The 129,793-nt window shown below is 41.0% G+C and overlaps 6 protein-coding genes and 1 pseudogene across 9 annotated transcripts; 3 read left to right on the top strand and 4 right to left on the bottom strand.

The window, feature by feature from the left end:
* The first annotated feature begins 20,860 nt into the window (after nucleotides 1–20,860).
* Nucleotides 20,861–21,988, top strand: LOC146646181 (nanos homolog 1 pseudogene; annotated as a pseudogene).
* A 3,660-nt stretch (nucleotides 21,989–25,648) lies between these two features.
* neff2 (neuronal intermediate filament family member 2) lies at nucleotides 25,649–28,611 on the top strand. Its single transcript, XM_085391578.1, has 3 exons — nucleotides 25,649–26,778; nucleotides 27,247–27,371; nucleotides 27,527–28,611. The coding sequence occupies exons 1-3, from the start codon at nucleotides 25,771–25,773 to the stop codon at nucleotides 27,585–27,587; spliced, it is 1,194 nt and encodes a 397-aa protein (XP_085247704.1). The 5' UTR covers nucleotides 25,649–25,770; the 3' UTR covers nucleotides 27,588–28,611.
* A 4,238-nt stretch (nucleotides 28,612–32,849) lies between these two features.
* On the top strand, nucleotides 32,850–34,564 carry mrps26 (mitochondrial ribosomal protein S26). The gene is made up of 4 exons (XM_085392532.1): nucleotides 32,850–33,220; nucleotides 33,494–33,640; nucleotides 33,754–33,877; nucleotides 33,963–34,564. Exons 1-4 carry the CDS (start codon nucleotides 33,000–33,002, stop codon nucleotides 34,092–34,094), a joined length of 624 nt encoding a protein of 207 aa, XP_085248658.1. The 5' UTR covers nucleotides 32,850–32,999; the 3' UTR covers nucleotides 34,095–34,564.
* Nucleotides 34,565–37,813: 3,249 nt separating this feature from the next.
* loxl3b (lysyl oxidase-like 3b) lies at nucleotides 37,814–71,924 on the bottom strand. Of its 4 annotated transcripts, none has more exons than XM_085392527.1 (17): nucleotides 71,702–71,924; nucleotides 70,482–70,752; nucleotides 64,032–64,388; nucleotides 63,116–63,279; nucleotides 61,732–61,949; nucleotides 55,250–55,315; nucleotides 52,686–52,742; nucleotides 51,483–51,690; nucleotides 51,223–51,403; nucleotides 44,646–44,800; nucleotides 43,733–43,903; nucleotides 41,198–41,357; nucleotides 40,711–40,954; nucleotides 39,560–39,675; nucleotides 39,286–39,422; nucleotides 38,054–38,165; nucleotides 37,814–37,947 (listed from the first exon to the last, which is right to left on the bottom strand). In XM_085392527.1, exons 3-17 carry the CDS (start codon nucleotides 64,378–64,380, stop codon nucleotides 37,874–37,876), a joined length of 2,412 nt encoding a protein of 803 aa, XP_085248653.1. In that variant the 5' UTR covers nucleotides 64,381–64,388; nucleotides 70,482–70,752; nucleotides 71,702–71,924; the 3' UTR covers nucleotides 37,814–37,873. The 4 variants fall into 4 exon arrangements, with proteins under 4 accessions (XP_085248653.1, XP_085248654.1, XP_085248655.1 ...); XM_085392528.1 differs by lacking the exon at nucleotides 43,733–43,903 and adding an exon at nucleotides 42,318–42,473 and having other exon boundaries at nucleotides 71,702–71,922; XM_085392529.1 differs by lacking the exon at nucleotides 52,686–52,742 and having other exon boundaries at nucleotides 71,702–71,919.
* Nucleotides 71,925–72,350: 426 nt separating this feature from the next.
* On the bottom strand, nucleotides 72,351–78,370 carry pank2 (pantothenate kinase 2). Its single transcript, XM_085391812.1, has 7 exons — nucleotides 77,991–78,370; nucleotides 77,100–77,452; nucleotides 76,303–76,556; nucleotides 75,329–75,505; nucleotides 74,852–74,975; nucleotides 74,148–74,273; nucleotides 72,351–74,052 (listed from the first exon to the last, which is right to left on the bottom strand). Exons 1-7 carry the CDS (start codon nucleotides 78,205–78,207, stop codon nucleotides 74,002–74,004), a joined length of 1,302 nt encoding a protein of 433 aa, XP_085247938.1. The 5' UTR covers nucleotides 78,208–78,370; the 3' UTR covers nucleotides 72,351–74,001.
* A 691-nt stretch (nucleotides 78,371–79,061) lies between these two features.
* On the bottom strand, nucleotides 79,062–88,334 carry mavs (mitochondrial antiviral signaling protein). Its single transcript, XM_085391901.1, has 5 exons — nucleotides 88,233–88,334; nucleotides 85,510–85,632; nucleotides 84,802–84,982; nucleotides 82,995–83,728; nucleotides 79,062–82,001 (listed from the first exon to the last, which is right to left on the bottom strand). Exons 2-5 carry the CDS (start codon nucleotides 85,630–85,632, stop codon nucleotides 81,381–81,383), a joined length of 1,659 nt encoding a protein of 552 aa, XP_085248027.1. The 5' UTR covers nucleotides 88,233–88,334; the 3' UTR covers nucleotides 79,062–81,380.
* Nucleotides 88,335–105,520: 17,186 nt separating this feature from the next.
* Nucleotides 105,521–106,738, bottom strand: LOC146646175 (G protein-coupled receptor 151). The gene has a single exon (XM_085392478.1). It carries the CDS (start codon nucleotides 106,687–106,689, stop codon nucleotides 105,556–105,558), a length of 1,134 nt encoding a protein of 377 aa, XP_085248604.1. The 5' UTR covers nucleotides 106,690–106,738; the 3' UTR covers nucleotides 105,521–105,555.
* Between the last annotated feature and the right edge of the window lie 23,055 nt (nucleotides 106,739–129,793).

The raw sequence follows: 129,793 nt of genomic DNA, 5'->3' as shown, positions 1-129,793 counted from the left end.
AGTGAGCAGCAGTTCTCTATGTAAAGATGTCTACAGGAGGTATGTAGTACAACCAAGGTATGTAGATGAATGCACAACACATTAAACTTTGAAGTAGATGGGCTCCAGCAAAACACTACGCAAGAACAGGAAACACTTACATGGTTCCACCAAAACTGGTGAAATAAAATATTGGAAAGAAGTTTTTCCAGCAACATTTAGAAGGTGGTGTCAGAATTTCAGATAGAGAAGAAGAAGGTATGGATCCATCGTGCCTTGCATCAACGTTTCAGCCTGCAGGCGCCTTACTGCCACCAGAGCATCGTTCAAATGCTGCAGCATACCTGAGAGTTGCTTTCGACCATCCCTTTATAACCACAGTTTAACAGTCTTCTGATGGCTTCTGATAATGGACAATGTCACAAAACTGTCTGTCTTTTCTCAAATCATCTCAAATAATTAGTGCAATACTTATTTACTTGGTATCAATCTGATACCAAGTAAATACAGTGATGCTGATACCATTACTTTTACAGATAGTTTTAACTTATAAAAGCAGCATATGTAGGGAAGAGCACTGTGTTGTGATTTATGAGTTGAATCATCATCAATTGGCAACTTCCTTACACATTTTAATGACCTCTACATCACTGTGATTTTTACTTTCCACAATATTAGGTGAATCCAAGTGGAGAAAAGAGCAGAATAAAGACAGTATTCATCTTCTGAGGTAAGTCATTAGGATATCCTCAATCTTTCAGCTTTTCATGTACTTTGAAACTGAGTTTTATGGAGACCTGAAATGGAAATGTTCCTGCCTCTAAAGCACTTTAGAGGCAGCCTTAATGTGACAAAGACTAGAAATAAAATTGACTTCACAGTCAACATAAAGAGGTTCAGGCATTTTTGTCATTTCCAAAATAATTTATTATCTCAACTGAGTGGGCTACATACTGAACTTAGAGGACAGAAACAAAGTATCAATCGTATTGTTCTAGCATTGAACCAATACCAGCTTTAATACCGAACACCACAGATGTGGTGGAAAGGGAGAGTTGCATTACTGATGTGCCGCTAACAAATCTGCAGCAATAGAGTGATGCTATCATGTCAAAATCTGAGGCATGCTTCCAGCACCTTCTTGAATCTATGCTACAAAGAATTAAGGTTCTGAAGTCAAAAGGAGGCTAGCAAGGCTAAAAACGTGTCCAGTGAGTGCATACTGTTATAGAGACAGACGTTTTTGTCTTACCTCTATACCTTTATGTCATAGTAAGACATTTCAAAACACTGAAAAGCATTTTAAGAAAATACTAAAATGACTTGTTATTTTAAAAAAGAAGACGCTTAACATGCTTTAATCAAAACAATGACAACACGTGCATTTGGACCAATTATGTTGGACAAAGCCATTGTTTCACTCCTTAATAAACATGATTCCTGAGATCAACATAATGTTGTGATGGTAGCTGCACACCGTGGAGAGCCATCTGGTTGAGTGCAGTCTTTTTCCAACCCTTGGTGGATTCCTGTGAAATGAATACAGTAACTGCCACAATGAGAAATTGACCTTCCCTTTAATCTAGACAGAGGCCCCCTTAACAAGTTGAAATAGTGCAAACCCAATTAGGGAATTGATTGCTTGCTTTCATTTCCCTCATTTGCATCAGGGTCATATAGGGAAGATAAATTAATGCCTGGTCTTTTGTCCACACTGTCGTTGCTGCTTGAGAACTATTTATTGCTAAGAAATGAGCAGGGGGGAAAGTCTTTTGTCTCCCCTTGACAAACTCATCGGTGATAATCTTCAGTTAAACACCAAAAGAAGGAAAGACCTGCTGAAGCCTGAAGGTCCTCACAAGTTTTAATGTTGGGACAATTTGATGGATCATTTAAAGGACAATATGAGCCTTTGTGATTGTTTTAAAAGCTTATCCACAACCATTAATCACAAGACTATTCAAAAGAGGTTTATAAGTAGCAGAGGCTTAAAGAGAACCCTTTCTTTCTGCCACAAAAAAAACACATTCGTCCATTTTTTCCACTCTCTTCTACTTCTTTTGTCTGTCTTTTGCGCTCGGCTTCTAGCCCATTAGCTCCCATAAATTATGTAAACCTTTGGACAAGGCTTTAATTTAAAAAAGGCAGCTATTTCCTAAAGCAGCAGGGCCACTGTAGATTTTACACTTGCACACACAAAAGTAAAGAATGCATTTGTTTGTTTTGCTGTGGCTCAATGCACATTGAGTACCCTGTTAGTATTAATAGCTACAGCAGGTAAGTCTATGTTGGACTGAATCAAAATAAACTATAGAGCTTTGCCCTGTGGTAGGTTACTGTTGTAGTAAAGGTGGCTGACTCTTTAGGTTTTGGACACCAGTGGAGCTGAATGTTATAGAGACAACTGTTGCTTTTTGGCTTTTTCATGGGAACTCTTCACCATAAGAGAAATTTAAACCTTATCTGACATCATGTGCATATTATCTGTAGGCTTGTTTGTGGTTCCCAGAGGTTCAAAAAGTTGAATAGGAGACAGACCCTTTAGCACCTTTTTTACTTTTAAAGTGAGACTTCAAACCTTTTTGATACAGTTAGAGATGAATCGGGGAATTGTAACAATCCCTCAGTTATGCTATGACACGCTCAGGATCCTGGGAGTCTCCCCATGATACACTGACGACTTCCCCTCTTCCTCTTTTCACTCTCAATGTGTTTATATCTTACTAACCTTTGTCTTCTCTCCCTCCCATACTTTGTTTTGTCCATCTTTGGTTTCCTTTTTTCTCTTCTTTTTCCCCTCACCACCCCACCCAAGTCTGGTGCTACCGGAGGGCTCTTGATAGAGGGGTGCCAAGCGCTCACTTATGGGGGGGAACATGTGATTCTGGAGGTTTTCTCTCTAATACTGTAGTCTTTACCTTCCAATGTAAAACACCTTGATGTGACTGTCGTTGTGAGCCCTTCTTGCTATGAGGCAACAGTGCTAAGCACATTGTAATGAGTTTGTTCTATCTGAATAAAAACTAATTGGAATTCCTTTTTTTCAGGAATTGCCTGGATTGTTAGAAAAAGCCTCTAACAGTGTCTTTAATGTCTCTAAATGATATCCAGTAATATAGAGCTTCTAACGCATGCTGATAATGGGTAATATAAAAAAAAAAACTGTGACATGGCTTTTATAGCACCCAAGTTTTTATGTTTCTGCATTCACATCTGTAATGCCCACTCCTGTTTTATTCATCTAAATAAATTATTCAAGTGTGCAGGCTTCTTTGTGTATATGTGCATAATCTGTATGTTTACACACACACACACACACATGCAGACTACAGGCTGCCGGGGAGGATAATGCCACTGACTTCCTTTGTTGTCCCCTGCTGATAAATGACAGTTTAAAGGTTGAATCTCACATCTCTCTCATCCCTTCCAGACGTGCGCAGGCACAAATTCTGAGCTCGTCACTGTGTTTTGGTCTTTGTCGATGTGATCGATTGAGAGATGGCAGGTATGGGGAGCGGGGCGGCATTAATACGATTAGAGGCTTGTAAACAAAGAAGGCCGCCGGGTTTTTCAAGGCCCCGCCGCTCACAGCGTGATGTAAAGCCGGGCATGCCTTCACCTGCGTTCCCTTCAAGTATTTACGTGACTTAACAGGGGCAGAAATATGTGGCTTCTGTGGAATCATTCAAACATGCAGTCGGGTTGTATTTCATCCAGCAATCGACCTGCATATCTGGAGGTAGCATGTTCAAGGCCATGAAAAATGTCACGGCCTGTAAATCCTCCCATTGTGGCCTGAAGGAGTTTGACTGCCAATAATTGATGCCCACTTCCATACATCACCAGTTCTCAGACCTGTAAAACACGAACGCTTCAAGTCTCACACGGACCTCGTCCAGTGGCTGTCTCCTGTTTTTTGTCAAAAACCAGAGATTAACGTGTACAACGGCGAGCAAAATAACGTCACCATTCATTTGTGGGTTATTCCTTGGATAGTGATTTATAACAGGAGACACTTGTAATAAAATGTAGCCCTCCAGGTTCCTATTTTTTCTTTTTTTTAACCAAACTGCATGCATCCTGTGCAAATGAAACCTGTTTCCTTTAATATAGATAATCCTGAGTGGCATGTCAGATCAGTTAAAGGCTTTCATTAACGAGAGCTGGTGTTTATAAAACCTGCACAGAACAGTAATTTCCTTCTGATATTTTTCTCACTCATTCCTCTAAGACATCAATCTAGCCAAACCTATCCCGCCACCACACTAAGCTTTATTGTTTAAACACCTTGTGCGAGCAAGAAAAGTCAAACAAGGCAATTTGCTGTGTAATGTTTACCGCCCAGTTAAGAAGCACTGAGGAGGCTTGTTTATCTCTCTTTTGGTTGTAGAGCCTGTGTAGCAACCAGGATGTCTGGGACGATTTAAGACTTCCTCCTGCCCGCCTGCTCGCTTTGCCTGGTTGAAAATGCTGCAGAGGTTCCATCTATTTCTCCCGTTGTAATGAACCTCCCTGGGGGCCCCGGGCACACCATGTGAAGACGCCTTAGTACCAGAGCGATTCATTACCTTGGAAATGTGAGCTTTTGTTCCGTTTTCAGCAGAGCCCCATTAATCTTGGGCTGCCTCCTGGCATGCAGGCCAGGTACTGCTTAGGTAATTACAGTTAATCATCATTCAGACGTGCACATGGACCATGGGATCCTCAGCGGACTCAGCGAAGGAGCACGTGTCACCCTCCCCCTCGCTCCGTTGTTTACCTCTAACTGTAACCCTGCATCTCAGCTCCTTCTGTAACCAAATCGCCAGAATTTTGATAATTGTGTCCAGTAAGATTTGGCTTTGCGCAACACTAAACATCCCAATCTCCGCTTTCCCACCCCCCACCTCAAACATATACGCTACCCAGCTGTCACTGCTGCACGAAGCCTACTGTTCACCTGCCGTTTGTGATTGTGATTAATGGACAGATTACAAGAAGGATGATTTTTCAGGAGCAACAAGCAGAAAGAGGCCATCTGTATTTTGGCTTCCTGCAGCCGAAGGACGTGCAGACGACTTCATCACTCAACATTATCGCTGTCTCTGAAAACTGCAAGAACCGTGGTAGATAAAATGTGCTTTTATGTAGGGTGGGAGGCTGATATGTATATTACTCAAAAAGCTGATTTGCACATAATCCAGCTGGCCATTGGATTCAAACCCAGGATATGTTATCAGTTTCTCTGATGACTATGATGATCATCACATCAAAATTTGTCCAACACTTTGGTATTTGATCATACACTTGGCCATTATTAGAAACATCTTTGGGTCATGGTCTAATTGTTTGGTTGCTTAAATGTTTTCACTTCCAACCTGAAATATCGTGGTTGAAATTTAAATCATTAATCCTGTTTATGCGACTTGATCTTGATGATGAAAGATTCATTCATCACATCACAAAACAACATAATAGGTTTCCTGTGCTGCTGTGAGTCATTTTCTACAAGTAAGTGTTGCACTTTTACAAAAGGTTACTATTTTATTATTTTACAACAACAAAAAAACACTTCATATGGTGCTCATTCCCAAAAGAATATCCATTCAAAGGCTTAAAAAAACCCTCTGAAGAATCTTTATCAGCTCACTGTCACATATTCCTCTAAAGAGCAGCCACAAACTCTCAGGGTATTGATTAACATTTTAGATGTGAGCTAAGAAGAGAAGCAGTGTGTGCTGTTCTGCCAGTAAAACATGCCCCAAATGGTTTGTTGTTTGAAATTTGAATGAAGATAAACTTGGCGATTAAAAGGCTTCAGCAGCAGAATGAGATTGTTCTATAGACTGGCTGACCTCCTTCAAGGGAACAAAAACAAGCCTAGACTAATTCAAAGAAGACGGTGATGTTGTTTGCTTTGCTTGATTGAAAATGTTTTTAAAAAGTAAACAAACATATGAGCAAAAAAAAAAAAACCCCCAAAGAAACAACAAGCAAAAATACCAACCCCACCTGTTCAAGATTACAATGATCACAAAGTAGGCTGAGGACATTCAGGTCCCGTCTGCTGGAAATGAGAAATGAAAGAGGGCAGGGTCCCGTTATAAGATGTCAAAGGAGACGGGGGAAAAAAGCTTTTGTCAGGGCTGTTTCACACCTGTTGGGTTCTGTGTAGCGTATGCAAAGGAGGAAGACGCTGAAGATTTCCTAACAGTGTGTGTCTCTCCCATAGAGCCAAAAACCTTGTTGGATCCGTGTCAGATCAGATAACGCAGAAGGACAACAATTTGGCAGACAATGCCATTGAAAGGTAAGTATTCTAAACATCTTTTTTGCCTAGGTGCTGAGTCCAAACTCTGTTTGATATCAGCCACTGTCCCTTTAAACCTTCTTGTTCAGAACAGTAAAAAGCCAAAGAAATGGCTCTTAGCCAGGTACAAAGATACTGATACTCGAGATGCACCGATTATATCAGAATAACAATTTGGCTTAAACATTTCCCCCCTTGTGCTTGCAAACAAAAGTCTTTATGAAGTCTTTCAGCTATTCAGCATTTAGTCATAGCCAGATTAATGTGTCAGACTATGAATGCTAGCGGTATCCAACTACCCACTGCACTAAATGACATGCTCTTTCATTTCCTCTCCACCAGGGATGTCAAACACATTTTTGATCTAAAGTGTGCCGGACCAGTGAAACTACATGATATCCATCCATGATAACCATTCACACTCTTCTTCACAAATGAGAATTACTGTGTGTCTGTGTAGTGAACTCACTGCAAAATCTAATTTCTATAGGTCGATAGTGTCATTTAATTGTTTAACTATTACTTAATTACTGTGGTAATTAGTGGTATGTCTTTATCAATAGGAAAACATGCAACACTTTTGAAAATAAAATGAGAAGTTTAAAATCTATGCACTCCAAATCTGTCTATGTGAGCAGGATTGGAGTCTTTGCTGGGCTAATTCCAGCCCCCGGGCCTTTTGTTTGACACCCTGCTCTCCACCCTTATGAGCTTACTAAATTCATTATAAGTCACTATTCCAGAGTTTCAAAATGTTCCCAATAAAGTGTTTAATTCTGTATGAGCAACACAGTAAATAACTGGACACCATATTTGTGCCCCATTCCTAAACTTGGTTTAAAAAACTCTTATGGGGCTTCCTGCTTTTGGATGTTTTGTGGGATTTATTCAGCAGGAATGATAAGGAATAACACGAGCCCATATCAGTAAAAATGTGAAGTATATAGAATAAGAATAACATAGAATAAAGACATTATCTTTGCGAGTAGTTAGAGCGATGATTATGTAACGCTGTTTCAGCTTCTTTGACAGATTTCAGGGTTGAACGTTACAGGAAGGACAAGTTAAGATAACACCTTTCTCAGTGAGGCCTCGCCGGCTGTTTACTTTTGTGTCCTCGCCCCTGCCGCCTACAACCGCGAGACACCTGTCCCTTTGTGTGGCACTTTACACACACACACACGGTGTGCACACATATCCACTGAAACCTATGGGGGTTTCTGCCCAGTCATTTGGCACATTTTTGATGTTGAATCAAAAAAAAAAAAAGACAAAATGAGCGAACGAGTAGGGAGAGGGAGCAATCTAGGCTTTCCACTCCAGTGAAAGGCACTCTTTGTTGAGCACCCCCACGCACACACACACTCACACAACCATCCCTCCATTTCCACCCTTCAACCCCTCCCCTCTCTCCCCTCCAAAGCCTGGGTGGATTTTTCATTAAATGCTATCAGAAATGTGACTGGTCCTATTCATGGGCAGATGGAGGGCTGGCTGTGCGGCTGGAGACCAATGCCTTCACTGGAGAATGACAGGAATCTGGCCTGTAGGTGAAGATCCGGGCAGACTTTAAAGGACCTGATAAAGGAAGAATAAACAGCAGGAAGCTGCTCTTGTTTGCTTTTTATTTCCTCCTCACATTGCTATTTCCACTGTTATTTTTCTCTGTGTACGCAAGAGGTCCTTTTCCCAGTGCTTAATATGTTTGAAATATTCCTTCAGACTGACGTGTTCTCTCTCCGATTTTCTCCACTAAGTCCTCTTTTGTTTGCAGAGACAAGACAAACAACCTCACCTCTTTTACATTAAGTGGCAGGTCAGTGTTTTACTTGGCTCCTCCAAGTAAGACCTCCTCGTCCTCGTCCTCGTCCTCGCTTTCTTTTTTTCTCCTTTTAACGCTACTTAAGATTTAAGAGCACTCTCCCTAAACAAAACAACATATTGTCCCACTGTCGGCTCAGACAAACAAGGTGACTCGATCCATCCGCTGTTCATTTCTCACCAGAGGAAGCAGATGAACCTCTCATTATTGTTAGAGAGCGCTCGATTATGTCACATGACAATGGGAGGCAGCGGGTTGGAAGAAAACACAAACAATGATTTCCGCAACAGCAATTTAATCCTCCGCCGTTAAAACCTGACACAAAGTGGACAAAGGCGAAGAGGCTGGCACGAATAAACCCCAAATCTGAAGATTAAGAGGGGAAAAAAGGGGGGAATCTTTTGTGTAAAAAGGCCCTTTATCTGCTTTTGAAGTCGGTGAGACCTGCCAGCCCGTCCTCAGCTCCTCTTTGTAACTGGCCCCCATGTCCCACAGCAAACCACCGCCTCGCTTTCATCTGCCCGTCATCTTAGGGGGCAATTAATGCCATTCAGGTCTACACGCAGAGGGAGAGAGAGAGCGAGGAAGAGGGTGGGAAAGCTCATCTACTTGTTGAAGCAGGAACTTGACAACAGTTTAGCCTAGCCTAATTCGCTGCATACGAAGGAAGGCAAGGGAAGTTTCATGATCTGATCGAATTCCGCTCCCCTCTCCTCTCTCCTGTTTTTATTTATATTTGATTGGGGCTTCTGTTTACAGTGAAGCAGCGTGGAAGTCAGCCAGGCTGTTGCTTAATGAATATTTCACTGCCTCCACACAATAAGCCTCCCATGATAGCCCCGTGAATAAGGTCCCGCTCGGCTCTGCAATTCTGCCATGCAGTGTGCAATAACTCCGACTCGCGCTTGATGAAGCTGCGCGTGAGGAGAAGCCTCGGGTTTTACTGTTGACCTTTCTCGCTCTCTGCTGTAGTTCCTTTACTCTGGGGACTCCCACTGTTTCTCCTTTTGCTGCTCTAATGCAGTGGCCTGGGCCCCGGCGTCTCCGAGAGGCAGGGGAAATAAAGCCTCCATTTGCATTACGTAATTTCATGCATTATTCAGAGCTTCAGAGAATCATTTCACCTAGACAACTCCTCAGAGGGCAGTGAGGAGATAACTGTTAGTGACAGGACTGGCTCATGAAATGCAGTGGCTTAACCATGCAATCTGCAGATATTACCCTGGCCTCGATTGGAAATAGACACCGACACGCTTGCACAGATGCGCTCTTAGAGAAATACACACTGGCTCAGTTTCTCTTTCTTTCTTTGTTTTTTTTTTAATCGCCGAGGAGGAACAAGTGATATCAGATGCACATTTTCCTGCTATAGCTGTTTTATGGTGTTGTTGATGTTTCAAGGGGATTTCAAAAACCATGGAAAACTACAAAAGAGATAAGCAGTGCTATCTTTTTCTTCTTCTTCATGAAAAGAAAGCACAAAAGAGGGAAGGATTTTGAATACTGTTAGATAATGATGTTCTATTTCTGCTCGGTGCAGCTCTTCTGCAGCCTATTATGCGGTAGCCTTGTCAAAACAGGGTGCATGTAAAGATTTTATTGTCGTAATCTGTCTTTTTTTAATAGGCCGCATTAGTTTGAAAGTGAAGCTCACAGCAGCAGTGAGTCCATCACGAGGCAAAAAAGAGTGGAGACAAGCCAATTAGTGCAATCAAACAGCCACTGGAGCTCGCAGAGCAGGCTGGATAGCGGAGCTGCTCAGAGAAACTGGACATAGTTTCTTTATTGTGCGTCGCTCACAACAGCACTGAACAGAGCCGCAGAAAGAGCTCGTAGCTCCAGTAGCTCTGCAGTTATCACAGGCAGAAAACACTGCAGCACAACGCTGCTGAGACATAAAGCCTTCCCCTTCTAATCATAGACAATAGAGTGTATTTCATTAAGCCAGATAATGGTGTGTGCATTTCATTACCATAGATAACTAGGAATATTTAGATGAGGGATGAGGTGCTCATAAAGCGCCAGTTGGTAGCCATGGTAACCTGGATCTTGGCAAACAAAAGAGTCGGGTAGAAATGTTTGCTAGGGGAAGGAAAGAAAAGGGGAGAAAAGAGGGAAGGAGGCAGACAGCGAGGAACCTCGGAGCTAAACACGGTCCCAGGCCAAAGCAACCAAGCCGAACGCTTCCATGTTGTTTTTCCTTCCTCCTCTCTGAAAGAGACTCAGGTGACCGCCGTGATCCTCCCTTTGTTCTCAAAAGTTAAATATTCTTCTCTCTGTAGGATACCCTGGATAATTACATGCTAATGTAGCCGCAGGCCAAATAATAAACTTAATCACCCAAATGTGGAAATCAATGTGCGGTAAGAAAACCTACCCATCCATCGAGCTCCGCTTCTGTGGTTATTACAACCCCCACGTGCCCCGTTCGCACTGCCAGTCAAACCTGACTTTATTTCGAGTGAATTTCAAATGGAGATGCTTTCAGACAATAAGAAGGGCCTTGGAGCCTAAATCAGTCCAAACCATGACCTTGACCTTGGGAGATGGTTTTTCATTCATCCTGTTTCAGGGCTGTCAGCTTGAGAACAAAAACCAGGATGGTTTATATTACTGTGGATGATGCTAAGGCAATAGAAATTCATTTCTTTTTGGCAGCGTGCAACATTAAGCTCTGCTCCACAGATGCGAGTCTATCATTGTTAATGTAGAAACATCATTTGGCAGCTCGAAAATTAAAGGTTGGAGTAAATGACAGCTCAATGCAGCTGATTTGGCACCGGCAAAATAAAACATTGATTACAGCCGCTCACATTTTTCATCATAAATTGCCCAGTCGAGCTTCTATACACTATAATTACAAGCTAAGTCACCACTGTTTCGAATAATTGAACAGATTAAAACATTCATTTTACGCCATCCTCTCACATATTCCTAAATGAACATTTTTTTTAAATGTGGCATCAGAAAACACGTACAGGAAAACTGCTTTAGTTCTAGTTGTTTTGCCATTTTTAGTTACTGCTTTCATTTACAGTACTGTGCAAAAGTCTTGAGCCAAATCTCATTTCAATATTTCTTCCAATTAAATGTAAAAACAAACAATCTTGAGCAGCAGTTCTCCAGGTTCTCTGCACAAACAAAAGAAGTCGTCTCAGCTCCAAAAAGCAATCTACAGCAGATGAACAGCATCTGAAAGTCATGCACTTAAGAAACAGGAAAACATCCAGTAAAAACCAAGAGATTCATCTGAACTGCCTGCTACATCAAAGCCTCATTGCAAATTGTCATACCACAGGACTTACACTGATACACTGTGATATTTTAGCACTTCTTCTCCACTCACCACTTTTCACTCCCCATGTATTTATACAGCATTTTGTATGGGACTAAAGTCACTAAAAGTCCAGGTCTAAGAAATACTGACTGTATATCAGTCTGAACCTGACACTCCTGTGACCAGAAACACTACAACAGATGATGCAGAAAAGAGAAAATAACTACACACCAGCTACACATGGAGTTCAGCCATTAGGTGAAAGCAGATAGGACTCCATATGGTGGGCGATCATTTTCTTGTTACCCCAGCACTCCACATTGGCAGGAATGTAGCACCGCTGTCAGACCTAAAAAAAAAAAAAATCAGCTTTTTAAACATTTATTTATCCTGGGAGATCTTTTGGAGAGCATACTGAGTATGATTTCTCTAACACCCTGCCTCACATTCAGCTGCACTCATCCATATTTGGGGAGCCTGACTGCAACCTTGATCTGAAAAGCTTGAAGAGCAAATTCAGTTTTTGAGCTGCTATCTCTATTAACGTTTTAAGATCTCATAAAAAAAGGATTTGCATTCTAAGTAGCCTCATCAGGATTATGCATGATTTTAAATTGTATTTAATATAAGACTGGAAATTAGTTTAGACTGAATATGAGTTTCCAGATATGACGCTATGTCATCAAAACTCACTTTATAAATAATATTCACTACTAGCCTTGAAAAACACATCTGAAAATATGGGCTGTATGATGCACCAACTTGCACAGGGAGTATTCGCCCATTGTGAAAAAGCAGGGAGGAACCATTGTCCTGAGATGAGAAAACGATTTTCTCAGATAAACATGGGAAACCAACATGAAGTCTGATATTTCCAGTTAAAACAGGAATGAAACCACAGGTGAAAACACACACACAAACCAAAATGAAGCCAGCCTGTGATAGTCAGTCATGATAATGTCGATTCCCCTGATGAAGTATGTGTGGGTGTGTTTGCAGCACCACACTCCAGTCTTGGCCCAGAGTAATAAGATCAGCCTGTTTGGGCCTGACAGGCTGAGCCTCTCTCAGGGTGGCCCATCTGGCCAGCGCCCAAGCCTCGGCGCCAGCCACCGGCTCTACTGTGCAGGGACCCATCTGTGGTCCTGTGTGGTATCGACCACAACACCACCAGGCCTGTTCTCATCTGCACATGGGTCCACCAGTCTGCATATACATGTGAGCTGCAGATGGGATCGTAGGTAAACTAACAACAGCAAATTGCTCTTAGTGATTGTTTTAACCTGAGGTTTGATAAGTACAGCAGAAGAAGAAGAGGAAAAGAACAGCGAAATGAAATGGGTAAATTTGAACCTCGAACTAGCATTAAGGTCACTAAAACATTTAAAGGTACATGCAGAAAGTCCAGCCTGCCATAGGTTTGAAGAACACGAGAAAGTATTCAAGATTACAAATTACAAGCTCCCACAACCCAAAGAACCCTAAAATGTCTGTGTACCTGACACCACAACAACACCACGCCCGGATGGATGATTCTGTAGATGTACCTACAGACAGGTGGATTTAATGTTGTGGTATATTTCCATACCATGAATAACTGTTTTCACATTTTAATTGAGTTGAGTTAAACAAGGGGTTTGTACCTCTTTAACTACTGAGATAAGCAAACTTTAGTAAAGTCCCAAACCTCCACCTCAATATAAAAGCTAGATCAAATGTGACTATGAAGTATCACATGATAGATGTACAAACCGAGAATGACTTTCCCATTCAGCTATTTAAGCCACAAACCCAAATGAACCCAAAGCTGTTCCCTTTAAGTTTACAGTTTCTTTGTAATTCAGTTTCAGGAAACCAAATGCAAGATGAGAGAGAGAGAGAGCACTGACATGACAGCAGCTGCATAGCTGAAAGATCACAAGAGACAGCCGAGCGTGTGCTGATAGGGCCAAGACACATCTGCCTCAGAGATCTAATGGTCTGGAGGTAGGAGGGATTGAGTTCACTGCATTTTAGAGCTAAACTAAAGGGTTTAAGCACGGAGCAAACAAAGGACAACACTTAACTTGCAATAAGCAGATAATCTCACAACTTCATACACAGTGCACTGAACTCACTTTTACTTTACACTGTAGATGCATGCATATGGCATTGTTAGCGGTGTAACCAAATTTATGTGCTTAATCAGTTAGCTTCCAGATGTAATGGGAATATCACCAAAATACTGGACTAGCTAAACAGAATGATAGCGCTAAATGCCTGAAATAGTTTTGTATATCACCCCCCAGCTGTCAGTTCACTACACTGAGTGGGCAGCTTGAAACAGTCTGTGTTCACCATATGTCAAGATTTTGAAACTGGTAAAGGAAAACTCTGACCTGCTAGTTGTCCTAGGTAGGGAAATTGCTATCATATTAACAGCAATACGCTGCAGACTATGATGAAAGTTTGTATGAAATTTCACGTTAAGCTATGCAAAAGCTCCTGAGGGTTTCTAGCCTGAACCAAAATGATAGACTTGGCTAACCAACTGCTTTTGCCACTGGCCAGTACACCAATTCAATTCAATTTTTCAGTTTAATTTATATAACACCACCCACAACATGAGTTACCTCAAGTGCTTTGTACTGTAAGGTAAAGACCCTTGAAAACCTCAACAATCAGACCACCCCTTGTGACCAAGCACTTGGCGACAGTGGGGAAAAAACAGGGGGCAGTTATCTGTTATCTCTGTGACCGGTTGGGGGTGAGGTGAGGGAAACAGGGCAAAACACATGCCATGGAAGAGAGACAGAGATTAATAATAATTAATGATTAAATGCAGATTGGTGTGTAAACACTTAGGTGTCAACCATCATCAGCAAGGAAAGTGCAACACAGACAAGACTTATTATTGACTCTAGTTCAACTCTTTCTGAGGCATCAGTTTTTCATTTTTTTATTATCATGACTGTTTTAAAAGCTTTTTCTGAAAATTAATCTATGAGAAAAGTGTGAAACCAATATCTGTGCAGCTACTTTTGAAGTTTTAGGTCAATTGTGCTGACAATTTCTCTGCAGATCACCTCTGCAACTGAGAAATTCATTACTAAGACTTCAATCTCCACAGCACTGGAACCACAGGATATTAAACCTTTTACCTTTACAGTCTCACCATCTTATAGTGCTTTGTTACAAACCATTAAACTCAAGACGGCTGCATTTATTTAAAGCATCGGTGGCCACAATGGCAATTAAAGCCCAGGCATTATGCTCCAACCATAAAATAGATGTAAATATCAGCATTGTTTTAGCGGAGGCTCTTTCTAGCCTGGCTAAAACGCTACAAACGGACTTCAATCACCACGCAGCCCACTCGCCTGGCTGCACAGTTTAAAAGCTTGACACGATGTGTGGGACAATGGTGGCTCTCGAATGCATTGTGAAAATCAGGGCCAATGGAATTTTCCCTGCATCATTAAAAAGGGATTGGCCTGCTCACTGCGTCCATGGAAGTGCCGTTAGTTAACCCAACAAAGGTGCTCTGGCTGGACCCTCAGAGATGAAGGGCATCGCAGGGGCTCAGTGAATCCACTTCTAATCCCCTCTGCCCCATTGTACCGATACACTCTAAGCCCTTTGACCACTTCCCGCTCTAATCTGCAGATTTGGGTGAGTTAAACAAGTTTCTGATCCATGCCCCACAACGTCCCTTCTTCTCTTCCTCTGCTCTCCTTGTGGTGTCATGTTTAGTTACAGCCAGTGACCTCAGCAATGGTCCCTTATTTATTTATTTATTTTTATATATATATATATTTAGGCAACTTTAAAATGGTAAATGGCCTGTATTTGTATAGCACTTTACTTAGTCCCTATGGACCCCAAAGCACTTTACACTACATTCACATACAGGTGATGGCAAACACAGCTGCCCTGGGGCACACCGACAGAGGCTGCCAGACACTGGCGCCACCTTGCCCTCTGACCACCACCAGTAAGCAACTGGTGAAGTGTCTTGCCCAAGGACACAACAACCGAGACTGTCCAAGCCAGGGCTCGAACTGGCAACCTTCTGATTACAAGACAAACTGCCAACTCTTGAGCCACCATCGCCCCATCATGGAAGGTACTTTGCAAAGCAGGCACAAAATGAAAAAGCTTCATCTGCCATTTTATATCATATTGTTGTTTTTACTTCATCTGCCTTTGTTTTTTATGTGGTGACATAGTAACACACTTTTGGCTTTTGGTCAGACAAAATTAGCCAACTGTAGGCTACACAATAGGGTTAAGCAAGCTATGATTTGTTGCCAAACAAACCCTTAATTTCAATTCAATTTCAATTCAGTTTCATTTATACACCGTCAAATCCCAACAACAAGGTGCTTTATATTGTAAGGTAGACCCAACAATGATACATACAGAGAAAAACCTAACAATCATATGACCCCCCCCCTATGAGCAAGCACTTTGGCGTCAGTGGGAAGGAAAAAGTCCCCTTTAATAGGAAGAAAACTCCAGCAGAACCAGGCTCAGAAAGAGGCGGCCATCTACAGAAATGACCTGGAATTAGCAATAATCCCAGCCTTTCTTTGAAGATGTGTAAAGTAAAAAAAGAAGAAAATTTGCTGATCTGCTGACTGTTTTATAATTTATCAATGAATCATTTTGCAATATCTGTATATAAAACAAAGAAACTGCCAAACTCCATTGGGATAAGGTGGAACCGTCGTAGGTTTGAGGTGTATGCCAGAGATATCGTTAATTTTAAAACACAATACATGGAACTGCTGATTAATTAGTCCAGCTCTCAATTTTAAGGAATGGATTTTAAAAAGTGTATCGTGGAATCACCTTTAAATAAAAAAAAAATGTCCACCAATCTCAAGGTGTACATGCAGATGAACAGTGCTTTCAGTCATACCACTTCAGCCATGTTGAGAGGGTATTAAGTACATGTGTGTGAATGCGTGAATGCGTGCTGTTGAGGGGAATGGGTGGAGTCTTGGGGTAAGTAATAGCAGGCGGCATTCAGCGAGTTGGTGGTCGTGACAAAGCACTTGACAGGGCGAAAGACACCCCCTAATTTCAGGCTGACCTTGGCTTGTTTAGTGCTCCCTATTGCTGCTGGTGACATTGACACGTGTCTGGGGTTGGGCTGAATCTAGGAGCTGGGGGTCTTGGGGGTGTGTGCAGATGGATGACCGTTAGGGGCGCAGGCTTATATTCCCACGAGAGGAGGCAGAGGTCAGGGATCAAAGCCCCAACTGATTCCCTACCCTAGTCTGTGTCTGGGGACAGACAGAGATTGGGAATGAAATGAAGCTCAGGCTGGCCACATTATGCAGTTTATGTAATTAATGCAGCGGCAGGAATGGCAGGGGTCGGCAGGAGCGGTGGGTGTTTGTGTGCATGTGTATGTTAGCATTGAAGGGAGTGTTGTGTGTGTCTCTTGTGCCAGGCTGCTGTAGCTTGCACAATGAAGCAGTGCAGCTGGCACAAGATTCACACACACACACACACACACACACACACAAACACACTAGAGTCTAGAGAGGTCTTTTAATTAACGGATTTGTTAATTTTCTATTCAACTTGACAGTGATGAATGGGGATGCAGCGGCTGCCCATCTCTGCCTCGGCTGTAGAGCAGACAGAGCTGCCTGGGAGGCCTCTGGGTACCATCATCTCACTCTGGAGCCGTATTTATGCATGAAGATTTTTTTTAACCCATTGCAAGCCAGAGTCCCTGCATTTATTGTAGCTTTATCTGTGTAAAACAAAGAAGAAAAAACACTAGCTGTGGCTCGCACTCCGCAATGAGCCTGTGTGGAGGCCAGACAGGGCTGTGAAGTAAACACAGTTAAACAATGGCCACATTTTATGTGAACAAAGCAACATTTGTTACTGCTGGTTGGCTACAATGGAAGTAGTGATTACTTATTGTTATCTTGGCCAGTTACCAGTTTAAGCTTATCATTCATTGTTTTCAAGTGACTCTTATTGCTTAAAATGTAAATGACACATTGAAACCTAGTAATTTACCACAGCATATTTCTTATCAATGACGTCCATTTAAACGCAAAATATAGCAGTAACAAAGGCAACGCCCCTTTGTGTTTTCCTTAGGAGCATATTGAATGTAAGAAAATCACATGTGCACAATGTTCGTTAATACGATAGGATATATCAGAGGTGACGATAGCGTTTGATCGTATTACTTCTGCTCTGACGTTACACTTTACACTCACGTTCCAAAAAACATAAATCAAGTACCGTAGGTTTATTCCATCTTTCAGAGAGCAGACCAGCACTGGGCTGCAACTATATTAAAGCTGCAGTAGATGACTACCAGTGATTTAAAATATGTTAGCTTCTCTTAAAGACGTAACATTTAAATCCACAATAAGAGCCACCTTGTTTTCTTTTGTCTTGCTGTGTGGGGTTTGCATGGCTTCACTGTGCCTGCTAGTGAAGCTGCTTCCTCCCACAGTAAAAGACATGCTCTGTGGTTAATTGGTGATTTCAAACTGGCCGTAGGTTTGGATGTGAGTGTGTGTGCTTGTCTCACTTTCTGTGTTGGCCCCATGACAGCTGGGATAGATTCTGGCAGCCCCGTAAGCTTAAGCTAAGAAAATGGATGCAGTTAACTGCACCATGACTTACTAACTAATCAAACATTTCTCTTCTTTACTGCTTTATTGTGTGAAGCACCTGTGAGCTGACCTGTCTTTTAAAAGGCTTTTTATAAATGAACTTGCCTATTCTCCTCTCATGCCAGAAACCTTTCTGCTGTTGCCCTGCTATAGTGTGAGTCTGAAATGAAATCTTCTAATGTAAAAATAAATATATTTCATATTCATTATCAATACTTCCTTTGTTGCTGCCAAACACGTTTTGCATTAAGAATAATAAAGGGTAGGCCCAAAGCAGCAGAGCCACATGTCATATTGGCCCCCGCGCAATTTATCCATTGTGATATGGCAGCCATTCATCTTTTAAATGCTCTCTCATGATTTCCTTTGTGCATGCAGAGCTGGAGGTGACCTTGAAAAGAGACCATGTGGTGTATTCTGATGATAATTTATTCTCACATACAAGAAACTGTCTCGCTAACATGATTTTCTTCATGCTTTTGCGCCGTCTTACACTCACTGGAAACTTTTGCAGCAGCAGCGAATGTAATCGCTTTTAAAAGAAGCCTTCCCAGGATTTATAGGCCCGTGCAAATTTTGGATGCACGCATATTTTCTTGAAGATTTTGGCATGATTTAGAATGAAACTCACCCCCCCCCCCCCTTTTGTGACCCAAATACAGGTCTTATTCCACAATATATATACCCAGCGGCTGAACATGAACCTATAAACAAGCACATTTATAAGGCGCACCAAAGTGGCTTACAAAACGACGCCGTTTCTGTTTTCCTGTAAACGAATCGCAGAATCATATCCACAGACTAAGTCTTAATCTGCAGCAGACCGTTACGGGTTTTATTTCATCAATGAAAACCACAGTCAGAAAATTAATCTGAGCTCCAATTTGAAAATATAAGACATGCAAATGACTTCTGTCTCAATTTTCACTGTCCTTAATATTTCACTTGAGGGTGTGACAAAAATAGTAACACTGTCATTGTCCCAGCAGTCGGGCCAGTTATCAAGCTCTTTTTTTGGGCGCCCTCCTTACAGGGCTTTGACTGACACACACACACACGCGTGCACACACACACACACACACACACACACACACACACACACACACACACACACACACAGATGTGGCACACTCCTTTTTAATGCATATTAATGAAGTTAAACGGCCTGCTACAGGGACGAGACAATGGAGCAGAGGAGGACTGGTTGTGAGCACCAAGCCGTGGGCTCAGGGGAAGCAGAACATGTGCAGCTTCATGCAGAAGTGACAGGTTCATCATCGGTGAAGGATGAAATCTGCTACAGTGGTCAAGCACAAGATGTTTTTTGTGTGTGCGCGCTTAAAGGTCACTGCTTCTTGAGGCGTTACATGACTATGTCCTACACTTTTTGAATTTTCCTAGTTCCACTATGTGGCACTCTTTGATTTTTTGTCTCTTCAGCTACTGATGTATCCCCAACTCATTCAAACTAGAAAGTTATTGTCATTAAAGTTGTATAAGGCATTGCAAAAAACAAACTTTTGGGACTTTTAGTCTAAGGAACAAGCATTAGATCAATTCCCATATGCCCATATGCACAAAAGAGGTTTTGGTTGCTGTAGCGATTCCTCTATCCATATTGGTTATAAGACTCATTCATAATGTGATTCCAGTATGAGATATGGTAGGACAAAGTCTAATATGACCTATTCTTTAAGACACATCATAATCTATTGTTCAGGGCTTGTGACCTCCCTCCCTCCCTAAATCAAAGAGTTCCTACTTGTGACACCTTGTGACAGTTTTGGCATCTTTGTGACTTTTGCTTTTCAGGCTATGTTATATTGATATTAACAAGCCTCGATTCACAAGATGAAGATTAAAAAAGAAGCTAAACAAATATCTTATTTAATGTCATCAAAAGTGCAATAGAGCGCAGATGGAAAATTCAACCCTCCTGCCACGATTCTGTGGCTGTGGAGACAAATCTGAGAAAATAAGTCAAGTCTGCTGTGCTGAATTGAGTCTTTAAGAATGAAAATATAAGCATGTATCATTCAAATGTAAGGCGGTTTGTCGATTGGTGTGACACAAACAAGGCGAGATTATTCTTATGACTCTTGTGTTGTCCTCGGGATTCCCATATATTTGTTGCCATTCACCTAGGGGTCATTTCTGACCCGAGGACAACACAAGGGTTAAATATGATGCTGGTCTGAGCAGCACTGTTATTAAAAACCAACCAACTACACAAATCCAGTTTGACAAATATCACAATATCTGCATGGATAACAACTTCACCAGGCTGCACTGTAAATCTTTGGTCAGAAAGATCATTCACACTGTTTAGAACCACAATCTGTACTCTCGGTGTGAACTGTTACCATCGGGAGGATGATACAGAATTCTGCAGAGCAGAATGACTTTTTAAGAACTCCTTTGACCCTCTATCACGTAAAATTTTAAAAAGCAGCTTAGAAAAAGTTGTGGAAACAAAAAATACACTGGAAGACAGGTCAAATCCACTCTGATCTATCTATCTATCTATCTATCTATCTATCTATCTATCTATCTATCTATCTATCTATACTAAAAAGCAAAAGGGGGAAAGTAAATTGACAATATGTCATAAAACCAGTCACATCTTGAGTTCAACAGAGTAACAGCTGATTTCTTTCAAACCCAACCAACAGGGTAGCTTACTTTCTTTTAACACAAAGAGATTTCGGTGCTAATCGTCATATTATGGGAGGGGAAATGATTTCCTAGCTCAGTCACTCCCTGCTCTGTAGACCCTCCTATGGGGCCACAGAGAAAATCAACTTGAACCAAACCACGCCCCCGTGTTTTATTCTGGGCAACTTAACAGCGCCTGCATGCTCAATGTTCTGCAAAGTAGACCCAGCAGGAGCAGAGAGAGGAACCCTCCACTGGATCCTCATGCTGACAGCCATCCAATCCAAAACGCCTATTCACTAGTGTGGACGTTAAACTGTGCGGCTCTGACAGGATGGATTTCTTAGACCGCGGTTACCTGGACGCGCGGTCTCCTTATGATTACACCTTTAATTTTTGGAACGACTACCTCGGGCTGTCGACACTTGTCGCCAAAAATAAGATCAACAGTCCGCCCTTCAGCCCTAACTCTATAACCGAGTCTCTTAAAGCGACTTTGGGACTGGAGGACGATTCCCCGGTTTGCTCCTGCGTAATTGGGCACGGCAGGGACACCAACGACGGACCCTTGGACTGCTACTGCGCGGCCCCGAGCTCCCCGCCAATCTCTATCTATGATCTCAAAGAGCGCATCTCGCTTCTCGGGCCATACGAACACCTCGCTAGTGATTCGCAGCTGGGGGACAGAGATACCCCCTCGTACAAGGGAAGCTTCTCTGGCTTCGACCTGCTCGCCATGGACCGAAGACGCAAACAGGCTCAGAGGGGCAAACCGGAGCCCAAAGTGTGCGTCTTCTGTCGGAATAACGGCGCACCAGAGGAAGTTTACGGCACCCATATCCTGAAGACAGTGGACGGCAGAGTGCTTTGCCCCATCCTCCGGGCGTACACCTGCCCCCTCTGCAGTGCCAACGGTGACAATGCGCACACCATCAAGTACTGCCCGCTTTCTAAAGACCAGCCGAGCCAGAGAGTGGCAAAGGGGGGCAGAGCGATTGGCAAACGGCTGAAAATCTTCTGAGCGAGCAGATGAAGTTAATGACGTTTGAGTGGCACTGTCTGAAATTACTAATGTCTGTGGCAGTAAAATCGCTCCATTTGACGCACAAGACAAGTCTGGAAAAAGAAAGAAACGATCTGAAGAAATACGATTTCTATTCTTTTTTTTTTTTCTTTTTGTACATGTAACAGCTTCATTTCCAATGTTTCTGTCTATACTGTAACTGTGGGCACATAGTTTACACTTGGACGCACTGCGCGTAATATAACCCCCAGCACTCTTTAAAGACTTGGTGATTAAAAAAATGAACCAAAGTACTGTACAGATCGACCTGTGAATGATCGCCTTCATGCTATAATCAGAAGTTGCTGTGTTTCAAGTAACGCAGTGCCAGTGCAAACAGCCCAGCAGTCAGCGGGCTGCTCTTGCCAACATAAATGAATATGCAGCACTCCTGATATGAGGTGAATGTTTAGTCCCACAACCCATTGGCCCCATGGATGTAAGAAGTGTGACAGGCCGTGCAAGAGATGCAAGATCTACTTCTTTATGTCCTGCACATGTTTTTTCTCCCTTCCTTGAGATCTATGTTTTCTACCAAAGGAATACACTTTTTGTATTGCAACTTAGCCTAAAGGTAAATTTCTGTCGTTTATACGTCGCTCATGTCTGATATTCTTTATGTGATTTCGTGTAAATAGGTATCTTACACATTTCAAGTGAATGTAAAACACTGGAGGTGAGATCTGACTTTCATTTCTGTCATATAGTTCAAGTACACACACTGACTTGTTTTTGTTTTGTTTCTTTAAACGTGGAAATGTGCACCTGCAATTCTTGTAAACGTACAAACGATTTTAGCAATGAAAAGCCTGACATTCCAAAGTCTATCTGTCAACTAAAATGTTTTATGTACTTATTTTTACCTTATGTACCACTGGGAAATATATTCGCTGTAAATGACCTCTGAATAAACATGGGATTTGCAGATTTCTTTGACTGTACGAGACTCGCTGACACGATCATGATTATGGTAGCTGTAGGCAGAGCCTGCAGCAGGTGATGACAGCATCTTAAGTTGAGCGTATGCTGTCAAAGGTAAGTGGGGAAATACATTTATTCACAAAACTATTTCATCTGGAACCATCTACAGCTGCCACACTGACATGCAGTGCAACTGCGCCACCTAGTGCTCAAAGCCTTGAACGCTTGAATGCAGATATCACTAAAAACGTCTTTAGACAAAACTTTAAGTCATTCTTTCTCTTTTTATTTTTTAAATTTAGGGTCTATGTGTCTCTTTTAAAGTCCGCTCTGGTTGATAACATTTTTTAAGCGCTGATCTTATTACAAAACCCCCCTAAAATCTTCATTCAGATGAGTATGTTATTGTTTTCACATCCGCCAAGTAGGTCATGTGACCGGCTCAGTTTTCTGCCTAAGCATCTTTTTATTCATAGAATTTGTAAAAGAAACAAAAAACAAAAGAATAAAATAAAAAATAAAATCGGAGTTTCAAGTTTTGATCCAGGAATTTTTTAAGGGATTTATTATCGTCATGAGATGAGGTAAAATCATATATTATCTTATATGTACATGTAATATCGTCACAAATACATTAAATTAAAAAAACCCAAAAAACTGAAAGACGTTGTCTTGATGTTCTCAAGAAAATATTCCCAGCTCATCTGGATCCAGATATCCTACTGAATAAGGACTGGATCTAAGTTCATGTGTGGTGTGGAGGAATGCACTCTAGGACTGGTCTTTATTGCTTAAGTGAATATGGTACTTTAAATATGGAATTCACCCTTCCACACCTGAACCATGAAAGATTTCCCAAAAAATCTTTCAGGGGGGGGGGGGGCGCATGTGATATCATGTCATGGTTGAGGAAGCAGATAATATCACTTCACCCTCCACTGGTCACGGCAGATGGTTGGACGTCCCTGAGCCTGGTTCTGCTTGAGGTGTCTTCCTGTTAAATAAGAGATTTTCCTTCCCACTGTTGCCAGGTGCTTGCTCGTTTGATTATTATGTTTTCTTCTTTCTAGCTCTTTAACTTACAAAAACACTTAGAGGCGACTGTTGTTGTGACAACTGAATTATATAATATCATTAATGGCTGTGTTCAAACATCTCAGTGAGACATGACAGGACACGGAAACAAAAGCAGCATAAGGAGTCTGTTATTAAATGGTTTACATTTTAAAGCCTTATGTTTTCTTCTAAATCAAGACTATATTTTGTTCAGGATTATTCACAGACCCTTTTAGCCGAGAGCATTTTCATTGCAAAGAATTACAGCTGGTATTTGGCAGAAACTCCTAAATAAAACTTGTGCAGTAAAAGTCTATAGATTTCTGTAATAACTGTCACATATTTTATGAAAGATATTGGCAGTAACATTTTTGATATATAATGTTGTTTTTACAAATCAATTTGAATTGAGCTAACGCACTGACCACAGCAGAGACTTAGAAATTTAACACATTTTGCTTCTCTCTAATATAATAACACTTATGCATTTCACACAGAAATATGTAAAACAACAATCCAATAGCCTCTATTGGGGACTACAGTAAACTACAACGTTACCAATAATGTTACTTCCATGCGGTATAAAGGCCGAATGCTGCCACCTAGTGGCACCGTGTAGCTTATCAGTGTTTTTTAAGGTTTAAGTTAAAATGTGACGTTTAAAATACTCATAAAAGCACCAAAAAAAAATAGTTTTCCCGCCTAATAAAAAAAAAACCTTTAATATAAGCAATAAAGCATGGCACTTCATTCTCAAAATGTTTTGTGAGTATCTTGCCTTTCACAGGATGCTGGATGGATTCTCAAAGTTGTAACAGAGTTGTCTTTTTTTAAATGTTTTGCAGACCTTGCTGACATCTGTAGAAACATTTGCTGTGAAAAACAGAGTAAAGTGTTTTCTTTAATGGCCAATAAACATGAGCAGGAATTGTAACCATTCGCTAGATCAGCCTGATGCCTCTTTTTAAGTAAATACTAAGGCTGATTAGGCATAAACTCTGACTCATCTCTGAGTGTTAAACAGCCGGAGGGTTTCTGTGTGTCAGCACATACAGATACTGTAGCACTTTCTTCTTCAGTGGTGTCTCCCACACACACTGTCAGAGTCAGGACAGCTGAAGAACATCCCTGACTCATCAGTTTGCATTAATTAGATCAAACAGATATGTCTACAGACACTCTGGAAATAAAAGTAGTATAAGGGTAATTGTAGGAGGGTGTATATCTACAAAGATCTTTCACAGCAACAGCACAGATGGCAGTTAAGAAAGACGACAATCTAGAGGAAACGTGAATAAGTAATTGTTTGTTAAATATCTCAAAAAGCAATAACCAACAATAAACCATGTGTTCAGTTCCTATTATTATTATTTTTTTAAATGTAGTACACGTCCACCACAAATCCATCTGATGTCATCTATGTATTCATCTCTGTAGTAATTATTAAATATTGTTCCCTGGAGCATTAAATGCTTTAAATAACTGTCTGTTCCTTATGGTATATGCCCTTATTCTCTCTATTACTAGTACTATTGATTTTCTCTGACTGGGTTGGGGAGAAGTCTTTGTTTCAAGTCATTTTCATATGTTCTATCCCAGGTTTCTTTTATATTTAATCTAAGCAAGTACCCTGCTTGATAATGCAATTGAGCCTGTGCTGAGCGTATAAAGTAAAATACCACCTTTGGGAATTTATAGAGGGATAACAATGATTGATTTCAATGCTATTTTGGAGCACATTAAATAAAAATCTGCCCTACTGCACATTCACTGCCTGCTGTGGCTGAAAGTGAATCTCCAAACCAAGCTGCTCTCGCTTCACTGCAGCAGCCTGCTATTGGCCTGGTGAATGCTGACAGCGCTGATGTTTCTCTGTGTTGGAGGGGGGGAGCAACGTGACTCTATAAAAGCTCAGGATCTGCAGCATCACTGAACTGGTGCAGTGCAAAAGCGCTCACTCATCCACACCGATGGTGTGCAGAACAAGGGGGACATAAAAAAAAAAAACCTTCTGAAACATACATTTCCTTTTCTTAAACAAACAAACAAAAAAATCCACAACAAAACTTCATCATGAGCTACGATTCCTTCTTCTCCACCCGCCGCCCTTGGGACAGCTACAAAGGCTCCCGAACCACCACCAAATCCTCCGTGTCTTCATCTCTCTACCCTTCTTCACGAGCTCCTCCATCTGGTAAGAGGATCCTAAGGACCTCCTCCTCTTCCTTTCCAGATGGATCTCAGAGGATGAACCTGGCTCAAGCCAGCTCTCTAAACACAGAGCTGCTGGGCCTGCGCTCCCAGGAGAGGGCACAGCTTGTGGACCTGAATGATCGATTCGCCACCTACATTGAGAAGGTGAGGCACCTCGAGCTGCAGAACCGAGCCCTACTGGCTGAACTAGATGCGCTGAAGAGGCGGCAGAACGATCCGTCCCGTCTGCAGGCGCTCTATGAAGGTGAGGCACGGAGTTTGAGGGCCATGATTGACTCAGAGAATGGGGAGAAGATGAGGATGGAGGCAGAGAAGGACTACCTGCGCGATGTGTATGAGCAGATGAAGGAGCGCTATGAGGAGGAGGCACAGCGGCGCATGGATGCCGAGGAGGCCCTGCAGAGGGCCAAAGAGGAGGCGAGCAGGGCCGTGGTCTACAACTGTGATGCAGAAGCCACTGTGGCCTCCCTGTGCGATGAGATGGTGTTCCTGAAGAAAGTCTTTGCAGAGGAGCAAGCAGAGCTGCAGGCCCAGCTGCAGGTGGCCAACATCAGCATAGACATGGAGGTGTCCCGGCCTGATCTGTCCACCGCGCTGCGAGACATCAGGGCTCAGTACGAGCGGCTGGCGCACAAGAACATGCAGGCCGCCGAGGAGTGGTACCAGAGCAAGTTTGCAAGCGTGGCAGAGATGGCCAGCAAAAACAACGAGGCCGTGCACGCCATCCGGGAGGAGACCATGGAGTACCGGAGACTGCTCCAGTCCCGCTCCTCGGAGATCGAGGCACTCCGGAATGTCATCGACTCCCTGAATAAGCAACTGGAAGATCTGGAAGAAACACAGGCGAAGGAGGTGGAAAAGTACCAGGTGAGGCAAAGAACCAGGGAAATTAGAGCCTGCATAGGGAGAATGGAGCTCAGCCTTATTCTCCAACATGCATTTTATTTTCAGACTTACAGCCTTCTTCCTTTGGCTATTTTTAGAGTCTTTCTTCTGAAATAGTGCTGCAGAGAACTGAAAAGGTGGTGTTTACATGGTTAACCAGCACAGCTAAAAAGGAAGCTCAGAAAGCAGCAAGAAGAAATGATGTTTCTTTCATCTACAGGATGACATGTAGATATATTCTCTGCAGCAGCTAACCCTCCCTGTGCTCTACTGCACAGCAGGAAATAATGACAGGCTCACAGTGCAGGTGAACGTCTGCAAAGTTAAAGTCGAAACAAACTGGGAGAGCACACCAAAGCAGCTACTCTCGCTTACCATTGCCCTGCTTGAAGCAGACTGTTGCTAACTGTGACACTTAAACTGAGCTGAAGTGGTTTTTTACTTTTACAGATGAGGATAAGTGAGCTGGAGCGCAATATTGCTGAAGCTAAGCAGGAGATGGCGCGCTACCTGAGAGAGTACCAAGACCTTCTCAATGTGAAGATGGCCCTTGACATTGAAATAGCAGCATACAGGTGACACACACCCTTCTTCCTGCTCATCTACACCGACAGTGTTTGTTTTCAGTAAAGTTTCATGATCTTTTTTCTTACTTTATCTTAATTTGTCTTACTTCAGCTATATATAAAGACATAAACAGCAAACAATCTGTTTTCCTTTACTTTCACAGGAAACTCCTGGAGGGGGAGGAGATTCGTCTGGCGTACCCTTCCCTTCCTGCTCTAAATTAAAACCCTAAATGCCACCGACCCTGGCATAAATCGAGTATATCTTCTTACCCGTTCATCTTTAAGCTGAACATCCTGAGAATTCCTCCCTAACATGACCTCTCTCCCTCTTTCATGCTCTTCCCTTCGCTTTCCCTGCAAAATTTATTTCATCTTTACCCAAAAAATCCCAAACTACAAATCAAAGCTCACCTTTCTCAAGACCGCTGTGCCCTTGTGCTAAACAAGAGGTCCACCAGAAGTCCCCCTTCTTCTACACACATTCTGACACTACACATCAAGTAGAAGGCAAACTGCGAAGGGCAGAGTGGCTGCACTGCATTAGTTACACGTCTGCGTTGGACAGCAGCGTTGTTTTGGTGGAGTTCCTCTCAGTCAGACACGTATGACATTCAAGACAACAGTAGAGTAAACCATCTGACCTTTCCGAACCCTCGTTGTGCAAACACCTGACCAATTGTTTGTTAACGAGGATGTAAAAAACCCAACCTATAACTCTCAGTGCTTGGATTTTATATGTGTTTGAGCTGATTTTCCTCAAGGAACTCTTCCAATCAATGAATGTCCTGCATCCCTGGTTTTGTAGTAGTAGTAGTTGTATTAGTAGTCAGTGAACCAGTAACCTTAAAATTTTCTTTTCATTATGTTATCGAGTCATTTGTGTCCTTTTTAGTTTGTCTTCCTCTGCATTGACGTCTACACAAAAGCTGTAAGCAACAAATCAGAGTGAATTTGGGCCTTCCTACTTTTCAGCAAAAACCAATCTGGACATTTAAATGCTGCAGAAGACTAATTGTTACTGGTTCCACCTTATGATCACGTACTGTGTCTTTGAGTCTAACTACACTAGATTTGTTTTGTCCTGTAAGTTCATTCCCAGCTAACCAGTGAAGCCGAAAGATAACTGCAGGAGCTCCTTGTTGTTTGTCTGCTGATCGTAGATCTATGTGGTGCTTTACATCTGTGAAAGTAATACAAAGTCTGCACCTGTAACTGGTGTACCTGTAACAGCCGGCAACAAGCTGAATAAACATATAACTCACCTGCAGCATGTGTCATATTTTTTAGTTTCATTTCACACCTTTAAAGATGTTTAGGAGACAAAAAGCTAAAGCACACACCCTGACATCAATGCAGCCTAATTTTAGCTCCAGATGCAAGTTAATAAACTTACCTGTTAGGCATTAGCAGTTGAATGACACCTTCTAATGTCCAAAATACATATTAAAGGTAAAAAAACTTTTAATCACCAATTTACAAAGCTCAACATCATTCCTTAGTAACACAAATGTGTCCAAAATAATGTCTCATTCAATCATATTTGGGGTTTTGTCAAATATTAAAGACATTCTGGGAAATTAGAAAATAAAATGTGCAGGAATGATAAAATAATTGCAACTACCATTTGATACCTGAGACCAGGTTTGTTTTTTTTATTTGTGTTTAAGGCTGCTGTAAATATCCTACTTGAAAATCCCATATAACAGTAACAATGGTGCCATTTTGCTGTTTAAGATTGCATTCCCACACAGTTTCTTTTTACTTACAGCGCTCAATGTCACCGACCGACACACAGCGGCACTGCACCATTTCCCATCATTCCATGCTGCTGGTAAGGCGTCTCTACCTGTAATGTGTTGATATATTGCCTCAGCAGGATCATCAGTCACCGGTCTGACATCAGGCGTCAAGCTGCTCAACCTTGAAAGAAAGAAGAAGAATCACGAAGACAACAAATGTATACATACAGCTATATTTCCTCTTAAGTGGGCTGAACTAATGAAGCTATTGCCTAAAAAGCTTTCAAAATACACATCAAAATTTGTTTCTTTCAATGTAAAGAAGCTTAACTACACATTTAATCTCTCAGATCTTTTTAAAGGTGTAATTTCAATAATACTTCCTGCAGTAAATTAAAGGAACATGTCAGCTGGGTTCACACTTTAAAGGAAATAAAGAAATGTAGGACAATTATTTGTGAATTCACAGAAACAATTCCATTACTTTTTAACAACTAGGAATTTCTATTGTAAATAGTGAACATAGGGTTGCCAACCGTCCCTTAAAATACGGAATCGTCCCGTATTTCGAAACAAAAGTACACGTCCCGTATTGAGCTAATAAGGGACGCACTTTGTCCCGTAATACAGTGAGAATCAAAAGTAGTCTATAAATGTTTATGGAATTAACGCTTTGTTTGAAAACATAATTCCCAGCCCCTCTCCTGCTTTGTGACCAATGAGCTGACAGCACACTTATGACAATTCGAGTATGACAATTCAGATTACCGCTCATCTCATTGGTCGAGGAAAGGTCGCTTACGGAGAAAATACCGGAAGACAACAGATGACCACAACAAGAAGCATGGCCAACAGGGAAACAAACGCCGACACTGCGGTGCAAGTCTCGGACGACAGTACACCTAAAGCTGGGCAAACACTGTGCGATTTTTTCAGTCACGTTATTCAGCTCCTGCTCAAACTGCACGATTGACTCGCAGGGGTTAGAAGTTGGTAGGTCACGATGCAGGTCTTACACTATCCGGTTGTTCAGTGATGACGCGACGAATCCTACTTCCGGGTCTAAAGTAGTCTGCGTTTAATATGGCTTTTGTGTTGTTAACATGTTTAATGTTATGTATTTTCTTCTATTTGATCTCAAAAAGCTCCTAAAACAGTCAGTGATCCCTGTTGACCTCCTCGGCTTTTATTACCGCTAATCATTTATTTAAGCTCAGTTTTTAAAACCTTAGGATGTAACTACAGCCCAGCCCATGCAGCAGTATATGAATGACTAACCTCGTATTGTGGATGGATTATCTCAGTTGTTCTCCTAGCTGAAGTTTGGTCCTTTTACAGCATTCTGCCATGCGATTACATTTGTTTCTGACCACCGAGAACACTCACGTTAACTTTTATCGAGTGGAAAAAAAGTTAGCTTGTTTATATTATGCTAACATAGCTGTGTTGCTAGCGGTCACGTAGCACATCATTATATACCAGCTAGCCCAACTTCAGTAACCCTACAAACGTCACTGCTGTTTAGTTTTCTGTCTTCATTTATGCTGGAAGTGATAACAGAGCTGTACGTTTTAATTTGTTTCCAAAACCCCGCAGTCAGGACATGCTATATTGTATTTAGATAGAAGCTAGCGAGCTAACTCCCTGCTAACTTCTAACTCCGTTTAATGTCATAAATTCCGTTTTCATGGATGCCTGGATGTTAAACTCAATTGTTACACCTGGTAGAGCAGAACGCTGATAATTTTATTAAAGATGAAAGACTTTAGACAGTTTTTCAACTCTCAGTAATGCCATAGTGATCGTTTGATATATGGACCTGCAGCGGAGTTTAGACCCAGACACAGCTAGTGACGTCAGACTGAACAACCGGATACGACCCGATGCTCTGATGCGACCTGAGTGCTCACACTGTGCCTCCATAACATGAAGGTTATAACAGAAAATCTGTCGCTCTCCCTCTCTGTCTTTCACTCACACAGACACACCACCACCACCAACTTTGCTAAATTGCTAATGAAAAACATTTATCAGGCAGCTGTGACTGAGCAGCAGTGTCGATCCAACTATTTTCACGGTTGTTGTGGTCGTGATAATTTTGTGATGCCACATCGAAAAGGCTCGGATGAGCTTTCCAAAGTTCTACAAGTTGTGCCTCCATCGCTTGTGTCCAGATCACACGCTGCACTGCCGTGCTGCTCCATCTTTTTCACCGACGTTTACGTGTTTGCGCGTGAGCAGTGTGAGCGGCTGTGGTGAGACCCTCACGAGCGATTGATGATCGGGAGCTGGTCGTGAGGTGTTAATCACTTCTCGTTACCCCACGTATACTACACGATGCACGATGAAGGCCAAAATCGGGCCGATCGCCAAAACCGTCGCACGACTCAAAAATCGTCTCAAAATGGGCCAAAAACCGCACAGTGTGAGCCCAGCATTAGAGCAGCAATATTTGTTCCCCTCAGAGAAAGGGAAGAATGGGAAAAGGAAAACACCTGGCTGGAAAAAGTTAATATGGGCATGTGCAGTGAATATCAGCGCTATGTGGCCAGAAGTGTGATAATATAATTTATTTTGTGTAATAAACAACTGCAAGGATAGATAGTCATCTATTTGTTGTAATCAATACATAAAAGTAATACATAGGTGAATAATGATGATGAGTTAAGGTGCGTAATCATGGGAACAAGCGGGTTTACAAACAGGAGCAGCTGATTAGCATTAGAAAAGCTGAAATAATACCTCAACTGAAGCCAATTGTACTAAATGCACTAAATGTGCACTGTTACAAGAATATTTTTCTTTCTATTGTTTTCTATTATTTTAAGTTAAGCAGGACAGAGTTCTTTAAAAGAAAGATTTACTTATATTCTCAAAAGTTAAGCATGACAGGCTTCTGTTTAAGAAGGAGACCTGTTTTACTGTGTTAATGTTGTCATTTTGAGCTAAAAATAAATGGCTAAATGATCATTTGTTTCACATGTGTTCATATCACAAAGAATAGAATATGCATCTACTTAAATCAACTTCAAGTCAAATGGTTAAAAAAAATAATTTCACACACAAAAAAAGAGCTAGAAAATTCACCACACTGGGAAGGGTGAAGACAACTGGGTCGCCCGGCCCTGGCCACGAGGTGTCCCTTATTTATTTTTCAGGGAGTTGGCAACCCGAAGTGAACAGGAAGGAACGTTTCTGTTATTAAAATGAATACCACGAACAGAAAAACTAATTTTCCTGTAATTAACCTTCATCCAGAAGTCTACTTACTCTGGTGTATGACAGGTCATAAGTTATCTCTTCTTCAGTAAAAACACTAAAACCAAAAATTTAAAATACAGTTTAAGGTTCACCATAAATGGCCTCCTCCTCTGAAAGTTCCACATTTTCCACAAAGCTATCCACGGGCCGGACTGGACCCTTTTTGTCCATTTGACACCCCCTCTGACTTATAATTATTCACAATTCTTAATTGAAATACTCCACAAACGTGAAATTATTATCCCACTGAAAATGTCAATCCGAGAGATATCAATAAAATAATATAAATATTTTTCGTAGAAATGGCTTTACTCTTGTGTCTCACGTTTAATATATTTAGAAAACAGCGTGTATTACGCTGTTTAACCTAGTTTGTTATCTTGATAACTATTGATAGCTTATTCTGTACCTAACTAACCTTTGCTAACCTCCAGGAGGCAGTCAAGCATGCGCAGCTCGTTCGTTGCTAATCACTTCCGCTGGTCAGAGGGCAGCAAAATGGCTGCCGTGTTAGGTCGATAACATTTGTGCCCTAATGTTAACCTAGACCGCAGATTTCAAACTCAAATGCTCTCATTAAGCGTTACATTTAGCATCTAGGAATCGGCACCTGTTCCCATATTTAGACGCTGACATGTTCCAGGTAATCGGCGGGAGGAGCGTGCAGGTGGCGCGGCTCTTAGCGCCCAGGAGTGCCGTGCTCGTGGAAGCTGTCCGGGGCCGAAAGTCTCGCACCGACCCGGTAGCCAAGTCCAAAGAAGGGCGAATCAAAGTGCCTCCCCCCGTCGATCCGGTGGAGATGGTAGTTCTCAAAGAGAGATACACGGAATACAAGCTGATCATGAGGGCGCTCCGGTACGTTTAAACGACAGTATGTCAAAATCAGTTTCCCGTGACAAATAGTCACTCCAACTTAGTGAGCTCCCCGTCAGTCTTAAAGATATTCTGTGTTGCTTTAAAAAAGCTGAACTCGAACACGACTTCGTAAACAATTTCTCGAACCTCTTACACACAAATCTGTGACTAAGAGTGTCTCAGAAACATGAAACGATACATGCTTGGTGTACTTTTAAGATTTGGAGTAAAGACAGTGTGATTGGAGTATTTAGTTTTCTTTATGTGTGTCAGTTTGGAGTTTAAGGAGGAGGTGCTACGAAAGAAGTACGAGGAGGAGACGGGCTCCCAGGCGGAGGAGAGGGCGAGGCAGGAGGCGGAGGAGCACCGAGCCCTGATGGGCTGGAACAACGAGGAGAACCTGCGCATGCTGAAAGCCAGGTGAGCAGAAAAGATGATGACATGAATACACTCTTTGTGTCTTTCTTCCACTTGCAGAATGGAAACTGTCTCATTCTAAAAGTGATGTTTTTTTGGGGGGGAAATCATTTCAGAATTCTGAGGGTCCAGAAAGAAGCAGAGGAAGCTGAGCGCAAGAAGATTGAAGCTGCCATTCAGCGGGAACAGGAACAGCAAGAATTCATCAAAGAAAAAGAGAGGGAGATTTTGCAGCTGCAGGTAGGGGTTGTTTCTGCATCCAAACTATGCAAGTAGAGCAAAGGGAACATAGTGATAAACTGACAAAACTTTCATTTTCTTTCAGGAGGAAGTAAAGAACTTCATCACCACGGAGAACTTGGATCAACGAATCGAGGAGGCACTGGACAATCCAAAGAATTACAACTTTGCCGTTAACAAAGAAGGGAAAGTCATCAAACAGACAGTCCTGCAGTGAAACGACTGGATGCAAAGACATGACTCTGTTGTGGTCCGGACTAATCCGGCAGTTCAGTGATCCAACTCCCTCTGGAGGAGCATTTCAACACCTTTAAGCTGGAAAAAAAATCTTCTTTTAAAAAACATTTCCGGCGTGGCATCATCCGCTCACAGCTGGACCTAGTAGTTTCACCTCAAGGTCACACAGCCTTTATTTTCCCCATGTGTCTGCTTCATATGGTCCCTTATTTAAGTCATGCGTCACCACAACATGTAATCATTGCTGGCATTTGTCATGAGTTTTAGGGTAAATTAATGTAAACAGCATTGAAACGGCTGCTGAAGAACGGGACTTCATTTTTCTGCTTCATTTTGGAGGCTAAGGACCATTACACACCTACATGGTCAGGATCTGTTTATATTGACTTCATGATGATAACTGGTCTTTATGTTGAACCATGGTATTAAAATGCATTTTCTTACCTTGATTGCACATGAAATTTAATCTGATTTCAATATGCACAAAACTTAGGCGGGTCTCTCCCTAAAGGTTCAAAACCCCGATCTGTGCAAGTACAATCTGAGGTTCAATGTTAGCTCTACATTTCCTGTGTCAGGGATTATAGTCCAGTGAAATAATTAGCACGACTCAACAATGGTGCATTCTGCATGCTGAGTAGGATATTGAGTCGTATTATATACATGCATGCATCCTCTGGTAACACTGAGCAAGAGGTCTCATCCCATGTACCGCCATTCTGAGATAATGTTACCTGAGAGAACTTAGATTAAATCGGCTCAAAAGTAAAGCTCAGTCGCACAAGTAAAAATAGGACAGCAGCTTCCATGTAGCTACACAAACTATAAATGAATACATTAGTGGCTTGCGGTGACTAAATGTTTGTTCACGATCCGACTGAGCCTCTGTCAGTGACAGCAACTCCAGGGGTTTCGACTCAACTGGCTACCAGCTGATTGTATTCTGGTTATGTTCCTATACAAGAGGAAGGTTGCTGAGTGGAAAAGTAATCGTTACATGTGAATTTCTGTCTATGCAGACATCAAAAATATTGGATTTTCGATAATTTTTCACAGTTATTTGCTTTACTATCACAAACAGATTGCATGTAATTGCCAAATTGTTTGCCAATAGAAGCTTGATTCCATCTTACAACAACATTCATGGCAGTTTTGGTGACAATCTTATTTGCCATCCAAAATAAACCCCCCAAAACTGAAGTGAGATAACGTTATGTCACTGGATAAAACAGATTCTGACTAAATTTAACCGAGGACATAATTTAAAGTTGAAGTTAAGGTGATAAATCATAATATATTTATTGCAATACTCAGCATATTGCAAAATGTTGAAATTTGCAATAATATATTGTGAGGTATCTGGCGAGTCCCACCTCTAAATGTTAAATCTGAACAAATTTTCAGATGGGGAGGTGTGTAAAAGTATCCCCAGTGACGCTCAGGCTTCAGGCTGCTTTTTAAAGGCTCCCTTTCAGCTTTTCAGCTTCCTTTTTCCTGCTTTTGGCTCCTTGTGATGTCAGTGAGAGTCCATATCCTCTCTTCTCAAACACAGCAGCCTCACCTACCTGCTGTTTACCCTTAAAGAGAGAGATGAGCTAGTATGGCTTGTTTCAGATAGATGACAGACCGAGGGGCTGCTCCAATAAGGATTAGTTTGAACTGTGAATGATGTAGAGCTACCCTAGTAAACCTTAGAGGGGGGAAAGAGATTGAGGCATCCACTTGGAGTGGATGCACTTTTAGCTGCAGCCCTCTGGGTGGCGCCCATCTCTCTGCATGGGCCTGTCTGATTACTCAGTAGAACATTAGCCAGCTTATGTGTGTGACACCGCTCTGCTGAAGCGGCGTAATCCTCTTCTGTTAGGCCAGGTGTGCAGGCTGATGAGATGATGATGACAGGCAAAAACCTCAAGAGAAACCCAAGCAGCCAGCAGCAGCTGAAGCAAGAAAAGGCCACCAATAACATTACATATAAACACAGAGTGTTCCTTTATTGTTTAGTAAACCTGGAGGATTTTCCTTGTTATTTCTTTTCATTTTTGGTCCTCATGCTGCATTGATAGAGTGCACAAAATGATTAGGAAATTCTGCATTTATCCTGTTATTCCCAAATAGCTTCATTTTTAAACCACGTTTCCATGATATCATACATATTAACCTGCTCTAATATGTAAGCAGAAACTTTCTATGGTTCCACCTTCTTCAGTGGATCCCGTACATTTTTGTTTCATATATTATGTATCACTGTACATTAAACATTTCTGTTATTAAGCAATTTCAAAGTGTTAGGAAGCTGCGATGGCCTTTTTTGTGTGTGTTTTCTTACACTATAGACACAATTAAGTGATTAATAATCACATTCAGATCTTACAAACAGGTGCATACCAGCTCTGCTGCTGAGCCGCTGCAATGTTGCGCACACGGTTGATGTGATTAGTAAGGGAGGTTAACGGGATTGTTCCACCGCGGGCAGTGAAGACTGAGATTAACAGTGGATTGATTTGAACTCTGGGCTTAGAAGCACACAGCTGACAACTGGTTTGAGAGCTCTGTCTTAGTCAGCCCACCTGATTTTCTTTTAATTTAACTGAGCAATCAGCCCTGCAGACCTCTTTGTCTATCTGCCAGATGGGTTGGAGGATTCCTGCCTGTCTTTATAAAATAGGCTTAGGTTAACAGATCATCTTTTGAAAAACTCATATATCTATCATACTTTAAATCAAAATGATCTTTGACCATAATCTGACTCTTTACTGCTGCAGTAGGTCATTGTTGGATTTGTGCAGTCAGCTGCTGGCTCAGTGCGAGGAACCAAAACAAAAGTGCTATTGTTCTGTTGGAGCATACCGTTGGAGCAGTGGTCCACATGACCACAAAATAATTGCGGGAAAAGTAAAATACCAGCATGATACAATACCAGAGACCATTTTTTTTGTAACACCAAAGTATGCTGCTTTTTTTCCACCGGTGTGGCTGGTATATCTGTAGCAGACTGTGTTTACAGGCACTGAAAACAGCTGCTTTACAGCTTCAGTATTGTTGCAGTGAATCATTCCCGGTCAAACGAGTCTCAGGAGGTTTTTCTCTGTTTTATTTGGTGCAGCAGATGTGATTACATCAGAGTAAATACAACAAATCTAACTGTAACTGTAGCTTTCTTTGGCCTTTGCCCATTAATCTCTCAAAGATTATTAAAGTACGTGTGTGCACTAAAGCTAACGATGGCCTCAAACTGGTCCAAATACTGCTGTTGACCCAGAATGATTCTTTAGTGCCTCCATGTTGGCAATAAATACATTCACAAAATACTGTAAACACAAAGGCAGATGTTATTACTTAAACAAGCGGTTTAAAAGCATCTCTGTATATATATATATCTGCAAAACATTGAAGCTTTTCTCTTTATGGTGATTTAAAAAAATGTAAAAAACCCAGTCATAACTCATAAACAGAACAGAATATAAAAGGTCGATCATACACAGGAGACTGTCTCACTGACTTTATAAAATTTTAATTTGCAGTAAAACTATAGCACGCACTCACCTCAGACTACACGAAAAATTACCACTTGAATATTCAAGTAAAATAATTCACACGTAGAGCACACGCTCGCTGCTTCAGTGACTACAAATCTAGAGATATGTGGCGGGGATCCGTTTTAGCACCTGAAGACAAAAGGTTTGTGTCTTTCTTTCTGAGTTAGTGAGGTGTATCTTTATTCCCGCTTTGGTTTCTAAGTTGCTGGGAAGTTACTGGCGATTAAGAAATCTTGTTATTCAGCTGTCCGGGATATTTCTCAAATCTCCTCTCTGCCTCCTCGCTCAATGCATCCCCTGCAGGGAGATCAAATAATCAGTAAAGGTGGTCAGAGATGCCAATAAGAGTACATTTTATTATCATTATCATTATCTGGTAGTCTCACTGCTTTCCACTGCTTACCAATGTGGCAGTTGTGGAACCAGATCCGATGTCCATCGTACTTGCAGTTGCACTTCATGGCGTTGTTGGTGAAGTCGCTCTCAGCCACTTCATAGTTTGGATTGATTACAACCTGAACAGAGGAGAAGTATTAGATAAACTATTCTTACTCTGTTGGTTTTATGGTCAGACAAGCTGTGTGACCCAAAACTAAGTATACTAAGCACACGAAAATGCAGAATATATGCAGAATTGAGTATAAGAGAAGTTAAAGAGAAGAGTTCCCCATAGAAAAAGAGCGATGAAGCTGTACTTTATTCCCTGGACCTGAAAACAGGACTTTCAAAGAAATAAAAAAAGAAAACTATGGAGATCAACTTTCTTAATCTGCCCTGTAGGTGTTATTATGTGTGGAGCTCTTTAAAAAATTAAGTACTTTTTTATTTCCTGCAGAGAAACACTGAGATTCAGTCCTGCGAAAAACAAAGGTAAGAAGCTAAGTATACCCCATGATTCAGTAGCTTGTAGAAACCATTTAGCAACAATAACATGAAGCAATAATCTGTGACTTTATCAGCCTCTCACGTCGTCGTGGAGGAATTTTGGCCCAATCTTCTCTGCAGCATTGTTTCGGTTTATTGAATCGCATGCACAGCACTCTTAAGGTGACACCACAGCATCTCAGTCAGGTTGAAGTGTTGACTTCTTTTCTTTGTCAACCATTCTGCTGTAGATTTGCTGCTGTGCTTGCGATCATTGTTCCATGACTCAGTTTTGGCCAAGTGTTAAGTTGTTGAACAGATGGCCTCACATTTGGCTCAAGATAGGCAAAGAGTCAAAACATCTCCATTTATAGAGATTGTCACACTTTGTTCAATCAACTCTTTGTACTACAATTAAATTCTGAAGACGACATAGCCGTGTTGCCATGGCAATGTTTTGTTGTTGATTATGGCAATTTGTTTCTAACAGGTATAAGTGCAGTGGTAATAGATCTGCTGGCTTACTGAAGCTCCAGTATTAGCACGATAAACTGAAAGACGGCAGCTGAAGTACAATCAATCAAAGCATCATCTATCCTTGTTTGCCTTTACTAGCACTGAAATATATATATGAATCTGCCAAAGAGCTCTGAAACTGGCCTCATGTGGGTAAAACCAATCTGAACGTCACCATTTTTGCGGTTCTGTGCTTTGAATTTCCATTATAACTCTCTCAAATAGGTTTCTACACACTGAGTCCCACAGTCTCACCTGCATAATGTAATTTCCAGGTTTGATGTCTGTGATGTCAATCCACTGGCAGTCAATGTCATGACGGTACAAATCCCAGCAGCCCACGGTGATGCCCTGATCGCCAAAATTGGCGCACTCGTATCGTTTAGAAATGCCTTAATGTCCCAGAAGAAGAGACAGATTCAGTGAGATATGTTTGAAAGACTAGCAGCAATGCAAAAAGGTCGTTAGGGAATTTTCTGGTCATGTTTATTTGATAATAAATTCATTAAAAGGAAATCATCATTCTGACCTTCTTGACAGTCTGTGTCCTCCAGACAGAAACTGGCTTTGTGTCCCTCTGCCACTTTGGTACCGTTGGCATTCAGCAAATCATAGTGGGTAAATATATCCATACTGTGGTAGTGGCTGTATTTAATATAAAAAGAAGTAAATGTTATCTTTTATATCCTGTATTTCTCTTTTGATGACTGACCACACACTGATGTCCGTTATGGTATTTGCTTATATCTGGAATCTACATGGTGATAACAGGATGACTTTACAGGAATTTCTGACATGTTGTATATTTGGCAAAATGATAAAAACCAAAGATAACACAGGAAGTGCATTAGGTTGATGCTCATTCTAACAATGCAATACTAGGAGATGTTTTTAATAGATATACTAACGCCTCAAATATATGACCTGTGAACACTTATCCCCAAAGTCTAAACACTCAGTCAGTTCATACCAGTCATGTTACTGGATAAACACAATTGGTCCTCTGCTGTTATCTGAATAGCAGACATAAGCACCCTTCCTACCTTCTTTCCGCCAGTCTGAGCACATTTTTTGTTTCTCACAGACTAAACAAAAACACATAGACTGGAGTTATACTAGACTCTAGTCCTTTTTAAATGAAATAATAATAAACATAGTTATCTCCTATGTTCATTTGGTCAGTTTATTCATACCTACTTTTCTGCTTCAATGGTGAATTTTGTTTTAACACGATTTTGGGAACAGGAAGATACTCCCAAAACTGATTTACCAGTATGTGTGGATCACCTAACGTGTTATAAATATTTTTCTTTTCCTTTTTCAAATAAATCCAGATCAACTTAAGCAATTTGACTTTAATCCCAGACCTTAAAACAAGTAGGGAAAACCCCAACAACACATGATCTCATATGAGTGAGAAATTGGCGACTGTGAGGAGGAAGAACTCCCTTTTAACAGGATGAGACCTTAACAACGTGAACCTAAACAAAAGTTTCTTCCTTTGTCTTTCCACTGAGACTTTGAGAGTCAGAGACCTTCTGAAATTTTTGCTATAATAAAAAAAATTAAACTTCCACAAACTTATTTTGATTGAAATGCAAATCACTATTCGGGGTTTAACCTTTAATTCTTTAATCACATATTGAGGTTATTGTTTTCATAATAGACCTGGTTTCTTACCCGTGACAGGCGTGCCACACCCACGAGTGCCGTCCAGCTTTTGGCTTGAAGTCAGCGCGGCCGATGTTGTGGATCTGAGAGGAGAAGCGGAGCAAGCGGCGGTGTCCGTATGGCCAGTTGGCCTTCGCAGCTGATTTAGACAGGCAGTCCTCCTCTGCAGCGCAGTAGAGCATGTGCAGAGGGCGATCCTCGATATAAACTGTCTGCTCAACCAGAGAGGCATTCAGGACGAGGTCAGAGGCCGCTGGATAGAGAAGGAGGGTTAGGATTGAGATATGGTCCTCATTCTTTTTGTGGTAATACATGTGGTCTTTAAAGCACATCAAAGTCTTTCTCTTAATTTTAAAGAGTTATTCTTTCTTTTCTCTGCAGTTTGATGATTGCATTAAGGCTACTGAGTTTCATGAGGTCAGCAGAAGTTTAATCTTGCTGCAGATTTACATAAATATGAACAATCAAAGCTTTTGTTTGTCTCCGTGTCACTCACTCTCTGAGCAGATTACTCCCGCTGCAAACTTTGCTGCCGCTCTCTGGCAGCTGACAGTTTTGTGGTACTGGCACTGACTCAGAGCCATCTCATTTCCCATGCACTTCACACCGCTCATCACCATGTCTGTCACATTACTGCTGTCCCAATACCAGGTTTCCTTAAAGAGATATAACAAAACAGGCACACGTGCAAAGACAAAAAAAACAAAAAACACGGTGCGTCGATCAGGACAAAATCATTCGCAGACTGCTGCAAAGTTCAGTGCGCTATTACGTTCTGAAAAACAGATGTTCATGACTCATTTTTGGCCCCTGAATGAGGACACAGTGTAATGCTGACTTTATGACCACTTTGTTCAGATGCTAAGAGACTCAATAGTCTTTCTGCAAGGCTTCTCAACCTCACGCAACAATAGCCTAATCGAACCTTTAAATATAACGTGCAACAGTCACTCTCTAGTGATCAAAGTAGAAATCTGCCTCGTTAACTGTAGTGGAAAATTCAATAGCACATCCTTGTAATTGTGCACATCGTTGTCCATTCTACCCATTTTTTATACTTTAGCCAGTGAAGTTGCACATCTGCACATTTTGCTTGGTTTTCTGCTTGGCTTCAAAATATCAGCAGTGAACTGGGATTCAAATTCTGTTGCACCAATAACTATGATCTACCTAGAATAACATTTTTAAGCAATATTGTTTACAAAAATTGGATTCTGCAAAGTTCAATTTTGAACTTCTACATATTTCTTACAAATAGTTTTTTGTAGGTTTGAATTGTTCACTTTATATCAGTCACTGTGACAAATATGAGGGTCTGAAGAGCTTCACTAGCTTTTAGAATTTTCTAAATGCTGTCAGTTAAATTCAGCAATTTGGGGGGGGTTTTTTGGTCAGTTTTCCTGTGAGCTTTCCTCAGTTTTTACAGAAAGAAAGACAAAAGTTTATAGTAAGAAATGTAAAACACAACATACTTGTAATTCAAATCTATGTTTCTTCAACTTCATAGTGCTTCTACTGCAATCCTGAATATCACATCAGCAATATCACAGTCTGTGCTATCATTACTTGTGTGCATGTTTTGTTCATGTGTGATTTAAGTCTTCATTCCTACTTACAGTGATGGCATGCATGGAGTAGCCGAGCCCTAGCTGCCTGCAAACCACCATGGCTTCCTTTGTGGTCCAGCCTGTGCTGCACACTGTGCCCCACTTGGACCCAACCTGAACCTCCACCCGGCCCTCATAACTGCTCCGGCCGCCCACTATCCGGATCTGCAGAGTTTTCCTGCTGGGAGTCAGTGAGGGGACACACTTCCTGTCCTGTCTCTGAACTGTCTAAGCTAAACCTGTCAATGTTCATATCCAGTCCTCCCACAGTAGAAAGTGTGTTGTCGAAGCAGCAGTTTGGTTAGTCTTTTCTAGGCGATGAAAACATCGACATGGTTTCCACATGAGGTCACCACGTCACTTTGGTGGCGAGCGGTTTTGGGTCAGATTAGAAGCTTCACTTGCACGAAAGTGTTTGTTTTGTTTTTTTCCCCAGACAGAGAAAGAAACATCTACCCATATGTAAATTATAATATGCTGTCACATGTTCATGAATGCATGCTCAAATATATTCTTAAAACATATACTGCAACAATTTAAGTCTACGTTAGTCATTACTACAAATGTTATATATTTGAGCATTTATGCACCAAAAGAAAAAAAAGCTGCACACTCAGTGGCCGTTTCATTTATTGCACTCTGTGGTGCGTGTGCCTGTGATGAGCTGAGTGCTTCATGATTACGTGCCGGTAAACATGCCCCTGCAGCTACTGCCAGAGAAGCTGGATTCAGCATCTCAGAAACAGAAAAACAGCTGCAACTTTTTTGAGGATGTCGGCATCTGGAGTTTACTACACTACTGTCTTTAAGGCGACAGAGTATTGGTGCCCGGAAGAAAATGGAAAGTCTCCTGTCCTCTTAGGCAACATGACCTACACAGCTAAAACTTCGAGTTTCATCAGAACGTAAGAAGGCAATGGAAAACTACCACATGAGAAGAAACAGGATTTTTTCTATGTATCCATCCTGACTGATTCAAGCAGTTAAGGATGATTTTGGTGATACAATTACAAAAATAATGGACTAGTACTTAAATGACAGCAACCATAGATCAGTAGTCCATTAGAAGACTGATTGTATGATTTCAAATCTAAATCTGCTACCACAGAATCCACCATTGCAGACCACATTTTAAATGCACCAGGCTCATGTGAGGCAAAATCTATGGCGTGAACACTCCCCAGTCTTAGATTCTGTCTATTTGAGTACACTGTTGCCTTGAATACAGTCAACTGCAGATACAGTCGTCTAAACAAGGAGTTTCTTCACTTTTAACAACACTGAAGCCTTAAAAACAAACTAAAATGAAAGGCCATTGGGTGTACATGACAGTATATTATATTTCCATATGATTTATATGTACCAAAAAAGACAACAGTTTACTCTGTTGCAGAATGTTGTCCTTGGCGGTGTTAATAACCTACTTGCAGGCCCTGGTTAGCGTAGCCCAAGCCCAGTTGCCTACAGGCCACCATGGCCTCCTTGGTGCTCCAGTTTTCACCACAGATCAGACCCCAGCTCTGTGTCCCATTAGGGTCCGAGGTCAGCACCTCGACACGGCCCTCATAGCGGGTTCGTCCTCCTGTGATTCGGATCTGTGCGGGACCAAGGGGTTAGGAACCACAAAGCAAAGTGTAGATGCACAAAGAGACGGGTTTTCTCTTGTGAACAACCTCTAATTATGTCTAAAATATTACAGGCTACTTCATGAAAAATCAATACATGTTTTACTACAGATGATAATTAATGAGATTACATTTTCTGAAGGTTTATTTTGATGATAGTATCTAATTTCAGGAGGTTTTAGCCCGCCGTCTGTGTGTATCTACACAAGGAGAAGTGTAACCAGAAATACTCGGGTTTCAGAAGAGGTCACTGCTGTCAGAAAAAGCTTTAGATTTTTTTAAAACATTTTGATTTGCTTTTTCAGCAACTCAACAAGGAAACTCATTCAAAGCAGACAAATGTGAAACTCAAACTGAGGATTTGGCCAGTGAGCTTTTTTGTGACAACAGTACCGAAGGATTATTGGTTGAGAACAGATGTGAGATTGTTCTTACTGTTAGCTCTAAATCTCACATTTTTGTGCACAAAGACGACTAAAGCAGCTTCTACTGAAGGCCAGAAAAGATATTAAAATAAACAGTGTGAAATAAGACAATATTTAACTTCTTTCCTATCCCCCCTGTAGAAGATAGAAACAATCTAAACATTCGAATCATTCAGCCTGTTTAGAAAAGTAAGTCTATTTGCTATGAATTCCATATAAAACAACAAGAATTTCTCAAATTAACAACTTTTAAATGAAACATTTTAGTGAGAAAGTTCAGGTCTGACCGAGGTCTCGAGGCCCATGTAAGGCACGTTGCAGCGAACAGCAGCGTCCTCTGAGTGCTGGCAGTTCTCTGATGTGATGTTTTTAACGGGGCAGTCCCAGATGGACCTCTCCTGCCCGAGGCACTTCACCTCATTCATGTAGATCGGACCCATTCCTGGACAAGCAGACAGACAGATGCACTGACAACTTTGAAGTTACTTTTGATAGTCTTTCAAGGCAAAATGATGAGACACATCCTACAGTATTTAAGAGCTTGGAAACACAACACATTTAGAGCTTCTGACGTAATAGATTTCAGTTATGGATGTTGTAGTTAATTATGGGGAAACCTTATCTGAAAACATTTTTTGACAAAAACTGAGGGTTTCACAAAAGTTTTAAATGGTACAAGATCTTTAAGTTGTATGTGGCGGCAACTGCAGTAATCACTGAGCCCCAAGGCAGTTAATTAGGAGTTTAAACCGATTTAGTACAATCCAGGTCACGACTGCTTTTTGGACCTTTCAAAAGGCTCAATCTGGTTTTGAGAAGCTCAGCCAATAAAGATGAAGAAGCACCCCAAACTAGCAGTACTGAAATTGTAGTCTTTGGATTTTATGGTGGTTATTATAATATACTTGATATGCTACAATATGCAGAATTAAAAGGTCTCTTTTTGCATGGCCTCCAAACTGTATGCAGTACTGAAACGAATACCGAGCTCACTTTTTAACATCGGTCAGCACCACCCTGCTTCATATTTACTCTCTAAACTCTCACTCTGTCTCTGCAAGTCATGGCACCATGAGGTGATTGTGATGCGTAATTTCTGTGAAAGGAATTCCTTCGGCCGCACTCGTTTCCGACTTCAGTGACGTTCAGGAATGTTTCTTGGACTCGCTGAGCCAGGTGGTGGTCGGACAGGAGTCTGAACACACAGCAGAGGTCTGTTCCAGGAAGCATGACTGACAATGTCCGAGTGTAACCCCGCTCTGGATCCACAGCAGCTGATCGGAATGAATTTAATGAAAGAAGTGGCATAAAATATATTTGGAAGGTGCTTATCCCACAGCAGTTTTGCCATTTGAAGCCTCTATATAGACCCCAAGTAGGCCAGCCTGTGTTTGACCCATCACAATTTTGCCTTTTTGCTAAGAGGGAATTTTGCGAGGACCCCACAGTGGCCAGGCCACTGCTGAGGGTTGTGTGGGTCTGCCTATAAAGGCCTCAAACTTGAGTGACATTCCATTCTTAATCCATAGGGTTAAATATGATGTTGGCCGACCCTTTGCAGCTATAACAGCTTTGACTCTTTGGGGGAGGCTTTCCACAAGGTTCAGGAGTATGTTTATGGGAATTTCTGAACATTTTTTCAGAAGTGCATTTGTGAGGCCAGACACTGATCTTGGATGAGAAGGGCTTGCTGCTGTAGTTTATCCCAAAGGTGTTCTGTTGGGTTGAGAACAGGACTGTGCAAGCCAGTCAGGTTCTTCCATAAATTCTCCCATCCATGTCTTTATGGACCTTGCTTTGTGCACTGGTGTGCAGTTATGTTGGAACAGGAAGGGGCAATCCCCAAACTGTTCCCACAAAGTTGGCAGCATGAAAGTGTCCAAAATGTCTTGGTATGGTGAAGCATTAAGAGTTCCTTTCACTGGAGCTAAGGGACTGAGCCCAACTCCTGAAAAACAACCCCACACCATAACCCCCCTCCACCAAACTTTATATTTGGTACAGTGCAGTCAGACAAGTATGGTTCTCCTGGCAACCACCAAACACAGACTCGTACATTGAGTTGCCAGATGGAGAAGCATGATTCGTCCAGAAACATGTCTCCGCTGCTCTAGAATCCAGTGGCAACAGGCTTTACACCACTGCATCTGATGCTTTGAATTCTGCTTGCTGATATAAGGCTTGATGCAGCCATGGAAACCCATTCTATAAAGCTCTCCATCTTCTGTTCTTAAGGTAATCTGAAGGCCACATGAAGTTTGGAGGTCTGTAGTGATTGACTCTGCAGAAAGTTGGTGATCTCTGCACTCTATGCACCTCAGCATCTGCTGAATCCGCTCTTTGATTGTACCTGAGTTGCTGTTGTTCCCAATCGCTTCCACTTTGTTACAATACTACCAACAGCTGACTGTGGAATATTTAGTAGCAAAGCTGCACGTCTACATGCTTGATTTTACATACCTGTGGCCATGGAAGTGTTTGAAACAACTGAATTCAATGATTTGGATGGGTAAGTGAATACTTTTGATAATATAGGCTTTAAAATATTCCAGAGCCGGTGCTACCAACATCACCTCCAACAGAGGCAGACTGAGAAAACGTCTGCTGCATGTAATATTTTAAAGGTAGAGTGCTGTTCAGATAAAAATAGTTATTTAAACAAATCAATGTCTTCACATTCATATGACAGATAACTGGTTTTTATCGGTTTTCAGCGTTATTTTGTTATCGTTTTTATCGTTAACTTGGTTTTCCTGGGTCTTTTCACGTGTGTTATGAATAAATCTTCTTTTTTTCGGCACCGGTACTAGTTTTATTTTGTTGTATTTTTCCGTGACACCTTAAAGGCCGGTCCGTGGCGCAAAAAAGGTTGGGGACCGCTGATCTAGAGTACTGATCAATCATTTGGTCAGCAGCTAATAAGACAGATCTGAACAGACTTCAGTTAGTCCAGAACAAGGTGGCCAGATTAGTGTTAAGGTGTTCATACTATACAAATATTGATAAAATGCATGATAAACATTCTTGGCTTTCTGCACAAGCTAAATTATACTATGGCTTACTTGTATTTTTAAAGAAAGCAATACTGGTAAACACACCATATTTTTTTTCTGCTCAGTTGCAATATCCAGATGAAATACATAACCGTAGTACACGATTTTCAACAAACCGCAATTTAGTAACTCCTCGAGTTAAAAGCAACTTTTTGAAAAACTCTGTTATATTTAGAGCAACTTTTTTATGCAATTAGAGAATTGGCTTCTATTCATAATTTTAAAAATCGCTTAAAAGCCCAATTAGGCAGCTTTTAATTCATTGTAAATACTGTAAGAGGGCAATGCCATTTGTAATGGAAATTTGTGTATTTTGTTTTGGTGTTATTGATATTTATATGCTTATATTTTCACAATTGTAAAACCTTACTGTGGATGTAAGAGCCAAATTATGTGGATATTTGGTATCCACTTTATTGTGTAATATTTTATTTGATTGTATTTGAAGGTTTGGGCCCCATGAAGACTAGCAACCAATGTTGTGGAAGCTAATGTGGTTCCTTATAAATAAACAAATAAACAAATAAACATTGATCATGTAAAGGACACCCTGTGTCTTAAAAGCTGAAAACTAAACTCAAGGCATGCTAAGGAACACGTGCCAGTGAGAAGCGCAAGATTTCAGAAATGAACCCAGAGTTTGTGTTGCTTTTCTGTCTGGAATGGAAAATCCAGAGTTTATCGCAGCTCAGGGTTAATGAATTCAATGTTTTGACTAAACCTGCTTTCTGGAAGACAGCCCAGGCCAACTTCTTCTGTGGTAGATATCATAATGTACACAAACTACAGCAGACATCCCCACCCAGCATTTCTGAGAGCGGGTGTGACGGGTGTGTTCTTTATGAAGCTGCAAGAAACTAATTGTATTATCTATGTGCAGCTGTTGTGTGTGTGTGGATTGGTTTTAGAAAATTCTTCGAAATTCAGCACCTTAAACGACCTAACAAAGGCGCAATTTGTTCACAAGGACATGCATTTCTTCACACATATACACAAAAAACTGCTTCATTCAGGATTCCCAACCTGCCTGCTCTAAGCCTTCAGTGAGGCTTTTGGAAGTAGATCAGCTTTTCAGCCAAATTTCAACAACTTTAATATTTTTCCTACAAGCCAAGGAAATGGACAAAGTGCAGACCAGGGAGTTTAGCTACAAAAATTATTACAATTGTTATTTAACAACACAACTCACCATAATCTATGCATATATTGTCATAGATTACATTTCTATATGTCTTCAGTGTACACACATCTTTGACTCTATGCAATGTCTTCTACACCTTGGCAGAAAAAGTCATTCTTGTTGCTCATGTGGGGCCCAGGTGGCCCAGACACATGCTGGCCTTATAAAACTGACTGCCTCGTCGTCACATGAAATGATCCATAGCCCAGCTGGAAAAAAAATACTTTTCTGCTCTAAAAGTGCCTGACCACCACTTAGGAATCACAAACACATAAAAAAAAAAGCTATTTAATGAATGGGGCACTCAGTCGGAGAATTAATGGATAAAACACACTATGAAAGGCCCATTATTGTAATGACTTCATCAGAAAATGCACAATACATTTACAGCTCTGTCTCTCATGTCCTCCATTCCTTCATTTTTATCTTTCTACAAGTGTAGCATTCCTTTACTTTTTCAAAAAGCTTCAAATGAGGATCCGTGTAGGAATGTTAAAGGCAGATTATCAGTTCTGCAGGTTGAAGCGATGAGCTGAGAGATTAGAAGGCCAGAGACGGACAGCTGGCGACTGAAGTCCTCTCTGAAGACAGTTATAAACACATCCTGGCTTCAAAGAGATTTAATGCAAAAAAAAAAACTCAAACAGAATCCACTCAATGATCAAAGTCTTATAAAATAATTTTTTTGAATCTGTACAAACATTTCTCTATAAATAACCTCTTCAGTTGAGTTAGATATCTACAATGGGGCAAAAAAGTATTTAGTCAGCCACCGATTGTGCAAGTTCCCCCACCTAAAATGATGACAGAGGTCAGTAATTTGCACCAGAGGTACACTTCAACTGTGAGAGACAGAATGTGAAAAAAAAAATCCATGAATTCACATGGTAGGATTTGTAAAGAATTTATTTGTAAATCAGGGTGGAAAATAAGTATTTGGTCACCTCAAACAAGGAAAATCTCTGGCTCTCACAGACCTGTAACGTCCTCTGTAAGAAGCTTTTCTGTCCCCCACTCGTTACCTGTATGAATGGCACCTGTTTGAACTCATCATCTGTATAAAAGACACCTGTCCACAGCCTCAAACAGTCAGACTCCAAACTCCGCCATGGCCAAGACCAAAGAGCTTTCGAAGGACACCAGGAAAAGTATTGTAGACCTGCACCAGACTGGGAGGAGTGAATCTACAATAGGCAAGCAGCTTGGTGTGAAAAAATCAACTGTGGGAGCAATCATCAGAAAATGGAAGACATACAAGACCACTGATAATCTCCCTCGATCTGGGGCTCCACGCAAGATCTCATCCCGTGGGGTCAAAATGATCATGAGAACGGTGAGCAAAGATCCCAGAACCACACGGGGGGACCTGGTGAATGACCTGCAGAGAGCTGGGACCAAAGTAACAAAGGTCACCATCAGTAACACACTACAACGGCAGGGAATCAAATCCCGCAGTGCCAGACGTGTTCCGCTGCTGAAGCCAGTGCATGTCCAGGCCCGTCTGAAGTTTGCCAGAGAGCACATGGATGATACAGCAGAGGATTGGGAGAATGTCATGTGGTCAGATGAAACCAAAGTAGAACTTTTTGGTATAAACTCAACTCGTCGTGTTTGGAGGAAGAAGAATACTGAGTTGCATCCCAAGAACACCATACCTACTGTGAAGCATGGGGGTGGAAACATCATGCTATGGGGCTGTTTTTCTGCCAAGGGGACAGGACGACTGATCCGTGTTAAGGACAGAATGAATGGGGCCATGTATCGTGAGATTTTGAGCCAAAACCTCCTTCCATCAGTGAGAACTTTGAAGATGAAACGAGGCTGGGTCTTCCAACATGACAATGATCCAAAACACACCGCCCGGGCAACAAAGGAGTGGCTCCGTAAGAAGCATTTGAAAGTCCTGGAGTGGCCTAGCCAGTCTCCAGACCTCAACCCCATAGAAAATCTGTGGCGGGAGTTGAAAGTCCGTGTTGCTCGGCGACAGCCCCAAAACATCACTGCTCTCGAGAAGATCTGCATGGAGGAATGGGCCAAAATACCAGCTACTGTGTGTGCAAACCTGGTAAAGACCTATAGTAAACGTTTGACCTCTGTTATTGCCAACAAAGGTTATGTTACAAAGTATTGAGTTGTATTTTTGTTATTGACCAAATACTTATTTTCCACCCTGATTTACGAATAAATTCTTTACAAATCCTACCATGTGGATTCATGGATTTTTTTTTCACATTCTGTCTCTCACAGTTGAAGTGTACCTCTGGTGCAAATTACTGACCTCTGTCATCATTTTAGGTGGGGGAACTTGCACAATCGGTGGCTGACTAAATACTTTTTTGCCCCACTGTATATGTGGAACCAGATCAGGTAACTTTTAGATATGCACTGGTACTTTTCTATTAAATTTGAGCCCTCTGAAGCACTTTCTTACTACAAGCCTCATTCACCCAGTCACACACACAGGCACTTTTTACTATGCCAAAGTACTTGAAACCTAACATTCACACACTCACACTCTGATGAATGCATAGGGGGCAGCTTGGGTCTCAGTATCCCACTCAAGGATACTCTGACATGCAGATTGGAGGAGCCAAAGATCACCATTGTACAAACTTTTTAATCATTCCTGACCTTGACCCATGCGGGCACCGGTGAGAGCCTCCTTGGCGCTGCCAAAGCCGAGCTCCCTGCAGACAACGCTGGCCGACAGCAGATTCCAGCGGTCGTCGCACACAGTCCCCCACACGTTGTCTTTCAGCACCTCGACCCGACCCTCGCCTACCTTGGCACCTCCTTTCAGCCTCACATTGGTCTAAAGAACAAAGAGACACTTCACGTTATTCAACTATGCCAGCACATATCTGTGACCACTTCACAAAAAAATACTTTACCGAAATTTTCAGTTTCTTTTTCAAACCGCTGTTTTGCATGAACAGTGGCCCCGGCATGCAGCTAATGACAGCCGGCATGCCCCCTGCGCAGGAGGATGTGGCGTTTGGCTTGTTGAATTCCAGCGGACAGGCGGCCAGATGGACCTCTGTACCCGTACATGCCACAGAGTGAAGATGGAAGTTGTTCTTCTGACGTTCCAAATACAACCTGGAGGGAGCAGAAGCACGGGCAGGGACTGTGGTGAGTGAAATACTGAGCGAATCAATACCCTGATTGTATTTATGGTACACAGGAAAAAAAAAAAAATAAAAAATAAAAAAAAAAAAAAAAAAAAAAAAAAAAATATATATATATATATATATATATATATATATATATATATATATATATATATATATATATCTCACACACACACACGCAATAATAAGAAATGTTGGTGTGGTTTGTTTTAAACACAAATAAAGATTATGATTATCACTTGGGTTAACAAAGATGTCACATTTTGGAAAATATTCATTACTCTGTCCTGCTGAACATTTTACAAGAGGATGTATAATCCATATACAATATATAGCTGTAGTTGGTTAGTGTAGCAACAAAGACCACCAACAGGAAACTTAAACGTGCACAAACTTAAATAAAATCTTGGCAAAGGTCTCTGCTTGGCTGAGAAAAAAAGTCAGGTAACCTTTTATAAAATAGCAAATGGTTTTTACATTTGCATTTTTCTACTGATTCACTCGATTCAGAGCACAGAGAACAGATCAGAGCCTGCTATTTTTTAGTCTTTGTGCTAAGCTACGCAGACTACCTGACTCTATGTGACAAAAGCTATTTCATCAGTTTTTCAACACTAAAATGCTCTTTATAGTAACAAATCTTTGGACATTCAACAACACAATCACATATACGGTACGCACACACATCTATGACAATTTCAATATTCAAAATTTTGTTGATTCTACTTCATTTTTTTTTCATGTCAGTATGTCAGAGTTATTCTCTATAAGTATTCACATGCATGGGACAGGTTGTCATACTGGAGAGAATGAATCTGGTTTAGACAGTTTTTCTATTTTTGAAGAGGGGAAAATTCAATATTTTGGCTGCTTTTAGGCTAATCTGGCTGACTTTATTAGCATGTGTGTTGGTCTTTGCAGACAGGTTAAATTTCCCCACTTCGTTGTTCATTCTCAGATTACCTTTTGCCAGGGCTGCTCTGTTTAGACTTATTGATAGCTTTAGCTTTGGGTGTCTGCCTGCAAGGTAAAGATGGGTTAGAGTGCACAGTTAGGTGAAGAAAGTGATGTGACAAAGTGAAAAATCATTGTAACAAAGACTGCGTAATACATTATAGGGTGTTAGTACAGATACACTCTTCAAAAGGATGTGCCATATTCAACATAGAGGCTAAGCAACTGTCGTTACACAGTTATAAAACACTGTTTTACTGATGTAATGCAGAGTAAAAATGCACAAAAAGCCCACAGGCTAGTTGAACCAAGCACATCCTTCTTAGGTGAATTACAACAAAATTTCAACAAAAATAGACTGAAAACAAAACACAACAACATACAATGTTGGCCATTAGGGCAGAGACCCGACAGGTTTAATTAGCATTGACATAAGTAGATACACTTTATGGACAAAAGCATACTCAGATTTCGCCTTTCCTTTGTATACAGTTGGTGTGACGATGGTGGCCAGGAACAGAATAAATTGTGATACAGTTGGTATGTCCATATGCTTTGGGCCATAAAGTGTATCACATGTTTAACACGATCACTGACACATGGTTAGTACAAACTAAGCTACTGTGATTGATGTACTTTTATGTCAGTGTGAACTTTAAGGGGTTTTTTTTTATATATGGTATGGCATTGCTTTATGTGTGGATGGGCTGCAAACAAAAAGCAGATGTGTCAGTTTCCTGCAGGTCTAATGGTTAAAGGTCACATGACAGTCCATACAGGGTCTGTGGGTAAGGGTGATCTGTGCTTTGTGTTGATGGATTTTTCTTTTAAATGTCAAAGAGTTTCTTACTTATCCCAAAAACTTCAAATGTCAAGAACTGAATCAAATAGAATCTGCAAATTGTAAATGTATTGTTTTAACCAGAAAAAAAGAGTATTTCAATGTTGCTTGATTGCCAAACTAATAAGAGCACCCTCACTGCTTCAATGTGAAATAAGAGTACGCAGCTTCCAGGTGGTGCTAATCAAAGGTACTTGATTAACTGATAGTCAGCGAGTATAAAAGTCTCTATAAAAGCAGAAGCTGGGGCAGGTTGCTAGTCCTTTGGACAGATCAGACCACAGTGGAAATGTCTGGCCACGATGCGCCATGTTTGCCATGTTTGGCAAAAACCAACCACAGCATATCAGCACAAGCGTCTCATACCTACTGTCAAGCACAGTGGTGAAGGTGATGATTTGGACTTTTTTGCAGCCACAGGACCCGAGCAGTCATTAGGTTCATGAGATCCTCTGTATACCAACGTATTATAAAGTCAGTTAAAGGTTGGCCAAAACGGGGTCATGTGTTGGGACAACAATCCCAAAAAATCTACAACACAATGACTGGAAAAAAAAAAACTATTTCAAGCTTTGGCATTGAAAACCACAAACTGGAAAAGGACAAATTTATTTATTCTGATCGTTTTGAGGGATTAGCTGACTTGAAGAAAAAAACCAGCATGGTCATTTAAGGTCCCCAACGCCCGGGCCACGGAGTTGTTTGGTTCCGGGCCACGAGAGTTGAGGCTCGGGTGTGAAATTTATGGTTTCGAGGGTTTTTAATCAGTTTTTCGTGTTATTTTTTTATTGTTTTTATCATTAACTCAGTTTCCCTGGGTCTTTTCCCGTGTGTTATGAGTAAATCTTCTTTTTTTTGGTACCAGTACCGGTTTTATTTTGTTGTATTTATCTGCGACACCTTAAAGGTTGGGGACTGCTGATTTAAGGTATATTCCTTCACACCACATTTATCTGTTAAGCTTAGCTATTCACTGTAATAATTTATTTTCCTCAGGAGCAAAAGTTTAACCTCAGGACACCAAAAAGTATCATGTAACACATCCAAAAACATCTGTGGTGCGACTTCCTAATACTCACATACCAGGATGAAACAGGATGAACTGGATAAAACAAACACTGTCAATTATTTGCAGATTCTACCAGATGCAGGTCACTTTCGGTTATATGAACTCTGCAGTCAAATGTCTGCGACTGCTTCAGTGTAAGAACCCAGGATGAAAAGTTGCTGACCTCCTCCAAAAAGCAGGCCATAATGAAGAATGGGATTTCCAGCTGTTGCATTAGATTTGGAGGACTAATGCATTAAAACAAACAGGCCTCTGACACTGCACAGATTGACAACATCTGTATCATCAAAAGATTCATTATGTGTTTTGTTATTAATACTGTGGAATGCTAAGAATTTTAGTAAGAATGGGTTTGTGCTGATGATATAAATATATAAAATTTAAGTAATATGCTTTGACTTAGGTATCATTCTCAATCTGTGCTGTCAGCAGACATGTTAAAAGACAGAAATGGGAAGAAAAGTACCTTAGCACAATGTACCACAACCCCTTCATATGCTCCACACAACATAATAATATGAGATTAGAGAGGGGAAGGGACAACTAGCTAAAAAGCAGGCACTGAGTGGTTATTTTCTACTCCAACTGGAAACCCACTACCAAAACTACAGTAAACAAGAGTGCAGACAGACATGGACAGCGGATTTTCCCATGACAGTGTACCTTCCACCGGCTGAAACATTAACCTTTGGCCTGGAGACCTTCTCAGCTGCTCGCTTTTTCAGACGTCTGTAACAGTGAGACAGCCAAATTCCATCACATGCAGGAGAGAAACGACATCCAAGCACACAATTCACACTAACACATACACAGGCTGTCTTTGGTCAATACACACATTTAGTTAAGCTAGTGAAGAGACAGTGGTGAGTAACAGTTCTAGCATTCTGTAAGTACACATACATACACAATGCGCACATGTGTGATAACAGCTGAAAGCAACTCTAACCGTTGAGAATTCATTAGTGCAATGGACATCCTCAGTAAGCATTTATCAACACAGTATTGGTTATTGACTAATATAGCGCAGTTATATTTCATAGCTTGAGTGATAAAACAGCCTTGGCATGTCACAGATGTGTTACTCTACATGTGACCGTACGAAAAGATAATGCAGGGAAAAAAAGCTCGAGGTTGTGGTTATTTAGCTTGTCCAGCAGAGCGTTGCTGACTGCACTTTTTGCAATACTTAGCATCATGTGCAGCACATGTGGCAGAGCATGCATCCCAGCTGTGTGGCTGCTGTAACGCAGAGGCTTTACAATAAGTAATAAAATGAGTTTGTGAATTGCATAATGTAATTTATGTTTGTTTTTTTTAGGGTTTTTTTACTCCCTATAAATCAAAATCAGCGCCGGCTCCAAAAATCCATTTTAGTAAGGATTACCACTGAGAAAGGAATTTATTAGTTACTAGTGATTGCAGTTATTTATATTTGATGGTAATCTCCTGTATTTTGACTTCCACACGCTTCCACACTCATGGCCAGGAACCAACCAGTGCAGAGGCTTTGGAGATGTCCTTGCATGCAGGGCCTCAAAACAGCGCGTAGGCTGATGTGGCAAGTCTAATACTAATCAGTTTAAAATTTGGCTTAAACAGGAAATGGAGTCACAGCAAAGTTCACCACAAGGGGAAGAGCAGGGTTTGTTTTTTTACAGTTACAGCTGCAACATATAGAGACTGGTTTGCAAAGCTCTGCACAGCATATAAAGACTACTGGGTACTTGAATAGCTTGCAGACTGCCTGAGCAAAACAGATCAGGTATCAGTGACATCACACGTAGCACTGATTAGGTCAGCGTGAAAGGAGGAGTTTGAGATTTTCCAATTGGAAATGTAGAAAGGTGGTAGCTAAGCCAACAGTTAATGTGAGTTGGACCAGCTGTTATTAGCTTGGACCGGAGGCTGAGTTTTACTTTGCTGATCTAATCTAACGCTCACTTATCGCCTCAGCTTCGTTGCCACATTGTTTATGACTACACACAACTCAAGGTATTTTTAAGTAGTGAAGTATGACTACTGGAAGCTCTTTGTTCCATAAAATATCACCAAAAAGATGAACATTGTGACTCATTTCATGTCCTGGTAGTCTGTTCATTATCTTACCCAGACCCCCTTTCTATGACTCCAAACCTCCCCCCAAAGCCTCAGCCTTCACACATGTTTGAGAGAAAACACACATTTCCCCTCGTACTACTGTGAACCGTCTGCAGGGGACGAATAAAACGTCCTTGAATGGAGTGCAGCCAGGAATGTCTGCAGTCGCTCTGGAGGGAATCACTGTTCTCATATAACACAGCAGGGTCTGCTCTATCCAGTCTACATAGTTTTAAAACAAAAAGAAAGGCCTGAAATTTGGCTTGATATATGACGTTGGAAGCAAAACATAAAAATCACAAGATAGGTTATGTTTTTTATTGCAATCATAAGACATCAACACTCCAGGTAAAATCTTAACTGGTAATTGTTGTGATAACACAAATCGGACTGTGGTTTCCATTCATGCACACAGTTAACAGTCACGTCAACTTCCTTTGCAAAGTACTGAGTACAGCCCAAGAAGTTTTTCAGCTTTGCAGTCTATCCAAAGAACAACAAAAACATCCTCTGAATGAAGAAATAGGAACCAGAAGAGAACAATCAGACGCTCGTACAAAATGCTGAAGCTTTCCTCACACGAGCTGTGCTGCAGACAGCACATGCAGCGTTGGCAGGCGAAGTCTACACGCATTCCCTGTCACAGCCACAGTAAACAGCAGTCACTATAATGTCTGCTCTTTACTGTACACAGATTAAGATCTCGCTTGAGGTTTGGTCAAACTGTTGCCACTTTGGTTTACACACTAAAAGTGTGGGAATAATGTCAGAGAGGCTGCAGCAAATATCCCAAGTGAATGAGGGAAAGAGCAAGTTAGAGCCGCTGTTTACAAGCAGCCGGATTCCCACTGCTGGCACTGAGAAATAAACTTGGAAAAAGAAAGTCCGCTATAACTGAATTAGGGCTGCCACAAACGATTATTTTGATAGTCGACTAGTCACCGATTATTTTTGCGATTAGTCGACTAATCAGATCATCATCCATTAGACGTAAAACTACAGCTTATTGCACCAGCAGCATCTGCTCTTATATAACTATCATTAGCTTACAGCTTTAAGTGTTTAAGGTCTGTGCTAACTAAAAATAAAGACAAGATGATAGTTTATTAAATTTTAATGAAATTTGCAGATTGTTTCGGTGAAGTTTAATAAACTCCTTGCTATCTAAAATATAACAGGACACTGGAGTATATTCTGGAGCATCTCACACTTCTGATAATCAGCTGTCTGCTTGACGTTTATTCAGCTGTGTAAAAACTATAACTTTAATCTCAGACAAACTGATTTACTCAGGAACAAATAAAATACTAAAAAAAAAAGCCAAACAATAACATTTTAAGTTATCTAAGTGACTCATATATATTTAACCTGAGTAGCGAAAGACGGCGGTGGGTTTGAAAACGATTTGCGGGGAGTCCGGTGTTCTCACGGCGCTAGTGAGCCTAGCCCCCGGCTCGCTAACGAGCTAGTGGGTAACAGATGTCTCCGAAAACGTCGGAGCGCTTTTGAAAATATGTGGTGTCCTGATAAACTGAGCAGATATTTGAGGTTTACACAGCTACATTCTCGCCTGAAAATATGTTAAACGTTTATTTTGTGACCCAGAAATAATAATAAGAGTAACATTAAAACTAACTAGCTGCCGCCATTGTTGGAAACTGCGCTGGGCCGCGCTATGAATTCTGGGACACAGCTGCTTCTTCTTCTTCTTCTTCTTCTTCGGGGTTTAACGGTAGCTGACATCCTTGTACATGCAATGCTGCCATCTTCTGTTTCAGTCCGTTATTACACTCTTAAATCCTGCCACTTATTCCTGCGTCTTTTGTGATCGTACAAAGTTTCAAACGACGCGTCGACTATTAAATCAGTCGTCGACGATTTTGATAGTCGACGTAATCGTGACTAGTCGACAAATCGTGGCAGCCCTAAACTGAATACATTTTTATAGGCTGTGCAATTGGTTTCTCTTTCCTATCAATTTAAAAGAAGAGTTTGGTATTTTAAGAAGTATACATCTTCTTATTTTAGGGGGTTTGAGATTCATACAGTGGGGGAAATAATTTTTTGATCCCCTGTTGAATTTGTGACATTGTTCACTTGAAAATGAGCAATTTCTCATTTTTATGGTAGTTTCCTTTTAATGGAGAGAGGCAGAATATCAACCAAAAGTCCAGAAAAAACACATTAAATAAAGGTCGTAAAATGATTTGAAACAAGAATTTGATTCCCAAGCAAAATCAGAATCAGAATCAGAATCAGAATACTTTATTGATCCCTGGGGGAAATTATTTTTTGTTACAGTGCTCCATTTTAAACCAACATTAAGACAAGACAGACAATACACTAACTAAGAATAGTACAATATATACATATATATACATACATACATACATAAGTCACTTATAAATAAATATTTGGAAAAGAAACATGTGTAGTTGTAGCAGCAAACAGTGTGTTAAGTGGATGCGTTGTACAGGGAGATGGCCACAGGCAGGAATGATTTCCTGTGTCGTTCAGTGGTGCTTTTGGGTAATCTCAGTCTCTCACTGAACGAGCTCCTGTGACTGACCAACATGTCATGGAGTGGGTGGGAGGTGTTATCCAACATTGTCTTTATCTTGGACAGCATCCGCCTCTCCGACACCACCTTGAGGGAGTCCAGCTCCATCCCCACAACATTGCTGGCCTTACGGATCAGTTTATTAAGTCTGTTGGCATCTGCGACCCTCAGCCTGCTCCCCCAGCATGCAACAGCATAGAGGATCGCACTGGCCACCACAGACTCATAGAAAATCCTCAGCATTTTCTGGCAGATGTTGAAGGACCTCAGTCGCCTCAAAAAATAGAGACGACTCTGGCCCTTCCTGTAAAGTGCTGTGGTGTTTTTAGCCCAGTCCAGTTTATTGTCAATGTATACTCCAAGGTATTTATAGTCCTCCACAATGTCAACACTGACCCCCTGGATTGAAACAGGGGTCAAGTGTTTCCTGGTCTTCCTGAAGTCCACGATCAGTTCCTTGGTCTTTGCCACGTTGAGCTGCAGATGATTCTGCTCACACCACGTGACAAAGGAGTCGACCACAGCCCGGTACTCTGTCTCATCATCCCTGCTGATGCATCCAACCACCGCAGAGTCATCAGAAAACTTCTGAAGATGGCAGGTCTCTGTGCAGTGGCTGAAGTCTGTGGTGTAGAGGGTGAAGAGGAAGGGGGAGAGGACAGTCCCCTGTGGTGCCCCTGTGTTGCTAATCACCTTGTCAGACACACACTGTGGGAGACGTACATATTGTGGTCTTCCTGTCAGGTAATCAACAATCCAGGACACCAGAGAAGCATCCACCTGCATCGCTGCTAACTTATCACCCAGGAGGGTCGGCCTGATGGTGTTGAAAGCACTGGAAAAGTCAAAAAACATGACCCTCACAGTGCTCGCCGGCTGGTCCAGATGGGTGTAGACACGATTGAGCAGGTAGATGATGGCGTCCTCTGTTCCGAGACGAGGCTGATAAGCGAACTGAAGGGGATCCAGATGTGGTCTTACTATGGGTCGCAGCTGGTACATGGTGGGGTAGCCTTTGTTGGTAAGAACAGCAATCTCATGAGGGATTTTGTCCCAGTCCTTTTCACAGAAACCCTCTAAATCCTTTAGGTTTCATGACTCCACAGATTTTCTATAGGACTGAGGTCTTGAGACATTCTATGACCTTAATGTGGTTCTTCTTTATCCACTCCTTTGTTCACTTAGTGATACTTTTTGGGTCACCGTCATGCTGGAAAACCCATCCGCTACCTATCTTTAGGGTTCTGGCTGAGGGAAGGAGGTTCTCATCCAAGATATTACAGTACATATCTCCATCCACTGATCCCTCAATGCACTGAAGTAATCCTGAATCAACCCCAAAAGCATGTTTGCACCTCCGTGCTTGACTGTGAGGATGGTGTTCTTTGGGTTATACTCGGCATTTCTCTTCCTCCAAACATGGAAGGCTGATTTGTTGCCCAAGGGATCAGTTTTGTTTTCTTCTGTTAGCAGCACTTTCTCCCAAGCCTTGTCTGAATCATTTAGATGTTCTCTGGCAAGCTTAAGATAGGCCTCTGCATGTGCCTTCTTGAGCAGGTGAACCTTGCGGTCAGGCCAAGATTTCAATTATTACAGCACAGCGTGTTACCAATGGTGTTCTCAGTGACTGTGAGAACACCAATGCCTCCTCTCTTGGTGGTGAAGAGGTTGGAATTGAAGGAACTGATGGACAGGTGCTTCATACATATGCCAAGTTCAGATCTGTAATTCAATGATTGATTGATTGAAATCTATGTGCTGCATGGGCACAAAGACAATCTATGAGAGAAAGAATTTTGGCTGCTTGAAGAGGATCAAATACTTATTTCTCTCATTAACCTAAACATGTATGACTTTTATGTAATGTATTTTTTCTGGATTTGTGGTTGATATCCTGCCTCTCTCTGTTAAAATGAAAATACCATCAAAATAGAGCCTGTTCATTTCATTGGTAGTGAGCAAACTTACAAATTCAGCAGAAAATCAAACAATTATTTCCCCTACTCTGTCTTGGTCTTAAACATGAAGCTACTGCCAGCAGCCTTTAACATAAAGACCGAAAGTAGATGAAAGTAACAAAGGTGGAAGAACTGAAACAAGCGTCTAGGTCAAGCTTCACATTTACTATACAGACATGTGATCGTCTCATCTGAGTCTTGGCAACAAAACAAATGTCTTTCTTGAGATTAGTTGAAGATTATTATCAATAAATGGGGGATTTGCTTGTGTTTTCGCTGGTTTTTCTCAGGATCTTGGGTTTCTCCCACTATTAAAAAACATGCTAGTTTAAAATGGCCTATCTTGGCCTAAGACTCTCTCTCTCAAAAGACACCCTTTGTCTCCAGAGTTTCACTTTCTTGCTAAATAAAGGTTCCAAAAGCAACCAAAAGAAAAACACAAACATGCTTTCCCTTTTAAAGTAGTGTGGGGTCTCTCTTGCTGAAACGATATACACAAACAGCCTCATAACCTGATGCAATTCACTTACCTGTAGAAGTTTTTGTTGACCTTCCTCTCATGAGGGAACCCCAGCATGCCACAGACCACGCGGGTGTTTTTGGCTGTCCAGCCTACATCGCAGATCTGTGCCCAGCCATCTTTGTATTTCACCTCTACCACACCTTCCGTGATGGGCAGCTTCTTTTTGGCCACGCCAACCACTGGCCTGAGTCGCACCTCCTCGACTTTGTTCTCATCAACTTGTGCCTTGCAGAACAGGAATAAATAACAAATATATTTATTTATACAGGATCACAAGTTGCTCTTGGAGCTAAATTATATGGATGAAAGCTAAACTATTTATGAAACTTGTCCTGCATGAGAGGACCAGACTACACACTGACTCACGTCTGTACCGGACAGTATTTTTCAGGTCTCGTGCTCTCACTAACAGCTCACGAGTGGTAAACGTGACTCCGATTGCCAGCGATGCACTGACTCACTTCCGCTGCTGTTTATTTGGAAAAGAAAAATCTGGCTCTGGTCGTAGATTAAAGTCTGGATGCCACATTTAAGCAACCCTCACTCACAGCAACAAAGAAAAAGAGGGAAGATGGTCATGTATCTGAAAATCCACTCACTTATTCCTATGAAGCTTTTTGTATTTAATGCAATCTTCCTGTGTCATCTGCTCATTCAGTCTGTGAAGACGAGTCACCAGAATAACCTTGTTCACCTGGGACCATTCAGTTATGCAAACAACATCAAAGACAGAGACCGACTGGAAAAAAATCTCAGCCAGCAACCCACCTATGTGTGTGTCCTGAGAGGCTCTGAGTTGCACATCTTTATTTATTAAATGAGGGCATGGTTTAACTTTGAGCTTGACATTCATGTATAACGTAAGCCGAGGTGTTAGACGCAGAAGTCCTGCCTCAAGTACAGAAACTCATAAATGAACTGGTGACATCCATTTTTTCAAAATGCACATGAGTTTCACTGGCAATTGGTACAAAACACTTTTAAAACTACAAAACTACAGAGACCTAGATGAATGGTCAAATTAAACTACTTTACCTTCAAGCCTACGAAAGCATCATAGCCAGGAATTTACTGGATCAACAACAAAACAAGTGTTTTGCCCGGCTATAACTGACTGTAGCTGCTAAGTTTATTACAATTTTACCTCAGGAGTTTACACTTGGAGAAGCTTTTGCTTTCAGCAGGTTAGACACGTTATAGAAAAAGAGCTAATCAGCACCATGTGCACTAGCCACAGGTGGAGCTGCACAGAGGTGTTAGATTTCTTCCATGTGTGTAGTCCTTATATATCAAGTCTATAAACTGTGAAGAAAAAGGATTGTTTATAAACAAGTGACGGCTTCTTAATTGGCTCTAACTTAATCTCTCTTAAATATGTTTCGGCAACTTACATCAATAACATTCGAGTCCACGAAGCCGGGTATCCTCTCATCTTTGCAGACAACTCCGGCATCTTCATCGTGAGTGCAGTCGCTGTTGCCCCAGCCACGGGACTTGCAGAATTCGATGCTCTTCTCACCTCCGTGACACTGCACGTTGTCCAGCCAGATTTTTCCTACGCAGGCGACAGACTGTTAGGGAAACTCCACCACACTCCCAGGAGGGAGAAAGCAATAAACCCAAACCTGGAAGTAGCACTTGTTTGCAACACTGGTGGCTAGGAAAAAACGTTTGCAGCTGCACTTACGATTTCGGTGGTTATAGTTTTATTAAAATCACTACAAGACTCTACAAGACTTTTTAAGGCTAGACACGGCGGCTTTCTAAGGTCGATCTAAATGCTAACATTGACGTCGTTACTTACACACAAAGGCAATGCTAACATGTTCATGGAATGTTAGCATGGCAACTTAATTAGTTCCAAAAACCTAAGTACAGCTAGAGGTGATGGGAATGTTATTATTTTACAAATATTTATTCATAAACATCTGGAAACATACTGTTTTTTTATTGTGTAGGACCACAAAAAATTGTCCTAATGCACTTCCTAAAAAGTAAAGGCGTTTCACAGTTACTACAATTTAGGTAGTATACTGAGGTGAACAAAAATACAACCCCAATTCAAAAAAAGTTGGGAAGCCGTGCAAATGGTAATAAAAACGATTCTACTCAATCATTTTCAACACATTACACACTGGGGAGTCTAGACAAACTAGATTTTATGTTGGCACATAATGTTGTTGGAAACAACTACTTTTCTGAACACCCTTATGTGTGTTACATCATGTAAAACACAAATGGATGATCACACTGTATATTTAACTGAATGCTGAAATTAGACACACTCATGGCTGAAGCCACCCTTACCTTGGCCTTTGCCATATTTAGCACTGTGGGTCCATCCTGTGGCTGAGACGAAGCCCAGATGGTGGCAAAGTACGTGGGCGTTAGCTATCGTGAAGTCGTCATCACAGATGGTTCCCCACTCTCCCTTGTAGAACAGCTCTATCCGGCCCTCGTTGTGTTTTCGAGGATATCCAGACAGTCTGACCTTTAGTCTTTCGGGCCGGGGGGATGGGGATGGGGATGGTGTCGGTGTCGTTGTGGGCTTTGACGTGGCGGTGTTTGACGGTGTAGTTTGAGTTAAACAGTGAGGCAACCACAACCCAAGCAGGAGGCTGAACGCTAACTGCTGCTTGCATCTTGATTTATCCATTATTTCAGCTGCATATAAAGGAAGGTGCAAGAAAGTTATTATATACTTCACATTTAAGAAAACACAGAGAGAAAACACAACACAGATATCAGAGTTGTACTGATTTCTACAACTCGTTTTTCACTGGGAAAAAAGTCTGTTTGTGCTGTAATTACCAAATATTCCTTTACGTCAATTCAGACAGAGATTTAACTCTTTGAAGTATTTTTTTGAAAAAGTCGACCCCTCTTTCTTAGTTAGATCAGCTCCCACTCTAATATGGTTTCATTGACTGGTATAAAAAGGTGACCCCAGAATTTTAACCCTGATTCCTTGAAGAGTCTCTGGGTGCCCCAATGCAGTGTAATGAAAAAGTACTAACCCTCTCCAGGATTTCTTAGTTCTTTTTCCATATTTCTCACATTTTCACCCCTTTTTAAATCATGATTTAACTGAGAGTAACCACTATCCTCACACTGGTCTCTTTACCAGACCTGATGAATCCAAAACTCCCTGAAAAGAACTTGTCTGACAAAGTGATGTAGCTTAAAAGATCTCAAAAAAAGCAAAACATTATGCCACGAACTGAAGAAACAGCTGAGAAACCGAGTCATTGACATCTGTTAATCAGTGGAAAGGGTTACAAAACAATTTCAAATCCTTTGAGAAACCACAGTGAGAGTCCTTATTTACAAATTGAGAAAACTTGGAAAAGTGGTGAACCTCCCCAGGAGTGGCTGGCCTTACAACTTTACTCCAAAAGCACATCAACGACTCTTTCAGGAGAAGTTCACAAAAGAACCCAGAACGACATCTAAAGAACTGCAAGCCTTTACTCCGTTAAGATCAGTGCTCATGGTTCAACAATATGAAAGAAACTGGGCGAAAATGGCGTCCAATACAAAAACCACTGCTGACCAAAAAGAACACAAAGGCTCGTCTCACATTTCCCCAAAAAACATCTTGATGATCTCAAAGACTTTTGGGGAGGTATTCTGTGGACTGATGAAAAAGAAGTTGATCATTTTGGAAGGTTTGAGTCCTGCTACATCTGACATAAAACGAACGCAGTATTTCATAAAAACAGCCAAACATGGTGGTGGTAGTGTGATGGTCTGGGGCTGCTTTGCTGCTCTGTTGCTTCAGGACGTGGACTTGCTGTAATTGATGGGACAATGAATTCTACTGTCAAACAGAAAATAATGAAGGAGAATTTTTGGCAATGACTTCCTGCCCTGAAGCTCAAGCACACTTGATACCAGCAAGTCCACCTCTGATTGGCTCAAAAAACAAAACAAAATGAAGGTTTTGGAAAAGTCCAGATTAAACCAGATTGAGATTCTAGCTTGTGTGACCTTACACGGGCCGTTCATGCTCGAAAACCAAATATTCCCCCATAGCAACTTAAAAGATCGTGACTAGATATAAGAAATGCATGATTGCACTTCTTGCTGGAAAAAGTGACACAACGAGCTATTATGGTTAATGGTCATTTACCCCTTTTGCATAGGGCCACATAGGTCATATATATAACTTTTAAATAACTTTAAAATAAATGAAATCCTGATTTTCACAACTATATTCTGTATTTACTCAGGTTATTTCTGTCTAACATTAAATTTGTTTGATGAGCTGAAACGCGCAAGTTTGACAAACATGCAAAAAAATTAGGAAATCAGAAGGGGCGCAAATACAGTAACTGCAACAGTATTTTCAGCACATCGCGCACAACACACAAACTGCTCGCCCTCAGTGTATTTTCTAAATAGCTGCAACTGCTGCTGAAAAAAGCGCCTCAAATATGCTCAACACATGGAAGGATTGATGTTGAGGGTGTAGAGTTGCTCCAGCAGTCTGATTCAAACCAGCTGGTTAATACTTGATTCTGATGTGTGTGGGGGTGGGAGGAGATCTTTTAAAAAGCACAGGCTTTAATGACCCCATGATCTGGCTGAATTTAAAGGCCACATGAATGTTTATATCTATTAAATTAATTAAAGTGTCCTTGTAGCTTTCTGTTCAACCTTTTTCAATTTGTGCGTGCTAATGTTTCACAATGCCGAACAGACAGTACTCTGGGTTAATAATTCATAAATTATTAATAAATGTTTTTTTCTATGAAATACCAAAAGTCTGATTTTTCTCAGAAAACCTCATTCTGCTCTTTTCGGCATAGGCCTGCTATTGATAACCTGACAGCCACGCTCCTTTTGAGCTTTCAGCGAGTGGACGTCTGTCCCTCCAGAGACACAAATGCAGCAGTGTGGTGTGTTTGTACAGAAACCACAAACTTAAGTTAACCTTTCCAAAACATGATCTAAGGCTGAGTACATCGTCTGAGTCCAATTTCACGCCGAATGGAAGGACACACACATTCACAGTTGGTCAGAAGAGGCTTTTAACGGCATAGCCAGCACGTCTGAAGCTGCTTATTTGTGTGTTCTGTGTCTTGAATCGTTCTCAAAAATATTTTTTAAGAAGAAAATCAAATGAAAACACTGTTTCCTTACATTCGGGTAGTTAGCAGAGCATATAGCTGCAAATGTTTCCCTTACAGAATAATAAACTGACGTTTACACACTTCCTTGCAGACATTTGTTGTTTTAGAATTTGTCTTCTTATTCTGTCAGACACACAACTTGAAAGTTGTTTCGCTTCTTGACTATGGTCTGTGAGACCCAGTGAGGCTTGTAAGGATGTGTGTGCTGAGCAGATGGAAGCTGGAAACTAAGAAGGACTGAACGAGTTTGATTCATGAGTTTGGCTACAATGAATGAGTTTGATGAGACACATCAAAGCCAGAAGAGTTACTGACTCTTTGCATATTTTCATTAAATATTTTTAGTGGGTGACAAACTTGGACTACATAATTGTCTCCTTTACTGCAGAATGATGCTGTTATAATATGTGCATATAGGTTGAGCATGGCCTTCCTTGGAATGGATGCTATTTAGGTGGAAGTATTTGTTTATATTATATTTCCTTTAGCATTAATGATGTCTTCACAGATGCACAAGTTATTCACGCCTTGTGAGGTAATGAACTGTTAAAGGTTCATGGATGCTGGCTTTTGAAATATGAGGTGCTAACAAGCCAGATGCTCTTCAGCACCAGAGGATGTGGTATCAACTATTTACAGATTTTCATTTTCTTATCATAGAGCAGACATGAGAGCTGAGAATCTTTTGCCCATGTCAGTTGTATACAGGAAGCCCTAAATTCTCTGTAATTTCAAGCTAAGAAATATTTTTGAACCATTTTCCCATCCTGACTATGACTTTGGAGAACTCAGGATCTCTGGAATGCTTCCCCCCCTCTCCCCAACCATTTTACTGGCCTGATTCTAATCAACTTCATTGTTAGCGTGTTAGTTTCTTTAGTTAGCATCACACAGTTTCACATAGTTTCAACATAGGATACATTTTTGAACTACTTTTTGCATTTTGCATTAAATGATTTGCTTCATTGTATTTTGTTCCCTGTTTTTTGGGGGGTTTCTTTTGCAGATTATTATAGAGTAAAGGTTGTAAACAAGGTAAGTTTTGCTAAAATATGTGGCAGACCAACACTAACATTTTAACTCTGTTGTAAACATCCATCAGAGTTTACAGACAGCTTCCTGTTTTTAGACATACACATAATTTTTGTGTGTAAAGACCTATTATTATCACCATTTCAAATGTGCTAACTTTTGTCAGTAGTTTAAACCATTTACAACCCGCTGTGTGTCTTTGCCTTTACTATTGCAAAAATCACCATGTTTTCAGATGTCAGGCAGTACTTTGGTCAGTATAGAGTTATCATAATTGACAGACATGACACCCAACAAAAATAATGACCTCCAGGTTACGTGACATATGGAAGCAAGGATACAGAACCATGCAAAGGTATTAGGCCACCCTTAATTTCTTTATGTCTTTGAAGGAAAATGAGAACTAGGTGCTGGGACTTATTAAAAGCTGTGTAAAGATAAATACAAACATAATATATAAGGCAAACAAAGACTTTGTACAATTATAACAAGCCTGAAAAGCAATATTTGTCTGTCTACAACTTAGCCTGAACTCTCTTAGACAGGCTTTCCTTAAGTAGTCTCCAGGAATAGTTCTCCGGGCTTCTCAAAGGCCATTCAAAGCACTTTGGATGTTGGCTGCCTTTTGTTGTGTTCCCTGTCAAAGATGATCCCACACTGCTTCAGTAACGCTGAGGTCTGCACTCGGGGGAAGCCAATCTTTTTCTATTCAGGTATGTTTTAGTGGGTTGACAGTGTCTTTGGGATCATTGTCATGGAGATAAATTAAGCAGTTGCCAATCAGATGCTTTCCAGATTTTACCACATGGAAGATCAGATCTGATGATGTTTTTCTGTTTATAATTCCATCAGTTTCGATGAGACCTCCAACTCCACTGGCTGAATTCCAGCCCCAAACCATGACAGAGCCTCCACTGTGTTTTACAGATGGCTGTAAAACACTGTTGTACTTCTTTCCTGATCACCTCTGTACATGTTGACAGTGGTTTGAACCAAACATTTCCAACTTGGATTCCTGACTTCATATTACTGATTTGTCTCTGATTTTCAGTGTAGTTTTCGTATAATTTGGTATACCTTAACCTTTTCTGTTATTGATTAAGGATGCAAAACGTAGCTACTGGTCATCTACTCTAGATAGCTTTATTTTAGGCCACTTTTGCGTTTGTCCTCCACTTTCCTCAATTTTTTAAAGAACACACTGCACACCATGCCACGTTTTCAGCCAACAGCTATTTGGGAAGTACCCAGACTGTGCAAAGATACTATTTTATGCCAGCCAAACTGTGTTATCTTTGAGAAATAAACAAATTATGTGTTTTTGCAACAGCAAGAAAATATCTAAAGATACCATTTAAAACCAGTTATTTGGTAAACTGTCTGTCATGTATAGACACAAAATAGATTCATCCATTGAGCTGGGTGGAAGACCTCCAGAAAGCCTGAAGAACTAGTGGAGTACAAACAATAACTAGCTATTTTCTGGTTTCTGTAGCCTTTGTTAAAAAAGAACCTCGATACAAAGTCTGAATCTGATGTTTCTGATCCAATCACCCATTTTCTCATCCTAATGTTTCTATTTCTATCATCAAAGCAGCCACTCTCCATACCAATGTGCTCATGGATCATGTCTTGTGAAAGGCTCAAATCAACCGGGCAGCAGTTCACCAAATCAGCACAGTTCTGACTCACCCACATACACAACACTCTTGGCCATTATAAAGTCTTACCCTGCACAACATCATGCCCACATTCCCACCAAAAGCCACACATATCTCATTCTTAATCTCTAAATACTTGCAGAAATCTGTACTGTGCTGTACTTTCACAGACTGAAAATAAACTAGCATTTTGAGCTCTATGGGCTAAAAAAAAGATTTCCCTGCCTTTTTGCAACATGCTATTGACTTTTGGGGTACTTTGTGAAACTTTATACTAAGAATAGTCCAGATGAGCCACAAGGAGTTGGATGGATGGAGGACAAAACTGACCCATAAGCCCGTTTCAATAAAGCAGCACAACATGGAAATCTGTGGTGGCTAAACATTTCCTGGACATTTTGACACAGTGCAGTTTAAGTATGTTGGCATTCTGGTTCATCTAAGTGCTAAGCAAGGAGTTGGACTATTTAATCTGGATGATTAACTGGCTGTTAAAAGCATCTGAGCACAAATCAATTTATCAATATCTTAATATAAAAAGGATTTACAGTATTATTATTATTATTATTATTATTATTATTATTATTATTTTTAAATCTCAGTAAATGGTTCTTCAAATCCAGATCCACATCAGCACCTCACACCACGCAGGAAGTTTCTTGTGAATGGACAGACGGATTTTTCCGAAGTCACTGTTTGTCTTTCCTGTCGCAACATTCCTCACATGTTTGATTCTGCATCCCAAAAAACTGCTCAGAGAAACAGCCTGTTTTACCACTCTGCGTACTGGGAGACCATACCTACGGCGCAGACGGTAAGGCAGCTTCACGGCTTTCAAATAATACAGTATAGTTTTTGTTTTAAATCCAGACTATGACTTGTGTAAAAAATTGCATCAAATAATCTGACTAATCATGAAGTAGTCTTACCTTATAATGCCACGGCGGAAAGGTTACAGCGGGTCTATTGGAGAGAGGGAGATGTGTCCTGAAGTTTATTAACTGAATCCAAAGTCAGAGGAAGCATAAAATCCCAGTTCTTGTGCTAAATCGCCCCCTCCATCAGACACAGGTTTCATTTGTAGGGCAGTGGTCCACCTTCTTCAAACGTTGTTGTCCGTAAATTGGCAGCTGCCCTCACCCGAGGAGGAGGAGGAGGAGGAGGGTACGGGACTGAAGGGGGCTGGATTTTTTTTTTCCCCTGGAAAGACACAGACTCTTTCATGGATGGTTCTGTAACAGACTGTCTTGCCTTTCGTAACTTCAAAAAAAAAGAAAAGAAAAAAAATCACTTCGCCAATTTCACTCAGAGCCTACGTGTCTGTTAAAGCGCACAACGTGTCAGCTGCAGATTTACAACCGGGGTTAAAAATGTGCGACCACATCGACAGTTCCAGCTGTAATGCCTCTGCTAATGGTTTTTGCAATCCACTTGATGTTACCAGTAGTGCTGGCCAAGTAGTACTTGGTACATTAAATCCTCCTCCGATTATATCTTGAAAAGAAACTGACCAAACTGCATAGACTGTCTGTGCCAAATGGAATAAAGATACACTTTAAGATTTTATATCAACCAAGATGAGACAGACATTTCTGTCAAGTTAAAGGAGGCGGGTGCGTTTTGGTAGGTTTAAACCAGCCAAGACAAAAATAAATAAATAAACAAAATAAAAGCGGGAATTATGTATTAAATATTTTCAGTGGTAAATCACTAAAATACTGGAATTTGTTCCGTTGGAAATTTTGGTCTCGATCCCCACCGATAGTTTTAACCTTTAAAAACAGCGTATGTAGTAGAGATTAGTAAGTCATGATTTATATGGTGAATCAGCATAAATTCACACATTTTGGACACATTTTAATGACCACAAAATTATCACTGTGATTCTTTTTATTTTTTTACACAGCTTTCAGCTTTTCCTGTATTTTGAACCTGGCATTTTTGGAGACCTGGAAAGTTGGTTAAATGTGCTATAAGATATACAAAAAATAGCCGTGACAGTCAAGACAACAAATGTTCAGACATTTTTCAAAGTGCTTGTTTGAGGTGCATTTTTATTAGCAATCCCATACCAATGCGATCACTGGTATCGATTCTATCAATATTTTTGATCGATCTGCCCAGCTCTATAAAACATGCATTCACTTACCTGAGGGGAAGTTGTTCCTTAGTGCCACGCCAGTGACTCTTTAAAATTTTCTACACTTATTGTATCCCACTATTTGGCACTTGTCAGGTTAAGTAATAGAAAAACAAAACGTCCCACAAACGCAACTTATGCAAAGTCCCAGAAACAGCTAGAAGACCAACTAGCTTATAGAGCAACTAGATGTAGCTTATTGTTAGCTTAGCATGAACAGTAGAAAGCAAAAACCTGGCTATGGCCAAGCATGAAATTTACCCACAACCTCATTAGTTTTTAAGCTGTGCAACACACTATAGCATAATATACTGCAGTATAACAAGTGCCATTTTAAAGAGTAGCTGTTTAGTAGCCAAGCTAATCTGAATCTGTAAGCACATAATTTCCTTAAAGTAACCTGATTTTCATTATTCTGAAGTGGCTGGTTGAACCTTTTAGCTTAGCTACAAACTCAGCCATCTCCAAGTAAAAATACATTTTAAAAACGAACAACTTGTCATTTAAATATCCCCAAATGATATGTCCACGTGTAGTTAGAAACATGAAGAGTTTGCCAAGTTGGTATTTAATTAGGGAAATTCAATAAGAAACGTGACATTATTCTATTACAAAAAAAGTACAAAGTTTTCTTTGTATAAGCAAAAGGAGAGAGAGCTTGAAAAACACAAGTTTTAATTTTAAAAATCGCATGGCTGAATACTGTACTGTATTTGATACAAAAACATGTGAGGCACTTCATTTAAAATCAGCTTAGTGTATCTACAACTTGCTCATAGATCTCTAATAACTGACACCTGAAAAACCGTGTCTGCAGCTATTTACCAAGTCGTCTCTTCACTGCTTAGATTAATTTTATTGACCCATAATCGATGGATGGACTCGTTACTAAACAGAAAACAATAAAACCGGACAGATAATGAAATTCTAACAGTGTTTCAGTTTTCTCAGTTCAACATTGATATAATCTTAATAATGAACGATCGTCACAGCAAGTAGTACATTCACTCAATATTTGAGTGCTTACTGAATAGGAAAAACCTAAACTGGGATCACAGCGTTTAAACACCTCTGTTGTTGGGAATCAATCAAGTTTCTGCTTTAAAATGCCCGTTTTATTTATGTGAATGATGCCACGACTATTACCTGTACTTCACATGCTCATTCATCAATATTTGTCTAATCAATTGCTCTGATTTCTCTGTAGGAATAGACTGGTTCAAGAACAGTTGACACCCAGCAGTGCAGATATCCTAATACACAACACCGTTTTTGATTACCAGCACTGAAATCTCAACTGGGAAGAGCATTTTAAGAGTGCTATATCACTCTTCACTGAGGCAGAAATCATATAGAAATGTTATATAATCTATAACAGTAACAGATCTGCTTAAAATAGTGGCCTGAAATGTATTTTTCTTTTCTGTTAAATATTTTCATTTCAAATCCAACAGTGACATTGAAATGTTACATAATAAAACAGACAGAAAAGAAAAAACAAACAGTAAATGGTTGTAATTTTTTGCAGTGTTAAAGCTTATCAAGGCCACCAGGTGGATGGGAGTTCCATCAGGTTAATAACAGAAACACTAAACTCAATTCATTATGAATTCATCATTTATTACATTACAGTTTTAGAGAGCAGTTACTAACTCCTAAGGTAAAGCTGATACTTTCTTTTTCTAAGAATAACCAGCAGTTGTTTCCATTCAAAACTGTAAAAAAGCTCAATTTTTCTAATGCCAGAGAAAGCATTTAAAATACATTGTGTCTGAAATTAAGTTGGTGATTTTATAGTCATTTTCTAAAATTTAAGCCACATCACACTGACGAATTATACTTTCATTACTTCTTCCATCCACCTGGTCCCACCTTGGGTAACATACAGTTAAAAATGATAGCAAATATTTGGACAAGAACCTGATACCCACTGAGGGGTAAAGAAAGTCAACATGACAGGACTGCCTGCTGAAAAGTACTTTTTAAATGAAGTGTTTCAGGCAACCCCGGTGAATTTCTTTGAGGTGCTTCAGACTAAACGTGGCTCATTTCTGCAGAGTCCTGCATACAATAACTGTCAGCTTTGCTGTGTACAACTTCATGGCAGGAAACCGGTTTATTTCATCTACTGACCAAAATAACAGATGTGTAGAAAAACCTAGAAGTGAATTTCACCACTTAACAAACTTTACAAGATTTACCAGCAACTGGTTGGTGGCTGGAATAACATCTCACACTGGAACTAACTGGTAACAGTCTAAAGTGCTAATGGTCTTTGCAGCAGATTGACAGGTACTTCTTTGGGTGGATTAGGACGGATGCAGAAGCTCTAACAGGGCTCCAACTGCACCAAAGTAACCCTAAAAACAGCAACAAATGGCACAAGGTGGCAGTTAGAAGTTAGAAGATACTATACATGTGGTCTTTGATGGGAGTAAGGGGTAAACTTACTAACCTCATGGCGAAGGAAGAGTGCCTTGAGCTGACCTTTAGACCAGTAGTCCATGGCATAAGCCAACAGCTTCATAGAGAGGGTGTTCACTCTTAGGAAGTTCCCAACAAACAACACAGTCTCGATGTTCTTTACAAAAAAAAAAAAAAAACAAGAATAGGAATGTAAACTATTAGTGCCTAAACAACTGATGAGAGACACCAGAGTTTTAGAATAACTGATATCACACTAGAAAAACAAGGGAAATAATGTAACTCATTCATAGCTCAAGGAAAGAAGATCCACAATGCAGTTTACCTCCTCTACGCCTTCATAGCCCTGTACAATGCTGCTTGATCAAGACGGCACAAGGCAGCACCGTAAAGAGGCTGAACGCAAAGAGGAAACAGACAGTAGGAACTGCAGGGGGCAGACTGTTCAACAGAGGAAGACAAAAAAACCTCCTCAAACCTTTTTATAGTTGTGCAACTGGGAACACAAATCCTAATTCCTTGCAGTCTCTGAATGAACAATGAGGTAGATGGTAGCATATATAGTCTGTAAGTGTAGCTGATTTGATCATTTAGAGGCTACACAGCATCCTCCATCCATCTAGGTGGCTCACCTGACAGTTTTACATCATATATATCTGCAATCGCGGCATTAAGACTCACAGTGCAACAAATGCACACTTAAGGTGTGGCTGTTACATTGTCATCACTACTAACCTCATTCAGAGCACACATTCTGGTGATGGAGCCGATGTTATTGGTGATGGTGACCAGTGTTGCCCTGGCCAGGTCCTCTTTAGAAACAGACTCCCTCTTATCTTTAGACATCATGTTGCCGAAACTGCCAAAGCAAGGCAAGATTTATGTTTGGAAGGTCGCTCAATTTTAGAAGCTGAGCAATTATAATTCTGCCTTTGACGTACAGCAATACTGAACATCTTATAAACAACACCAAAGCGGACAGAATACGTCAAAGTACATTCGTTTTTAAGACAGATATAGCTAAACATTGAAAGCTGCAGTGATGGATCTGTAATTTAGAGCTTACTTTTTTACTAAATTTCAATTGTGAGATTCAAAATTAAGTAAACTTAGCACAGTCCTGGTTCCTTGAATCATCTACTTATGCTGGAACATATCACAAACAGGGTTGTGATATAAAGAATGAACAAAGGCAGCAGCTTTAAAACGCACCTTGAGGCCACAGCCCAGCCTGGCAGCCCAAACCTCTCATAGTCCCCTCCATAGATGTCTCGCACCAGCTTGTCCACACGCGTGCTCTCCCCCTGAGAAGCCATTTCTAAGGCTTCCTCAAATGTAGAGCAGCCGGTCAGCAGGCAACACAGGCCAAGGAAGGTCCCACCACCAAGGCTGTGAACACATGCAAAGTGACATGTAAGGCGTATGTAAATCAAGACATCTTAGAGTAAAATAAAGTGTTTAGGTTCTGAAATTACAGGGGAAAGATACGTCTATGCATTAGAGACTGCTCATTCAAATACATGAGTTCTTTCCCAGTACAGAGGACAGAGGGCCATTATGTGGAGAAAGAAACAAGCATTCATGAGTCCCTTTCAAAGCCAGCAGACAGAAAAACCACATGTGAAAACAAACTAGAGGGCAGACTACAAAGGATTTTTTTCTCCCTCTACCTAAAGAAAAAAAAAAAAAGACTATAATTGACCATTTTAAATGTACGGACTAAATCCAGAACGAATGAATTATTTTTTGTCAAGAAAGCAGTTTGTAATGAAAGTGGAAGGTAACGGGAACGTCACACAAAGGCACCGACTCGACTGGACTGCACCTTCCTGAATCACATTAGTCTGGTGTCACGTAGTTTACCCTTTGCTAGTGTCACAATGCTCTTCTCTAATTCATCTTCCTCTCTTAGGACCAAGGGCTGAAACTAAAAAAAAAGAAGGATGAAAGGTAGGAAAACCCAGCCGGTGCCCATGCTAGTCATGGCCTTTTAGACCTCAAAAGTTGCACTTCACCTAACCTGTAATATCCAAACGTAACCCAAGATTATCAAATTACATTTAATACACAAGTTCGCTTTAAGGTTACTAAATGTAGGCGAATGCTATTTTCCACTTCACTCCTACTCACTTCCCAATAGCACAGAACCTGTTAAGCATCTCATCTGCCATCCAGCTCATCATTACCTGGTCCCAGTGACTCGTTTGTAGTTGTTCTCAGAGTAGACTGCCAGGATACTGACCCCAGACCCTATATTGACCAGCAGCAGAGGATAAGGATTCTCCAGTGTACATGGCTTCTGGACACAGTGGTCTGGGTCTGCAGGATTTTCAAAGTAGTAACACTCTGAGGGACCGCTAGACATCACCGAGTCGAGGTACAGCACCCCCCGAATCAAACAGTCCAGCTCATCCAGCTTGTGAAGCTCCAGGTCAGCCATCTTTGTTTTTCCCCCGAAAGGAGAGAGGGGAAAAAAAAGAAGTGGGAGAAGGAGCAGAGATAACATCAGAAAAGTGATGTGGTCTGGAGAATACAGAAGCAGGAAAGTGGATGATGGGGAGGGGATAGGGACAAAGATCAGTGAGCAGGCATTTTTATTATAATATAATAAAAATAATTTAATTTGTCCAATTAAATCAGTTCATTGGAAAGTGAGTATGTGTGTGTGTACATGTTTGCTCAACTTCCAACACATTTGTGCTTAGATGAAGCCAAAAACAGTGCTACAGTTCATGGCTCATCTCATGATCTTTACTGACCCTAGACTGCCAGCCCCACCCAGCAGAAGTAGCATGTTCTCGGTCTCACCAATCTCTCCAGTGTTTCCAATGGATATTGTTTGCGCCGTCTCTATGCTCATCTCATTTGCCTGCCCCCCACCCCTCCTGATCGACCAAGGCAAATAGCTTTTATTCCAATCTATACCCAACGCCCTACAAGATAACCCCCCACCCCCCAAAACAGAGCACAACAGCAGACCCACCATACGGAAATCAGACTCAAACTTGTACGCCCCCCCTCCGGTGGCGCACAGGGTGGTGTGAAGGCTGGAGAAGTGCTTGTCGCGGCCCATCTGCAGGAAGGCTGGGAGGTCGTGCGTAGGAAAGCGAATAAAGTGCAGGTTGCCCTTCCTGCCGCACAGCGTCAGGTCCTGCAGCTCCAGGTGAACGTCCCTGATGCCAGTCTTGCCATAGGCGGTGTTGGAGGTCAGGTAGCGCCGGATGCTCTTCAGATTCTCCACCTCTTCTTGCTCCTCTTCCGCTGTGATGTCTTTGGGCTCAAAGTAAACGAGCTTCACCAGAGTGCCTCCGATGTCCATCCCAAACCAGGGGAATGCTACATTATGTGAGATAACACATGCAAAACTGATGTTCACCCTCGTTTTTGTAAATAAAAATATTTTGCACATTGATGAAAAATACATACATCTACAAATATAAAATATTTATGGTAAATGGCACATATAAAGCTGAGTTTTCAGCGTTCACCCAGATGATGGCAAAGCTGCTTCATCCATAGATGCAACAGCACAGTGTGTACCGCTAACGCCATCTTGTTGCAAAAAGGAAAAAAAAAAAAATTCTGGCTATGTGCTGCCACTACAGCCCACCAATAATAAATACATCGGATGCCAAATTAGTCACACATTTGCTATAAACCAAGTACAGTGGAAGGCCAGCGCAAATATACATTTTTTTAATTTATGTGACCAACTGCGGGGTTTTCTTGCCAAACCTATATTATCAACAGCGACTGTCTTTAATGGGGAACGCCTCTGATTTTTTTTTTATTTTTTTTTTTTTATTGTAGACATACAGCAGCCCCCTTTTCCCAGTAAATACACCAAGCCCACGCTGCCAACATTAACACATACGCGGCCTCGTTTTCTTCACAGAGTCGTGTCGATGCCTCGTCGCCGACTGGGAAGTCCGCCGGTCGGATGTGGCCCTTCCTGCGGTAGTGGCACTCTCACTGTTGGGCTCGTTTCTGAAATGAACGGGCATCTCCTTGTCGGACCGCGGCTGCTTCGAGGGCGTTTCGTTTTCGTCAATAATATCATCGTCGTCTCGCTGGTGGCCATTGAACGCCATTGAAATGACTAATTAGCTACATATAGGCTGACTGCTCGGTCAAATGAAACAAAATGATTTATGAGGACAATGAATTTTGAAGCTCAACGAGGTAGCTAATTAGGTAGCTAAGTAGCTAACAGTCCTTTGAAAAGGCTGGGCTACATGTCCTTTTTGTGTTCGCTGTCAAGACAGAGGTGGGCGGGGCTAACGTGTTAGTGAAGGACGCAACGACCAATCAAACGGCGACATTGACAGTCGGGAAAACGGTTTATAAAAAGAGGCTGATGTCACTTTTTTTCTTCATAGTATGAAAAACGTGATGTCTGGGAGTAGAAAATAGGTTAAATATACACAAGTCAAACTTTGTATTGTTCTGTTGTCTCTTATTCAAAACTCTTATTTAAATAGCGCAAATAAAAAAAATAGGAAAAAATAAACTTGAACTTTGAAAACTAAAGTAATATATAGAACAAATAACCGTAGTTTTAGTATTCAGTTATATTATAAAATATAAAATATAAAACTAAGACGAAACTAATAAAAAATAAACTAAAACATTTAAACAACAGACTGAAAAAAGCAAACCAACTGAAACTAAGATGAAATAAAAACAAAGTCAAAACGAAAGGGAAAAAATTACAAATTACATAACTATCTTATATTACAGACACATTGACAGATAGACAGAAGCATAGTTTTAGAGGCATTACTAGTAACACAATTTCATGAAATACAGTAAATATAATGAGACAATCTGAATTTTATTTCATGGCCTATTATGCCTGATTATATGCAACTATTTCCTAAAGGAATTCAGTGGTTACAGTTTAAAAAACAAAAAATAAAACAAAACAAAAACATACATCTTTTCAGAAATTCAAGTTTATTGATGTGAATGATGAAGTGCAAAGCCAAATCAGTGCATATAAATTTTAGGAACTTTTACATTTTTACAGATTACATAACCACATGAACTGTAATTATGTCATCACCTCAGCAGCTCAAAAAGGCTCTTAAAAAGTGCAAAAGATTTTCCTTAAAATTTCATTATTGACATAACTATGTACAATAAAACCTCTCAACTTACAGAACAAACCTAAACAGGTTTTTATTTAAAGGAGAAAAATCATCTATTGACGACTTAAATGTTGAATCAAACATTTGCACCATATAAGACAACCTTAGGCTTAAATTGTGCCAATTGTTGCAAAAGTAGGTGCCAGTTGCAAAATATAGTTATTGACATTTTCTAACCGTAAAATAACATTGATTAAATTTAAACACACATTTAGATACATGAAAGCAGAAGAGGACACGTGTCAAACGCCATAGACAAACACCCAGGTTATGATACAACTATCACTGCCATGATACGAAAACACTTACCTGCTGTTTAAAAAAAAAAAAAAAAATTATGCAGGGATTAGCTGACTGACTGCTTGATTGCTGAGTGTTTGTTTTTTTTTTATGTTAACAGCACATCAATCTTTCTTAAAATAAGTAATTAGGTATCTATATAGGACTTGGAGAAGGCATTTGACCGTGTCCCTCGGGGTGTCCTGTGGGAGGTACTGCGGGAGTATGGGGTGTCTGGCCCATTGCTACGGGCCATTTGATCCCTGTACAACCGTTGCAGGAGCTTGGTTCGCAATGCCAGCAGTAAGTCTGACTCGTTCCCGGTGGGTGATGGGCTCCGCCAGGGCTGCCCTTTGTCACCGATTTTGTTCATCATTTTTATGGACAGGATTTCTAGGCGCAGCCAAGTGGCGGAGGGCTTTCACTTTGGTGGCCTCAGAATCTCATCTCTGCTTTTTGCAGATGATGTGGTTCTGTTGGCTTCATCGGGTGAGGGCCTACAGCTCGCACTGGAACGGTTCGCAGCCGAGTGTGAAGCAGCGGGAATGAGGATCAGCACCTCCAAATCTGAGGCCATGGTTCTCAGCCGGAAAAGGGTGGAGTGCCCACTCCGGGTCGGGGACGAGTTCCTGCCCCAAGTGGAGGAGTTCAAGTATCTCGGGGTCTTGTTCGCGAGTGATGGGAGAAGGGAGCCGGAGATCGACAGACGGATTGGTGCTGCGGCTGCAGTGATGCGGGCGCTGCACCGGTCCGTCGTGGTGAAGAGGGAGCTGAGTGTAAAAGCGAAGCTCTCAATTTACCGGTCAATCTACGTCCCTACCCTCACCTATGGCCACGAGCTGTGGGTAGTGACCGAAAGAACGAGATCGCGGATACAAGCGGCAGAAATGAGCTTCCTCCGAAGGGTGGCTGGCCTCTCCCTTAGAGATAGGGTGAGAAGTTCGGCCATCCAGGAGGGGCTCAGAGTAGAGCCGCTGCTCCTCCACATCGAAAGGAGCCAGCTGAGGTGGTTCGGGCATCTGACAAGGATGCCTCCTGGGTGAGGTGTTCCAGGCATGTCCCACCGGGAGGAGGCCCCGGGGCAGACCCAGGACACACTGGAGAGATTATATCTCTCGGCTGGCCTGGGAACGCCTTGGTGTTCCCCCGGATAAACTGGAGGAGGTGGCTGGGGAGAGGGAGGTCTGGGCCTCTCTGCTTAGGCTGCTGCCCCCGCGACCCGGCCTCGGATAAAGCGGATGAAGATGGATGGTATCTATATAGCACATATATATATATATAAATATTTACAAATAAATACATTTAAAGCCATATTTCCCCACTATGAATAGGGGAAAACAAAGAATTTACACTGTGGTGAACTACTGGTACTCCTGCCTCCACAGTCCCCAGCAAGCCAAACTCAGGTCCTTGATTCATTAACTCATGCTGGATGACAGCCAACAGTCTTATCTAGCTTGTCAGAGAACATGCAAACAATGATTAATACACGCCTTTAAAAAAAACACACATTTGCATCGCACAAGTGCATAAATAACCTGAGATTGTAACCCAGTTCTATGAAGTGACCCGACTAGAATAGTAAGGGTAGACTTAGTTTTTGTTCCCTATAGTCAACCTCACTCAATAATAAAGACATAAAATGTCAAACTTAAGAGCAGAATGGTCATTAGTGACGTGATCAAAGGTCTGCAGAGCCAGCTGTAATTACTGTAGGTAATTATTAAACTGCTGCCTCATGCCAACCCATGGCAGTGATTTCATTAAGGCACCTAAAATCCTTTTCAAAAGCCTTAAAGTCTAATCTTCTCTTTCATTCCAGGTATTATATCCCCTTATTTGTTAAACCTCCACACCATCAGCATTGCACAGGCACCCACTCCTGCAGCGGCCAGAATGTACTTTGCGTTAGGTGATTGGCTGAGACAGGTCCACGGAGCTGAAGTATCTGCTAGCTCTTCTCCTGCTTTGAAGGTGGTGTTTAAACTCCCAGAATCAGCAGCAGCATGTGGGAATGACGGTGGTGCCGAGGAGATTTCTTTGGCCGTTTCACCATTGACGTCTAGGTTAGGGATAGATGGCTCACCGGACGCATGTATCACCAGCTCCTGTGTTTCAAAGCTTTGACACGGCGACTCAAACTGGTTCTCCTCAGGTTCGTTATGGTTGAGATTAGCGAAGCCGGTCTCCTGGCATGGCAGTGGCGTGACTGTAGTAACTGTGGAGTTGAAAGAGGACACGTCATCCGGTGGAGCTTCACTTATTTCCAGACGCTCAGTGTTGCCCGAGTAGGGCTGCGGCTCTGAGCTGGACGCGAGGATGGTAGGACTGGGTTGATTTTGCGGTTGGATGCTGACGAGTTGCCCTGGCTTGCTCAGACAAACATCATCATTAAGAGAGGCCTCCATCACTGGAGTACCAGGCCTGGGGGAGGCTTCAGCTGCAGTTTCAACAATCTGGGGGGGAAATTCATAACAGAGGTCAATTTTATTGCCAAACTGCAATTTTTCAATGTCCTAACTTTCAGGTATGTGTAAAAGCTTATAGGTTCGTTAAAAGCACCTATATGGAGGTCTGGTAATAACACTAATACATACTACTGTCAAAAATGCTAACTTAAGTTTCCATTAAATATATTACATGTCATACAGGAGAACTTTTATACCGGATTTTCTCACTTGTACACGTTTAATTGTATTCTAGAATATTTTCCTCTCTGACATTTTGAATGAACTCATCATTACCAAAAGTTTACAAATAAATGTGCAGGATGGGTTTTATGAAAAGATGTCTTGTGAAAGATTAGGCCTATAAGACTGCTAGAAATTGTTTTTGTGTGTGTGCCTTCCAGTTTTTTTGTATACCCTGCAGTAATGTGAGCATGTGGCTTAATGGCACACGTCCAGTGGTGTTATGCCCTTACAGTGACTGTCAGCTGGAGACTTTTACTCGCCAGAAAATACAGTAATGTCCCAACAAAGGTCGAACTAGCAAGGCCCTTTAAAAAATTACACATTTTTCAACATACTTTTTAGGGTTCAAGGATATACACAATATACAGTAGTTGGATCATTAAAAAAAGTTACTTACTTACAAAAAGAAGAAAAGGCTACAATCGTACTGCAATACTATTAGCAAAGGTTATTTTTGTATGTATTTGGAAACAATTGTAGCAACTCTTTGCATGTTCTCTGTCCACAGATTACTGTTCTTAGTATAATTAATTTAATGTAACTTTATATTTATAGAAATGAAATTTCTCTAGAAAAGAGAGAAAAAAAATGCCGAGTATACCACCCAAAGAAACCACAGAGGTAAAGCTTCTCATTTTGAACGAAATGCTGCCTAAGGTGGTTTAAGCACCAAGCTAAGTTAAGTGAATATCAGACAGCACTGTTGCAGGAGGTGCCATTATTCAAGTCTTAAAATGATCATATTTTAGTATTCACCTGTGTAGAAGGAGGCCCAGAAATCTCTTCAGGCTGTGAGACAGCATCAGGATTTTTGTTCAATGGAGGAGTGCTGTCCTGGACCGGAGGCTTCTCTGGGGTCCTTGTGTAGAAAGAGGGTCCATCAGTCACATCAGAGTTGATCTGGGCTTCAGGTGGACTCTCTGGCTCCTTGTTCTTTTTGGTAATCCTGCTTCTGAGAGGATCGGCTTCATGGTGTTCAGTTGGATGTGGTGGTGGAGGAGTGGTTTCCCTGTTGACAGTAATGGCACCATCTCCAGAGCCCACCTGAGCTCCAGCAGCAATATTTTGGATATCTGATTCAGAGTTTTCCTCTGGCTCCTTGCGAAAATTAATTCCTCTCTCTGTGGATGTCACCCGAATGTGTGTGGTCTTGGGGGAAGCAGGAGGTGTTGATGGAGGATGTGCCACTTCAATCTGTGTTGACTTTGGAGGCTCAGGGACAGGCTCAGGTGGGGAAACAACTTTGGGACCTGGGTCTGCAGCACTCTGGGGGGTTTGTGGCAGTGTTGGAATTTTCGGAGAGGGTGGGGCCTGGATAGCTGGCTCTGGGGGAGCTGGAGGAGCTGAAGGAGCTGCAGGAGCTACAGCTGGCAGAGCTAGAGCATCCCGACTGTTATCACCACTCTCTGGAATGGGCAGATGACCGGCAGATGGTGCCGGGTGGACGTGTGCCGTGACAACAGACGTTGGAGAGGAGCTGGGGTTGGAATCTAGGGCAAAGGAAACAGTTCTGCTATTTAAATCTCTCATGACATCCTATCAGTAAATCTCTGTGAAATCCTGAAGGACTACCTAAATGTGAAACTATACAGAAATGAATTTGTCATGAACTCTGCGATGCTGCATATACACATATATATACATTTTCATTTTAAAAATGAAAATGTATATATTTATTCTATATGCAACACGCTCTGCATAGTGTTCTTCAAAAAGGAATCCATTTAAATTGTAACAGTTTTCCAAGCAGTGTTTACAAATGATGAATCCAATATACTTTAGTCTTGGATCTAAACAAACAGAGTAATGTTTGTTGTATAATAATGTATATATAATCACTTTTCTGAGCGACTGTAAACATGTTTGGGTTGAAACATATTTGCATTATCTGCACAAGCTGTTTATGTTTCGGAGAAGGTTGAGTTCAAACTGTCATTTCCAGCACGCTGAGTAATCCAACAAACCAGGACATAAAAAAAAAAAAATAATCTGGTCTAGATTAGCAAAAACACAGGATGTATTACAGCATGTCATTACTTATTTGATAAAAATGGTGCCAACAATGGAGAAATTGCTTGTGAAAACATTTTGCAGAAATAACTTCTATTACTTTCTGTATGACTATCAGTCTCTCACATTGTTCTTCCACCCTTCTTCACAGCGTCACTTCAGTTTACTGCGGTTTGCAGGCATTCAACTTTTCAGTTTTCTACTTGTCAATAGGTGTTTTCACTGAAGAACTTCAGAAATGACTTTGAACCGTTCCCATACTGTTGGACAGGAACAGGATCATTGCTGATGTCTTTCCTCTGGGGAACTGGTTACATACCTGAATGCTTCAGATTTAAAAATGGCCTTTATCAACTGCTTTTGTAGAGGTTTTCACACTTGCTACTTAGTAATTCACACATTACCTCTGCTCTATAGCTTAGTTTTTGTTATATAAATACTGACAAGTGTGCTTTGTCATGTCAAAAGTGTGTACCAAGACTGTATCCGTTACTGCTTGCATAAACTTCAACACTATCATGTACGGTGCTGGGTAAATTATTTGGCAACTTACTGTTAACATCTGTTAGAGCGTTGTATTCTGCTCTGATCTCCGCTGCAATGGTTCTCTTCTCACATGCCTCAAGCGCCTCAATGAACTGCTCGGGCCAGTTTTCTCTTCTTTTCAGGCAGTCCAAAAGAAGCATCATGCCTTGATAATTCCCACTTGTCTCAGTTTTTGCCTCAATGACGTCCTAAGATTTGTTAAAAAATAGATCAAGTGAGAAAACAAACTCAGTTTAATAGATAACAGACAAATCATCAGTAGTTTAGTCTTTAAAATATGCCTTTACCAGTGCTAATGCCCTTTACTGTTCGGTTATCAATAAACAACCAACCAATCAACCACAAAGCTAATTTAATCAGTGACACTAGTGTGTTTACCAAAACAACAAATGTAATTTTTACAGTGAGAGTCGTGCAAGGAATAGCAAAATAGCTTGAGGCCTTTTTTGGGGTTGCCTAACTAACAAGGCTTGTACTGCTCGATGTGTTTCCATAGGAGCATTAAATAGTCATTAAAGACAGCAAATAATAGGTTGGTTTAAATGAACACTTTCTGATTTAAATAAAGAAATGCAGGCTACTGTATTTAAACACAGTTCACATGTAGCTATACAACATGGTAATATACAGAAAAGAAGGTATCAGACTGAGTATACTTGGGGTGCATCTAAACAGAACAACAAAATTCTTAGTCTGAGAGCTTTCTGAAACATACCCTGTCGTAAGCAGTCAGGCAAGGCAGATGCATCATTATTTCTCTCGGTTTCACCTTGGAAACGATGATTGCCATATTCCGCCGTATGTATCCATCGTACAGTTTGTCACTGGCGAACGACATCTGGAAAAGTCAAAGGGCAAAAATATTACAAATGTTTACTTTTGTTATCAACTCTCAGATTCTACAGCTGCACACCCAGATAAACACTTTACTACATTTCAAAATGTCAGATAACACCATTTTATATTTTATTTTTTTAGCCTCACTACAAATGATGTGTGAAAGTACCCTAAAAGTGAAACCATGAAACCGGATTGAAAAGCACAGTGAGGGGATTCTTTTCCAATGAAAGTGAAAGTGAAAGAGAAAATGCAAGCAAAGGGCAGCAAAGGAGGGAAATTGCTTTTCTTTCATTTAGAAACCTCTTTTTTCCTTTTAGTCTTGACAAAGCCAAAAATCACCTCCCAAAGGGAATAATACACTCGTAGTATCAAGGTTGCAGCCGCCTGGAGTAAGAAGAAAGAAAGCAGGCTCCACTAATCACTGATTAATCATCTGCAGGATTTAATACCTGACTTTCCAATGTGCAGTATTAAGCCCCTGTTCTAAAACACGGTTGCATATTTTTAGGGTCAAATGAAGGCTTGGGATCACTTATTTGTGTTGAATACACTTTAAGCCCTTTCATTTGTTTTTACCTAAACAGCTAGATTAGCATCTGCTATGAGGGGGGAGTCATTTTCACAGAATATCAGTGTCACTGCCAGAGATGGGCAGTAACGCGTTACTGTAATCTGATTACTTTTTTCGAGTAACGAGTAAAGTAAGGGATTACTATTGCAAAAACGGTAATTAGATTACCGTTACTTTCCCGTAGGAACGCTGCGTTACTGCGTTACTAAAACCGTGATTTTTTGCGAGAATGTCTCATGACAGTGAGGTAAGCGAGTGCACCGTTAGTGACAACAGCTGTGTGCAGATCAACAATGGATCACATATCGATTGTGGGATGGAGTATGAGCGTGCAGCGTTTAAAGCGTGGAAGTACTGACCTTACTTTGAGTTTGATTCCATAAAAAGTGACAAAAACATTAGTGTCCATCGTGCGTGGGAAGAAAACTTCTTTTTACAGCGAAAAAAAAACCCCCTAAACTTCCAAGCAGGCACCGAGTGCGCAACGACGTAATGGGAAACTCACAGAGAAACTCGCGGATTCTTCAACTGACCGCGGCACACCTGCACCAGGGTAAACCTCCGCCTACCGCAGTCCTGCTTTGCAGGTGAAAATAGAGCAACAGGACCGCTAGTCTTTGACTTTATTTATTTTCTGCTGTGTTTTACTTGCATCTATTTGAAAGACTGAGTGTAAACACAAGAAATATTTTATTTTATGTGCTGGAATGTGCAGAAAATAGGTTTACATGTTAAACTAATTTATTCAAGTCAGAGAATGTTGCATATAATTAAATTTTTGCTTGATGCATAAAGTTAAAAGATTAAAACTAATAAAACAAGTTTTAAAAAGAGATTTTTCTATTTGATTACATTTTGTATGATGGATTATGTAGAAAAAGTAGAATTGGGCTGAAAGATCTATCGCTTTATCAGCTATTCAGGTTGTAAATCGTGTTTTTAAAAAGTAACTAAGTAATTAATTACTTTTGAAAATAAGTAATCAGTAAAGTAACGGGATTACTTTTTGTGGAAGTAATCAGTAATTAGTTACTGATTACTTTTTTCAAGTAACTTGACCAACACTGGTCACTGCTAGCTTTAAAAAAAAAAAAAAAAGATATGGGACTCTAAAGTTCTGAATAAATGTGGGACATCAGCAAAAGCAGTCTGCCTGTGGCTCAAAACGGAAGTGATGTCAGGGGGAGCAAACAAAGAGCAAAGTCTTCCTGGCTGTCTTAATAGCCCACAGAGGACATAGTTTACCTGACAGGTAGACAAAGTGTTGAACCTTAAGATTAAACAGGAAGAAGTTTTGAGAGTGTGCATTATTTCCAAGCTGGCGCCTAAGTATAAAGCGAGGAAAGATTGTAGATTAACAAGACAAGGAAGGACACAAAAATGCACCTTGACACAAGGACAGATTCTGAACAGCTGAGCCCAATGAATGACCTCTAATGTGGCAGGTCATTTCTTGCCAATATCCAAGTCTCAGGATCAAGTTTCATAGACAGTTCTGGTCCAGTAAGATATTACCACCGCAGCTATTTTAGTCCAATAAAAACTCTCAAGACAAAAAGAGGTCACAAGAAAGAAAGAAAGACATTGAGACGTTTGTTGGGTAATAACTGCTCCAACCCGTTTTGGAGGAAAACACCCAAAGAAGGTCAGAAAGGAGGAAATAGGGTGCACACAAACTACACGTACGACCGCGTGTCAGCTACTGCAATATCACGTTAAACTTTCAAATCTACTTTGGGGGTCAAACAATTCGCGACACGAAGTTTGCAAATAAATTTAAAAAGGCTACACAGCCACATCACACAGAAAGGACTGACACCTGCCTGTAAATGATCGAAACCTGTCTGAAATAACCGAGTATGTGCTAACTAAATGGAAATAACAGTCAACTGCTGCCAACAAGAAATTCGATAGACACGACACTCTCCAGCTAAAATGAATTGCTAACATTAGAGCTAAAACATCGTGTTGAGCAGCACGATTAATTTAGCTTCATAAATCGTAATGTTACATAATGTAGTGCTCACCTTTACTTTTTCGTGTCCCTGCAGCTCGTCACTCCCTTTCTACAGCGATTCCTGCACTCAGTAAAAACCTGCGTCCTCTTCGTCTTCTCACACACACATCTGCTCAGCGGTTTCCCCCCACGAGGGCTCCCTCCTGCTCTCCTATTGGAAAACAGCGCCATCAATCAAATATTGGGCCAATAGAAACTGCAATGAAGATGTAATGAAGGCGTGGCTTGCTTATACTTGACCCTAACCCTGACCTTTCTTCTGCTGTGATGGACGGCAGCCGTATTACATTGGATCTCGATTTCTGGTTTACATCTGTCCCTAATCCTTGATCCTAATCTGTGCACTCACTCACACACACACGCTGCTGTTTTCAATAGCATTTTAAAGCTGCTGCTGAATAGGGTCCAGCGTGTGGCAAGGAGAAAGCCATTGTTAACAGAAAACCATAAGAAGCCCCGTTTGCAGTATGCCATAAGCCATGTGGAAGAAGCTGCTCTGGTCAGACGAGACCAAAATGGAACTTTTTGGCCATAATGCAAATGCTATGTGTGGCAGAAAACTAACACTGCACATCACTCTGAACACACCATCCCCACTGTCAAATATGGTGGTGGCAGCATCATGCTCTCGGGGTGCTTCTCTTCAGCAGGGACAGGGAAGCTGGTCAGAGTTGATGGGAAGATGGATGGAGCCAAATACAGGGCAGTCTTGGAAGAAAACCTCTTGGAGTCTGCAAAAGACTTGAGACTGGGGCGGAGGTTCACCTTCCAGCAGGACAACGACCCTAAACATAAAGCCAGGGCAACAATGGAATGGTTTAAAACAAAACATATCCATGTGTTAGACTGGCCCAGTCAAAGTCCAGATCTAAATCCAATCGAGAATCTGTGGCAAGATCTGAAAACTGCTGTTCACAAACGCTGTCCATCTAATCTGACTGAGCTGGAGCTGTTTTGCAAAGAAGAATGGGCAAAGATTTCAGTCTGTAGATGTGCAAAGCTGGTAGAGACATACACTAAAAGACTGGCAGCTGTAACTGCAGCAAAAGGTGGTTCTACAAAGTATTGACTAAGGGGGCTGAATAATTACGCACACCCCACTTTGCAGTTATTTATTTGTAAAAAAAAAGTTTGGGATCATGTATGATTTTCGTTCCACTTCTCACGTGTGCACCACTTTGTGTTGGTCTTTCACGTGGAATTCCAATAACATTGATTCATGTTTGTGGCTGTAATGTGACAAAATGTGGAAAAGCTCAAGGGGGCCGAATACTTTTGCAAGCCACTGTACATATCAGAAATGGTCTCAGTGGAAGGGTGGCCTTCAAAAAGCCATTTTAAGGTAAGAAAACAGGGAGAGGCAGAGTTATTACAAATTACACAAGAACTGGACTGAAATTCAGTGGCAACAGATTTATGGAATGAATCAATATTGGATTTTTTAAAATTCAAATCATTGTCAGTGTGTATGCAGGAGGTTGGAGAGTGGTACAACAGTCAGCGTTGTACCATGTAAAACATGCTGGCGACTCTGTTATAGTTTGGGGCGGTATTTTAGTCAGTGGTGTTGGGGATCTTGCCAAAATTAATGGCATTTAATTACCACTGGATTTGGATCCACATACAATACTATCTTGAAAACATCCAACTGGCAACAATTTAATAAAAGCATACGATACAATAAAAACACAAGAGCATGAACCTCAGCATTACTGAAGCAGTGTGGGATCCTCTTGATAGAGAACAGAACAAAAGCAGCCAAAATCCAATGAAGAGCTTTGAATGCCCTTTAAGAAGCCCGGAGAAACATTTCTAAACACTCAAGCTCGTTAGAATTGCACAAACTCTGCTTTTGTCCTATTTTTCTAGAGGCTAAAGCTAAAGCGGAGAGAAAGCTTTCACTTGTTTTGCTACATGCAGGGCAATGAACTGCTGAAAGAGCTGCAGTTGCAATAATCCATTTTCTTGAGTGAGTTTGAAGTCCATTGTTGCACCTATACCTGCACTTTTATAGTTATATCTCAGCTAAATAAACTGTAGTTCTCACACTATTTTCACACCAAACTTAAGTTTGTCAAAGGATAATAAGAAAGTGAAAGCAGCAAACAGGTTTGTTAGAGTCATAAAAAATAAAACAGTTTTAGCACAGAAGAAGCAAAATCAAAGCAAGTCAAACTTAAATCTTGGCATATGCTTATTTTAAACCAGAAGGTGGAGCTAGTTGCTCACTCTCAGAGGCTTACTGCTTATTTAAGGTCCCGAGGGATGTGTTTAAAGATAAGGTCGCCCTTAGCGTGACAGTATCGTGTCATGAACATGTTTCTCTGTGTTAAAAACATTAAAAGTGATACAAATTACCGGAGGAATTTGAACATTTGTAACATTAACTAGTTTATAAGACACTTACTGCACTACAACAAAGGTTTTATAGTATAAATGTTTTAAAACTGCAGTAAGTGAAAGTACATTCCACAGATGATGCTTCATTGTAACTGCGCTCGCAGCTTTGAGTTGATATCTCTCAAAGTACGTGAGGAAAAAAAACGTTTCGTTGTCTTGGCACATTCATTTCCTGCAAATATATATTAACTTTTTTTCAGTTTTCCTTATTAAACTGCAACTACAGGAACTCCAGCTTTCTAATTTCACACATTACGATTAGTTTTCTCTCCACAGGGGGAATCATTACTCTGCCAGTGAAACACTATTCTATTGTCTTCCACTACTCTCAGGGGAACTTTGTCAAGTCTGGAGTCACAAATGTAATTTCTCTCAGCATGGGGTCGGAGGTCACACATTTATTTTAAAACCTGGAATAACAGTTTTTTGTTGTTGTTTTTGTATCCACTCGGGGGCAGTCGAAATAAACTGTGAACACGAGACAAGAAAAAGACTGAAAATATCTGCTTGTTACAATCAGAAGAATGAGAAATGTGTGTATAAAGAACCTTGAAGCTGCAATGACACATTTCACATTATCATTAGAAAATGGATTTCCTTCTGTTGTTTCTTCCTCCTCATTTACACTATATATAACCCAGGGTTATGGGTGGAAATATTCAATAAGTCAAATCCAAGTCAAATGTACAGATCATTCATTCCAAGCAGAAAATATAAAATTACAGTTTTGGAAAGTCCAGCTGAGAAAGCAATTATTATTTTTCTTTTGCAGAAACATTTGCAGATGTTCGTGGGATCACTGTCCTGTTGCATGGCCTCACATTTGACTCCAGAAGATGAGATTCTTACTTTGTACTAATCACTGTATGATTTGTGTAGCATCAGTGGGTGGAGCCAGCCTGTGATGTCTTTCAGTACATTCCTTTTAGATGTTTCTGCAAATGTGGTGGCGCTCTTTGTCTGTTCATCGCTATTTAAAGTGTTCGTTTTGAACTACTGGACTGTGAATGAAAAAACAGGTCACAGCCAGGCAATCCCAGGAGAGACAAAGAGAGGCTGAAACACAGTTGTGTTCAATCAGCTGGAGCATGAAGAAATCCAGATGTGTTATATGAAATTGAGACAGGTTATTATTATAATTAGACAATACTCCTCCTCACTTTGGGCCTAGAGAGCATGGTTTAGCATGAAAAATATCTATGAAAGCAAATTGGATGTTTCATTCCTTTGTAATCCTTTTAATCCTCTGTTAATGACTCACAAATAATCTAAAGTAGTGAAAATCACCTCCTTAAAAGCCTAACTGTTTGGTAACATGTAGGATTATAATTGTGAAAAATCTGGTATTTACTGTAAGAAATTTACTGTTTTATTGGACAAACCCTCCGTAGCAGGAGGAGGACACAGAAAGGCAAATAAAGCCACAGTATGAGCCCAAGGCAACATCACCAGCCCATCACAGTTGAATAGGGGGGCAGCATGTGCATCTAAATAAAAGAGAAGGACTGTACTCTTGTCACAGCCCCTTGGCTGTTAAAAACAAACAAACACAAAGTACAGCATCTTGCATGACAGGCATGTTGAAAAGAATGGCTATGTCAGACTTCAGTCATTGAGACTGAAAAATGAAGCTAAAGCGAATGAAGCTGCAAATGACAACTTACTGCTCCAGCATGTCAACAATGAAGGTTCAAAATGTGTCATCAGAGACCAGAGGGTGAAATCACAGTGGCTCTGTCCATTTTACATGAAATATATGATTCCATGTAAAAAAAAAAAAAAAAAAAAAAAAAAAAAAATGGGGGCAATATATCCCCCACAAAAAAGCCCAAGAAGACAAAAATTCAAGTCATAACGTTAAAGGTTTCACAGAATTAACCTTTAAGGACCATTCCTGACTTCCTAAGCCTTGGAGATGATGAACCTGGGGTGAACCCTTGTGGCTCTGTGGAGCCATAATTAGACAACTGCAGGATTAGCCCCACATGGAAAAGAGCCAAGAAATCTGTGAACCAGGTTAATGACTACGGTTTCTTTTTTGTTCAAATACAGCTGCATCCTTCAGAGGGGACAAGGAAACAGGAAGGAGGCAGACGTGGCTTTTTGCTGAGAACTCCAACCTGATTATCCATTAAGTGGTTAGAGATTATGAATGCCTTAACCGTATGTGCTTCTGATCTGCATCCTGAAAAGCTCAGACATGCACTTACATCACCAGGGTCACAAGTTGGATCTCTGCTATAAAAGAGAGACATAAAGGCAAATTGTTACATAAACAAAAATGGTTATGCAGTTAGTTGGGGCAGAAAATGCCCCGGCGAAAAACTGATCCCCCTTAATAAAGCCACATGGACATTAAATCCTAGCCAAATCAACAATAGGAAAAAAAAGGAGCATAATGCGATCAGCAGATTTGTAAGCATTAGATAAATGTAATGTTGTAAAGGCCAAACTGTAGCCCTGCATGAAATGATTGGCTATGAGTCAGCAGACTAAAATCGTCATTACCTGGATCGTTAGGTTGAGTTCTGCTGACTGTAGGGAGCGCTGCAATCACAACTGAAATGTTTAATCAAACAAGCATGAAGGAATATAAAAGTAAATGTAAAAACTGTCAAATAAACTCTAATTTTCATGTTCTTCTTTTTTGTCCCTTTACAAACTGTTTTCTAAATTACTCCTGTTGGCCCAAATAATGAGCCATAAATCGTAGCTGTAATGAAAAAAATTGTTGTTGTTTTTTCATTTCTTAGGGTCTGGGGAGCATTACAGTGAACTTTACCACCCTGCTGCTTGTTTACTAAAATATAAATGTCCTGGGCAGTGTTTTTATTCTAGGATTAAATGAAAATCTGCTATTACCCTCAGAGATGTTGGAACTGCCTGCCAGATGTGATGCAACACTAGCCTCGTTTTAAAAGAGTTCTGTAAAGCCACTGATAAGGCTGATAAGGCTCTCTCTCCTTCTCTTTTTCAGATCGATAGATAGATCAAGGGTGTCAAACCTAAGGCCCGGGGGCCGGAACTGGTTCGGCAAATACTCCAATCCAGCCCAACTGGTTCAAAATATGATAAGGGGACTTTGGACTTTCAACTGTATTTTCATAGGTTTTGCAGCTTTTCCTACTAAAAAAGACCTGTCCAATCATATTCATATGAATTTAGTAATAAATAATTGGTTAAATGATAAAAAAAACATAGGTCAAAAAAAAAAAAGGAAAAAGAAAAGAAGGAAAGCAAGCAAGAAACTTTCTGTGAATTAGAAAAGAAGTTTCTGGCCAGTAAGAAATCACATGTTTTTCTGTAATCATACACATTTATTACTTACAATTTCAATTCTTTATCATGTAGGAAAACTGTAATGAACAGTGCATCCTGTAACTATTCACAGCATTGTACTTGTTCCATATTTTGTCATGTCACAGCCTTTTTGTATTAAATTCATTTTTCACCTAAACATTCTATACACAGTACCCCATAATAACAAAGTGCAAAATGTTTACTTGAAATTCTCAAAAATGTATTAAAATTAAACTGACTAGAGTGATTGGACATGATTTGCAAAAGCACTCACATGTCTATATAAGGCACCATAGTTGACAATGCGTGTTAGAGCACAAACCCAGCCATGAGGTCCAAGGAATGCTCTTTAGACCTCAGAGACAGGAATGCACTGAGAAACAGATCTGGGGGAAAACTTCTGCTGCACTGAGGATCCCAATAATGACCTCGTTGGCCTCCATGATCTGCAAATGGAAGACATTTACAACCACCTGGACTCTTACGTGGCAGCCTGGGCAACCTGAGGAATCAGGGTAGAATCAGGCTTCAATCAATCCACCAATCGGGCTTGTTTGGTATAGTGGCCAGTCCTCAATAAAAGGCATACGACAGCCAGCCACATGTTTGACAAAGGAACCCGCTTTGAATTTCTGCTAATAATGCCCTTTGTATGGATTGATAACATCTGAAGCGGGTGGGCAAAGGACACCTGAAAGCCTCTGAGACTACGGGAAACAAAATTCTCTGGGGTGATGAAACAAAGATTTACGTTTTTTTGCTTGAATGCCAAGTGTCACATCTGGAGTAAACCAGCCAGTGCTCATAACCTGGCATCACTACAGTGAAGCATGGTGAGGGCAGCATTATACTGGGGGGAAAAGTAATGCAGCAATGTACAGAGACATCCTATATGATAACGTGCTCCAGGACTTCAACGGGACAACAACCCCAAGCACACAGTCAAGATAACAAAAGAGTGGTTTGGGGAGCACTCTGTGAGCGCCCTGCCAGAGCCCAGACTTACATCTCATTTGTAACACTCAAGCATGAACAACATTTACTCTATGAAAAGGTCCCATATTTTACAATAATGATTACTTTGAGTGCATTAGATTAAGTAGTTTACATAGGTTTAAGCAGTAGTTAATTAGTAAAATCTTATAAAACATACACCCTTTAATTAACACAGGAGAAAAAAGAATTTACATAAAATGAGGGAATAATGCTGCACATATCTCTATCAAAACTGACTGACTGACAAAAAAGGTCTGTTATTTGGTTTAGTATCCTAGGATATTGAAAACCCCTAAAAATAAAGTGAATATAAAACCAAATGACCCAGGGGCAGACATTAGGAGACATGGTCTACTGCCAATGAATAAATTATGTGCAAGAGCACAAGCATACTGAAGAGCTTTAGAGGCTCATTTTTTTTCCTCTTCAACCTGTAACCTTTCTTTTCACTCAGGCAGACTAAAATGTCAAATTTGCCGGGGTGTTGGAGCCACAGGCGGCCTCTGCTTTACTGGTAAACACACAGATGACTAAAAGCAGGTTTCTTTTCACAACCACTCAAAGGTTAGACTGTTGACGCAACTGATATGGGTTAATGGTGGTGCTGGTGACCACCTGACTATCCACATCCATCTCTACTAAGCTGTAATAATCTGTCAAGAAATTATAATTATTATTTAAATATAAAAAGCATATATATACATCCTTGCATTTGAGTTTTGAAACTGTTTTTATTGTGCCACATTTTTATTTATTTGTTCTCTATTTAGTCTTATTTAGTTTTGGCACAAGGGTTTAAATTTTTGTGTTGGACAGCTGCAAGCCCAGACTGTCTTCTTTCCCTTCAGATGCTCATATGGCTCAGCATCAGTGGCAGATGGTAGGATGGTAGCAAAATGGGGAGAGAGAGGGAGCTCTGGCATCAGGCAGTACCAACTCTTGGTCTAAGAGCTTGAACTGATACAGCTCAGGTCCATGATACTCCTCCGCTACCATAATTACTGCTTCAGGGGATACTACAGGAGAAGAGCAGAGACCTCAAAAGATGTGACAGAAGTTCCGTCTGATTATTTCTCTGGCCTGACGATTGCTGAGTAATTTGTGCCTCTACATTTAGATCTCTTCTCATACCCCCTAATAGTCACCATTTCATTGAATAACCAGAAACTACTTTGTAGCCAAAAGGATTTACACCCTAATGAACTTGACCGACCCTCCGTTTTTAATCCATAGGGTTTAATGTGATGTTGGTCAAACATTTGCAGCTATAAAGGCTTCAGCTCTTTTGGAAAGGCTTTCCACAAGGCTAAGGAGCGTTTATGTTTGACTGTTCTTCCAGAAATGCATTTGTGAGGACAGAGACTGATATTGGATGAGAAGACGTGATTCACAGTCTCCACTATAATCCATTCTAAATGTGTTCTACAGCTCTCTCCACAACAGCACAGATACAGGTCGGTTCTTTGAAGCAGGTGTTTATTGCTCGAGTCTTTCTCTGATACTTCTGTACTACAAAACACATTAGGAACATCACACAGTTCTCAGCATGTATGCACATGAAATAAAGCACAAGACAATTGTACCCAAAAAATAGCAAAATGCTTCATTCCCGCTTGATTTGCAAAGAGGCCATTAAACTTTGTCTGACTGAAAATGTAAACCTTTAATACAACATAGCAGAGCTGACCTGCAGTCCATGAGGGAGTGTCACGGTCTGCGGAGACCGAGTGAAGGTGTGTGTGGACCCAGGCGTAGACACAGGCAAGGAGACGGAAATAACTTTAAACAAGGGCGAGCCTTTTATTATGGCTGAATAACAGAAAAGAAAGCAAGGCAGTAAGGACAGGGGCGAAACTTAAACTGGAACCTAAACTGGGGAAACTAAAAACTGTGACGACTATGAACAAGACTGTGCTAGAACATGAAAGAACTATGAAACACATACAAGAACAAGCAACATGAACATTACATGAAGGGTGGAACACAGACGACGCAACACTGACAAAGAGAAACACGGGACTTAAATACACTGAGGGATAACGGGGGGAATGAGACAGAAGGAGAGCACACCTGAGAGTAATCTGACAAGACCAAGAGGAAACAAAACTTACAATTTTTTACTACTGATAGGACACAGACTTTCAAAGTAAAACAGGAAACAGAACAGAGGCAGACTTGACTAGGGGATACAGCTGACAGGGGAGACAGCGACCATGGAACAGAAACAGAAACCAAAAGACTAGAAAAGATAAACTGTGACAAAATCAAATTCAATAATGATACAAAACTCAAAACACTGCCAGTTCATTCTTGTGAGAAATATTAACCTACTTCTTAAAATTCCTTAATGGTGACAGAACTGTAACACATGAGTTTACAGTATATTCGTACAGCTTTTTGGGATGAGAGAAGAAAATGTCATTCCTGCATCGCTGTTCGCTGCATCGTTGTTTACAGATGCTTTGCCTAAGACTTTCTGCATGATCCTGAGATGATAGTATTAGGTAAGCACATGGTTTGCTGTTTTTTAAGACATAATGTAGTATTTGATGATGAGTCTAAATCTGACGTCGGTCATATGGTCTAGATGTCATGGTGCCTGGGTCATTAACCCAGTGCATTGAGTTTGTATGGGTTTATGATGTATTTCTGACATTTTAACCTGGTATTATTTCCCTGTGCGCCTTAGTTTAGTTATCCATGTCTCTAGCTCTTAGTTCTTTGTCTGATTTAGTTAGTTCCCTTTCATGTCCAGTCTGTCCCTGTCTCATCTGTGTCTATGTGTGTATGTTGTAGTGTTCGTGTTTGTCGCTTCTGTTTTGTTAGTCTCAGTCTCGTCTGCATTAAGCTCAATTTTGCTTCGTCTTTCTTGTCAAGCCTAATTTGTTCCTTCTGTGTTCCCCAGCTGTTTCCACTCTTATCACCCTACAGTGTATATATGTCTCAGTCTCCTATTGTCCATTGTCGTGATCTCCCTCTGTGTCTCCTGTTGGTTTGGAAGTTTCTGCTTTATTTTCTTGGTTAGTGTTTCCAACAATCTTCTCAGTACAGTCTTTGTATTTCAGTTCTTTGTGTTTTAAGGTTAGTCTTGTCTCAGAGTCCTGCACCTTGGGTCCTCACTCTGCTTGCCTCACACAACTTACTATGACACTAGAATTAATTTCCATCAAGAACAATTAAGCTATCTATAAATAAATCAGTGGCCTGTAACACTTAGCCCCATTTTGAGACGTGGTTTCACCCTTTGGTTTACTTCACCATTTAAAAGCTGATTACTCATAATGCATCTTCAATGAAGAAGGTAAGAAAAGTGTTGTCGTGACCACTGGTGGTTGACCAGGTTTTGTAAAGAAAATAAAAAGATCCATTAGCTGTTTGCCCACCTGCTCCTAAACAAGACAAACCTGTGGTTAGTCATCTATGCCAAACAGTTCCAGAGGAAACCATTTAGGACGAGTAAAATGGAAATTTTTGGTTAATGCACTTTAGAAGAAGTGGCAAATGCTAAGAAACAGCTGCTCTAACCAACTTATTTTTTTATAGAGGGGCTTTTTATCTTCAGTTTATACTCAAAAGATAAGAGAGGAAGCTCAATACAAGTGTCTTCTTCAGGAGGTGTCCTTTATGTTCCCAGCTGGAGGGCTGGAACCATGCCTTTTCTGTACTGGAGGATTTAATCTGTATCTTCACCTTACTCAAGGCTTTCATTTACGAAATACCAAAGCCTGGTATCCAAGGTTGGCAGACCTGTACAGCCATTTCCAAGACTTCCATTTTTATTTTTTTTTTTAAATGCACAAAATATGATGGCATGTTATTGTGTCTGCAGCGTTTCTCTGATTGAACTCATTTAGAAGCAGCTGTTGGATAAAAATGGGACACTTTCAGAGAAAAATGTCTAACATTCTGCTTATGCTGTGAGTCTGCAGCAGGAAGCGGCAGATGAGTGGGAAACAAGAGGAGGAAGGCTTTGCCCTTTAAAGAAATAAACAGGACAAACAGAACTTAATGATAGATCTATGGTCGCCATGGTGTCGTGGCGCTCATAGCAGGTAGTTAATTGGTGGCTGTTCTGTGTTGGCTGGGAGCTCGTGTCTTGGCTGTGGAAGCAGAGTTGGACAAAGCTCAGAAGGACACTGCACAGCTGGAAGACAGGAATATCCATCTGCTTTCTGATCTCAGGCAGAAAGTGAAAATCAGCTTGTGGACTCTTTAATGAATTTATCTCATTAAAATGTGTTCAGACAACAAATTAAAAATACAATCATATCATTATACAAGGCTGTACACATATTTTTTCTCCAAACAATAAGGATAGAGGAGAAATGCAAACAAAGTATATTCTAGCCCGGAACAAACCATCAAAGGTATGTAAAGAATTTGCTTCAAACTGATTCCTAAACCCACCTAAACTGAGAATGAGTGGGTTTTACTTCAAAGGTAAAACTTCCCAGTTAACCTTGATGTTACATCAGGTATATAGAAGCTACTTCCAGATCCTCCTTTACTCACAAAGGGTTGCCATTGCTGGTAGCGCTGCATATTTGATTTAGCAGGTTATCTTGACCTTCCTGATACAAGCACACAGGGATTTATATCTCCTCCTGATCTCTATCCAGGGACTTTTTGCATGTGTAAACCACTACAATATGGAGCCAAATGTTCAAGTCAATTGACTATGGAGCCACTGCAGTAGTGACAGAAACCAAAGCCTGCGAAGAATCGCTATGAGGCACGCTCAAAAGAAGCGAAGGATTCATCTAAGAGAAAAAAAGATGCAAGGTAATGTGTGTTTTAATCCAATGACTCTTATAAAACTGTAGATTTGTGTTAGCTATTAGCCATTTACAGTTAGCTTGTTGCTTTGCTGGTGGTTCGTCATGTTATTGTGTTTTATGAGGCATTTTTTGAGCTTTTGCAGTTTTTTTATTTTTCTGTTCTATTGTTATTAAACTTCCACTGTGTTTTGTGTGCTGTTGAAGCATTTGTCTATTTGCTAGCATTTCCAAAGTTGCAGTGCACTTGATGTCTCAGGGTCACCTGTTACAAATGGAGACTTTTCACCCAGGAAGCCATTCCCTGGGCATAACAGCAAAGGGAAATCTACACCTTGTTGTGTGTCTTTCCAAAGTGGAAATGCTCCATCAGAAACAAAGATGTTAAGCTAGGTTCCTTGGTAGTTAGAAGAAGCTCATGGTATGGAAGATGAGCAAGCAATTGTACTGAGGTTGACTGAAAGGCTAAAAGCTGAATTGCTATTCTGGATTTGACCATCATTACCAGGAGAACTAAAGTGAAAAAGTCCTTGTTAATGTAGAATCACTGTGGAAACCAGAGTATAGGAGCTTTGAGAACAATATGTGTACTATCCATGGACTATCCTACAGTCGCCTTGAGAGGTCAAAACACCAGTCATTAGGAAATTTGTATTGTGTACTTTCTACATCCTTTGTGTTTTATTCAACTTCTCTTGTGTTTTGTGTGCTTTTGCACAGTTTTTTTCTTTTTTATTTGCTGGTGTTTTCTTAGGTGGCAGAGCATTTGAGCTCTCAGATAATGAAAAAAAAAGTAAAGCAAAAAGCATAAATACAATAAAATGACAGTTTTTTAAATAATTAAATATGACAAATTTTCTTTGAGACACATAACATTGTTGAACATTTCATCATCTTGTTACCAAGAGGATTTTTACGGATGTGTCTGTTTGTGACAGGCACCCTAATCACACTTGACACAACAATTATGAAACTGACACTTGCCAGAGACAGATGGACAGGTGCTCTGCAGCTGAGACTGTAGTTGCTGTCTAACCGTGAAATTCTGCCACAGATCTTAGCCAACAGGTCATCAGAGCGGGGCCTCAAGTAACGCTCTCTCATGACAGTCATGTCGACACAGTTGCTGCAGAAACATCGTGTGCCTCTGGATGATACTATAAAGCCACACACAGCAGTGCTTCCAGCATAACTGGAACTTTCACAACAGGTGCCAGGCAGCAACTCTGTAAACAAATTTCTGGACATGATCCTGTACAAAAGGAAAATTAGACTTCAGTCATTTAGATGCATTTTGCCAAGATGCTGCTAAACAGTGTGCACATTCAAAACACATCACATCAGGTCTAGTTTGGTATTTTTGGAATTAATGTACATTTCAAATGTCACTAAAGCTACATTACCTTAAGAATATTTAGCAAAGTAGCAAGCAACACTTTATTATTACTTTATTATTATGTCAATTAATCCTTCTTTTATAAAACTCATTCAGTCTCTTATATACAAATTCTTATTTTTTACTTTTTGTAATTTGTCAGAAGTTTCAATAAATACTACACTTTAAAACAAATGTATTTCAATTATTTCATAGTTCAGGCTTTAAAGCAGGGGTGGGCAACTCCAGGCCTCGAGAGCCGGTGTCCCTGCAGGTTTTAGATGTGTCCTTGAACCAACACAGCTGATTTAAATGGCTAAATTAGCTCCTCAACATGTCCTGAAGTTCACCAGAGGCCTGGTAAAGAACTAATCATGTGATTCAGGTGTGTTGACCCAAGGTGAGCTCTAAAACCTGCAGGACACCGGCCCTCGAGACCTGGAATTGCCCACCCCTGCTTTAAAGGGATATTCCAACTTGTTATACTAAGAAAATAGTCTGTTTTGTGTTAGACTGCTCCCTCTTACTATTGCTTCTCTGTGCAGTGTTCACCTGCTGCATCACTGAGTGTGCTTGGTCCTCTGTATCAGCCCATCATAGCAGCTGTGCCATCAGTTGCAAGCCAATAGCACAAAAACAATAACATTTTTTTCCTGAGATGTCCTGCATAACCATGCTTTCTCACAGCATCACAACTCTGAAGCATGATGCTAAAAAAACATTTAGTGGAGCGAATAATTTTCCCCCCACTGGGGATATAAAAATAATTCAGCAGAGGCAAAGATATCTAGATCAGAGGGCAGGAAAAAGGTTTGATGTTGGTTTGTTTAGTCTCATCTTGAGTGGGCACTCCACTCAGGTTATCCTGTTCTAGGTGTTCAAACAAGCAGCAACTGATGGTGTCTGCAGTTAAGACCTAGCAGAGCATCTCAAGATACTGTGTTACTTTGTCCAGTTATTTTTTAACATCTGAAAATGGGGCACTATGTATCAATTCCAAATGCAATACTGTGGTTAAACCCCTTAAATAAAAGCACAAAGTCTGCCCTTCAATCCCATCTTGAATAATATAAAATCATTGAAGATGGGATTGAAGTGCAGAGGCAAAATGACAAATAATGCACCCAATTGTATTTTAAACTGGGTTGAAAATAATTGTTAATGACACTAATGACACTGTCTGTGTCATTGCTGTTTACTCCCAGATTGTTACGTTTGCTGTTCAAGCCTATAATTTTCAACCAAATAGAATTGGACATATGAATAGCGTATCAGGCACGGGTGCTGACATCCATGCTTTCCTGTGACAGATTGGCTAGTTCACTGAGCCACAGGGAAAAAATAAAACATGCACAATGGCCCCGGAGCTGCAGGTGAATTATTCATCCTATGCATGTGTCACACTTGTCAGTACTTTTACAATATTTTCAGGCCACTTATGCAAAAGGTTGCAAATTAGAACAAAAGAATTAAATAGGTCCATAGTGACCGATGTCAGGAATCGTATTTCAGAGGTAAAAAAAAATCTGATAATAATCAACCTACCAATATTTATTTAGTCACCTTTTAGATGTAAACACATAACCTGTAAATGACTTATTAAAGCAGGATTCAAGAAGTGTAATGACTATGTGTGGTAGTTTCTTTGTGATAACCAAGAATCAGAGCTGCAAAAATGGAGTAGAAATCAGTGTGAAAAAGTGTTTCTGATTTCCTGGGTTTTTTTTTGTATGTTTGTCACACTAGAATGTTTCAAATGATCAAACAAATTTAAATAACACAAGTAAACATAAAATGCAGTTTCTACATGTAGATGTTTATTATCAAGGGGGAAAATACATGGCCCTGTGTGAAAAAGTGATTGTCCCTAAACCTAATAACATGTTGGTCCACACTTAGCTGCAACAACTGCAATCAAGCTTTTGTGATAACTGGCAATGAAGTTTTTTCAACTGTGTGGAGGAATTTTGTCACCCTCATCTTTGCAGAATTGTTGTAATTCATCCACATCGGAGAGTACTGCTGTATTGAGGTCATGCCACAGCATCTCAATCAGATTCAGGTCAGGAGCCTTTGACTAAGCCACTCCAAAGTCTTCATTTTGTTTTTCTTAAGCCATTCAGAGGTGGACTTGCTCGTATGTTTTGGATCATTGTCCTGCTGCAGAACCCAAGTGTGCTTTAGCTTGAGGCCGCGCAAATTCTCCTTCATGTTTTAGTAGATGCAGAATTCATGGTTCCATGTGCCACAGCAAGTCTATCAGGTCCTGAGGCAGTAAAACAAACAAAGAGTATCACACTACCACCATCATATTTTACTGTTAGTATGATGCTCCTTTCCTAAAATGCCGTGGTACTTTCAAACACACCTTACAAAAAGTTCAACTTTAACAGGCTCATCAAAACACAAAATGAGGGAACATATTTTGTAAGAATGGTGCTTCGTTCCCACTGTAGAGTTCCAGAGACTTGGAGTATCACTACCAAAGTACACTGAACCTGTTCTGGTATGTAGTGCCAGAAGACCTTACAGAGATGCTTCATGTTGGCTTTCCTTTCATTTAAAATGTGCTTGTTTGATTTTTTTTCCCTTTTAGAATAAATGTAAAAAAAAAAAAAAGAGTTGGGTATAATTTTGACATATATTTATTTATGTGATCAGCCATTTTTAGCTACTTTACACTCAAACGGGGGATTATTGCATTTTTTCTTTATCACTTTGTTGATTCATAAAGATGAAAAAAGGGTCATTGAGTGTCCAGCTTATGCACTACTACTTTCTAAAAGTGAATGCTGCTTTCAGTGAAATATCATTATTCACTTGACCCAAATTATGCAGCTGGATTAGTTGTGAATTTAATATGGAGGAATGATCTATTTGTACAGAGCATGGCATGTCAAAACCTTTTGAATTAAATGGAGCGATTTGATGGTCGAATTGTATTTTATCAGTGATTAAGGTCGGGTGGGTGTTTCAGGGGGAAAAACGAAACAGAGCGATTCGTATTTGAGAAGGTTTTAATATCGATGATATGCATCACATGTACACAATCACAATTTGAATGTTCTGAGTATTTACACTGGCTTCATGTCTGTACAAATATCTGCTACATATTACAGTTTTTCTCAAATGCTAAAACACATTTCACAAACGTTACCACCAGGTCCCCCAATGTCCAAACACAACACCCTTCTCTAAAGCTACATAAACACAACCACACCTTCCCACTGCAAAACTCAAACTCCCACACCAAGAGAGCAGCTCGAAGCTGTCAAAACTGTAAACACTATACACAGCATTACACACTACAGCAAAACAATTGAAAACACAATGCTCAATTTGTGAGAAGGTTCTTTGTTTCATAACTGCCAATGCATATTTTAGAAGCTATACAGTAACGGATCGTCGTAGATCTCTGCAGAGGATTAGGCATTTAGATTTGTGAGTTTCATATGAGTAGTATACAGTTTTTCTCAAATGTTAAAACACAAAAGCCAATCCTGTAACCCAAATGACCAGTAGTCTAAACACATTTACTAAATGTAGCCACCATATTCCAGTACCATAAACACATGTCACATGAAGACACAATTCACAAAACACAACCCTCTGTACTCATAAATCTAAACACATTTTTCCTTGCTAAAACACATGTTGCAAAACAACTCTGCTCATATCCTCAAATGAAAGCCCATGTGATGCAAAATGCTTGCCACAGTCACCAATCTTTGAACACAGGGAACACACCTGGCGTCATTCACTACACACAATGACTCAAAATTGAAGACACTTGTTGCTAATGCTGTACCCACATGTAAAAGCAAGTTCAGAGTGCACAGTATGCTGAAGGTTCCAAACAAACACAATGGATGAAGGCAGAGTCAGGGGAAGAGGAATCTGATGCAGAGGAGGGAGAAGAGCTGGCCCTGGAAGAAGAGGAGCAGGCCAATGAGGAAGAGGAGTTCAAATGAGAGGAGGAAGAGGAGCGACCAACGAGGAAGAGGAGAAGGCCAACATGGGAGAGGAGAAGGTCCAGGAGGGAGAGCAAGACAACCTCGCACCATCATTACGGACGAGATGCGAGCAACAGCTCAGCGACATGATGCCGCACAGCGATTGTGGTGTGTGTGTGGTGTGAATAACGTAAATAAAAAAACTTCACACCCTGTTCATGTTTTCAAGATTACTGTTGTGTGCAATAGATTCTGTTTTTGCATTGAGTTGTGTTACAGTAGTGTACGTACATGCAGGATTTTCTATAGATTTATACTACTCATATGAAACTCACAAATCTAAATGCCTAATCCTCTGCAGAGATCTACGACGAAGCTATATAGTAACGATCCGTTACTATATAGCTTCTTCTACGATAGCAAACAGGCCACTACAGACTTTCAGCCAGGGTCTGCGTTGTGGGTCAAAAAACTAGCAACCAGTCCAGAACAAGCAGAAATATTCTGCTAAAAGGAAAAAAAAGATACTTCTGATTACAACATTTTCTCTTCTCTCTCCCATGGAACCGGGTCCTGGTCCTCTTCCACGTGTGTGTTTCTGCGCCCTGTCCAAAAGTGCTCCACATCTGGGAACGTCTTCTCGTTCCCTGGCGAGATCGCGTTGGTGACGGCGTTTGCCGCGACCTCTGCTCCGTTCCCCTCCGTTTTTGGACATTTTTTTCGGGGCACGCGCTTCTTGCTTCTGCAGGTCCCGATGAACCAGATGCTGATCAGTCCCTGACGCACATCGTCGTACATGGTCATCAAGATGACCGGGGACAAAGAGCTGCATGCGTAAAGGAGGACTTGCGCGAACATCATTAAACCCACGGGAGGCCTGGAGTAGCCGAGTCTGATCCAGGTGAATGTCCCCCACTCCGGCAGCAGCATGAGCCCGAGGGCGCCGCTCAGACACAACAAAACCAGGATAACTTTGCTCTGGTGCTGCGGTCTCGGTGCGTGGTTCACCGCAGTGTGCAGCGTTTTAGTGTAGTAGGCCACTGTGTAGATGACTGGCACAACAAAGGTTGCAGTCGGATAAATTTTGTAGAACAAACTCATGAAGTCAGACGCGCACGCTGGCATTTCGGAGACGCAAATATTGTCGCGGCCATACGGCAGCATGGAGGCAAACAGCATCTGAGGGATGGGAAACATCATGGACACTATCCAAATGAACGCCAGGGCTCCGTGAATCCACGTCGGGTTGTGCAGACCCCCCGTGGCGTTGCTGGGAATCAAAGTGTGTTTGGCTCTGGTGGTGAATGCGAGGATTAAAGTTTTTGCAACCACACACGAGTGCTGGAACCAGTCTGTGGTGCTGCACACAAAACTCCCCAAGGTCCAGGTCTGCTTATAGTAGGTGATGGCGCGCACGGGCGCGCACAATAACAGGATCACCAAATCCGTAGAAGCTAAAGAAGCGAGAAGTGCTTTTACCTCAGAGCCCTTTCCGTTCCTGAAGTCACGGATGAAAATGAGCAAAACGAGCAAATTCCCAACCGCTCCGGACACGCAGACACCGATCAAGAGGACAGGCATGACTGTCCGGGTGTTCTCGCCTTGAAGAAGTTGGACTCCTCCAATGAAATCAAAAAAGGAGACATTTGATGGTCTTTCAGTATTCATCTCTCCCACCGTGACTTGAAAGTTTGCCTTCGTTAAAGTAACAAAACGTATTCAGCAAACTGTCCCGCAGACGCAAATCCTGGAAGCAGAGCAGTCGGAGGAGCTGTCCGGGGCAACGCAGTGCTGAAGCGCTTCTGACGGGGTCGTGAGCGCATCAGCGAGTGGGTGAGCGGGCAGGCAGGTAGGCTATTTCAAATGCTTCCATTTGGTATCGTCAAGCACTCACGTCACTTTAACAGTGTCGCTCCAGGCTGCAGCCAACCCAAAATGTGAGCGCAGCGGGACATGGTTTACATCCACAACCTCACAAACGTAGTCATGCAAGAGTAATCGTGCCATAATAAGCCTGCGCTACCGTAAATCCACCAATATATGCCTCAAATTTTCGAATTTTGCCAAGTGATATAAATATAGTTCAGTTTTAGGGGAGGGAAACTTGGGTCAACGTGGGGACCAAATTCGCAATTTTAGGACTTTAAAATTATATATAGTGTCACATTTTAATGTTATAGTTTATTTAGTGTAAAGGTAAGATTACAATAATAATAAAAATAAGTAAAAGCAAGATTGTGTGACTTTTGACATCAAATCACATAGTGAAGGCAGGGCTAAGGCATCTGTGAACCGTTGCTCATAGTGACCAAAAATGCCAACTTTAAAATTGTAAATTCTTCTTCCACTAATGCATTTATAATGTATGAACCCTATCTATCTATCTATCTATCTATCTATCTAAGAAGTATTTAAGAAAAACAGCATGAAATCAAAGAAAGAAAGTTTTTATATTCTGACATCCCATCACAACAGCTTGGAGGCAAACAGCATCTGAGAGATGGGAAACATCATGGACACTATCCAAATGAACGCCAGGGCTCTGTGAATCCACCAACCCATCTTGGTTCATGGTGATTCATGATGGTAGCAGAGTTCACTGTCTAACATAACAGCCCAAAAGCTCTTGTGCGGATCCAACTGAGTTTTGGCTCATATTGTTCTCATACCCATCAAATACCCACTTCACTGTCGTCCCTCACAGCATAATAAATCCACCTTTAGGTAAAAGATTTTGCCAACCTAAAAGATGGCTAGTTTTATTGTCATCACACTGTTCAAACTTTAAAATATCAATAATTGTCTAAATCTCTGCGGTGTAGCTGGCACATCATGGAAAGTCCATCTGCATTATTGTCACTTTAGATCTGTTTAGTTCACATAAACGCAGCGTTCTCCAATCAGCTGTTTCTACATGCAAAGTCCATAACATCAACTTTTAACACAGTAGAGTTTGAACATTTGTACATTTGCTTGGTGAATCATTTGAAAGTAAGAATCCAGTAAGAATCTCTTATTTAATTAGCTGTTCCTGAAACCAATCACATGTCACTCTTTCTAACTTAAATCCCTCCTTATAACTGAGCAGTTTTATTGATGTCCTTAGTTATGCTAAAAACTCCTATCAGTGACTGTGTGACATTTACTGTATTTAATGATCATCATGGCCCATACGCTTGCCTAACTCATTAGATAAGGTTAGTGTCAGGCCCACTTATAGTCTAGCCTGTGATATTTAAGCATCCCTAAAAGAAAGGGTAAACATCACACCTGATTTATTTTTTTGTAACCCATTCAAGTGTTAATAAATCATTCAAGAAGTATTAATAAGTTATTAAGTAGCAGTCTACTGTATATATAGATAAAAACACAACCGCCTTTAAAGCAAATAGAGTCAAATATATTATGTCCTGTTTAACCAGAGGCACCCATGTGGTGGTTCAATGATCCAACTATGAATGGAAGTGTAGCATTGAACTCATTATTCAGTGATGTTATCATTCTAATACGGTGAACTTCATGCACAAGTGCACTCGGCACACTGCGCCACAGAGTGAGGTCTGTTTACTTGACTTGAAGAGCATCCGGTTGGTGGAGAGAAGGGAGAGGGTGTTGGAGGTGTTGGAGGGGAGGAGCGGGGGGTGAATGTGTAGAGGTGAGGGTGCCCACTCAAATGCTGTCACCTCCTCTGAGAGGACCGGTTGCTAGGAGACCGGCACCACCATCACAGTATGGGGTTAGGAAGATGTAAGGCATCACGAAGTAGTGCGAGATGGATAGAGAGGCTTTAAAGCCACTCTGGAGCTTCAGATCTAATGAATGAATAGGTACAGCGGTGTAATTGCAGTGGGGGAAAAGGCTCCTGTGGTATTTAAAGGGATTATATAATAGCATGAGCAGGGGTGCAGCCCTCAAGGTGTGCAGTAATCAGGGATAATTGATATGTTATGGTGTGTGCAAGGCTGTGAATGCAAACAGATTTCAGCGCCCACTTGTTTCACCTCTGACAAACTGGAGCGGAACCACAGATAGTAGCACTGAGAAAAATAAATAGCAACAGTAACAATAAAATGGGAAAATAATACAGTTAGCACGCCAATGTTTGCAGTGGATATGACCTCAATTTTATTTCATATGCATGCTAAAATGAGCAACTTTGCACAAGTTTGTCAGAGGTTGACGGGAAAGTCAGCAGTTTTGAAGTTTCATTGTATTTGTTCATAAAGTGAGGAAGTACAGAATGTATTCAAAGGCAGAGAAAAAGTGGAATAAGTAGAAAGATAACAAAAGCAGACAAGAGTACTTTGAGGCTTGGTGCACGAGAGAGGTGGAAAAGGGAACGGTAAAGACATGAAGCTGGACACTAAGTTAAAAAGACTTGTGCTGATCGGCTGAAGAGAGATTGAGCTGGAGATGTGCAGCAGGTTACGGTGATTAAGAACAGAGCCTGTAATTTACTAACAAGTGAAGAGAGTGCAGGGAACATAGATGGAGTATTTTGAGGAGCTGATGAATGAAGAAAGTAAGAGGATGAATGGAGGACAGTTAGTGAATCATGAAGGTCAGGAGGATGTGAGAGCGTCTACAAAGAGTGGAAAGACAGCTGGTCAGGATGCCATAGGGAGATGTCCATGAGAGAGGGTAGTAGACTTTTTGACCAGATTGTTTAACAGGATACCTGAGGAATGGAGACGAAGTGTACTGTTACTGATTTTCAACAAAGCTGATGTGCAGAGTTGTAGTACAGAGTGATAAAGTTTGATGAGCCATGCAATGAAGATATGGCAGGATTGACGCTGGCTTCATGCTGAGAAAGTGCACTTGAGATGGGATGCTTGCTTTGAAAGAGTTGATGGAGGAGTAAGTAGAAAGAATATATGGAACGAGTTGCACTGTGTCTTTGTGTATCTATAAAAAATATATGATAGTGGTGCTGTACGAGGAAGTCAGGAGAGGCAGAGAAGCATGTGAGGTTGTTGCAGGAGGACAGTGGTTGACTCACATCAGGGTTGAACTTATGACCTTCTTTCTGTGAGGCAACAGTACTACCAACTGCACCACCGTACATAGCAAACAACTGCATTTACTTACATGGAAGTCAGCTCAAGTGTTATTATCAGCTGGATTATTGTCTGACTATCTCACTCCTGTCTGACTAGGCACTCACTTCTTTCATGGGTCTGCCATCAAAGGCACAAAGCCTGTCCCACGGTACACTTTGAATACATCTGTTTACATGATAAAGAAGTGAATGCAGAAATACTAAGTAAAGAAGAAGAAAAGAAGTAAATCCATTTATAAATTATGAAATCATAATTCATCATCTTAATGAAACTAAAAATTAAATAGCAAAGTCTGAAGTATTAATCTGTGTCCTACTTTTATAATGACTTAATGCCCCCTTCTCTTATTATTTTTGATGCATTTAGTCCCATAGTCATTTATGTCGTTTATTTTGGCAGTGTTGGTCCTCCAAAATTAAAAAAGGTGATGAATGTAAACATTGTAGCCTCTGGACCTTGGGCTCTAATTATGATCACTTTGAGCCAATAGTATTACTCTGACTGACTATAGACTCAGACAATGGCAAAAATAAGTCATCATTGCTGTTGTTCGTTTAGAATATTAATTTCATTTTTTCTTTCTTTCTGTTTTTCTGCTGAGGTCATAAAATAGGATACAATTTTATCCTATTTTATGGACAGGGATCATCTCAGAGATGAAAGACTCTTTTTTCCCAGTTGTTTTATGCCTTCATGAATTACCATAATTGTAAACCTTTCTTTTATTTCTTTTTTTTGGGGGGAAGGGTGGAAACCAGCTGAAGCTGAGATGCAAACAGAAAATTCCCAGTTTGCACCCACGACTCAGCCTAAATAGAATGTATTGTGTGAGGCTCAGATCTCTCAGCGTCCCCATGGATGAGCCGGAGACGGGCAGAATAAGAGTAAAAGGGAAGAGGAAAGAGAGGAGGGGGTGTACCTGAACAAAAACCCAGAGCCTAAATGAGCTCCAGTAATGTTCCCTTTGGAGATATTCCCGAGAAAAAACAAACGTGAAGTACTTTTTTGACCGCAGGGATAATCTTTTTTAAAAAGCAGACCTTTCAATGACAACTGTCGGTTCGCAGATCCCTTGATGCAGAAAAGCTTTTACAGTATAAAAGAGAGCAAGTGCAGGTTTTTGTTATTGGTGTCATTCAGAAAGATCAAGGGTCTCCCTGGCAACGTAATTGATGTTATTACTCAGAAGTGGAGAAGCGAGTCGCAATTTGTTGTTAATCTTGCAACTGTTTTACATGAAAACTGACTCCTTTCAAGTCCCCCTCTTCCACCCCCCTCGCCCCCCCCAGCCATCAAACGGAGCGGATGGCTGCTGGCATCAGGTTGCTACTATATGGTGCCAAAATGGGGAGTTACCACGACAACCTGTAGATGGAAACCCCTTGACTTGCAAAGGTGAGAGTTGTCACGCTCTTTATCACTTTTAATTTGTCTGTATTAGCACAGGAAACAGCATCACCTTCATTACAGTTTTGTTCATTTGAAATCAGGTATAATTCCAAAGGGGGGTAAATGACTCCCTTTAGCAAAAGGGCAGCCTCCTGCCTGCAAAACAGCAAATAATTAATGTCAGGCTTTTTTATAGTGTGTGTGAGAGGGCGGGGGAGCGGATGGAGATGCAACCCACCCCCCGCACTCATAACCCCGCACTGCTTTGCTTTTCTTTTTCTTTTCTCTTTAATCACAAGCACATTTAAAAAAAGCCAAAACACTGCTACATAAATGCCTTGGAAACATGGCATTAACAGGTGCTGTGTACATTATGGGTTTGGTTGTTTGCATCAATTACCAACTTATGAAATATGTATCGTCTTCCTTTTTTAGTGCTTTTTAACCACCTGCTGTGGTTTCCTGCTGTCTGCTGCTACAACCGTTCGAGTGGCAGCTTATTAGAAAGCTCCACCGAACATAGGTGAACCAGTATATATATATATATATATATATATAAATAAAAACACCCAGCACGCCCCTGCGGGCGGTTTATCCTTCAAGCTCGGGTCCTCTACCAGAGGCCTGGGAGCTTGAGGGTCCTGCGCAGTATCTTAGCTGTTCCCAGGACTGCGCTCTTCTGGACAGAGATCTCCGATGTTGTTCCCGGGATCTGCTGGAGCCACTCGCCTAATATATATATAAAAAAAAAAACACCCAGCACGCCCCTGCGGGCGGTTTATCCTTCAAGCTCGGGTCCTCTACCAGAGGCCTGGGAGCTTGAGGGTCCTGCGCAGTATCTTAGCTGTTCCCAGGACTGCGCTCTTCTGGACAGAGATCTCCGATGTTGTTCCCGGGATCTGCTGGAGCCACTCGCCTAGCTTGGGAGTCACCGCACCTAGTGCTCCGATTACCACGGGGACCACCGTTACCTTCACCCTCCACATCCTCTCAAGCTCTTCTCTGAGCCCTTGGTATTTCTCCAGCTTCTCGTGTTCCTTCTTCCTGATATTGCTGTCATTCGGAACCGCTACATCGATCACTACGGCCATCTTCTTCTGTTTGTCTACCACCACTATGTCCGGTTGGTTAGCCACCACCATTTTGTCCGTCTGTATCTGGAAGTCCCACAGGATCTTAGCTCAGTCATTCTCCACCACCCTTGGGGGCATCTCCCATTTTGACCTCGGGACTTCCAGGTTATACTCGGCACAGATCTTCCTGTACACTATGCCGGCCACTTGGTTATGGCGTTCCATGTATGCCTTGCCTGCTAGCATCTTGCACCCTGCTGTTATGTGCTGGATTGTCTCTGGGGCATCTTTACACAGCCTGCACCTGGGGTCTTGCCTGGTGTGATAGACCCCAGCCTCTATGGATCTTGTGCTCAGAGCTTGTTCTTGTGCTGCCATGATTAGTGCCTCTGTGCTGTCTTTCAGTCCAGCTTTGTCCAGCCACTGGTAGGATTTCTGGATATCAGCCACCTCCTCTATCTGCCGGTGGTACATACCGTGCAGGGGCCTGTCCTTCCATGATGGTTCCTCGTCTCCCTCCTCTTTCTTGGGTTTCTGCTGCCTGAGGTATTCACTGAGCACTCGGTCAGTTGGGGCCATCTTCCTAATGTATTCTTGGATGTTCGTTGTCTCATCCTGGACTGTGGTGCTGACACTCACCAGTCCCCGGCCCCCTTCCTTCCGCTTAGCGTACAGCCTCAGGGTGCTGGATTTGGGGTGAAACCCTCCATGCATGGTAAGGAGCTTTCTTGTCTTTATGTCAGTGGCTTCTATCTCCTCCTTTGGCCAGCCTATTACCCCAGCAGGGTACCTGATCACGGGCAGGGCGTACGTGTTGATGGCCCGGATCTTGTTCTTACCATTCAGCTGACTCCTCAGGACTTGCCTGACCCTCTGCAGGTACTTGGTGGTTGCAGCTTTTCTAGCGGCCTCTTCATGGTTCCCATTCGCCTGTGGGATCCCCAAGTACTTGTAACTGTCCTCTATGTCTGCAATGTTACCTTCTGGTAGTTCAATCCCCTCAGTTCTGACTACCTTCCCTCTCTTTGTTACCATCCGACTACACTTCTCCAGTCCGAACGACATTCCAATGTCATTGCTGTATAGCCTGGTAGTGTGGATCAGTGAATCGATGTCTCGTTCACTCTTGGCATACAGCTTGATGTCATCCATGTACAGGAGGTGGCTGACAACTGCTCCGTTCCGTAGTCGGTATCCGTAGCCAGTCTTGTTAATGATCTCACTGAGGGGGTTCAGGCCTATGCAGAACAGCAGTGGGGACAGAGCATCTCCTTGGTAGATCCCGCACTTGATGGTGACTTGTGCTATGGGCTTGGAGTTGGCCTCTAGTGTTGTACGCCACATCCCCATTGAGTTCCTGATGAAGGCTCTTAGGGTCCCATTGATCTTGTACAATTCTACACAGCAAATTCAAAAGTGTTAAATTTTTTGGTGTTAATAGTCTCCTTGCAAAAGTAGAGTTAATTTTACTCTAAGCAGAGTCACATTCTTTTAATGTAACTCTGAGGTGTAAAATGATAGTAGTTAAAATCGAGTGTTAAAAATGAGTGTTTCTCTGTCAAATCTGGAGGTGTTAAAATGGAAACATTAACTCTTGACCTCTTAACTCTGAACTCCTAGAGGGGCTATGACACCAACAGAGTAAATTCACAGACTCCGCCCCCAGCACGGCTCCAATCGAAGCTGAAGTGAAGCCGTTTCAGAACATTTTGCTCTACATATTTGAGTTGTTTGCCATGCTTGGTAAGTCATTTTTTCAAAGATTGTTTCAATTATTATTATGAGCTTTTACTTCTGTGGCTCTTTGGAGTTGAGACAAAGCTGTGTGAAAGGCATTAGCCATGTTGCTCGCTGATAGCATAATATTCTGTTTTAGCTAGCTGAAAGGTATTGTTTGCGGGCAAATACCACAGCCTTGAAAAAAAGCTTGCATGTGAATTTTCAGTCAAACTTTTGGTCAAATACACCTAAAACAATGTCTAGAATGTGAAATGTTGGTATAATGGTGCTACTTGAAGCCTGAAAACGATCGCCCATAAAAAAAAAAACAAAATAAAAAAAAACCGAGCAAACAGCAGTAGCAGACGTCCTGACTGGATTCTACGTTAGCATAGATCCCTCCAGAGTTTTGTGCACACGGTTTAGGTAAAAATGAAAAAGGTTGAGGTTTTACATTTAGTTCAGTATTACCTGTTGCCTGTGTCTTTGTCTTTTGGGAAAATACTTTACACAAGTAATGGCTCAAAGAGGATTCCTTTTTTTTTTTTTTTTACTGTGCTGCAATTGATTACTGGATTATTTGTGCCATTAATTAGTGTCAACTAATTTTTATTCAATCTCCGCACAGGATATGCTTGTGAAGATGGAATATGGGGGAGAGCAGAAGTGCGTTGAAGTTCCACAAAGGGATGAATGAAGGACATGCATATTGTATTGAAGAAATAAGTGATGAGAATGCTGTTATTTGCATTTACCATGTCAGACCTTTTGATAAACAAAATTCTAATGAAAGTGAGAACATGTATACTGTTACATCTTTCAGAAAATGTTTTGAAATTGTGGTGCACAGTTCAGAATAAATGTTTTTCAAAAACCATTGCGTCTTTTTAGTAAATGTTTATTTCCAAAAGAAATTTCTAGAAGTTCAGAACAGTAAAATTCCCATTTTTTAGAATGAATTAGAAGATAACTCTTACGTAGTTAAACTAAAATACTCTTTGAGAGTTAATATATAAACTCTTAACACCAAGTGTTAAATTATCAACTCCAGACAGATTTGGTGTTTAACACTAAATCAGAGTTAACGTACCAACTCTCCAAAAAGAGTTAAATTAACACTCTCTGGTGTGGACCCATATAGACACTTTAATAGTGTTGAAATCAAATCCGACAGTGTTAATTTGGACATGCTGGATTTGCTGTGTAGGCATTCCAGTATCCAGCTGTGGGGCATTGAGTCATAGGCCTTCTTGTAATCAATCCAGGCAGTGCACAGGTTGGTCAGTCTGGTCTTGCAGTCTCGGCTGATTGTTCTGTCTACCAGTAGCTGGTGTTTTGCGCCTCTGGTATTCTTGCCAATTCCTTTCTGTGTCCCGCTCATGTATTGACCCATGTGCCTGTTCATCTTAGCCGATATGATGCCTGACAGGAGCTTCCATGTAGTACTGAGGCAGGTTATTGGTCGGTAGTTGGAGGGGACCGGTCCCTTCTTGGGGTCCTTGGGGATCAGGACCGTCCGGCCTTCAGTTAGCCATTCCGGGTGTCTCTCGTTAACTAGCAGCTGGTTCATTTGTGCTGCCAGACGCTCGTGGAGTGCAGTCAGCTTCTTCAGCCAGTAGGCGTGAACCATGTCGGGCCCTGGTGCTGTCCAACTCTTCATACTGGAGACCCTTTCTTGGATATCTGCCACTGTGATGGTTACTGGACCCTGTTCAGGGAGGTCGCTGTGGTCAGCCCTCAGATCCTCTAGCCACTGAGCATTGCCGTTATGGGTTGCATCCTTCTCCCATATGCTCTTCCAGTATTGCTCCGTCTCCAGCCTTGGTGGTGCTGTTCTCTTATTGTTCCCTTGCCACTGAGAGTACACCTTTGCTGGTTCTGTGGAGAACAGCTGGTTTATTCTCCTGCCTTCTATCTCTCTGGTGTACCTCCTCAAGCGGCTGGCCAAGGCTGTGAGTCTTTGCTTGGCAGTTTCCAAGGCCTCAGGTATGGACAGCTTGCTGTATTTCTTAGGCACCTTATTTGTCTTACCTTTCTGCAACTCCGTTAGTTGGCTAACCTCCCTCCGTGCTACTTTGATCTTGCCCTCTAGCCTCCTTCTCCATGGAGGGTACTGCCCCTTGTCGCTGTTCAACTTGTAGCCAAGCATCTCACTGATCACTGTTGCCGTATTGTAGATCAGCTTGTTAGTGTCGGTAATCGTGGCTGTAGGTATCGTCCGTAGTGCTGCATTAACATCATCTAGCAGACCTTCTGAGGGAACTTCACGTAATCTTGGTAACCGGCTACGCGGGATCCAGGTTTCAAGCTTGGCCATGATCCTATTTTTCAGGTCAGTTCCTCTCGCACTCAACGATCCTTCTCCTATCGCACTTGGGGCTATGTACCCAATCTCGGGTGGGGGTGATGATATCTCCCCCCTGACCTGGCGTCCTGACTCCTCCTTGCCGTAGCATTTGTGTTGTACCTCGTCAATCTCTAGCTGTGAGAGCAGTCCCTTCTTTCGAATGTTGGAACACTGAGCTACTAGTTGTTTCGCCGTCATTGTGGATGTTGGGTATCGAAGAATCCATAGGTCCCTCATCCTATTCATGTAGCCCCTTCCGCCGGGGTTACTTGCATAGTAGCATTCCAACAACGCCCTGTTTTCGTCTCTTGCCCACCGATGCCTTCTTGTTCCAGTAGCCCACTTTTCGTCAGGGTGCCCTGGTTCCTCAACACCTGACGCGTGTTGATTGCTTGTTGATCCGGGCGACGTCCGAGCCGGCATGCCTTCATATTTATCTGTCTCGCTCATGTCTGCGGTAGGCTTGCTTAGCATAGGGGGTCTAGCCTTAGGACCCTTACTGGATACAGACGCCCCAGGCAGGAATCGAACTTGCGATCCTCTGTTCCAAAGGCGTGTAGTCTAACCACTACGCTATCCAGGTTTTTTTTTTATATATATATATATATATATATATATATATATATATATATATAGTTTTCTAAATTTATGAATGAGTAGAGTGCAAACCTTTGTTTATTTGTGCCTATTTTCACCCCTCTTTTATGTTTATTTGTAATCATTTTGGGCTATAAGAGTTCCCATAATTGTCAAATTACTGTAAACGATGCCTTCTTAGTTCCAGTTACGTGAATCAGGAATTCTATGATAATGCACTTATCATAGAATTTCTTAGCTTCACCAGCCTCAGCATCCTTCAACAACCCATAATAGAAGCTCAAACACTTGTTGTGCCTCACGACAATCTACTGTTGTGATACTAATGGGTTTAATAGGCTTCTTAGTGATAAATAAGATACCAGGAGAAATACTGATGGGAGAATGCCACCATGTGGCAGAGGGAGGAAAACATTTTAAACATAGAATCAATGCCAGATATGTTGTTCAAGAAGTTATTTATTTTCAGTACATTGTAAGTTTTATTATTTGGTGTCTTGAAAGAATTGCAAAGATAAGGAATGTCTTCATGTGTAATTCTTCTTCTTCTTCTGTAACATTTTTAATAAAAGCAACACTTTAATTTAAATTGTTCACACGCTTTGTGCTTATTTAAAGATCTTGTTTCAGTCTCAAACTGCCAGTACCTGATATCAACGATAGATGGCAGCAGAGGATATTGTTTAAAAATCCACAGAAAAGCATTAAAGCCTCTGAGCCAATAGATGGAGGCTTCAGTGTGTAGGTTTTTTAAAGAGGGGCCGTGATTCAATTCCATCTGTTTCAATAGTCTCCAGGTGCTGCTTGTCGAATTAATTTAATGAATTCATCATGAGTAAGTGCACCGCCCCTAAAAATACAGAAGCTTTGGCAATTTGCTGGTCCGGGCCATTCAGGTGTGTATTACAGTTTTTCTCGATTGGTTTGGCTCATTTCTTGAAACCGAGATGACATTCTCAAAATAACATGGACAAATCTCCAAACCACCTTGCAATTGTTCACAACAGAATGTCATTTTTCATTGGTTTTATCAAATTGCAAATGCTTTAGTACATGTCTCAAGTGACTCTGTGCTTCTTCTCAAATGATTATGTACAAGTAGCTACAGTTAGCACAATGAGCCCACATTTAGCACATTTTCCAAATAAATAGATCTTGGCGATCTAAACTGATTAGTTGATTTTTCAGTGAAATGGTTACTCACTCCAAAACATATCAGCATGGTTTCATTGTGTAAGTCATCATATGCACAATTGTCTGTTCAACTGTCAAAATTAGTCAAACATATAATACCATGAAAGAATATCTTGGAACACTTGATAAAGTTATGACAGTACTTGACAATCAATCAGGTGAAATTAGAACTAACGAAGGAGCAGTTTCCCACATCTCAGATGACCAATCAAACAGGTTGTTTAGATACCTGACAGGTGTTGTCTATGATTATGACTGCTGCCAAAAGTATATAGACAGAGCTTGGCCCGGGGCCAGTTTCATTTGCAGTGTGAACATGGAAGCACCTCGCCAAGTACAACAGCAACTTCCTGCTCGAGGAAGAGGAGGAAGAAGAAGAGGAGGAGTGAGAATGCGTGGAGGAATAGGGGGAAGAGGCCGAGGAGCACGGAGGCACCATGATGTCCCAGATGAAATCCGGGCCACCCTTATTGACCACGTTATAAACCATCGCCTCACAATGGCAGAGGCAGGTCGCCGAGTGCAGCCTAATGTGCCTCGGTCTACAGTCTCCTCCATCATCCTAACCTTTCGCAGGGAAAACAGGTACAGAACTATGCTATTGAACTATTCAGTGTTGGTGTGTGTGTAGGCCTAGAGTACTGTAATATCTTCGTGTGCTGTTATATGATACTATAAAAATGACAAAGAAAAAAGAAATGGAGAAAATACTGTGAATAGTATTCCAGTCACTGTGCAGTGCATCACACTTTTAGTACCATACAACAGCAGTACAATTACATTGGTAACTCATTTCGTAACAAATTTACAGTGTTGACCTTTGACTTGTATGTCTAGGATTGGACGACAGCCTCAAGTGGGTGGCAGAAGAAAACTTCTAAATGAACAACAAGAACGAGAAATATGCAACGTGGTCATTGCAAATACTGCCATCACACTGAGACAGATTCGTAATGCAATCCTGCTAGACAATGTAATGTTCCAAAATATAAACTCTATCAGCATCTCCACAATAGAACGGGTATTGAAGAAACATCAGATGACCATGAAACAGATTTACAGGGTACCATTTGAGAGAAACTCTGACAGAGTGAAAGGGCTGCCGTACCAGTATGTGCATGTAAGTCAACTACTGGTTGTCTATCATTGTAACACTATTACAGTAAGACGTGGTTACCACTGTTTTTTTGTTTTGCGTTATCCTTTTTACCTTCAGAATCCAGCTTTGTGTGACTAGAGCATTTTGCCTAGAAATTGTCTTCAGTTTTCCACTCCCTGTTTTTACAGTACTTTAGATCCTCCCTGCAGTATCTGTCTCTACTTCACTGATTAGATTTATTTCTATTCTATTGTAGAGAATAATGGCATTAGAAGGCAATGAAACCCCTCACATCCTAGTGTTCGTTGATGAAGCTGGCTTCAACCTGGCCAAAGGTCGAAGGCGTGGCCGTAACATCATTGGCCACCGAGCCACTGTGGATGTCCCAGGCCAGCGAGGAGCAAATATAACAATGTGTGCCACTATATCAGAAAGAGGTGTGGCCACACACATTCCCAGTTTAGGGCCCTACAATACACAAAAGCTCCTCAATTTTTTGGACCACCTTTATACTGATCTGATCCCAGAAAATGAGAGAGGTGAAGAAGGACCTCAGCTACCACATTATGTCATTGTGTGGGATAATGTGAACTTCCACCGCGGCCCACGCATCAGAACCTGGTTCACCACCCATCCCCAGATGCTGATGGAGTTTCTTCCACCTTACTCTCCTTTTCTAAATCCAATTGAGGAGTTTTTTCAGCTTGGAGGTGGAGGGTGTATGAGCATCAGGCTCAAGACCAGAGGGCCCTGCTGCATGCAATGGATGCTGCATGTGAGGACATCACAGGGGATCAATGTAGGGGATGGTTGAGACATTCACGCCGTTTCTTCCCTCGCTGCATCGCAAGAGAAAATATCCGTTGCGATGTGGATGAGAATTTATGGCCTGACAGAGAGCAGCGCGTCGATGGCCAGGGGGATGAGGATGGTGGCCAGGAAGGAGAGGGTGACAATGGCGACCACTGAAAATATTACTGTACTATAGTTCTGAAACTTTATTTACAGTATGGTAGGCTAGAGTTTTTTTTGTTTTTTGTTTGTGTTTATGACTGTTCACATTTACAGAATCCTGTATATGTTTTCTTTTCACAGTATGTTCTCTAATGTTAACATTTCTTTGTACGAATAAAAATGTTTACAGTTTCCTTGAGTATGAGTGGTTTATTGGAGGCTGATTTTACTGTAAAATCTTTTAGTTTTATTCATAGTGGTATTCTGTTGCTAGACCTGTGCCTCAGTGACAAAACGTCTAAGCATTTTGACTTGCAGTGCTTAAACAATGCCAAAGGTATAATGCATTTTGGGGGCATTGACTATTTATATGAGAAGGATATTTAGTTTTGACACATGGATAAACTCTTTTGGGAGAGATATGAGCTTTTGCCGGGGATCCATGGTGTTGTGCTAAACCATCCAGGTTATTTTGACAAAAGCACTAAATGAATGCACATGTGCCAAGGCAATTGAGAAGGATCTGTGCTATTTTGACTGTACTGATCTTTTATATGGGAAAGGAATCTGCTTTTGAAGCATGGACAAAGAGTTTGGAGAAAGATGTTTGATTTTGCTAGTGAGCTATAATGTTGGGCAGAACTGTAAGACTGTTTGGCCAAATGACCTTATGGTTTTGAGAATGTCATCTTGGTTTCAAGAAATGAGCCAAACCAATCGAGTGAAACTGTAACACAATGAATAGGAGGAAAGAGATTACCAGTGAACTCAGAGAACCAATCAGTGCTCTGTTTTAATCTGGGAAGATTTCCATTTCAAAACAATCTGAAGTCCATCATTCTACAGTAAGAAAGATTATTCACGAGTGAAAACATTTAAGAGAGTTGTTTGAGGGTGACTGCAAATTCTGTTGGTCAAAGTTCAGCTCATGTAGTGCTTAAAGAATCTGCAATAATAATAATAATAATAATAATAATAATAATAATAATAATAATAGGAGTAGTAGTAGTAATAAAAGACTGGTTAACATGCAAAATGTTAAAGTTCATGTCAGTACAACAAGAAAAAGACTGCACAAGTAGTCAAAGTCAAAGTAAACTTTATTGTCATCTCTGCTACATAGAGTAAAGTACATAGAGAGACAAGACGACGAGGCTCCAGTTACATTCAGTGCAAAAGCAACAATAAATATAAGAAGAGTAACAAATAAATATACACTTTGAGACTAAGGTAAAAGGAATAAATGTACACTCAAGGTAAAAAGGATCAATAACAGCATGAGTGTTTTGGAAGAAACAGCTTAGGTTTGCAAAGTCCCACCTGAACAACAACAAAAAGACTTCTGGAACAATGAACAGATGAGACCTAAGTGGAGAAATTTGGCCATAATGACCAGTACCACATTTGATGAAAACCAAACGACACATCAACACAAACACTCAATAACAACTGTCAAGCACAGTGCTGAGTTGATTGTGAATTATTATTTTTAGGGTCAAATATGAGGCCATCTGGGTATGCAACAGGAAGATGACCCTAAGCACACCAGCAAATCTACAGCAGACGGTCTGAGAAACATACGCACATGAAGTGTTCACACTGTTTTGCTGGGCAAGATGTTCTCTGGTTTATTTGGACTCAAACCCTCAAACATAACTCTATTTTTAGAAATACTAAAACACCAAATATATATTAATCTGCACTGTAGAGTTTATTTGTAGACAGGCAAAAACAAGAGCACACTGCTGTCAGTGCATTGCATTTCCTCTTGGTGAGAAGAGCCACAAAGAAGACTTACAATTTTACTTACAGTAACACCAAAATACACCCAGGCAGACTTTTATGTACATAACTAGAGACAATCTTGCAGCTGGGATTGCTGTTAATGTGCTGATGTTCTGACCCGTGAAAACTCAGTAGTACTAGATTATTACCAGGTGGAGAAACTGTAGCTGGTACTGCTTTCACTTTGTCACTTACCGACACCTTGGAACTCATTGGTGTTACTATCTTGAGTATTCGTCTACTTGATTGGTTTACATTCAGATTACACTAAGCACATTTTCCTTAATAATTAATTATTTGAATTAAAAAAAAACTTTTATACATTTTAATTACATATTAGTCAAAATTGTTGCTTCATATTTATAGGGACCAAGAATCTTTTTTTTTTAGCGCAGAAACACATACACACCTGCTTCCATTACATCTGTTTCATGTGTTGGCTGATTAATAATTGGTTTCAATGTGTAATTTCAGCATGTTTTATGAAACATTTTAAAAAGAACGAAGGCCTGCATGTCAGAAAGTCATTGATATTAACATGCAGACGAAAACACACACACAGTCAGTCTGTTTAAAGTTAAAGTTTTTAATGCACGCAATAAGAAACCAAATGTGTTTTGCTTTTGGATCTCTGCTCGCTTTATTTAATCTAGATGACTTGTATGTTCTCGCCTTTATGCACACAAGGCCCCGCTAATCGTGTTCTCCATCGGCCCCTGTGCATAATGAAAAGGGGCTTATCGTGATGCTGGCCTCGGGGTGACGTCGACTTTCTCCATTTCCGCCACGAATAAGGTGAATGCCACTTAAACCACGTGACTGGCGGAAATCTCCCAGGACCCATAGGTGCCATTGCGGGCTGGAATGGGAACAATAACTCAGAGAGAATAAAATGAAGAGTTCAATTGGGAAGCGATTAAAATGAATAGAAGCTCTGACTAGATAAGACACATACCATTTCCTCATCTATTTAACATTCATTGAATTGAATAATCCGGTCTTATTATCGTAAATAGTCTGCATATTTACCCTGAATATGCTAATTTATGTTTGCTGCAAGCGCTCAGCGACTTAATAATTTTTTCATCAATATATGCATATCTCTGTCTTTCTCCTATAGCTATTTCTAAAGAGGAGTGGAGAGAGAAAGAGAGGGAGAGAGTCAGAGAGACCTAGAGACACAGCTCTATAGTGCTTGTTGTTTCTGTAACTTTTTTTTTTTTGCTCTTTGCCCAGGGCCAACCCAGTTACATTTCAATCAAAAGATTCATTGTAAAGTCATTATCCCAAACTAGGCCCCAATAATTGGCTGTCATTTTGCATAGTGGTGGCACTCTGGCTTTAGGGCGAATGAGTGCAGTCTTATCTTTCACTTTTAAGGAAAAATAATAGACAATTTATCATTAATCTTTTCCCGGAAATAATAACAAGTTAAATGTCATTCCCTGTGTCATGCCTTACAAATAAAATTATGTTGCTCTGGGCCTGGGCTGATCACTGACTGACCTATCCCCTTCACTGTGAAGGCAGCGTTGAAGTTCAGCATATGCACAGAAAACATCACCACAAATCCTCTGCAGGTAAATATATGCGCAATGTTGACAATAAACGGCATTTTTCTTGTTTTAGGCACCAAAGTGGGAACATGGCACTTACATATTAGCTGTTTTGAAGTTGCTTTCTTCTTAAAGGTACCATATTTAAATAAAACATCAATTTCTCTCACAGTCAGTTGTTGACTGAATGCTTTTTTTACCACCTCACTCATGACATGGGTGAAAACGTGTAAGTATCTACACTATATTTAAAAAAGACTACATATCAAGTGTTGCACTGCCAATTGGGAAATTTCTTTTGACTTTTGAAAACTGTCTGTGCATTCAGTCACCTCAAAGCGCTTTACATGGTAATGTAGACTCTACAATGATACATACAGAGAGAAACCCAACAATCATATGGCCTCCTATGAGCAAGCACTTTGGCGACAGTGGGAAGGAAAAACTCCCTTTTTAACAGGAAGAAACCTCCAGCAGAACCAGGCTCAGGGAGGGGCGGGGCCATCTGCTACACTGGGACTCTTTTACTACAAACATGTGGAACGTGCAGAATGTGGTTTAGCATTTAAAGCATTCATAAAAACTCACAGCATCTGTGTGGAAGCATATGTTGTTTCAAGGCCTGTATTCAACATCCAGCATCAATGGTGCCTTCACAGATGTGCGAGCTATCCCCGGCATGTGCGCTAATGAACCCACCCATGCATCATTAATGCTGGCCTTTCAGCCATGCATCAGTAATAAGCTGGCCTGTCCCTCCCGTCTTTAGCTTTAAAAATGCACATTTTGCTCAATCATACTGTTTTTGTTTTCCCATTGTGCCTCAGTCCATCTCAAATGAACTCAAGCCCAGAGAAGGAGGTGGCATGTTTTATATGTATATAACCAAAGTTCAAAGCAAAAAGGGTGGATTAACAGACACTGGTGGTTAAATATGTTTCTGTATCATCAGCAGTGATATAACATTTGAAAGATTTGTAATGACAGGACTCAGAGGATCATGTTATGCATTTGCCTTAATGGATCATGTAATGGAATGAGTTTTGAGATCAGATTACTTAATCATGATTTGTATTCACTGCTGTTTTGATTATTGTGCTTAGTAAAGGCTCAAAGCTGCAGGCCTCTGTGAGTGACCCTGTCCTCGGTCACCATCACCGGGGCCTCATCAGCAAACAATCTGAGATAAATGGCAGAGTGAAAGGTTGACATCAGCAGAGGACGTCACTCATTCCCATTCGTTTATCGGATTAGGCTGCTGTGGGAGGACGGGGGAGAATGACTCGTTTGGCATTCAGAGGCAACTGTGGCCCAAAGAAAGGCTGTTTGAACAGAGATCAATTATCAATCAGTCTACCGTCGAGGACCGGAGATTACCAGAGCTACACGAGCCATGTTGACAAATAACCTCGGAGATCTTGTCAATGAATGCAAACGGACAAACGTCTTTGGCTTTGACACTGGCCACTGCTGAAATTCAGATTAGAGTCCATCTCATCAGCAGATTGGAGCTCGTTATGTCTGCCCGATCCTCACGCATTATTTCGATTGTCGTGCAGCATTAACGCCGCGACTGGATCCTGCACAGGCAATCATGTCCTCGAAAGCTTACGGGTAACTTTCGCTTTGTCAGTAAATCACATTTTAAGTTAAAAACCATTAAGTGCATCCATATTTTTTCTAATTGTGTCATCATCGCACTAAAATAAGGAAAACAATCTCACTTAAAATGTGGCTTCTGCAGTAGTTGTACACTAAACTAGGCTAAAATAAACATGTTTTTGTGGTTCAGAGTGTGAGAGACTGGGAGTCAGATAACATAAATCAGATAATGCGAGTAATAACTAAACTCGTATATTAGTGTTTGTTTTGCACTTATGGAAATATAAATCATTTATTAGCTACAGATAGTGTGACGGAATTTGGTTTGTACAGATTTTTATTGTTTGTTTATTGAACGGTTCGGTGAACAGAGCCATCCCGCCTTAACATCAACCCAATTTTTTCCCCCAGTGCAATTAGTGCTCACCTAAGTATAATTCAGCAAGAGCCAGAAACAGAATCTACAGTTGTGCACACTGTGAACACAAAGTAAGGAGCAGCGGTTGCTACGGCATTGGTATCGTTACTGTCACTTTTACCTGGATACTCTTTATAATGATACACCAATGAGGCCTAACATTATGAGCACCTGACAAAACAGCCCTGACTCACTGAGGCATGGACTCCACTCGATCCCTCAAGGTTTGCTGTGGTATTTGGTGCCAAGATGTTATCAACAGATCCTTTGACTCCATGTTGAGCCTCCATGGTTCGTCCATCACGTCCCGCAGATGCTTGATTCAACTGAGATGTGGGGAATGTGGAGGTCAAGTCAACAGCTCAAAGTCGTTGTTGTGCTTCTCAAACCGTTCCTGAACCATTTTTGCTTTGTGGCAGGGAACGTTATCCTGGTGGAGGCCACAGACACCATAAAATGGTGTACATGGTCTGCAACAATGCTCATCTAGGTCGTACGTGTCAAAGTAACATCCACATGGATAGCAGGGCCCAAAGCATCACACTGTGTACCCCAACTAGCCATTGTACATCTTGGTGCCAGGTGTTCCACAGGTAAGTGACACACATGCACCCGGCCATACACATGATGTAAAAGAAAATGTGATTCAACAGATCAGGTCACCTTCTTTTATTGTTCCATGATCCAGGGAGTGGACAGCGGTTAGCATGGGAACCCTGAGTGATCTGTGGCTTTCCTGCCCCTTGAGCAGCAAACTGTGATGCATTGTATAATCTGACGTTTTTCTATTAACGTCAGATTATAACCATTAGAACCACCTAGAGCTGGGCGATATGAGATTTTTTCATATCACGATATGTTTTTTTCATTTCAGGCGATAACGATATCTATCACGATATAAGCCAAATAACTATATTTGTAAGATTTAAATGTGCCGTTGCTCACAAGTAAAATGTGAAATAATCAGCAGCTTGTTTTTATTTAAATATTTATTTCCCATAATAAGTTCAACAGGGTAGATGTACTTAAGGAACATGAGACTTTTTCAGATAAATAAAGGCAAATATTACAAACTACACAAAAGGCAGCCGCTAAAGCGTTTAAGTTTCAAAATAGAACAAACGAAACAGACTAAATTGTCAATTCCACTTAGAAACAAAATATTAATTCTAAAAATAAATCTTAGTTTGTTTTACAGAAGATCAGACAAAACTGACTAACTTTTGTCAATATCAAATAAACTGAGAGCTAAAAGGAAATTCTCAATCTCTCCTTGTTGTATAGCTGAGCTTTTCAAACAGTTTTAACAGTTACTTTAGTCTGACAAAAGCCGAATGACGAATTAGCGCTTCCAGTCAGAGACTGAGGCTACGTCCACACGTACATGGGTATTTTTGAAAACTGAGATTTTCCGTTTTCGTTTTAAAAAATAATCCCGTCCACACATAAAGGCAGAAATGAAGGAAAACGCTGCTATGAACATGCCAAAGCAGCAGGTGGCGCTAGATTCCTAACCGTGCAGAAATGTTGGCCAATCAGAAGTCTAGAAGCCTCGGTGGGAAAAAGTAAACAAAGCTGGGGCATAGAAGCAGAACCGAGTCGTCTGTGTGGAGGGACAGTAACTGTGTGTATATGTAAGCATTTAAACACTGCAGAGAGTAGAATTAACAGTAACAGTATTGTAGAAATTCATTTCACCGAAACAATAACGTGGCGCACAGTGTGACGCATGCACCAGTTTATTGTATTTCCAGACTTGCTTTCGGCACAATTTACAGTGCACGCTACTCTGTTTTTTGTCAGACTTGAAATAGCCGAAATACCTTCACACTACGGAACTTCTATGGCTCTTCCATTCGACAATCTCTCCGGCATTGGAACCATCATCTGTTTTCTCTTCGGTCACGCTCGGTTGATTTTTCTAGTCGGCACACTCATTTCCTCCATTACGCGCTGGCTCCATTACCGGCTGGCTGCTTCCCAAACAAACACACGTGCGGCTTGGCACTTGTGCTGTACGTAACAAGTCACGCGACGTGACGCTGCGGCTGTGATTGGTTCGGCTCTGCGCTACTTAATTTGGATTGGCTGACCTTTTTTTTTTTTTTTTTTAAGAGGACAAGAGCGGCGAAGTCTATCGCGATAGTTTAATTTCTCTATCGAGTAAAAGTTATATCGCGATACATATCGTTATCATTCTATGCCCAGCTCTAGAACCACCATTAACATTTTCACAATGCATGCTAGAGGAGCTTGCGTGTTAGGTTCAAATACATGAATTTCAACAACTGCAGGAAGTAAACATCAATAACAAAGAACATGCTTCACTTTCAGATTCATCAGATGCACGTCTGAAGCAGCCAATGTTTCATTTTCTCCTCTTTAACTATGAATGAGAACCTTCCTCAGCTTTATTGTGAAAAAATTCATCAGATTAGGTTAATTTGACCAAATGCTGCTGTTTGCTGATGCTAATGCTAATACCACGAATCAACTTCTCCGGCCCTTCTATGATGAAAGAGGGATTTGACATTGCTCCGAGTGCTGCTGTGCTTCACGGCTGCATCAATACCAGCAGTCAGTGTGTCTGTTTGGAGGGCAGGTTGAAGGTTACATGGGGCCCCAGAGAGCAAACAGGCCCCTGTAATCCTGACCTTCCTTGTCTCCCACAGCAGTCAGGAGTTGACCGTGACAGCTAAGAACCACGATGACTCCACGGGCACGTCTGGACGCCCTCAGAGACAAACTGCAGGACACAGGGAGGGCTCGCTCAAGCTCACAGACTTGTTGTGAATGAAACTGAATGTATACCAGTCGAATAGATTTTGACCAGTTTCTGTTACATATATGTTTTAAATTATCCTTATTTAACAGAATTACATGAAGATTTGACATCTAATTATATTAGTTAAAGTCAGTATTTTGGGCACAATTTGTTTTTAAGTGGTGCAAGTGGACCCAGTAAAGTCAAGATGTAGACTATTTTAAGGTCTGTGCTGAGAAGTTGAGGAAACAGGAAAGAATAAGATTTATAACCTAAATATGAAGTTCCCTCCAACTTACAAACAATATTTAATTACATAAAATTACTCACTATACCTGCCCAGAAATAGGCACAGCTTCTGTGACAAATCTTCTTTACTCAGGATTCCATGAATGAAGGAGTCAGTGGAGTATGTTAGTGAAAGTACACCTCATGATTCAACAGCTCATAGAACCTTTCGCAGACATACATCATGTAATTATCTTTATCAGTCTCTCATATCACTGTGGAGGAATTTTGTCTATTCATCTTTAAAGCCTTGCTTCAGTTCATTCAGCTGGACATTTATTTATGCACAGCTCTCTTGAGGTCTTAAGGTTGGATTCTTTTCTTTGTGACCCATTCTGCTGAACTGTTGGACCTGTGCCTGGGTCCTGTGGCTAGAAAACAAGACCAAATCATTACCTCTCCACCACCATGCTTGACATTTAATATAAGGTTTGTGCTGTTATGCTGTGCTTGGTTTTTGGTCAAATGTGGCACTGTGCATTACAACAAAACATCTTCACTTTGGACCTGACCAAGAGGCGTTGTTCCAGAAGTCTTGTGGTTTCTTTAGATACAGTATTGCAAATCTAAGCTGTGCTGGCATGTTTTTTTTTAGAGTGGAGAGGCTTTTTCCTGACAATCCTTCGATACTACTTTCTAATTGCATTTCCCAAAATGTAACATTTAGCATACTAACTGAGGCTTGTAGAGTCTGAGATGTGACCATTGTGTTAAAAGACACCTGAATGCTGTAGACCAGCAAACTGCCAAAATCTCTCATGTAATAGAGCTGCTCACACGTGTTGATGATCAGTTAATCATGTGCATTTTGTTAAGAGCACCTGGCTGCTCCATACCCTCTTAACTCTTAAGATGCACTGCATCTGGACTCCAGTTTGTTGAGTAAGAATTGAAGCATCCTGGGCCAAGGCAGTATTACCTTAG

Source organism: Rhamphochromis longiceps, linkage group LG19 (assembly GCF_057381845.1).
Source record: "Rhamphochromis longiceps isolate RC_006_pf linkage group LG19, R_longiceps_female_GT1.1, whole genome shotgun sequence".
Classification (NCBI taxonomy): Eukaryota; Metazoa; Chordata; class Actinopteri; order Cichliformes; family Cichlidae; genus Rhamphochromis; species Rhamphochromis longiceps.
This window is presented reverse-complemented; position numbering and strand designations above follow the sequence as displayed.

What these genes read in the sequence shown, in the direction of transcription:
- loxl3b (XM_085392527.1), bottom strand. Translation starts at nt 64,380, where the DNA reads ATGGATAAATCAAGATGCAAGCAGCAGTTAGCGTTCAGCCTCCTGCTT. An exon ending in AATGTTTCAGCCGGTGGAAG is followed by an intron (nt 52,743 to 55,249) that starts GTACACTGTCAT and finishes TTTACCTTGCAG; the next exon opens with GCAGACACCCAAAGCTAAAG. An exon ending in GGACACAGACTGTCAAGAAG is followed by an intron (nt 39,423 to 39,559) that starts GTCAGAATGATG and finishes TGGGACATTAAG; the next exon opens with GCATTTCTAAACGATACGAG.
- mavs (XM_085391901.1), bottom strand. Translation starts at nt 85,632, where the DNA reads ATGTCGTTCGCCAGTGACAAACTGTACGATGGATACATACGGCGGAAT. An exon ending in GCCTGACTGCTTACGACAGG is followed by an intron (nt 84,983 to 85,509) that starts GTATGTTTCAGA and finishes AACAAATCTTAG; the next exon opens with GACGTCATTGAGGCAAAAAC. An exon ending in CTGGGCCTCCTTCTACACAG is followed by an intron (nt 82,002 to 82,994) that starts GTGAATACTAAA and finishes TTTCCCCCCCAG; the next exon opens with ATTGTTGAAACTGCAGCTGA.
- pank2 (XM_085391812.1), bottom strand. Translation starts at nt 78,207, where the DNA reads ATGGCGTTCAATGGCCACCAGCGAGACGACGATGATATTATTGACGAA. An exon ending in GGCTGGGCTGTGGCCTCAAG is followed by an intron (nt 74,976 to 75,328) that starts GTGCGTTTTAAA and finishes TTGCTTTGGCAG; the next exon opens with TTTCGGCAACATGATGTCTA. An exon ending in CACTCTTCCTTCGCCATGAG is followed by an intron (nt 74,053 to 74,147) that starts GTTAGTAAGTTT and finishes TGCTGTTTTTAG; the next exon opens with GGTTACTTTGGTGCAGTTGG.
- mrps26 (XM_085392532.1), top strand. Translation starts at nt 33,000, where the DNA reads ATGTTCCAGGTAATCGGCGGGAGGAGCGTGCAGGTGGCGCGGCTCTTA. An exon ending in CTGATCATGAGGGCGCTCCG is followed by an intron (nt 33,221 to 33,493) that starts GTACGTTTAAAC and finishes TATGTGTGTCAG; the next exon opens with TTTGGAGTTTAAGGAGGAGG. An exon ending in GGGAGATTTTGCAGCTGCAG is followed by an intron (nt 33,878 to 33,962) that starts GTAGGGGTTGTT and finishes ATTTTCTTTCAG; the next exon opens with GAGGAAGTAAAGAACTTCAT.
- neff2 (XM_085391578.1), top strand. Translation starts at nt 25,771, where the DNA reads ATGAGCTACGATTCCTTCTTCTCCACCCGCCGCCCTTGGGACAGCTAC. An exon ending in AGGAGGTGGAAAAGTACCAG is followed by an intron (nt 26,779 to 27,246) that starts GTGAGGCAAAGA and finishes TTACTTTTACAG; the next exon opens with ATGAGGATAAGTGAGCTGGA. An exon ending in ATTGAAATAGCAGCATACAG is followed by an intron (nt 27,372 to 27,526) that starts GTGACACACACC and finishes TTACTTTCACAG; the next exon opens with GAAACTCCTGGAGGGGGAGG.
- LOC146646175 (XM_085392478.1), bottom strand. Translation starts at nt 106,689, where the DNA reads ATGAATACTGAAAGACCATCAAATGTCTCCTTTTTTGATTTCATTGGA.